The 125,197-nt window shown below is 27.0% G+C and overlaps 8 protein-coding genes across 11 annotated transcripts; 2 read left to right on the top strand and 6 right to left on the bottom strand.

Moving 5' to 3' along the window:
- Positions 1–4,481: 4,481 nt before the first annotated feature.
- Positions 4,482–7,100, bottom strand: LOC119683023. 2 transcript variants are annotated; one of them, XM_038096619.1, is made up of 2 exons: positions 6,994–7,100; positions 4,482–5,228 (listed from the first exon to the last, which is right to left on the bottom strand). In XM_038096619.1, exon 2 carries the CDS (start codon positions 5,219–5,221, stop codon positions 4,721–4,723), a length of 501 nt encoding a protein of 166 aa, XP_037952547.1. In that variant the 5' UTR covers positions 5,222–5,228; positions 6,994–7,100; the 3' UTR covers positions 4,482–4,720. The 2 variants fall into 2 exon arrangements, with proteins under 2 accessions (XP_037952547.1, XP_037952546.1); XM_038096618.1 differs by lacking the exon at positions 6,994–7,100 and adding an exon at positions 6,835–6,865.
- Positions 7,101–8,804: 1,704 nt separating this feature from the next.
- Positions 8,805–56,774, top strand: LOC119684978 (ribonuclease P protein subunit p25-like protein). The gene is made up of 5 exons (XM_038099138.1): positions 8,805–8,880; positions 55,879–55,999; positions 56,059–56,240; positions 56,295–56,408; positions 56,466–56,774. The coding sequence occupies exons 2-5, from the start codon at positions 55,892–55,894 to the stop codon at positions 56,737–56,739; spliced, it is 678 nt and encodes a 225-aa protein (XP_037955066.1). The 5' UTR covers positions 8,805–8,880; positions 55,879–55,891; the 3' UTR covers positions 56,740–56,774.
- On the bottom strand, positions 10,939–18,008 carry LOC119684977 (aromatic-L-amino-acid decarboxylase). The gene is made up of 5 exons (XM_038099137.1): positions 17,838–18,008; positions 14,274–14,458; positions 11,859–12,781; positions 11,657–11,796; positions 10,939–11,591 (listed from the first exon to the last, which is right to left on the bottom strand). Exons 1-5 carry the CDS (start codon positions 17,965–17,967, stop codon positions 11,227–11,229), a joined length of 1,743 nt encoding a protein of 580 aa, XP_037955065.1. The 5' UTR covers positions 17,968–18,008; the 3' UTR covers positions 10,939–11,226.
- Positions 38,092–46,948, bottom strand: LOC119684975 (aromatic-L-amino-acid decarboxylase). The gene is made up of 9 exons (XM_038099136.1): positions 46,782–46,948; positions 45,280–45,516; positions 45,143–45,213; positions 44,842–45,078; positions 44,586–44,783; positions 44,212–44,426; positions 43,836–43,962; positions 38,404–38,918; positions 38,092–38,344 (listed from the first exon to the last, which is right to left on the bottom strand). Exons 1-9 carry the CDS (start codon positions 46,909–46,911, stop codon positions 38,173–38,175), a joined length of 1,902 nt encoding a protein of 633 aa, XP_037955064.1. The 5' UTR covers positions 46,912–46,948; the 3' UTR covers positions 38,092–38,172.
- Positions 56,775–56,962: 188 nt separating the features above from the next.
- Positions 56,963–62,206, bottom strand: LOC119678635 (MOB kinase activator-like 4). Of its 2 annotated transcripts, XM_038090579.1 has the most exons (5): positions 61,911–62,206; positions 58,591–58,674; positions 58,371–58,534; positions 57,922–58,131; positions 56,963–57,857 (listed from the first exon to the last, which is right to left on the bottom strand). In XM_038090579.1, the coding sequence occupies exons 2-5, from the start codon at positions 58,645–58,647 to the stop codon at positions 57,620–57,622; spliced, it is 669 nt and encodes a 222-aa protein (XP_037946507.1). In that variant the 5' UTR covers positions 58,648–58,674; positions 61,911–62,206; the 3' UTR covers positions 56,963–57,619. The 2 variants fall into 2 exon arrangements, with proteins under 2 accessions (XP_037946507.1, XP_037946506.1); XM_038090578.1 differs by lacking the exon at positions 61,911–62,206 and having other exon boundaries at positions 58,591–58,957.
- LOC119678636 (ras-related protein Rab-2A) lies at positions 61,659–65,247 on the top strand. The gene is made up of 6 exons (XM_038090580.1): positions 61,659–61,882; positions 62,573–62,732; positions 62,791–62,946; positions 64,364–64,544; positions 64,616–64,917; positions 65,140–65,247. The coding sequence occupies exons 1-5, from the start codon at positions 61,837–61,839 to the stop codon at positions 64,712–64,714; spliced, it is 642 nt and encodes a 213-aa protein (XP_037946508.1). The 5' UTR covers positions 61,659–61,836; the 3' UTR covers positions 64,715–64,917; positions 65,140–65,247.
- A 4,776-nt stretch (positions 65,248–70,023) lies between these two features.
- On the bottom strand, positions 70,024–74,405 carry LOC119677850. The gene is made up of 5 exons (XM_038089406.1): positions 72,363–74,405; positions 72,179–72,288; positions 70,765–70,946; positions 70,448–70,688; positions 70,024–70,379 (listed from the first exon to the last, which is right to left on the bottom strand). Exons 1-5 carry the CDS (start codon positions 74,382–74,384, stop codon positions 70,235–70,237), a joined length of 2,700 nt encoding a protein of 899 aa, XP_037945334.1. The 5' UTR covers positions 74,385–74,405; the 3' UTR covers positions 70,024–70,234.
- A 365-nt stretch (positions 74,406–74,770) lies between these two features.
- Positions 74,771–99,370, bottom strand: LOC119677851. Of its 2 annotated transcripts, none has more exons than XM_038089407.1 (3): positions 99,330–99,370; positions 82,669–84,076; positions 74,771–74,856 (listed from the first exon to the last, which is right to left on the bottom strand). In XM_038089407.1, the coding sequence occupies exons 2-3, from the start codon at positions 83,646–83,648 to the stop codon at positions 74,805–74,807; spliced, it is 1,032 nt and encodes a 343-aa protein (XP_037945335.1). In that variant the 5' UTR covers positions 83,649–84,076; positions 99,330–99,370; the 3' UTR covers positions 74,771–74,804. The 2 variants fall into 2 exon arrangements, with proteins under 2 accessions (XP_037945335.1, XP_037945336.1); XM_038089408.1 differs by lacking the exon at positions 99,330–99,370 and adding an exon at positions 91,170–91,411.
- Positions 99,371–125,197: the final 25,827 nt, after the last annotated feature.

The raw sequence follows: 125,197 nt of genomic DNA, 5'->3' as shown, positions 1-125,197 counted from the left end.
TAACACGACCAGAGTTATCAACTGCATTAACAATTGAATTACCACCTAAATCACCACCTGAGCTTGCAGATGATTTGTCATCCCCAGACAATGCAACACCACCAACCATTGTATTTTCAGGCATTATGAATCTGAAATAGTTTTATATATTTAAGACTTTTATTGTGTATCTGCGAGAATATTTAATATATTTACCTTGATGACGGTGTTTAAGTAGGATTTTTGTAAAATAAAGTTAACCTTCAGTACTTGAGATAATTTTTGCCACACTGTCAAATTTTGAAACATTTATTTTCAGTTATATTTTTAGTTTTTATTATAAAATTTTATTTTAAAATGTAAACTTTCATTCTCAAAACAAAAAATTAGTTTAAAAATGAGTACTTGATCAGATAATTTTTTTTTCATATTCCAGGGCACTTTTCATTTAAGGATTAACAATAACTACCACTTTAATGATATCTTTTAAACTTTTACTCAAAACCTTGTCTCTTTATTTTTGGTTTCACTACTTTTGAAGCTACTTTAAAGTTTAACAATTCAGTTATTAAGGGGGTCTTTATTCAAACATGTTACTAAAAATCTGTTATTAAACATATATATAGAATCAAGGGTTATAATTAAAAACATTTCGAGTTAGTGCATCTGGGCACTTTTGCTCTATGATGGCTGGGAGGTTTCTGCGGAGTCCCACCCATCTCACTGACTAATTTGAGTATTCTTCATAATCTTCGTGATTTTTCAATGATTGATCTAAGATCTGCGTACCTCCCCGTGCGGTTACTGATTACTCTGAGATTAGATAGTGCTAAGTAGAGCAGCCTGTAGATTTTCGCATATAGCTTCCGAGCTCTGTCCCTTATGTATTTTTTGACCGGATCTATTCTAAGGTCTCTTAGCATATCATTCGTGCGGATGTACCATGGCACTTTGAAGAGCCTTCGGAGAGCCTGACTTTGAGCAACTTATAGCTATATAACATGGCCCTAAACAATACGATATGATGAGAGATTTTTATTAAGTTCGCTATAATAATCAACTGTCTTCATTATGCCATCGACATCGATATCGACAAAGATGGGTTCATGAGATATAGAGATTTCAAGTTTTCTAAGCTTGAAATAACAACTAGAACCACCAGAAATCTGGTTTCAGAAGCGACCAAGAAAACAACCTGCACGTACTCGTTAACTAAAATGACCAAGCATCGCTTATAACTTCCTACAATGACAACCACAGACCCGCCATCTAGCGAAAGCTAGTGCATGAAATTGGTAAACTAGTAGATTTATGTCATATGTAAATTTTTTTATTAATTAAAGAACCAGATGTTTCTTTAAATAATATATGTTATTGTGTCGTAAAAAGAGCTAATGACAATATTGATTTCTTGAAATTATCGGGTTAAAGCGGTTTTCGATACAATATTTTTGATATTTCAACAGCTGATGCCTTTTTTTCTTAATATTTAATATCAGGCAAATAACACGTAAACACTTCTCACTTTCAGATGGTTTCAATACTGTTCTCTCATTGCAAAGTTGATAAGAATCTGGTAGTACATACCCAAAGCCTATTTTACTTATGAAGAGATCAAAATATATTCTATATACATAGAACTGGCAAGTGTATGGACGATGAATTTCGAGTCAAAAAGAATTATGCTCAAAAGAGTACCATTAGGAAAATTTCGGCATAGTGCGGAATCTTCTTTAAGGCAGACAAATTAAGTACCGGGTCCCTTGTCGCAATTCGAATCCTCTTATTATCTTTAACGTAATGACTTTGACCTTGATCTGTAATTTTGTAATTCCTGCTCTATATATAATTATTTCAACAATTTTTAATAAAATGATGACAAAATTTTGACTATACCATCTATTAATTTATTATGGGTGTATATAAGACGGAAGAGGTAAACTTATGTGTATATATGTAAATATATATATGTATATGTGTATAGTCCTCTGTATATAAGAGGAATATATTAATACAATATAAGGAAGTTTAAGTAAAAAATATTTACCGACTAGTTATTCTCCTTGCTTTAGTAGTTCTTACTTTGACTGAAACTGATTGCTTCTCCTTGAAGGATTGCTTCTCCTTGTTTATTTGTAGTGCTCCAATAAAATTGTCTGTGAGAAAAGTTCTAAAACAGAAGAAATGAAACTTTAAGAACCGTTTAAAGTATAAAGTATATTAGATCAACAAAATTGAACCGTTTAAACAAGTTTAGTTATGTTCCGGTAAATAGTAATTACACCAATTGATATAAATTTTCACTTTAAGAAATTTATAACACCTTCGGAAAAAATTAAAAATCACATGGCCATCTTTTCCATATGATTATATAAAAAAAGAGGGCTGCCATATGTATATAAAATCAATAATGCCATCTTTAACTTCACAAATAAATTTAATTTTTCTATTATTATATTTTATTATATTATACTATTAAAGAAGTATTAATATAAAAGTATAATTATTATTTTAAACAAAGGTATTAGCGTAACATATGACATCAATGATGAAAATACGGTTGGCAACTCTATTGCTACAGCAAACATTTCGATTAGGGACAACTTATTTTTGCATTTTATATATGTATTTAGGATTTCAATATGATTAACTGATGGTCTGATAAAAACACTGTTATATATGAAACGGTATGTTGAATGAAACACGCTATATGTTAGGTGCATGAACCGCGCTGTAGACTGCCAGGTAACTCACACTGTTTATAGTTTTATAAAAGATGGCTTAACATAGCATAAAGTGCAAAAAACAATCAATATATTTTAGAAAACATATCAAATTTTATAAATAATACTTTAGGGATATATGCGATATAGCTGGTTTATTCAAAGAAACCCGTGACGCTGGTCACGGAAGTCAAGACTCGTAGAATTAATACCAATGTGTGTCCTTAAAAGTACGAATTTATTTATTTATTTACCTGTAATTATAAATTAACTTGATTAACTTAAAACTTTTACTACTGTATATTAAATAAATTTTATGTGATTAAATATTTTAATTACTTAAAAAACACTTAAGATACCCGTACTTGCCGAAACTTGAGCACGAACTTCAGAATACGAAGCAAAAAAAAAAATGACAAACTAATATACCTACATAGAACTTTCAGTGTTGCCAATTCTTTTTGTTTTGTAATTGAAAGCAGTGTTGCTATTCGGTGACGTGATCACCGGTTTCTACACGTTTAGTTTACATATGACAGAAGAATTTACATATAAACAAAATATATATAATACAAGTATGTATGTATGTTGATCCTTTTTTTGAGACAGCGCAACTGGTCACTTTTACTCTTTGATCGCTGGGGGTATTACAGGGTCCCACCCATCTCATTGACTAATTTGTCTATTCCTTATAAGCTTCATGATTATTCAGTCATTGATCTAAAATCTGCGTACCTCCCCGTTCGGACAGTGATTACTCTAAGATTAGATAGTGCTAAGTAGGATAGCCTGTCAGTTTTCGCATATAACTTCAGAGCTCTGTCCCTTATGTATTTTTTGATCGGGTCTATTCTAAGGTCTCTTAGCATGTCGTTTGTGCGGATGTACCAAGGCATTTTGAAGAGTCTTCGGAGAGCCTGACTTTGAGCAACTTGTAGCTTTTGTATAGTAGAGTCGGCAGCTTTGCTAAACGCGACACACCCATAAAGTAATGCTGGTCTAATTATCTGGCTATAGAGTAGTTTTCTGTTTTTTACGGTAAGGTTGTTGTGTTTGAAAAGTGGTGTTTTAGCGCAACTGCTTCTATTGACTTGTATATGCTTATGCCAAGTGAACCGCTTATCAAACGTGATCCTAAGTATTTAATGCTATCCACCCAATTAATCACGATGATAAGAAATTTTTAGATGGCTCTAAAGCAATACTTTGAGTAGCATTTTAGTGAACATTTTGCCATTGTTGCGTTGATTGATGTACATCGTCGTCCATCTCAAATGCATTATATTGTTTATTTTATTTTAAGGGACAGACTTAGGTAATGTAGATTGAGGTTCTAAGGATTTAAGGTTTTAGTTTTAAACAAAATGAATAGACTAAGTTGGTATAGAGTTGCAGAATAGCTTGCGTTTACTTAGTTTCTCGGTAGCCGTATTCCATTATAAAGCGGGTAGTCTTTTGATTCTCTAAGATGGTTTTTTATAGTCGAACCTTTAGCTCTGCGTCGATTTGATTCATGTGAGCAACACAGGCGCACCAGGGTTTACCAGAAGTACAAAATAAAATTATAAAATTGGGTTTTCAGATAACGGTTCACTTAAGGCAGTCGCAGAGCTTATATATTCAAAATAATATTCAAACTTTTATGATAAAAAATTCATTTGTATGGATATCAGCATATTTTATTTTACTTAAGAAATCAAATCTCTGATGATAACAATCTTATAATAATATAATCTTATAAGCGTAAGGAACAAATGTTAACTAAAAAATAAAGTAAAAATTTTTTAGTAAAAATTTTGATATTGGTCATAAATTTATTAGATGTCGCTCTTTTTCCTTAGTGATGCGGTGGGTTTTTATGGATATGCAAAATTATGTCAATATCAAAATATGAAAAAAAATATCTTTAATAAATACTATATATAAATATATTTACATACGACAAATATATTATATACCTCCTAGTACATTAATATTTTTCTTTTAAATTTGATGGAAACTTTTGAACTCACAAAAGTTCAAAAAATTGATTCAGTATCACTCCACTCAGATTCCGAATCGCATTTGCAATCTTTTGAAATCTTCGATTCAATGACTTTTGCCTTCTCTGGTTCTTTAAGCTTTACAATCTTAATTATGACTTTACGTCCGACTGATTGGGATGGATCATAAAAGTCTGCATTATTTGGAACCTTCATTTCACATGATTTTCGTGAAGTACTTTTGAGTTTCATACGACATTTTTGAGTTGGTCGACGAAAGTACTCCAAAAGATTATTTTGGAGATTTTCAATTTGTTGTCTATTTATTCTATCGATCTCCAATTGTCTTTCAAGTTCATTAAGATCAGGTTCAATGATTTGATTATAAGTTGAAAAATCAATATCGACAATGTTCTGTCGGCGTACGCCAGTGCCATTATGGTGTTCATCACGCAATACTTCACTTCTGGCAATTGAGTTTGACGAGAAGTTATCCTCTATTAATTCAAGACCGTCATCGAGGGAATGCTCAGGCATTTTGTGTCTGAAATGATTTTAAAATGATAAAAGATTATGTGAATGATGTAAGAGGATTATGTGAATAGTTAATTTATTTATCTTAAAGGTAGCAGAAATGTTATTTTAAACAGGAATTTCTTAACAGAAGATTATTTTACGGTAACTATCACTTCCTAAAAATTTTTGATTATTTATATTTATTTAATAAAATTATAATATCAAACAGAAAAGGCATTGCTGACAGAATAATTTTTTTTTATTCTGAACTACTTTGTAGCATTTTAGAAATATTAGAATACCAAAAAGTCTTTTGTAATTATTATTACAATCAAATCACCAAATTACACTTTAAATAATACTACAATCTATAATCGAATACTATAATCGAAGTATTACTTTTTAAAGGGGCTGTATTACGAGACCCTTTATTACGAGACTTGTATATAGACCAGACCTGTTGAAAGTATGGGAAGTAAAGTAAAATTTACTGCTTTTGAATTGTCCAAACCTGGATTGGATTTTTTTAAAATATTTTATTTTTTACTAAATGAAAAGCAATAACAAATTCACGATCGACCTTTAATCTTTATATTCTAATACGATAAACACAAGAAGATAAGAAGTGATATGTGCTTTCGCTTTGGATTTGCCCAAAGTTTTTTTGGACTTCAATAAAAACTGTTCTACTTTTTATGGAAGTAGAAAGTAATGTTAAATTTACGATCCTTTGGTTACTAAATTGGTCTTTAACTTTTAAGTACACAAATGTTGAATCTAAATGGTTCTTGAAACATCATAAAAAGGTAATGATGGCTGCTTTTGTGTTACTCCTGTCCAAGATTTTTTTGGACTTAAAAAAGAACTAATTTATTATTGTCTAATGCATGGAATAACGTAAAATGCATAATCCTATAGTTCCAACTTTGACCTTTAATCCATATAAACTTGTATGTTGGTATAAAAAGATACTAATGATAATCCGCTAATAAAGAAGATATATTTAATCATAAGATTTTTATTATTAAATGTTGTCTTATATCAATTATTGATATGAAAATTGTATTATTAAGAACAGGTAGCTGATATATAACCAAAGAATTAGACAGACACTTCTATATGGAAGTGTAGCAATCAACAAGATCTCAAACAATACTATTCGCCAGCTGGAAATTGCACAAAGCTAGGTTCTGAGAAAACTTTTCCCATGGTACATTAGGACAAATGACATCCTCAGGGACCTCAAGATCCATCCGATTAAAAAATACATAAAGAATAAAGCTCTAAAACTATTTACGCAAACGAACAGGCTTACCAACAATGCGTTATCAAAACTTAGAATGGTTACAGGCTCCTCGGGGAGGTATGCAGATTGAGGTCAGTTATTGCTTAATCAGATGAAGTGATAAGCAATAATCCATGTAAGTCGTATAGAGTGGTTATGAAGAAACCTCGCAGGTAGTAGAGAGTAAAAATGTTTAAGTGCACTGATTCAACTAGTCTCAACGTACAGATATGAGGACCTCAAAAATATATATTTTAATTAATTTAAAAATTATTTAAAAATAAAATAAAAGGGTTAACGCTAATAACTTTTATAAGCTAATCAAAATACTACATGTATGTATAAGTACCTCATTAGATACTGATAAAGCGTTGACAATAGTTCCCTTTATTATCTACTATAATATACATATATTTATACTAATTAATACTCTTAGAAAATGTAAAAAGTATCGATGAAAAAAAAAATATGAAAATATTTACAAAGTTATATATATAAGTATACTTACTTTTACTGGACTTTTAATGAAAATTGTATCAACACTTTTTCAACTTAAATTCGAAATAGGTTAAATACTTGTAAATCCACGGAATAAAATTGTGATTTATTTTTTGATAGTTTAATTTTTTTTTTTCTTGAAGTAAAATAAGTGGAATGACAATTTAATTTAGTTTTCAAAACGTATTCGATCAATAAAAATAAGACTGTATAAAGTAGTCTTATATGGCGTTTACATTGGCCGAAAATGGCTCATTTTGAATGAGCCATTTGAAAGTGTTTACATTCGTTCTATTTCATTTGTTCTCATTTCAACAGCTATTTTTCAACTTGCATGTTGATTTGATTTTTGGCCTGTGCCAAAAAAATGTTGCATGAAGGTTAAATATGCCTTCAAACCTTACATTAGAAACTTAAAATATATTTTTAACTTCGATTAATTACTTTTTGGGAAGTAAAAGTTCTAAACAGCAGTGCATCGTTTTCAAGAAAATGCAACCACCAAACATTTGTTTACCTTTTTTTGTGAATATGTTAAAAACAGCTTTTTCAAACTGTCAAAATGCCATGAAGAGCTTTCATTTGGGGTATGTTCAATGGATTCCTTTGCATTTGGAACGTATGTGGAATGCATTCGAACGTCATTCATACAGAATGTGAGAAAATTGCTCATTTTTGTGCTTGAAATTTTATATGCAAGAATGAGCCATTCGATACTCATTTTCGATTTTTGACTAAAATGAGCCATTTTCGGCCAATGTAAACGCCGTATAAAACTCTTAATATATTGCATATATTAACATCTGTGTTTAATATATTGATTTGGCATAATTATTTAAGGTCTTTGGTGTAAAATAAAATAAAAGCGTTCTTGATAATATATATTATTCTTTTTTTAATATGATAATAGTTTTGATTACGACATAAATGTGTTCAAGTGAAACTAATAAAATGAACTAATTTTTATAACATTATGCAAACATATGTTTATTAAGTAAATTAAATCTTGATGTTTAAAAAATATGTTTGGTTATATGGCGTTTACACTGGCCTCAAATGATTGATTTGGGTAAAAATCACAAACGAAAAGCAAACGACTGATTTCTGTATACAAAATCTCATATGCGCAAATAAAATCCATACATATGACATTTGTGAAGTTTCAATGCTCACTGTTTCAATGTTTATAATGCTTTAATATTTTGTCAATTTCATTATGATCATACATTTATTATTATTATCGTATATGATTCAACTTCTTGTATGCTGAAACTAAAACTGTTGTCATATGAACGCTATTTATATATGTTAAGGCCGCATGTGTTATTTTTTTTAATGATTGATATTAATTATTATTTAAATTAAAATAAAAAACGCAATTTAACTGTTGTTCTAGTAGAATCATTTGGATGTATGTTGATTTTACATTGAATGTATTCAATAATAATTATAATAAAAATAATTGTATAATAAAAATAATTTGTATAATAAAAATAATTAAACAATATATTAACATACTATTAAATATATTTAATAAATTTACATATACAGTTTGAATATGATAAAACAATTTACTTTAATTATCAAATCAGGCATAATTGATTATGTTATTCTTCATGTTTTAAATAAATTTATTCAGGTATAGTAATAAGTTGTTTACATTACATGCAAGGCTGGTAAACTTTTAAGCCAGTTGCTAATTTGTTAATGTAGATAACATTCTAAATTTCCAAAGAAAAAAAATAGAATAAATAGAAAAGTCTTTTTTATTACGCATTTGAGCAACCCTGCAAAGTGATAAATTTAATATCAGATGGTTTTATTTACATCCGCGTGAGTGCCAAAATTAATATCGTATTGTTTATAGTGGTGAATTCTTATAATTTATATTAAAAAAGTAAGTTTTTATTTTTAATTTATCATTAGTTTAAGTAAACTTAAGTGATTGTATGAATTGAATTTTAAACAGGTTTAATAATCTTGTATAAAAAAAGCTTTTTTTTAACTGTTTGGAAGTAAGTGAACTGTTTCGATATTCAATGAATTAATATGAATTTATTAAATAAATAATATCGTAATGTGTGATAATTGAATTTTAAAAGAGTTAGAATAAATGAAAATTATTGTCATCAAAGTATCTATATTTAAAACTAATAAAATAAATAATACTATCACTATAAAAGTGCAGCGGCTTCTTTCAATAAAAATATACGCAAAATGTAAACAAATGGTATTTAGTTTGTTATGCAAAGTCCTACGTATATGAGTGTATATATTAGGACTATAATTAGTTATACATTATTTTATATAGTAAAGGTAACTACATTTGCTTCTGATCTTTTTTACGTGGTGGATATTAACTGAATTATTGTTGTTTTACTGAGTCCAATTCGTGATGCATTTATGCAAGAAAAACTATTTTAATTACGGTCGTTAGTTCTATATCTCAGATGATTTAATACAAATTCGTTGAAAACTTAAACCATTAGATATACTAATTAATATGTATATTTTAAATGTATATTCATTATATTACTAGAGATAGACCAGAGATTGTCAGCAATCCACTTAACTTACATACTTGTTGATAAATTCCAATTAGAAATGTATCGATTCGTCATCGAAGGCATCTGCAAGATATGGTATATATAAGACTAATGACCAATCGATCCAAATGTATATCTCTCATTGAAGTTATAACTTAAATAGTTTATTTTATGACGCTAAATAATATCTAAAATAAACTAGATAAACTAATACTAATGCAGAAACCACGGTTGTAACACAAGTTTCTTAACAGACTTTCGTTTTTAGTTTCTTCAGAATGAAAAACATCTTCCACATGCAGCACTCATTGCCTTATTCCAATTGTGGTCCTCTTATAGACACGTATTAAACAGTTACTTGTCACTTACACATTCTAAATGTCTATTCTAAATTTGTACCTTAACTGTAGTTCTACTTCTCATGGCGTTATCTCCAAATGTTCTTCAAATCTTGATCTACAAATGGGCACACATATTTAAGCCCCATTAATTTATAGTTTCATTTTATCATGGTGACTAGATTATTTTACTTAGTTGAGTCTAATAATTGCGACTATCGCCTTTTCCTATTCGCTTCCCAATTCCCAACTTTACGTGTACATTTGGTAAGTACTTTCATGTACTTGGTTTTACAAGTGGGTAACAACGCCATAGTTCGGTCAGAAAGACAGTTTTGTAATATTGTACATATTGAAAAAAATATTTCAATATGATTTCTATTATATTTCTAATTATTACAAACAATTCTATTTATGTTTGTAAGGTTATGACAAAATTAAATGCCAACTTTTTTTCTGATACTATATATATCCGTTGATTAATTTTGATATGTACTTTTATCAGATGAATTACCAAAGGAAAGGAGTAGTGAAGGGCGAGAAGATGAAGCTCTTCTAAATGAATCGTAGTACCATATTTATACATGTATGTATTTAGTATAAATGCATTGACTATTTGAAAACATTATTTTAAAATTACTCAAATTTTTTGAAAGCTGCTCTTAAATACATTTTAGGCGACAGGACTGACTATTACATTTTTAATTTTTATTGTATAGTAGAGTTCTTTGTTTAATAAAAAGCAAATGTGCTAGATTTTATCTAGTTTTTCTATAATAACTTTTCTTTATCTGAAATGAATTAATTTATTGTACTTACATATTGTTCTGTCCATTAACTCATATCTGCATTTTCAATTAAAGTATAGACAATAAATTATAATTAAAAATATATATTTATTATATTTCAAGTCATATATTAATAATAAATAAATAAATAAATTCATTAAAATCATTGAATAACATAAATTCTTATAGACATAAATTTATGATAGAATGAGTTCATTTTAATACCTTTTTAATTACAATTAATTGAACTTATTTTACATGTGTGAAATAATATAATAAATTAATAAAATAAATTAATGAAAATTCAGTGAAGTAGGAACACGTAAAAAATACGAAAACAAATAACTGAATGTGTGCAATATGAAATCTATTCGCCTATTTATCAGTTTAACTTTTTGTATATTTTTACACTTAAGGCTATAAATTAAATATAGTAAATATTTTGAAAAATTCTTCTCAAAAAATATTAATAAATACAATAATGGAGGTAATACGATTTTGCTTAGTATGAGCATGAGTTTTGAGCAGAGAAGCGCACTGCGCCTATAACTGCATTCAGCCTTTGAGCTTCTTAATTACTTGCTTCGTCCGTATCAACGTCTGCAATACCTTTTAATTTATTTTGGTTATTATCGGCAGTTGCCTTGAGGAAACTCTGCAGCATGGCATTGGAATCAACTACAAGTATGGGCGTACAACCATCCTTAAGGTGCTCACTTTGGCTTTCATACATTTCGCGTGAAATACTGCGGGTAAATGAGAAACGTAAAGATTTGGTACGTGTAAGCTTCTTTTTGATTGGTGGTTTGCCAGTGATGGGTTGAGGTTCTGAAACACCCTTCTCTTTCTCTGGTGTAGGAGGCAGTGAAGTAATTTCCAAATTAACATCACGCAAAATATCTTCAGCAAACGCTTTAATTTCAGTCCACGCGTCAACTATTAAGTGAAAATTTAGCAATTAGTTTTGTTGAAGTAAATTTTTATGTGTTAAATATACACACCGATATCTTTTTCATTTGCATGTTCATAAGTTACACAAAAACGTATAACGTATTTGCCATTAACCATTGAGGGTATCATATGCATCTTGCCAGAATGATTTATTAATGCCAACAATTCTTGATTATAATTATCAGCAGCTCTAAAAATTAATTCAAATTGTTAATAACGAATTAAAAATTCTTATTTTTCTAATGATCTTACCTCATACGGAAGCAAACTAAGCCTAAGTATACATCATTACGCACTTCGAAACGATCATCTTTGCGGACAAGCATTTCAAACTTTTTAGCTAACGCCATATGATTACGTATGTAGGATTGTAAACCGATAATGCCATATGAACGAAAAACGAACCATAATTTCAATGCTCTAAAGCGCCGACTCAATGGTATACCGTAATGCCTGTAGTCAATAGCCTTATCATGTTCATGTTGTAAATACAAAGGATTCACATTAAGTGCTGTCTTTAGACTCATAACATCTCTAACCCACATAGCAGATGCATCGAAATTTGTTAGCAACAATTTATTTGGATTTGTATTAAACGAGTCTGCATATTCCAAACCTTCAGAAAATTTACGCATTTCGGGTAAAATAAAAGAATTTCCTGCGTATGCGCCATCAACATGGAACCAAACATTTGGCACTTCTTTGCAAACCTTACCAATTTCAGTGAGGTTGTCAAAAGCACAAGCACCAGTAGTACCTACTGTTGCTACCACAAAGAATGGTGTAAGTCCAGCGTTGGCATCGTTCTGTATAGCTTGTCGTAATAAGTCAACACGTAATCGACCATGTGCATCAGCCTCTATAATACGTAATTTTACCAGAGCCATTTTTGCTGCCTTCTCAACGGAAGAGTGAGCCTCTTTACTTGCGTAAGCAATCAACTGTGGCAGAAACACACTGTCATGTATTTCAGAGGTAATTCCTTTTAATTTTTGTATTGCTCTTGAGCGTGCTGTTATCATGCATACTAGTGTGCATTCCGATGCAGAACCTTGTAGAGCACCACCACCGCGACTACCGGGCATATCGGTTATAAACGCTTTTGGCAAACCAAGCGCTTTTGCATACCAATCGAGCACAATAGTTTCTAGTTCTGTAGCTGCTGGACAAGAGGCCTAAAAATGAAAAGTGAAAAAATGGGTTAGGCTTAAATTGTTTACTCTTTTGATGGCTTAATTTATAGTGTAGCTCATGTTATTTACAAAATGGTTTCCTTAGAAAATAACTTAATGATTCTTATGATCAAAATGCAAAGATTATTTAGATTTATTTGAGGAGTAGAAACATCGTATAATGATGTTCTATACGTAGAAGCAATAAGTAGAATTTGTGTTGATCTGTTTTTATTTTTTACATTTGGGTTTAAAGAAATATTACAAGATATGGACCATTAAAGTAGTTCTGATAGCTGTCTGATTTTTTATAAGAATATAGACTTTCTAAGAATATGCTCTTACGATGGAGAAAACTTCTATTCGAAATATTTAAGTGAAGTTAGAAAGATATCGCTATGTCCTTGAAATAGAGTTCAATTTTTTTGCCAGTTTTGACTTGCCAATCTAAATGGCTATCTTTTGCATTGTAACCAATTCTGCTTCATAACCTACTCTTGTGGAAGTTCTGATGGCAAATCTATAACAAAATTTAAGCGAAGACTTTAAATTTTTTAAGTCTCTAAGCCTTTGTGCACTAAGGATAGTCATTGGTTCAATGTAAAGATCGATGGATAGTAAGTGAAGCAAGCAGGGCATTATCTTAGTTCATGAGTAGCTTCATGACTGCTAAACTTTATAGACTGGCTACCCTTTGATTAATATACTGTTTAATATGCTTTGGCTACATCATATTGGTAAAAAAATATTTTAAAGCTTAGAGAAACCATTTAGAATTTTTGAATTATTTAGATTAGAGAAACTAAATTTCCTGTTATTATATTTTTATGTAAAAGATCAAACATTTATATACTATCTAAGTCCAAAAAATCAATTTCTTGATTGTTTGAGTATCACAATTATTAACTACAATTTTAATAGAATATCAACAATTTTATTTAAACAGATAGTTAGATAAAACAATAAATTCATAACTTCAGCTATTAATATAAAAATTATTTATACTATGTATATGATTTTCGTACTATACGCATTAAAATGAAATGATTGTTGAATCATTTCATTATAAAATTCTTTTTTAAATTTGTTATTATATTTTTAAATTACTATAAAACAATGAATTTGTAAAAATTCCTGAATTTAAGAAGAAGAACACCAACAATTAGTACTGTATTTTGTATTAAATTTGTAATAATATTTTTAATTGAAATTTTAATTAAAATAAACGTTTTTTATAATTGAAATAGAAAAATCAATCAAATAAAAAATCCCTTGAAATAATCATTTTAATAATATAACCGTGGGTTTACACTGCGTATGAGTAATTATTTTCTATATTAATAGCGCAATTTTTAAATTTATTGTTTTATTTAAATGATCTGCGTGTAATGTAATTTATTTTTAGTTGAAATATTCTATTAAAATTGTATTCATTGTTGATTGTTTTACAAAAATGGGTTTTTATATTAAAACTAATCATTTATATGCAACTTACCCAAGAAAATCCAATAGATCCTATAGCGCTACTTAACATATCGCCCAAAATGGATGGGAATGAATTACCCGATGGAAAATATGCAAAAAACTTTGGGTGATTCCAATGTACAACTCCTGGCATAACTTTCTTTTCAAAATCTTCCAAAACATCTTCAAATTTTTCAGCTTTTAATGGGGCTTGATCTGCAAAAGAAAAATTCAAAAATCAAAAATCAAAAATTTAATAAATAAATAAAAACAATATGAAAACACTCAAAATAAACATAAACAAATATATTCGACATTGAAACAATTAACAATTAATTAGCTAAATATTTTTACTTTTAAATATTAAGTTTTTAGGCAGATCTTTAACATTTCAATTAACACTTTCGCACGTAAACTGGAAGATGTGTATAATTTAAAAATAAATAAATTTTTTTTTGTTGTTTTTGGCTAAACAAAATCTTCATACAAAATATAAAACTAAATTATTTTGTTCAATTTAGAAAAGAGAGAACGAGTTCATATATTTCGATTGCTTGAGAAAAAACAAAACTTATTTAAATTAAGTTAATTAATTAGCTGTTTAATTAATTCATACAGCATTAATCAATTAGTCAAATTTGTGTTATGTTTTTTTTTTTTTTTGAACTAAAACTTATTAGTTTTATTGCCCTTGGAATATTGAATACGAACGCGTAAATGATTTTGTATATTTTTTTAATTTTGAAATTATTTGTTTTAGCAAATTTTATGGAAATATCTTCATATAGTTTTGCAAGTGATCGTAGGCTATCGAAGGTAGGTGTTGGTGATGGACGTTTGTTGTTTGATGTTTTGTTATTTTTTTTGTTTTTTTTTTTAACTTAATTTTTATGTTAATTGGGATTTTTTAAAATGCTCATATATTAACGAAAATTAGCCAGTATTTGATTTTCTTTTTAAAATTTATATTTACACAATTTACTTCTTTAAAGATATGTGTATGAATAAATTTAACATACACTAAAAATATGTTCAATATATTGTTCTAAAATTAATCTTGTAAACATTTTCATATATATTATATGTAATTATTTATAGAATTAAAGACACATAGAAAGTAAAAATATATAAATTACTAAACAATTACGCAGTGTAAACAATTAAATGTTGAAGTAATTTAGTTTCATAATAACTTGGAAGAATACTTGGAAAAAAGTAAATTTTATATAATAAAAAAGTAACGCAAATGTACTTTACAATAATTTTATAAAATGTTTTTATAATTATTTATATTAATTAATTATTATTAATTATTATGTAAACAATTTTCATACTGCTGAAAATATTTTTAATTAAATAAATAAATACATAAAATAAAATCGTAAGAATAGTATATATCTACTTTGGTTATTAATATATATACAGCAAAGTAAATAAGTTTCTTAAAAAATTGTTTCTTTATTTGCGTTTAATTAAAATTATTTTTTAATGTTAAATAATTAAATACTAATAATCAAATGGCATTGAAAACTTTTACTTTCATTTATTATTTTTGTATAATTTTTCATATTTTATTGACTTAAGTAAATGTATTAAATTAAGAATAAATTTCTTTATTATTCAATAAAATATTATAATAAAATATAATAAATAAATTAAAAAGTATGTTTCCAAAAAAAAATGATTTAATTATTATTTTAAATATAAATCATTAAGGTTGAAAATAAATTGAAAAGTTTGTTGTTGCTAATATTTTTTATTAGTGTAGAATACATTTATTTATATAATTATAATATTTTATTATAAAATATTAAAAAAATATTTTATTATTTCTAGCAGTGTTGTTTCTTGTTACACAGTTAATATATAGCACTAGTAAATACTTTTCTCTAATTTCATAAAATTTTAACGCAAATATTTGTTGAATTTTTTTAAAGTTCACTATTTATAATTATTTATTTATACTGATTTTTAAAATAATTTATATTAAGAAACAAGTCAAAAAACTTCGAAATTTAATAAAAGATATGGATGAATTATAACATTGTTTTAATATTTATAAACTCTTAAATTGTTCAGATATGCATTAATCAGTATAAATAAATATTTTTAATAATAATATTAAATTATAGTTAGGTTAAATTAGTTGTACTGGTACTCTTGTGGTCGCTTACGTCACAAATAATAACCCGTTGTGATACAAGAGTACAATATTATTAAAATTTTATATATTATTTATATATAAATAAGTTTAATAGATCTCTTTATGTTAATGGACTCTGACTACTACAAAAAAATGAGCTTAAAATTTATTGTTAAAAAAGTTTGCTATAAATAAATAAGAATGTATTAAGTTCTTTACTAACAAAGTTAATTTGGTAAAATCATATGTAATGAATTAAGAATGTAATAAAAATATCATTTTAGTTAGCGATGGTCTAAAATTTTTATAAAAATATTTGAATGTTTTTTTGCATTTCAAATAATAAATATAAGTTTTGCTTGTATGGATGTCTGCAATTATAAAACTTTATTAGATTTATATAGTTTACTTAGCTGTTTTGTAATGCTATTTTATAATTCGAGCTTAATAATAGTCATTGTTTTTTGAAACGACCAATTAAATCAATAAAAAACATTATTATGAATTAAAATATAAATACATTGTACATGCAGTTATTTGTATTTATATTGTAATTATATACATAAAAAAATTTGTTTCTTTAATAATTATGACTTATATTATTTTAATATTGTTTTTATTATTTTTTATAATAGTCATTAATAAAATTAATGAAATTTAAAAAAATATAAAAATCAGTAATTGTTTAAGTATTGGTCTATTGCTTTAGTTTTATTTCATATGTATTTATAAAAGTCTGTACAAAAATTAATAAAAAAGTGTATAAAAATAAATAAAAAATATTGTAGATATTTATAATAAAAATAAATTAAAAAATAATAAATGTGACTAAAATAATAAAAATGATGAAAATAAAAAAAATATAAAAATAAATAAAATATAAAAATAAAAAAAATATAAAAATAAAAAATAAAATAAAAATAAATATATAATAAAGAAATAAATAAATACTTAAACTGTTCTTTATCGTTGTGATAAATATTGTAAAATCAAAATCAAGTAAAAACACTACACCTTCAATATAATACCTTCTTATTAATAATATCTTATAAGTATTCAATATTATAAATATAATATTAAACATTAGATTAATTTTTATTTAAAAAATACAATCTTCAATATTAGTTATACTAAATAATAATTGAAATGAAAAATTTTTTTATAGAAAAGTACATTAAAATTAAGAAATTGTTGTTTAGTATTCTAACGCAAACAAAATATAAATTGAAATAAAAAACTAAAAAACATTTTAAATTTATTTTATTTTAAATACGAAAAAAAAATTTTATTACAATATTAAAAAAAATTTATTACAATATTAAACCTTATTATTAAAAAACATTTTTTATTTATTGCACAAAAAGTTATCAAACAACAAACATACACACATATTTTACATTTTTTTTTTGAAATATATATTTAATTACATTTAAAATAAGCACATATACAAACCTGGTAATAAATGCCTTAAGTATCCTGGATCTAGTGTAGGTGCAACATCACGTTGTTCTATATTTTTGGTATAATCACATATATAATCGATCATATCTTTGCCATATTTTCTAAACTCCTCTGTATTCATTTTTTTTATTTATTTTTATAAACAATAATAATATTGACAATTTTTAAAAATTTATTTTTTTTTGATATAAAATTTTGTTTATATTTTATAATTTTATTTTTCACAAAAAATTTTAGTTTATTTCAATTGTAAAATCCTTAAAAAATCACACACACACACAAAAGCTTCTTTAATTTTTATATCCGTTCATGTATTTATCTTAATTTTCTATTTCGTGTAATCCGTTTAAGTTCCGTCAGAAATATTAACTTATTTAAGGTATATATATATCATATATTCACATTGGTAAAATCTTAAAGCGACTGACTTAAACAGCCTCGAACTATTTGTCTTTATATCAAAGTTGCGCACGTTCGTTCACTGTGTAAAACAATGTCTTTAGTTTTTTTTTACACAGATTTACTCTCACGAGAATTATAGACTACTTTTTGAATTCTCCGTCATTAAATATGTGCAAAAACTTGGGCTACGTAACACCTGTCTTCGGCTTTTAATAACTTTAAATAGCGCGCGCGTGATTTTTTTCACTGTTTTTCTCTCTCTCTGTCTCTCTTTCTCTGTTTGACTGTAACTACTGACTGATGTTTTTTGTTGTTTTTTTTTTTTTTGCAATTGAATATTGGAATCCCCACGATCGGCTCTCGGGCATGGTTAATTTCACACAATAGAAAGACACAGATATACAGCAGTAACATATAAGCCATATAAACGGAGTAGTATGAATGGAAAAACCATCAATGAAATGTTCGATTTCATATAGGAGTAATGGAATATTTTTATGATTAGTGTACGTGAAAAGTAGAATGCAAATCTTTGCAAATCTTTGCGGGGGTGTGAACAACGAAATATCTGAATAATTGAAAACAGGTCAGTTTTTTTAATACAGCCATTTCTCGTTTGTACTTATCTAACAAACCGTAAGTGATGTGTTCTTTTCAAAAGTTAACAAATGGAACCTCATAAAGTTTTGATTAATAAATTATTTTGATTTTAGATTAAATCTGTTTTAGAATATCAGTAATAAATAAAAAAGTAAATAATAGCAATATAAATAAACATTTTTATTAGAGAGCCGATGCTTATTAGTTTCAATTTACAAATCATTTGTGCTCTGAAGTGTAAAAATAATAAAAAATTGAATATTAAATATTTATATCAATATTTTGTTACTGCAGTAGTTAACTGAAATATTCACAAATTGTTACTATGCTAACTAAATATGAAAAAATTTTTTTAATAAAAAATAACTTTAATGAATTTAATTAACTTATTAAACAATCAATTAATATGATATAATAATTTTTTTGGTTTTATTGTGATCGCGTGCTGTAAGTTACTTTTGCTTAATAACTACCTTACGCTCTATGCGATGAGGTATGTTAAATTTTTCCACGATTAGTTTTATTTAAGTGTACAACTGATAACACATTTTAAAAAGAATATCTCAAAAAAAGGTGTATATATATAAAATGTAATAATATCATTCGTATATTCCGACCCAAGCCTCAAGAGAGACTCAAGTCGCATCCAAATCCTCATGTTCGACACTTATTATCTGCAACTGCACTAAATCGCTTTAAAAGCAAATCATTGATAAATATGAATACCCTAGCTCAATAGCATATTTGTTAGTTTTTTAAGATTTGCAAAATTATTGTCATTTTCTACTTAGAAAGATTTAATAAATAAACCAATTAAAGAAATCAGAAATAAAAAAAAAAATTTGTAAATTGCAATTTATCTGCTCCTGAACTCATATATTTTTAGCATATACATATGTTAATAGCTCTGTCTCGGAATGTTTCCTGATGAAATCAATTTCTGCATTGATAGGCTAGTGACTGCAATAACTAGTCTGTCATGTAACTTCATATTTATCAAATTGTTGTGCTATTTAATGCCCATTCTCAGATATTCTACAATTTGGTATTTTTTTGATTGATATATATAATATTATATTATGGATATAACATTTTATAAATTTTATATAATTATAATATATTTCGGGCATCGCTTATGTTTAGAGTACAAAGTCTTATTATACAACTAAGTCATGAAGCCAATCCGAATGTATGGCTCACAGCTATATGGCAATACCTGTTCGTCAAACGTAGTAATCCTGCAAAGCGCTCAAGCACAGATTCTAAGAATGATAACGGATGCACCCTGGTATATCAGGAATGAAAACATACATTGCGATTTAAGAGTTCCAATGGTTAAAGTCGAGTTTGAGAGAATAAGGCAGAAACATATTTCAAATCTTGAAAATCATGTGAATCCGCTGACTTGAATTCTGGCTAATATGACAACGTTCTCTAGACTGCAGCGGAATGATAGACACGCCATCCTGCTTTCCTAAAAATAAACCTGATTAATGGGTCGGCTTAATCTTGTCATATCGAAATACAACACCTTTTCTCTTGTTGATTGATTATTAGTAATTTTTTGTGGTTTGTAAAAGAAACTGTTTTTGAGACTTTGATATTTTTAAATTTGATAATTATTTCTGGATAACATGAAAATGCATGATTCCTTCCATACGATTTTTTTTATTTATGCTTTTTTGTGCTTTTTAGAATATTTACATTAAGGATTTTATTTGGCTTAAATGGTCACATCTGTTATTTGTACTTTTATAAAGTAAAATATTAAGAAAATTAATTAATTTCTCTTTAAATAAAAAATAAAGCACTTAATTAAATACAACATATTGTATAAATGTAATTACTATGAATTTCTTAGTTAAGATTTTCCATATAATTTCTATTGCTATCTTGATTCATCTTAATAATAGATATTGAATTTTTTTCCAATTTATTCTTAAGAAAATTAATCAATTTCTTTCTAAATAATAAATAAAGTACTTCGTTATTTACTATTACTTTTTTTTACTATTAGTTATTTGAATACGATTTTCCATTTAATTTATAATAAAATTGTTATATTGATTCATCTTGAAAATAGATATTCGAGATATCATAAATTAAAATACAAAATATTGAATTCATTTTTACTCCTATTTATTTTCAGGAAAATTAATCAATTTCTCTTTAAATAATAAATTAAAGACTTCGTTAAATGCAACATATTGTGTAGATATTATGTATCACAATTAATTTTTTAGAAAAAATTTTCCATATAATTTATATGATTTTATTGAAAAATTTACTTATAATTTCATCACTTGTTTTAAAAAACTGAATAATTAAATAGAAATATAAAAAATACCCTCCGAATATTGCATGCTGTAATATTTTCCTGATCTTACATGTGGGAGTTTTTTATTATTTTTTTTATTTTTTGCTTTTATTTATACAAGCTTTATCAAGTTTATCTCGTGTGACTTTGGTTTATTTAAAGTCACGCTTAATAGCAAATAATTTATTTAAATTACAGTTTTAATTCAATTTCAAAATGATAGATTAGCTCTCAGCATTTTTTCGATTACTTTATAATTAATTAAAATTTATTACTATTTTGACTGAAATGTGTTTTATGTTTTTGAAACGTTGAGTAAGTCAATAATGAATATTTATGAATCTACCAATAAAAACTAATATTATAAATTATCTTTCTATGTTATGTTTTTATATAGTATAATTTTTTTATAAAAATATCTGTGGTAATTTTGTGGTAATTCTGTCTTGTTTGTAACATAAACCCATTTATAAATTAATTTTTTTATAATATAAATTTATTTTAATTATTCATATTTTAAACTTTGTAAGCTGAAAACAATATTTTATTTTGTATATATCTTTATAAACTATTTTTTTTAATTATCACAAACAAAGGTTGCATTTTTTTTCATCACACTAATATAAAGCAATTACTAAGGCAGTAAGAGTAGCTAGCACTATTGGAATTAGTTCTAACATATTTCTGCTAACGAAAATATTTTTTCGTAACTTCTTGAGATTTTTGAAGTTTATTTGAGTATTTTTTTTTTCTAAATTAACTCTAATTAATTATTTTAGTAATGCTTTCATTTCATGCTGCAGAGTAATAATCCAATAATTATTTTTTTATATGAATTACATGGATTATTACATGGGTTATGCAAACCTATAATCCAGGTTTACATAAAGGTGATTTTTATTTTGTCTTTATGATATTATTTTTTAACTTACCTTTTTTTTATATTTTCCTGCGTTTTAGTGCTTTTAACTAGCACTTTTGCTCGCTTCTATAGATCTCGGCATATACAACATATGTATACATACTGTATGTAAGCTAATTTAAGCATTAATAGCTAAAATGAATAAAAGTTTAACACAATTTTTCACGACATAGCGTTTGATAATAATTCATTTTTATATAGTAATTAATTTACGCTTTCTGTATATAATTAATTTTTGTTACATTAATTTGATGTTATTGCAGTAATTCAAAAAAATGTTGTAATTTTTATTTTTAGTAATTTCTCAAAAATTTTTGTCATATTAAAAATATTTATTTATGTATTTAAAGAAATATAATTTTACATTTAATTTTCTATTTGGATTTTCTAAGAAATGTAAATAATTTCATTAAGCCATTGTTATCGAACGTGTATAAACTCAAAATGAGTTAATAATATTGGGTGTAAATATTTTAATGTCGTGATTTAAATAACTTACTTATCATATATTAGAAATAAAAATTAACTTATCACAATGTAAATGAATCAGCATTGGTTATTCTAGACATCAGTTCTATGAATAAATTGCCAAAAATTGATTATTTAAACAATTACTCCGATTGATACTGTCATATATATGTCATCACTCAAATTTATTTTTCAATTAAATAGAATATACGACAATATGGTTAACTAACTTAACAAATAATTAAATCATTAAAATTTAAAATAAATATTTATTTGCAAAGTACACTATATGATTGATATTAAAAATTTTTTTGTTTAAAATAGTCGTTTCGCAATATAATTTGTAAAGTAAAAATAATAATTTATTTAATGAACCAACATTTACTATTATATTAATGTATTTTTTATAAAAAAGTAATACGTTAAGTATGAGATAGAATTATCTATAACTGCGATATTATCGCTCATAGAACCTATAGGCGTAGTTATTAACTATTAGATCCGTTTTAAATATTAAAACATATATACTAACTTTCTCTTTGGAAGATGGGTTTAGTTTTTGCTATAGAAATCAGTTTATTTTAGATATCATACTATCATTACTATTACTACTATTACCAATACTATTATATTAATGTATTTTTTATATAAAGTAATACGTTAAGTATGAGATAGAATTATCTACAACTGCGATATTATCGCTCATAGAACCTATAGGCGTAGTTATTAACTATTAGATCCGTTTTAAGTATTAAAACATATATACTAGCTTACTCTTTGGAGGATAAATTTAACTTTTGCTATAGAAATCAGTTTATTTTAGATACTGTACCTCTAAAGATTTTATCTAGAGGTTGACATTTGCTATAAAAAACTTAAAACTATTCAATTTAACCTTATGCATATATAGCTTTATTCATTTATTCAAATTTAACATTCAAAGTAGAAGAGTTTCTTCTTAATTAAGTTTAGAATCTCCAAAACTGCACATTGAAGAGAACTCCATACAGAGAGTGTGACAAAAGGGTACTTACATTTATATTTGAATAATACTTTTTTTTTTATAATTTGACTTTCAAATTTCTGCATCTTAGACTTAATTGAAGATCAATTAAAGATCGTATGGTATATTAATTATAGGTTTTGCATTACTTAAAAAATTATTTTTTTATAAATGGGGAAGAACTAAAAATTTTTGTATTATACTTTCATTAAACTTATATCACCAAAAAAGCTAATTTATTTGCCATGGTTTTTCTAGTTTGTTATTGTTTTAAAATCAAAATGAAAAAAAAAAAAACTCAAATGAACTGCTTTTTTAATTATTTAATATGGTCACGAGATTGTATACTATTAATACCTACCTAACTAAAATACCGTCGCTCGGGGAATCACTCCGACCACCACAAATATACACGCCAAGAGCCAAGAGCAGGATGGACTACTCTGAAAATAGATACAATAAAAAGTTGAAAGTTAATTTAATAATAGTTTCTTGAGTATTGAGTATCGTATCTTTACTTAAATGATGTAGTCAAACAAATCTGTGTTTAACCAAGCAATTATTATCATGCGAAGAACGCTTTTAAAGTGCCGCAAGTAAACAGAGCGGTAAATAATCACCGCAAAGTATTGATATTTATTGTATGTATTTCGCACATTTCCAAAATTTTGTGAATTATTTTAATCTGTTTCTCACATGGAATGCATTATGCATCATGCATTAAATATATACATTTGACGTAATAATATAATATAAATAAGATTTAGTTAAATGAGATTTAGTCATTTTGTCAATATTTAAATTTTAATACATACCATTTTTTTTGTCATAATACACGGTATTCACGTAACTTAATTATATATATTTAATATTGTAAGTCTAAAGTTTAATAAGTATTTTACAAAGTTGTTTTGTAATTATAAAATGTATATAAGTGTCTAGACCTGAGTACTTTTTTTACGTTCTTTGAACTTTTTGTAATTCCTAAATCTTATAGACAAGTAATTCTTGTTTCTATAATTGCTTTTATATCATTTAATAGAATTATATATATTATTTTTAATTGACGACTAGTTTGAGAATATATTCTTCTTGATAATCCGGAAATTTATCTTCCAAGGGCTAATGTAATTATTACAAGATTTTTATTTTTGCTAATAATATAATAAATTACCATTTTTATATCAAGGAGTCATAAAATAATATGTTTATTGTGTCTGTTTATATGAGATATATACTTATCCAGCATTCTTAAAAATGAACTTCAAAGAAATGTATTTGCAAAACTCTATATTTCTGGATAAGTAATTTCTAATAATGTAATAAATTACATTTTTTATATTAAAAAGCACACAAATAGTATATTTATATGTCTGTTTATACGAGATATCTACGTCTCCATCATTCTTGTAAATCAACTTCGAAAAAAATTGTTAACTCTATATTAGTGGATTAATTATAGAATTATTATAATTATATAATTATAGATTATTATAGAAAATGCAATGAAAATTTTAATCGGACATATTGCTGTCCGAATTATCGCAGGATACTCAATAATGATGTTTAATAAGTTCCTAAAGCGCCATGTATTCATCAATAGTAAAACCAAAAATTTTCAATAATATTTTAATATTAATATAGCTTTAATATTTCATCTTTTGTAATTATTACAAGGAAAAATTTCACTTCGATTTCAAATTTAATTTTTCGTTCATTTGTCAGTGAATTTTTCTGAATTGGAATAAGTAGAATTTCGGACAGTGACTTAATCCATACTTTCTAAAAAAAAGATAAAAATGGAATTTTAAATAATACCAAAATGATATATCTGTTAGCTACAAGCGCTCCTTCAAAACAGTATACTGCGTTGTAACTGAAGTGGTTTGTTTAAAATTGGTCGAACAAATCTTGAAGACGGCCCACGTGAATGGCATCCAAAAACTGCATTCTCACCAGAAAGTAGCTTGTGTTAGCTATAAGCGCGCTTTCAAAACAATAGACTGCGTTGTAACTGAAGTGGTTTGCTTACAATTGGTCAAACAAATCTTGAAGACGACCTACATGAAAGGCATCCAAAAACTGCATCTTCACCAGAAACCGTTACAATCACATATAATGTTTTCTAACACTAGAACAATATTAGAAAATGGTGCTCTCAGTTAGATTCGTATATATCTTATATTAATAATATTCAGGGTATAAAAATGTAACAATTTTCTTTCACGCATCATCAAAATAGAGGACTGAAAAACAGTTAATTAAGCTGTTTAAACAAGATTATTGATTCTTTAATAATCTTAAATTTTAAAAATTGAACTGGATTTTAAGACCTTTAAAGACTTTTTCAGTGTTTTCGCACAAACCTGAGTGATGTTTAGATATGCTTTAAAGTTCATTTATATCGAAAATAAGAAATTGTATCTTAAGAAGTTAACAGGGTTTCACTATCTGAAAACCCTGTTAGATCAAATCTGGCAATTCTTTTAGTTAATTAAAAAACATTAGTTACTCTTCATTCGAAGTTATGATTGTGAATATACGCTATGATTGTTGTTTCTAAAAAAAATCTATAAAATCGAGACTTTAAGTAAATTTAGTAAATTTATCTTTCACACACCTTGTGAAAGATAGAAAATAATACGAATTTATCATAAGTTGATTAACGCGATTTAATAATGTATATTTTTTGACTATGTCTTATTGGTAAATAAAATAGTGCGGTTTCATTAAAAAAGGATTTTATAAAATTTTGAAGTTGATGATGTCTTCTAAAATTCTGCGGAATACGGATTTTGTATGTTAATTTTAAAAATTAATAAGCTTGAAAAGAGAAATTCCACTCAAATTAGTGGCTCATAAGATTAATTACGCATCAGTTTGACACATTCAAAACTGCAGTCTTCGTCTATTATGGGAAAATTTTTGACTGTTTACAACACTTAGTGTTGCGTTTACTTTGAGGGAAGTTTGACAAGTTAGCACTTATAATAAATATTTAATATTTTTGTTTATTATAAATTATTAAAAATAATATATACTTTTCACTTATTGAAGGCTTTGCACCTGTTCCAACGTTATTTTTAATTCTTGAATGGCTTTATATAGTACATTCCTTCAAAATCTTTAAAATAACTGTTTTCAGCGGATGTCATCTCACCTATTCTTTCAATATTGATAAAAAACAATTTTTTTATTTTTCTAATTGGTGCTTTTTAAATAAATAGTAAGTTGTATTTATTTACTAATGCTGCATAGTATGGTTATAGTTGCCGTATGATCCTTTTCGTGGTAGTGAACCAGTAACCCATTCTACCCTACAGTAACCCTACCTTGTTGTCTTAAAAACGGAGTAGTTATGATCTTGTCAACTGATTGCATAGATTTTGACTATTTTGGAGCTCTTTTACTTGTTTCAACATATATAGTGTTTTCATTTTATTGTCCAAAATCAGCAAGTGCGACATTTACCGCGAATAGAGCTCATAACCCATAGTAAATCTTCATGCAATGTTATTCAAAGTTTAGACCTTAAAATGAATCTGATTTTTATTTCAGATGTTTAATGGTATATGGTTTATATTTAATGGTAACATCCATTACCATTTGATGCACTTTTTAGATATTTCCAATTGTTTTCCCCAATCTCAAGTTATAGTCAGCCACCCACACTGAGAAGTTGTATGAATTACTAATGCTTTTATGCTCTAATGCTGTGTCTTTGTTGTAATTAATGTATGCGTTCATGCTCGAGTATAATGATAAGTAAATATCGATTTCGCAGAGAAATGAATTGATTATTTTTAATTTTATTTTATTTATCAAGAATTTTAGAAAAATTTATGTTATAATTTTTATTGTTACATGTCGTTATTGTGAAGTATGCATGCATGACGTTTAATTGTAAGTAAATACTAAGATCGCCGACGTGTAAAGTCAAAGATATTATTTCAAATTTTAATATATGTATATTTTTTAATTAAATATATACAAACAATATAACAATAAAAATTGTGGTCTTAATAAATTAATTCAGAGATATTTTTTCTAATTTCAAAATATTTTTCAATTAAATTTATATAAAATTACTTTTAATAAATTAACTACTTCCCGGTCATAGGGATATTTTTGACAATTGCAAACAAGCTAGCCAGACATGGTGCTTCAGGAAAGCATTTGGAATACCTACACAATCTGGGTATATCGTTGACATCATGCAAAGTGATATTGAGTTCTTCCCGCGTCGAACTCTTTAACAAAAGATGGGTAGACTCAACGATATGCATACATCTGTATACAATTTAGCTACGCTCCAATAAAATAATATCAAATTCTCTCATTGAGATACCTCGTAGAGATATCAGTCTTGTAGTAGGTTTACTTACAAGTCATTGTATTTTATGTAACCAGGCTAGGAGACTAAATCTTTCTTTCAACCATACCTGTCGCAGTTGATGATGATGACAGTATCTTTCATCTGTTTTGTTTCTATACAGCACATGTGCAGCGCCCCCTTATCACTTTAGGGGCTTCCTTTTTTTAAGGATCTTAGCGAACTGTAAGACCTCCCTCTGAATAGCATTATAAGTTTTACTAAAGGTTTTAAATGGTTTTAACCCTTGAGTTTTTAATTGTACGAATCGTCGGTATAACCTAACCTAAATTAACTATGTTGAATTTCTTAAAAAAATAATTTTGTTTCTGAGCTTCACATTTGGCAGGACTCGAGTTCGATTCCTGGTACTTGCAGTCTCAAAAATAATTTACGAATAATTAAACACAAGAACTATTTCCAAGACCACTGATGATGGGTATTTGGCAATACTCGAAACAGCTGTATGGTCAATTAATTAGAATAATATAAAAAATAAAATTTTTGTTGTTGTAGTTCACTACTGTTCGAAAAACCTCTTTAAAAACTAATTTATTTTTGAACTTAAAATGGTTTGATAGTTCAATTTTTATATTAATATTAGAATTCAATTTGTTTTATACTATATAAAAATTAAATAGATTTTTTTAATATGGGCCATTATGTTCACCTTCTCTAAGTAGTATATATAGTAGTAGTATTAGTTTTATTTTACTTCATTTTAAATATGTTGTATTACATAGAAATTTGTAACAAATATAGGTATTATATATATAAAGCTTACAGTTAATGCATTTTCGCTGTCTTGTCTAAGTATTACAGTCTCATAGTGTTGAGTATCTAATTATTTTAACTATTTAATTTATTTCTTATTTAATTATAATTCAGTAGAGTATTAACCCAATAACTTTATAAATTAGCATTTTATGTTCTGTTCACACTTCTGTGTGTATTTTTTTTTAATATATGTTTTATATTTATAGTAAATTTATTTCTTTTACTGCCATATAAGGTTTCATCAGTTTGTTTAATGATTTTAACAAAAATTTTTATATTCCCTGATTAGCATACAGACTTTGCGCTACTGGTGCTAGTTCGTGCCAACTTTTTCTGGTAATGACCGCTAAGCTAATGACTCATGCCAAAGGTATCAAATACTGTTCGGTATCTCTGTTTTGTTTTATTTTGTTTTGTTTTTATGGTTTTATAGCTCAATGCTTTTGCCGGTTTCGTAGTCTTATTCAATCAATCAAAATATTTCGCGATCTCTTCTCTTTGATCGATCAAAGGTTGTATTTTTATTTATTGCTTAAATAAACTATTTAAATAATTGCTATGTTATCGTATGCCTCAATTTCTTCTTTTGACTAGGTTGGCAATGATTTGCAGATTTTTGTTTTAACTTTTATCCGAATTATGTATTGCTCAACTTTCGTTCACATGTATGAATGTATGGTCTGCATCTATGAATGTACCATTAAACGTGTCTTTAGTCATATGCGCATGTGAAGCGCCCACAAAAATATAAAATGACGTAGTTCTTCTAAATTTAAAATTTAAAAATTTTTTTTTTTTATAAAAAAATTCGTTTTTGGTTTACCCGGTCACACTTTAAAGCGCTTAAGACGTGCTCGAACCTTGTTACTGTTTGCCATTCAATATCAACAAAAGCAAGTTGCGTTGATTTGTTTAAGTGTGATTTTCGCAATCGTGTTTAATATTTTCCTATATATTTATTGTACTTCTAAAAATACCTGTTTCCGAGAAGGCTTGGTTTGTTATAAAAAAGGGATTAGGGGTCAAAGCAAACCGCAATGCTCTGTGGTGAGCTTAGCATGTACCGCTTCTCCTCATAAATATAAAAGTTACCCGTTACTTTCTTACAAGATGTGGTTACTATTGTAATAATCTGAAATAAAAAAAATATAATAATCATTAATGAAAAAAAATTATTACAATAATAAATTAACTTCTTTGTAATTAACTAAGCTTGATTAAAAAAAAATTATTAACCTAAACATTTTGATTAAGCAATAATTTTTAAAATAAATAAAGATACTATTAACTAAATAATTTATAAATTAACCTAATTAAAAATAAATTATCCTCTTTGTAATTAACTAAGCTTGATTAAAAAAAAATTATTAACCTAAACATTTTGATTAAGCAATAATTTTTAAAATAAATAAAGATACTATTAACTAAATAATTTATAAATTAGCATAATTAAAAATAAATTAACCTCTTTGTAATTAGCTAAGCTTGATTTAAAAAAAATTTATTAATCTAAATATTTTGATTAAGCAATAATTTTTAAAATAAATAAGGATATTATTATCTAAATAGTGTATAAATTAACCTAATTAAAAATAAATTAACCTCTTTGTAATTAACTAATCTTAATTGAAAAAAACTGTAACCTAAAATTTTAATTAAGCAATAATTTTTAAAATAAATAAAAAACTATTATTTAAAAAATTTATAAATAAGCCTAAATATAAATATATTAACCTCTTTGTGATTAAGTAAGCTTAATTGAAAAAAGAGTTTAACCTTAAATAAATAGAGTTATACATACAACTCCACACAAATCGTTGCCAATGAAAAATATTGTCGATTATCTATAATTAAGTTGAACATTGAAAATGTACTCATTAAAAGAGAAGTTAAAGATATTGTTATGTTGCAATGAAATACAATTTAAAACTGTGAAGGCAACAATAAGTTACCGATTTAATCAATTAATGGCAAACACTGTATATGAATTGTTTCTTTAGGATCGGTTAGTTTATTCTGGATGGTCGTAAGCCACATAGAGATCTCTCATTTTCTAGCAATATAAGAAAGAGACGAATCACTATGTAGTGATTTATATGTAACATGTAGAACGTCGTATAGGTATAGGTACAACGTCGTTGCTTCTTCCAAGAGCCTAGAGCTTTATTTTTAATAGATTATTCGACAAAAAAATTGCGTTTCTGCTTTTGTCATTATTGATAATACCCATCAAGTGTGCATGTGTCGATATTCGGCTATGAGCTGTTAGTTCTAGAATCTCTCCTTTTCAGTACTAGTCTAAATCGAGTGTAAATTTCTTCGCTTGATGTCCAAATGTCTTTTTCATTTGTTACGTAGTTTATTCTGTTTCCTGAGTATCACCTGCCTTTTTATATCTTCGTCAATGTAGTTATGTCGATTTTCATGAGAGATTAAGTTGGTTTATTCAAGAGGTTTTAGAGGCGTATTTAATGGAATACATATTACGAAATTAATTTCTTCACTTCACTCACGCATACATTCAGTTGTCAAATAAACTCTAATATATATATATATATATATATATAAGACTGGAGAAAGAAAAATAGAACAAAGTGCCAGCTATCAGCACTAAAAAATAAAAGAATAATTAAAAAAAAGGTTTTTGGAGCAAACGTTTTGTGTATTCTAGTTTCACTTCAGCGAATTACTTGAACTACTTGAAGACCCCCATCTTCATAGCTGCACTCTACGCTGTTGTAGGAAACAGAATTTTTTTTTTTTACCGGCTACCTAAAAAATGTTTCTCTCTTATTTATTTATGTTAATAAATATGTCTTTCCAAAAAAAAAAATGTGGATTCAACAGTTTGGCATGTTTAATAACATTTCACGCAACTGGTAACATCGGTTTTTAGCATTGATTGAAATTATGTTTGAACTTGTACTATACATGTTCCACTCGTCATTCGCATCCACTTGACAACAAATATCTTGACAGTCTTCATAAATTCCTTTCCCATTTAGCATAGTTTGTGTTTAGTTTATTATTATAGAGCTTATTATTTATTAACTTTTAATGCTAATTTGTTCAAATATTCATTCCATTATTTACGTATGTATTATATTGTATTTGAAGACAAATTTTTACTAAATTATTGTATTTCTGACAGTTTTTTTTAATGCGGATGCTGTGACAGTTTTTTGCTGATTTTATTTTAGTTTTTAAGTTTCTTTTGAAATCTTGTGAAATCATTTCATATGTTCTTGCAATCTAAAAATATATAGCACACATGTTTTTATGGAAATAAAATACTTGATAATGAAAAAACTTAGTTGCCCTATTAGTTTCTGTAACTGAAAGTTGGAAAATTAAGTAAGTTTTTTCATAATTATCATTATGAGGTCAATAGAGTATCACCGCGTTTAGATTAATTGTGAGTCCTTAACGGATTTATAAAAACATTCTCTATTATCATTATGAGTTGAATATAGCATCACCACATTAAGATTAATTGTGCCTCCTTAATGGATTCATAGAAACATTCTCCGTTTCCCAGTCACCATCGTATGTTATATGTATTCATCCAAGTGTTTCTTCCGTTTATGTAGGACTGTAAGTCACCTTTCCAGCAAACCTAAAATCTACTCTATTAAAAACTAAAAATAAAATTCGTTTCCTATAACGAACATTAACAAAAAACGAAGTGATTGTTTGTATTCTTAGTTAAGCTTCTTTCTTAATTGAGTCTAATTAAAATATTGCATATGAACACTTGCTTATACTTATTTAATAATATTTCCCTATATATTATGTTGAAGCTGTTTTGAGCCAGTACACTTAAACATTTTTACTCTTTTATAACTCGAGGTATTTTGAAAACCCCTCTTTACACCTTGACTCGATTATTGTTTATCACTTTATCAGACTAAGCAATAATTGACCTCAGATCGATACCGCGGTGTTGGTAAGTCTGTCAGTTTTCGCAAATAATTTCAGGGCTCTATCCTTTATATATTTTTTGATCCAATCAATTATGTTATTTTTCAGGGAAATCATTTAATGTGATTTGTTTAATACTCACCTTAATAATTTGCTACATTATCGCATCTTATTGCTCTATTTGCTAAAAATATTAAGCGCTCTGTTCTTACCAAGCGTGGACCGCTTTAAATGCGTTTCATATAATCACTTTTGGTGCTCAAACCCTGTTAAGTCTGGTAATGTAGTTAGAACAAATCTAATAAATCTAATACTAATAGTCACAAATATGCGCGTTATGAATGGGTTCTTTAGTTGAAGACTCAGAAATTCTATTTTTTCACTAGGTTCTTGATATTTCAATATTATTATTTTGTGTTTGAAGTAAAAAAGAAAGTCATAGAGACATTCTCATAAAATTTATATAACTTATGACTTATAATTAATCATAGTAAACTGTTTTAAAACAATAAATATTTACACGTTGATTAAAAAAAAAAATATATATATATAAAAATTTTATTCCTTTCGTGTTGTTACACATTTATTGGAGAAAAAAAATACGTACCGCATTTTGCAAAAACAATGTTGCACTACAAATTTTTGTGGTAAGATCATAAATTTTTTATTATTGCAAAAGAATATATATAATATATTATTTAGGTTCCTACTTCTTATAACAACATTTTGTCCTTTGTCTTTGATTGGTCTTCCGGTTGGTGGGAATCCAAAAAGTGGTGATGGCGAATGCTTTAAACCTTATAGTGCTATTATGAAAGACTTGCGTACTAATTGGCAATCACCCATATCGTACTTAAAGAAGCGGGGTTACCTTCCAATAAACACTGACGATGACTTTGGTAAAGCTAAATTTAGACAAAATGAAGAAATCTGTTATGCTAGAGCTGTCATACCGCTTAAAGCATTAAATTTTGATCGAGGCAATCTTCATCCAAGGCATGAGATATATGCAAGCCTTGCTAGCAAACCACTCCTAACGCCACCCATTAGGAGCTCTCCGTTGGTAGGTAAAACTTCTTATAATAGCCATAAAAAAATTAATCGCTATAATAACAGAAAAAATTACCCTAATAATAATAAACAGACTGATAATAACAATGATAATAAAAATGGTAATTCAAATAATAACAATAAAATTATAAACAACAGTAATACCATTAATAATAATGGTAACAATGATAATAATAAAAATAATAATAAAAATAATGATGCTAAAGCTGATAACAGTTTTAATAAGAATAAGAGTAATAATGATAATTTGAAAAATAATGGTAAATATAATAATAAGAACAACTATAATAACAACAATAATAATAACAATAATAATAACAATAATAATAATAATAAGAATAATAACAACAATAATAATAACAACAGTAATAACAACAATAATAATAACAACAATAATAATAATAATAAGAATAATAATTATAAAAATAATAATAACAATAATAATAATAAGAATAATAATTATAAAAATAATAATAATGCGAATAATAAAAATAATAATAATAATGAAAATAATAATAATAATAATAATAATAATAATAATAATAATAATAATAATAATAATAATAATGAAAATAATAATAATAATAATGAAAATAATAATCTTAATCAAAACAATAATGAAAAGGAAAAAAGTAGTGATGATAGAGACTCCGATAGTTTCTTCAAAAACATGAAGGAGAAGTTTTTTGCACTATTCTCTCGTAAGCAGTTCCAAAAAGAACCCAATTATCCTTTTGTAGTGGGTGCTGCATATGATGATGAATTTCAAAAGGAGCTGTTCAAGGAGTATGAAAAATTTGCTTTAAAAGATCTCGATTTGGACTTCGAGAAGGCGTTACAGAAGGAACTGGCAAAAAATGCAGCCAAGGAGAGTGGCAAAAGAGGGGATATGGCAACTATGAAATTTATACCAGGAAAGAGAGAAGAATAACGCAGTTTACAGAGGTTTGGATATCTAAACTTCATTAAAAAAAAGGACAAAATGCTTAACTTATATTTAATATCGCATTTTTCTTCACTATTTGGTATTATATTTTGCTTAGCTTTTTTTGTCGTTAAATTTGAATAAAATTTCGTGAGCATATGTTTCTGTTATATTTATAATAATATATGTATGTTGGACTTATTTGCATGAAAATTGTTCATTTTAATAGTCCGGAGAACACAGTTTCATAGAAAAAAGTATTAAGGTATTTATCGCTATACCACGTGTTGGAACGTAAATCTAAACAATGTGAGTTTAAACATTTTTGCGAACTCATTCATCTGTTCGAATTTAGATATTTGGCGGCGAATGACGCGTGCAACATTTGTATTTGTTTATTTCATCTGAATTTTGTATTGACGTTGTATTCAATTGAAGATTATAAGACATTCAGAATATTCCTACTACATGACCTAAAAGATTCTACAGTCTTCTAGGTGGAAACTGCGGAAATGCTATGCGTAAAATTAAAATGGGTGTGATATTATTTTTAGTTTCTTTCAATATCAACATTGCGTATTCCTAAAATATTTCGGTTCAGCACATATGGTGGATCATTGTGGGGTTCAATAGATTAATTCGACCATTTCTTTCTAATTTAGTGCATGCTATTGAACTTTATAGAAGTTATTGAGTGCCCTGATCAGAGTAAATGTCTAAAGTCAAATTTTAGTATTATTAAAATATTAGGCGATATAAAACTTAACGATTCCTTTAGCAAAAGATAATACTTCCTATGCATGGAATAATAATCTTATTTTATCTAAAAATCATTGCCATTGGTTGGTTAGAGTCTTCGAGTCCGTGAACATATTAGTGAGAAAGAAATTGTCATAGTTTAGTTAAACAATTTTGATAGTTGATAGTTTTTAAACAATTTTTGTAGAAGGTCTCATGGGGTGATTACAAAAAAAACATGTGATTATTTGACGCTCTTCAAACAAAACGTAATTTTAGAAAATTGATACTTTGAAATATTGGTACAGTTGGGTACAACTGATTTTGAATTTCTAAAATTTATATTTAAAATTAAATGTTGAAAAGTGTCTCTAATAATTCTTTTTAAATTGAGAGCAGTTGTATTAATACAACTCAACAATTAATACAACAAAATATATCAATACAGTTGTTATGAATCGTTGTTTTAATCTTGTTGTTGTAACTCACTGGGACCTGCTTGTGAAGTCCTTTTGAGAGGTGTCGAACGGTACTTGGTCGTCACAGGCGACGAGTGGTTTCGGGACATAGACTCGGTCGTTCCTGTTTTAATCTTAACTATGTTCACTATTCTCGCTAAACCAGTTAATGTTCCAGAGAAGATAAGGTTCAAGGACTTTGATCAGTAAATCTTCTTTATCTGCACCAGCTCAGTAAATAAACAATTCAAAACAAAAGGATATATAAAGTTATTAATGATTCCTTCTCTTTCTCATGGTAAGTCTTATATAAGTTTTCGGAAAGACGCAACTGTTGTTGTATCGGCGCAATGGCACATTGGCCGTTAGTTTTTCCACTCATACATAAAAACGGTTTTTAGGCTTGTGTGAGTACCAATCATATTCAGATTGATAATAATAATAATTAAAATAAAGGGTTGCTAAACAATATGGGAACCCTAAATAAAATAAATTAAGGTGGTTGTAGTATATTTAAAAATTTTCTTGAAACTTTAAATATATATTGTGTACTCACTATTTGAAGAAAACCTAAATCATTAAAAATAAAATATAAATTAATGAATACGTTTATTACTTGTACGGCTATAAATAAAAACCGTTTAACATAGGATTGTGTTATAAGTAGTTCTGTGATAGTTTTTGACATGTGATTAGTAATATTAAAAAAAAGAACTAAATTACGTTATCCATTAAAAATAATTATCTAATTAGCAAAAAAATCTTATGTATTCAAATTATAATTTAATCATATTTTTAAAAATAAATCTAATTAATTAAACTATAGCAACTTCGAGTAGTTAAGTTAATTAAATGAGTGTTTATAATATGTTAGATTACCTATTCTACAGAAGTTATTTTTTTGGGTTAAAGTTATTAATAATGAATATTAAATTTTCCACCATTTTTTTAATTTTGATAAAAAATTTATTGTGGACTTTTCATGAGGTCTAATTTATTGGAAGATTCCTAATTTATGAAACCATTTAAACTAACGATGTTAAGATGTGCAATGGGTGTTCTCTAAAAAATGTATACAAGTATAAGTATATCTAAAAATTATTTATTTCCTGATTATGGCGGCCTCTTTCAGTCAGATGTTGTCGTCATTATGAAAACTTGCCTTGATGTGGAGGATTTATACATTAAACAGGAATATATTTAAACTATCATACTTACCTTGTAGCTCTTGAGTGTATCCCAAATTCTAGTTAGTATGATTTTTGACTCCTAGGCAGTTGTGAAACGGAAGTTAAAACAGTTCATCATTTCTCTTCTATGTATTAACGGCCTCAGTTCAGTTGCAGGTAACTGGAAAGTAGAATGTGCTATACAGGCGCTATTTTTTATTTGGAATTTCGAAAGCATTAAGCATATTAGTAGTATCATGTAAGCAGTTGTTTAAAACCTTTGAAATTGCTGTATTGAAGAATTTAATATAAAGTAGGAAAAAGAACATATGAGAATATCTGAACTAAAGTGCCTCATGAAAAGGACATTATTTAAAAAACAATGGTAGGAGATTAGGTATTTACTTTAATAATCCTAACAATATCTGTGAAGTGGATAAAAAAAGACGTTTTTGCATGGATTAAATATGACAGGACCTTGCTGCCTAAATGAGTGGTTTTCAATCACTTGTGCATACAATACAATTTTTTTGGAAAATATCGGTCCTTGTAAAACTGGTCCTTGTCGAACGCAGAATATTTTATAAGTCCTTGTAAATTACATTAAATATTTTACCGGTTCATGTTTTGAGCCGAAAATTACTGGTCTAAAGGATGTTAAACAGCTTCAGAACTTCTTCATAAAATCATCTTAGCACCGAAATACGTTTTCAGAAACATTTATCTAGATGATGCCAGTCAGCTATAGAATCTCTTCATAAACAGCAATTAGGCTTTATTAAAAGTTTCACATTGTTTCGAGTTTTATACTATAACACAAAAGGCGTAATCGGATCCAAGTATGATTATTCAAATATACTTAACAATAAAAACTGTAATAATATTTTCTATTATCAAAAGTGATCTGTCAGCGGTGTAATCATATGATATTTACATGTTATTTACATGAAATTGGTATTGTGGTAAGAGTTCAATATAATATAATAAAAAAACATTACTTACATATTTTTAAAGAATATTTATTTAAATACCGGATAAAGGATTTTCAAAAACTGCTAAGCTTTCTTAAATTTTAATTTTTAAATTCTATATTGCATGTAACTTTAAATGATGCTTAAAATTGCTAATTCTTGATAAATTTGCTAATAAATATTAAAATAATATTAAACATTATTAAATTTATTTAATTGTTATTAGAATTTGTTGAAATGCCTTTGCGTTGCATAAGAGGGGACTTTTTTGGTGATTTTGGTATATTAACAATACCAGTTTCGTTTTCTGGTGAAGACGAAGAACCAGCTCCAGAATTACGCCTCGATGATGAAGGCCCTACATTAGTGTCCAAATGTCTAAAACTAAAATATGAAAATGTATTAATTTGAAAACGATAACGGATATTATTATATATGCATACCGTAATGAGACGTTAGTTTTTGGAGCGCCTTCATCATTATTGCTGTTGAAAAGAAACGCCAATGGCCATGATATCCAAGAATTTTGCTCAATTGATGTTTGGGTTCTTATAATGGGATTTCTACCATGTGCTAATACAGCCGGTACTACATCTAATGACTTCTTTGGTGTACCAGCTTTGTTTATAGCAGGATTGTATATTTTTGGATCACTGACCATACGTACGAAAAAAGAGCGTTTCTGTGCAAGAGTATCCATTTTCTTCTTGTTCAAAATTTCAGTCAATTCGTCATGCTGTTCTTTCTCTAATAATTCATTAGCAAAGTCCACAATAACATCCCAAGCGTAATCAATGTCTTCATTGATAGCATTCTGAGCGACGGCACAAAATCTAATAATGTATTTATCATTCACGTTAGCTGGTACCATGTGTATCTTGCCTGACTCATTTATGGCACTTAGTAATTTCTCATTCAATTTATCGCTACCTTTCAAACGAAAACAGACCAGGCCAAGCTAAACAAAAACAAAAAAAAAAACCGAATTATTTAAATTCTAAATTCTTATTTTAGCGGAAAAGTATTTTATTTAATTTATTTAACATCCCAACGGCTTTTAAAAAGATTTTGTTGAGTCACGTTTGTACGTAGTTTCTTAGAAAATAGGATTCACGTATTCGCTTATGGCAAGTGAAGAGAAGAACCGCTTAGTTATACCTGTTTCGTAATATAATTTAACAATACATTTAATAATATAATAATGTCATTGAAGTTAACAATATTTAAGTTTTTGAGTAATTACGCATTTGAGTCAATAAATCTCGTAAGATCATTTAAAATTGAGTCTCAGTCGGTCTACATTAAATCTTTTCTTAAAAGAATGTTTTGACAGCTAAATCAATGGGTTTAAAAATAAATAAAGCCAATTGAAACGTCAATAAGCATGTTTAAATAATGCCCAAGGTAATTCTTTATCAATTAATTTATTTACGTATATATAGGTACCTATGTATATATATGTGTATATAATTTTATACATATAAAATTAGTTATAAATAAGCATTGTTTAGCTAAAATACTCGTAATTATTCTACTTGCGTTATTTTTTATTTACTAATTTGCCAATTAATAAATTGACATCTGTTATTATTACGTTAAGGCTAGTTGAGTCAGTGCACTTAAGTACTTTTACTCTTTGTTAACTGCGAGGTTTCTTCATAACCCCTCTCTACGCCTTGATTGAATTGTTGTTTATCACTTCACTAGACTAAGCATTAATTGACCTCAGATCTACATACCTTCTCGATGAGCGTGTAACCATTCTGAGATTCGTTAACGCGGTGTTGGTAAGTCTGTCAGTTTTTGTAAATAATTTCAAGGCTCTATCCTTTATGTATTTGTCGATCGGATCAATCAAGAATGAGGTCCCTGAGGTTGTCATTCGTTCTAATGTACCATGGTATCTTGAAAAGTCTTCTTAGAGCCTGGCTTTCTGATAGAATATACCATATTGTGTAAAATTAAAGTAAGAAATACTTTAAAGATATAATACTTTAAGATGTAGTCTTAATGCGTTAACATGTTCTATTAAAGCACGAAGATATTACCAACATACATAATTATTACAAAAATTCTATTAATATTTTAACTATCGCATTAAAGAATATCACTAGTCAGCAGGAACTGGCTCAATTAACTAGTACGTTAATTTACTAGTCGTCGTTAGCTCCTTACCATCTTGAAAATATATGTTCATATGAGCAAATGAATGTTACAGCTATTCTTTGTGACTGATTTTAATCTGAGTCAAAAGAAGAATACAAGTACTTGGTTGGGATCTTTGGCACCACTGTATATAATAGATGGAACAAATCTATTGAAATCTTAAATGCAATGCATATCGAAATTTAAGAAAATACTGCATCAAGTTAAATACAGTAACATGAATAAGCAGATGTCAATTTATTTTTATTTTGCAGAAAAAATATAAAAAATATAAGAGTCAACAATTGATTTTTCTATTTATGCATTAGAAGTATATTTAGAATGATGTATATTCCTATCTTAGAATTCATATTGTAAATGCTTTCCAAAACGAATTGCCCATAAACAAATATTCAACTATATATGAAGCCGAATTATTTGCCATCGAACCTGAAAAGAGAGAAAACTAGAGCAACAATCTAGTTAATATCTACTAGTGACTTTATATTCTATCAAAGTTTATTCAGAAATATTGGACAACGCTTCTCAATAAATTTGGACAAACCAACTGTATTATTTTGTGATAGAGCCTGGTTCGTAAAAGACTGGAAATAATTACAGACCTAGTTATCTTCTCAAATAAGAAGAAGAACTTAAATTAATTGGATCTGAACCATACTATACTCTAGTTAGTGGACACATAATGTATCAAATCAGACACTGGAAATACTCTCAATTTTATAACTACTGGATATAAAATTTTGGAATGACTGGGAATAAGGTAGAGAGTGATGACATATAATGCAGCTTTAAATATACTTGAACGCTAAGTAGAGAGAATATCAGATTATCTCATCGGTTTTCTGACAAAGTACTTTAGGTTGGGGTACTATATCAACAAAATGGGCGTACCAGAAACCAGTACTTTTGTAAAATAAATACTGAAAGTCTGAGCACATTCTCTGTGAATGCTCTTACTCGTATGTGGGGCAGACTAATTGCTATTTTGAATATTTGAAACAATAAAAACTGGTTAATGCTCAAGTGCATTAATGGTCTAATAATTGGTTAAAACTGTTAAGGTTAGTACAATAGACCGTAATAGAACAATATACTCTATTTTTTTAGTAAAAATGTATGCAAACGTAATAATTTAAAACAAAAATTTTTTTTTCAAAGGAATAAGTTCGTTTTTAATTATCTAAACTTTTTTTCTGAGAATAAAATTTAACATTTTTCGGAATAACTTAACTTTTACGTTTCTCTGAATTGAGAAAAGAATACCCGAAATTGATTTACATTATTGCTTTTGAATGGTTTCAAAGTAGTTTAGAGTTGGTAGCATTCGACCTTGAGAGAGGTACTAAAACTCGTGCTTTAGTTCTATATAATATAGCTAAAACTAATTTGTTTTTTTTTTTTAATAATTTCTCAGTGTGAAATAATTCCTAAAGATATAACTGAAGATTCATATATTTTGCAATATTTTGCATAGTAATCAGTGAGTCTGTGTCAACAATGACTTTTAAGTGTCCCAGTAGTACAATAAATCTAAAAAATGTTTAATAAAAAATTATTATTATTTATTTGTGTATGTATAAACATATAAAATATCTGTGTATATGCAGTATTTACAAAATTTAAGTTCACTAGTGTATGAATACCAGTACTTTAAGTAGCTGTGAACATATCACTCAAGTCAAGTGGACATATGTTAACAAAAAATAAAAATACTTATTTTTTGCATAAATAAAAATATATTTTTTAATACTGCAAAATGAAAAAGTCAAATCATAATTTGACAAAATAAAAAAAATTAACAAATAAATAAAAATAAGAAAACAAATCAATCAACCATTTCAAGTAAACACTTAAATCTCACCATACGAAAGACTCGGAAGGCTCAACTTCATATGAGTTTAATTTGCTGTGTATTTTTTAATATTGACTTGTTAAACTAAGGAAAGGTTCATGGATCTGATCGTACAACTAATTTAAATAATAGTAAATGCGTATGCATTGCCTACAATTTCTAACTTTATAGATAATTAAAGTTTATGACAATCACTTTAAAATGAAAGGAATATTACTGAGAGAACACCAAAATGTTCGTACAGAGAATTTTGGTTCGTCTTGGATTTTAAAAATTTTACCATTGAAATGTTGATATGTGTAATGTGAATTTCATATAAAAGAATTTATTGAATGTAGATTAGGACGAGAATAAATAACCTCTTTCAATAATATAGCAATTTTTTGCCTAAAAGATGAATTATTATAAACTAAAATTCCATCATGTGTTTCTGGTGATCAAATATATTTAGAATCTTAAGCAGTAATATAAAATAAAATTATTTTAACAACCCAGATGTAAGACATTCATATCAGCAACAAAACAACTTCAAATTTTTCAAAATGTCACACTTCGCAGAATAATGAGACCCTGAAGAGTTTTAACAAATTGCAATAAAACAAGAGATAGAATAGTTAAACTCTTTCATGAGAAAACATATCAATCAGTAAACACTTAAATTTCAACATTTGAAAGATTCGTACTACAGAACTTTGTTCATGTTAAGTCATTTTCGAGTTAGTCCATCTGGGTACTTTTACTCTTTAATAGCTCGGGGGTTTCTGCAGAGTTCCACCCTTCTGACTGACTGATTTTTATATACCTCAAAAAATTCGTGATTATTCGTTGGTTGATCTAAGATCTGTTAGAGATTATTCTGAGATTAGATGGTGCTAAGTAGGGCAGCCTGTCGGTTTTCACGATTAGCTTCAGGGCTTTGTATGAGATACGACTAAATTGTTTAAGAAAACAATCTCAAGGTGACACTGAAGCAACAGAACACTTATAAGAGAAATATTAATATAATACGTCAATATATAAAAAGAAGTAAGATTTCTATATGTAGATGTAGACACACTAACGTTAACATACCGTCATATGCAGTTCAAGTATAGCAATTTTTTTTTTAACTTTTGAAGTTAATCCTACTGCTTCAGATATACTTTTTTAAATGTATATCACTGCTTAGTAGGTTATAGGTAGGTCGAGATGATTAGCAAAATGTGAAATATGTCCATCAATCTGACCTTACAGTAAGATTCAATACTCGGAACTCATTTACAGAGACTATGTTAATGCTTCTGGCTTAACTACAATTTTTTGAGTCTACTGGTATATCGGAACTTTTACAGAAAAACTACACATTCCTTTTAACAATGATTATAGCAGTTGTGGAAATTTATATAAAAAAGAAACGAATATGTGATTGCCCACTTATGGTTTCCAGCAGGAGCAGTCTTTAAGGATTGATTATCTGTAAGCAGAAAAACCTGTTCAACTACATAAGCTTTATACGAGGGTTGTAGTGTTGTTCGTCAAGGTTTCTTGCGATAAATTTAGTTTCAGAACGACGACTTCTCGCGAATTATAGAAAGCGGCGAAGGGTATCTGCTAACCAAATAATTTCAAATCAACTCTATTGATTTTAGATGTTTGCAGTCTATTAAGCTATCTTTCAATATTTTCTCTTATTAGGATATTTGCATTCCTTTTTTTTCAATTCAAGTGTATTAACCTCTTAAAAAATTTTGGAAAAACATGCATCCCACGATTAATCAATTAATTTTTATAATTTGTTGCTCGCATTTTGCCGAATTCGTTTTTATTTTGAATTGTAAGAATAATTTGAATGTAAACAATATTTTGAAAAGTTTTTACCTTGACTTCATTACAAATCTCAAATCGTTTATCTTTAAGCACATGCTGCTCAAAACGTTTGGCCAGTTCGATATGATGTCTTATGTAGCTTTGTAATCCGGAAATACCATATGAACGTAAGACAAACCTTAAAAGATATTAAGTTTTTTATAATGAGTTTTTTTATAATTTATAAAATAAAACTTAAGTGTTATTTTTAAATTTAAGATGCTTTTTGTTCACACTTCATAAATAACTATTAGTATTTTTTTGCTAATTATAATTATCGTTACTTGTATCTCAATCATTACTGTGGCTTATATTGTCTCTATTGTGCTCCAAGTGTCAAAACACAAACATACGCTTACATACGTTACTATATAACTATATAACGTACCATAACTTTAATGAACGAAAACGCCGACTGAGTGGAACTCCCCAGTGACGGTAGTCAATAGCTGTTTCCGAATAGCCATGTTTCAGATACAATGGATCCACAACCAAAGCTGATGTCAAGCGGATTCTGTCGCGCACCCACAAAGTCGAGCAATCGAAATTTGTTAACAGCCATTTGTTGGAGTTTGTATTGAATGAATCAGCATATTCGATGCCCTGTTACGAGTTCACAGCAAAGTTGAACAGAAAGAAAGTTAAAACTTTTTATTATTTTTTTTGCATTTGTTTTTACGTAATTATTTTTAATTTTTTTTTGTTTTTTATACGGTAATTTAATTGTGCTTCACAATTTAAAGGTATATGACCTAGACTTACCTTAAGTAACGGCTTCAGCTCCGGGCAAATAAAAGCATTACCTGCATAAGCTCCATCTACATGCAACCAAACACAGGGAAATTTTTGTATTTCCTTTCCAATCTCTGGCAAGTTATCAAAAGCGCATGAACCTGTTGTACCCAATGTTGTAGAAACATAAAAAGGTACTAAACCCTGGAGTTCATCTTCTTCCATAGCCTTTCAATAATCAAAGCAATAATTCTAAAAACTTTTTCTATAAATTCAATTGTTTTACTTCTGCTAAAACGTGTCCTCTGAGGCTAGCATTTTCATCGGGTTCCAAAATTCGCAGTTTAACAAAACATATCATAGCAGCCTTTTCAACACAACTATGTGCTTCCTTAGAACAGTATGCCATTAATTTAGATAGCAGATGACCCTCTTCTACAAATGGATGCTGCGATTTCAAACGTTTTAGTGCTTGAGCACGTGCCGCTAACATTGTTACTAATATACATTCAGAAGCTGAGGTCTTTGAAAATAAATATGAGAGTTAAACAATCAATACAGATTGTAGTTAGGTTGTGGAATAGTACCTGTATCACTCCACCACCTGTGCTACCTTCTTTCAAAGCTAAAAAATGATCAGGCAAACCGATTGCTTTGCCTTAGATATAACAGACATATTTTTAACATATTCAATATTTATGTATTAAGTAAATATTTTGCTTACCTAACCAATCAAGTACAATTGTTTCGAGCTCTGTACAAGCAGGACTTGCAGCCCATGAAAATCCAATACAACCAATACCATCACTAAGCATATCACCTAAAATAGATGGAAATGAATTTCCCGAGGGAAAATATGCATGAAATCGTGGATGTTGCCAATGTGTAACACCAGGCATTATTTTATCCTCAACATCAGCCATGATTTTTTCCCAACATTCTGGATTTTTTGGAGCCTCCGCTTTAAGTAATAATTTTAAAACAAATTTTTTTTTAATATTACGATGGTTACATTAATATTATGAGTTTAAAACATAAATTGTATATATTTTTGAAAGACATCATATACAATGTGAGATTAAAAACAAACTATAATTTTTAACTTTTAAAAACAGTATTTATTTATTGATCAATTACTATATTTTCTCCAGTATAGACTCCTTTTCGATTTTATGTACTTAAGCCACCGCAGTTTCTAGTTTAGGTTTCGTCTTGAGTTTGTTCTAAAAGTGTGTTCGCTCATATATAGTTGAAATATGTTGTCTTTTGGGAATAGATTGGTTGGGGTATTACAGTGATTATGATAAATCAGCATAAGCGGTTGACTAAGAAAACATTTTTCGAAACAAATTCATATCCAAAACAATTTAAAAAATCGCTTCCTACATAAGATTTTTGCAGCAAACTCTCTAATGGCAATTCTTATAGTTCAAATATACCTATATTGGTTAAAATGTTTTCTATATTTTTCTATTAGGTGGACCCAAACTTGCTTTATGTTAAGTTTTTTGTTAACCCTTCTGATGCATTTGTATTACTTCCTAAATCGTGGTTGGAATATTCTTACTTTTTAATCACACCAGATACATTTATTAGGGTTAATAATAATATATATTACATATAACTTTTGAGAAACTGTTTACTAATATGCTTTAGATTTAAATGGTATCGGGAAATAACTAAAAATCAATATATGATTATGATTAATTTTGATTCACATAAAGAAATTACATATATTAAAAATTAGTTATGTTGAAAATTTCCAAGTCGTGTTTTAAAAAAATTTATTTATCTTAGCGAAATACATTAGTATATATCGTATGTGATAAAGAAAATAAAGACTTGGCTTTAAGAAGCTATCGTACTCGAAACTGTAGTTTCTTAAGGATGACGTGGTTTATTTTCATAGTACCATATTTTTAATACTTCTTTTAGATAAAAAGATCTAATCTAATCGATGTATATTATTACACCGATGTAAATGTAAAACAATATTTAATTTTTTGAACTTTTTAAAAAGAATTCTTAATTGATTATTTTATGTATAATTTTACTTTTACTATATTACTTCGCATATTATAATTAAAAATGATCACATTTAATTTATGTATTTCCTTTGTTTGTTAAGTGAAAGTATTTCCTTCTTAATGATTCAATAATTTCAAACTAAAGTTTATAGTTATCAATTTAAAATAAAAATCCAAATTTAAATTTCCTATTACTTACTTGGTAATAAATGTCTTAAATATCCTGGTTCAACACTTGGAGTAACCCGTCTATCCTCTAAGGTATCTAAGTATTTGCAGATGTATTCAACCATTTCGGTTCCGCGTTTTCGAAATTCCTCGCTATTCATTTCGATGATATATAATTAAGATGTTCCGTTTAAGATACTATTGCGTCTATTTTTAATTAATTATATAAATAAAAGTGATTAATTATTGTTTGGTTTAAAATTTTTATTTATTTATTTTTGCATTTAGTTTTTATGTTTGTTTATTTTTTTTTTTTTTGTTGGTTAGTTTTTTCCACAAAAATGTAAAACTTTTTAAATAAATTTTACGAACTTTAGAACTCGCAGCTGTTTAAAACCCTTAAAATTAGTTGATCTATGAATAACCCCAGAACAAAACTCTAATGGTTTTTTTATTTTTTATATGAAATAATTATTATATTTGTCATAAAACCATTTAACCAGTTTTAGTATTATATTATATATAGTTTTTATTTAATAAAATTTTAAAATAATAGAGTTTTCTATCAAATTTTTAAAAATGTTTATTTTTTAATAACTAAATTAAATACATTTAATTTAATTGTGTCAAAAAAATTCTATATTCATATTATTTATTATATAAAATATTTATATGATTTATTTTTTATTAATATTAATATAATATAAATATTAATAAAAACTGAATAATAAATTAAACACAATTTTGTTGTATTTATAAACAGACAATTATATTATTATAAACTATATTTTTATAGAGAGTTATTGTTACAGATTACACTTATAAATAAAATAGATATGTTAAATTATTATCATAATATTGACTATTTTTTAATACACTAATATTAAAAATTACCATAAAATTGTATTAAATTATATATTATTAAGATTTATAACACATTATTAATTTCAAATGAAGCAAAAATAAATATGTAATCATCTGTTAATAACTAAAATTCTTAAAACAATAAAAGTTAAAAATTATGTATCAAAAAAATAATTTAAAAAAAATGATTGAAGTAATAATTAAAAAAAAAATCACAAAAAAAAGTTAACTAAAATAAATAATACAATAAAGTAAAATATTTAAAAAATACTCAAAAAAATTAACATAGCCAATATTTATTTTTATATCTTCCATAAATTTTAAAATTAACTTTAAGTTATGTTTATTTTTTATAATTAAAACATGTAGTTGTATATGGAAAATTTTTATTCATTACACAGTTCTTTTTTATTTTAATTTAATTTTGACTTTAAATTGTATTAAACTTTATTTTCAGTATTAACAAAGTATATTTATTTAATTATTATATTTAAATTATATTTTATATATAAAAAATTAATACATTTAAATGTATTTAAAATTTTAAATTGAGAAGAACTTTTAATTAATTTTTTGATTTTTATTTTAGTAAAATAAATTTTTTATTATTGTTTGTATTAAGTGTTTTTTTTTATCTAACGTTCACTTTCAATTTTAAACATATATCATTTGGTTATAATATGAATATAATACAATTATATATTGTATTCACTTTCAATTTTAAACATATATCATTTGGTTATAATATGAATTCTTTTATATAATATAATTTTTATTATGTATAAATTTAGTTATTAAATATTAATAAATAAATAAAATTTGTTTTATTTAATATCAATTTATTTGCGGTATTAAAATTTTTTTTAAATTTTAATTATGATGTTCAAAGTTCAAATTTAAATTAAATATAGAGGGAGTCTTGTAAATTTTATTAAAATGTTTTAATGTATGATTAGTTTGTTCATGAAATTCATGAAATTATTCACTTAATTTTTTAAATCAAAATAAAAATTAATTTTTTCTATCTTATTTCATTTTATATATATTTTTCAATATTTTTTTGCAAGTCTAATTTTATAATGTTATAAGTAATAATTTAAAAATTAATTTTTTCTTTTTAAGATTCACTTTTATTTTAATTTACTAGAAATAATAACTTTTATTATTTATTACTTTTATTAGTAATTTTTTTCATACATTTTTTTACAAAATTAAAAAATCAAATTTTTCAAATTTATTTTTAATTATTAATTTTAATTCTAACTAAAATTACTATATAGTTATGTTTAAGGTACCCTACTAAATTTTTTTCTGTTTAAGTTATTTGTAAAATTTTATAATATTTTTATTATTGTTCTACATTTATGTGGCTTTAAATTTAACATTAAAATTATATATAGTTTATGAGTTTACATTTGAAATAACTAAAATATTTTATGATTATTTTTTATTTCTTTTTTGTTTAGATTATCTTTACTGTAATTTGGTTTATAAAATTACTTTAAATATGTTTAATACACTTGTTCAAGCACATTTTCTTCGATTTTTTCCTTGTTTTCTGTATATCCATTTTGTTTATATTATATAAACATATTAAAATTATATTTAAATTTTATAAATATAAGTATTTTTAATTTTTTCCATGCTCACGAGTTATTTTTAAATTAAAATTATTAATTTAATTTATTTTTAGTGTTTAAATTTTCATGTTATTCATTAATCACGCATTTTATTTTTTAAATTTCATTTATTTCCATATATAAACTTACTGTTTTTAATTATATTTGGAGCAATAGGTCTAATTGAGACAATGTTTTAGCTCGGATAACCGTTTACAATGTAATTCCAACCGCAACTGATCTTTCACTGTCATTTCACCCATAAAATAACCTCGGTATTTGTATGTGTTGGAATTCGTAAAGGCATTTCTTAGTCCCACCATTCTTAACAAGTTTTCTAACACCATAATCCCACTCCCAATTCCAACCACCCAATTATATTTTCACATTTGAACTTCTTCATCACTTGAAAAAGTCATTGCAAGAGAAAATAAGTGAAATATTTGCGTCGCTGCCACCTTCTGTTTTAATTTAGTTATATATATATATATATCTGAAGATGTGTATTTATCTATATTTGTAGAAATATATAAATAAGGAAATATAAATGTATGTCATATTTAACATTCATTCAACAATGCTTTATAGCACTGTTTGAAGTACGAGTTTTGTTAGGTCTTGAATAAAAGGAATCCACATTTTTCTCTACTTTTAAAGCTCGCCAGTATAATTTCGTATCCGTGAGGATATTTTTCACCAATAAAAAACAATCATCATAGTTGGCAAGCGCGTGAAGCACAAGCATCCTTGTTCCATTGTTAACAGTTATTAGGGGTAACTTATACTGGCTGGGAAGTATATAAGAAGAATATTTTGATGAAATTGTTTTTAAATAAATATCGTACAGTGCAAAAACAGAAAAATACAGTTGCTTCGAAATCTTAAATATATTTTTTCATTTCATTTTTTTTGCCTTATATAGTAAATAATAAAATAAATATAAACATCACGTTTACTAAATAAAACTAATATAATCTATAGTACGTAAACTTGTTCGCTCCGTTTTTGAAGGTTGGAGTAAACGTATATCTATTGCAGGAAGAAAAAATAGTATTTTACGATATGCAGATGACCTATTAATTATGGACTCAGCAAAACAAACTTCTGTTATTAAAATTCGGTTCAACAGTTGATGGCCTAAAAATCGACAAGACCAAAGTGAAAGTCACGTTATTTGACTGATTAAGTAATAGCTTACAAAATGTGGCAAAGAATATTGGCTACGTTGTAGTTTAACTGTGAAGTAGGCTCCCCCACTACCTTTACCAGTGTTATAAGTCATTTTAACGTTGCCTCTCTTTTTGTATCGACCTTTACGCAAATGATGGCAATTGTGAGATTGTTTGTCAGCCAATTTTCTTCTATCTTATTCTTAAACTTATATATATTTTGAGTGACAGACCGATGAAATAAGTATATTACATTTGTTAACAATTGCATGATATCTTAAACTTAATATCAACATGAAAACCAATAACCTGAATTATAAAATTCAAAAGAAACTTAATTATTTATATATTACTGTCTTGAGATTTAAATCAAAAAATTTTTTAAAGATTTGAGGAATTCACTTCCTGCTATTTAACTGTTCCATTAAATGGAATATATAGTTCGAAACATTAATAATCAATAATAAAAATTCAATGATAATCCCAATTTCTTAATAGATCATTATTTATAACAGCCTACAGCCGGAAGTTTCGAAAAAATTAAACGTCATATACCCATGGCAATATTTGACATAACAAAATATACAAAAAATTTGAAAAGCTAAAGTTTTGATTAGTAAATGGAGTGGTGCTCTCTATGGCTACCTATGCAGCTAAAATGTGGACTAACAATAATTTCGGTAAACAGAAGAGCGAAATCCTTGATATGTGGGTATATTGAACAGTGTTAAGAAATCCATTGAGTATACACAAACTCCAATATATATCTGGTTTCTTTGATTAGATGACGAGTCTAGTGTTTGAAGCTTAGTAAATTTTATGCTGGGTACAGTACATGAAAGTATAAAACTGGAAATATCGTTTATTCGATAAGTGCATATTTTATATATACATTGCTTAGAAAATCAATAAAGTAATATGCGTAAAGCAAGATCGTTCAAAATGGTCCACCGCATTCAATGATATGCATTTATAAAACGTTATTGCGAAATAACAAGAGAAAAAGTCTAGAACGCGAAGAGAATATAAGCTTTAGACGAGGTTATAGCTATTGAAATGGGTATTATGTGGTAATAATCTTACTAAAAGTGTGGTCAAAATTATTTTTTATAATATAAAGAAAGTCTATGTGGCATTATCCCAATTCTACACACATTAGAAAGAGTAATCACAATCACATTAAAATCTGTATTTTCATGAAAAATATTATTTATATATATCTGATTATTTAGAAAATAAATTCATGTTTTTCCTAAAAGAAAAATAAAATCTTAAATGTACACAAATTTGCATCAAAGCTGCATTTGTTGTTTTATATTTTGCCAAATGATATATTCTAACAAGATTTATTACTTATATAGTTTGGTCAGTTTCATGAAATAGTTTTTATTTGGCGCTTTATCAAATATTGCAAGATATTAGCACTACTATTCGATATATTTTGCCTTTTTATTATTGATGTATTAATATCAATACATGGTGGTGTTTGTGATGATCATTTGTAACATCTAAAGCATCTGGGTATACCGTTGACATTCTACAAACAGTTGTTAAAATATTTTCTTTATAGGAAGAGCAATTTAATATAAAGCGGTTCGATTCATTGATATGCAGGCACCTGTATGCAAACTAGAAAATTCTAATGATGTTATTTAGATGGTCCGTAAAGATATCAGTCTTGTGGTAGTTTAATTGACGGATCACAGCCGTCATGTTAGGGAATCATGTTAAAATATTGAAACTACCGTTTGATCATTCCGTTTTGTTACTGTCCAGCGCAAGCTCGGCTTCAATTGAAAATGCTCTGGACTTATGTTTTTGAGGATATTTTTAAGTAATATTTTAAACTTTACCAAAGCTCTAGATAGTTTTTAGGCTTCAAAGTTATTACACGGCAACACAATGGGCCTAAGTGGATCCTTATACCAATTAGCCGATATAACTTAACCTAACCTATTTGTTTAGAAAGTCGTCAAGCTCAACAAACACGTGTCACATTATTAACTGTCATTACAAACATACATACACACTGTCATTACAAACAAGCCATACAGAATTTTTGTATCTAAAGACAGACACAAGATAAAGAAATGGAAATGTATCTGAATAAGATACAAGGTACAGCTATTTGTACTTAGATAAATTATCTATATACTTCTAACTAGCTATACTATAGCACTTCAGGTATTATATACGGCCTATTAAGACCAACAAATATAATAAAAAGACATCTTAGAATGAAAATTTAATTAAAATAATTATTTTTTGTATAAAATCATTTAATTCAATTTTTTATTCATTCAATTTCATTTCAATTTTAATTTAATTGCTCGCAAGTCAATATTTCTGCATGCCATACGCATACGCACTTATGTCTTTAGGAATGTTTAGTAAATTTTTTTTTTAACGATATAACATCCTATATTTTTCCCAGGGTTCGCCCACAGAAAAATAGCACACACATTGTGTTAAGGACTAAAAATAAAATTAAAGAAAAACGTGCTCTCAAACGTTCGATATTTCCTGCTTGTGGCTGCTGTATTGAGCCCATCTAGTATTCCAACAACCATAACAACAACAACAATAATAATAACAACAATAATGAAAATAAAATCGAAAACATAAATGCGAACCGACTTGAAGGGTTTTTATTAATCATTTAACCACAAATTGAGTTATTGTTTGGAGTATTGACTGCGATGATGGCGTTAATAGTGTTGTTGGTGTCAACAATGCGAATGATGTGAGGGATTCCGAAGCATTCCTTCATAGGAAGAACATAGAATTCTTGTCTATTTTTTTCTGCAATCTTCATATCTTAATGTTCCTGCAAAAAATTGATGTGGATGACACGTCCTTGTACGCATATTTACTTTTGCTTATAAGTATATAACGTATATATATGTATCTATAAAAATATTTGAAGCAACCTCGATTCATTCTATTTATATTTCGTTCTAGCTACGTACTAGCATACTTGTGTATCAGTAATAATTATTCTAATAAAAATTAAATTATATTTTTTAATAAGTGTTTCTATATAGGAAGGTCATGTTAAAATATATATAAATATTTAAATATATTTATTTATATGTTTTTATTTGATATGTAGGACTAATTTTTCAAAATCATGTCCTTACTAAAGGTCATGGCCACTTTGGCACTCAGAGTAAAAGGTTTTTAAGTCGATATTGTAACTTAACTTAAAATTACTTAAAATAATAAAACCGGGTTTAACTGTTCCCCTACGTTGAACAACATAAGTCCATATGAGTTTTCAGATATTTTTGTAAATAATAAAAATATTTAACGTTGATTTTTTTGTCGATTGTGACGCGTTACTTATGACGAAAATAAACTATAACGCTTCGAACAGTAAGGAAGAAACAACAACAAAAATTTATTTAATTTATTGAAATTTGCAAAGTAGTCCGTATATTTATTTTTTTAGTCAGTTTAGATTACCACCTTTTAGATTAAAACCACCTTTTATGATTGATTTGTAAAAGATATATAGCACTCAATTTGTGAAGGGATTCTGGGATTCCATTGTGCTGTTAATGCCATTCAGATATTTTAGTTTTTAGCCTTAATATTTCCAAAAAAAAATTATTTCTCATTACATCAAAACCATTGAAAGCCACATTGTGCAACTCTAATAAATTAAAACCATCTTTTAGGATTGATCTTTTAAAGATACATAGCAATGTATATACATAGGTCCACCGTGTTGTTAATCCCATACAGATATTATACAAATCTGTTTTTTATTTTGGATATTTTGTGAAAAAGATGAGATCTTTTGGAAGAGGTGAAAAATTGAATAAATTTTTGTTAATATAGTTTATTACTGTTCAATCTTTTTAACATAATTATAAATATAGTTCGTTTCATCAAATATGACTACAAAATTAAATTTATTTTTCTAAAGATTAAAAAAATATTGTGCTGGTTTACGATTTTCTTTGTGTTCATAGTATAACATTTACATAACTTCTCTGAATTAATAAGAACCAAAAAATATATTCATAAGTTAAGCTGCGATCTTTAAGAACTAATAAGAGATTGCCATCTTTTCAAAACTTGAAGGATACTTACTCAGGTTGAATTGATCAGAATCTTACATATTTAAGCCAATCATTCACATATAAGCTTAGCATATCTTGAACTTTAATGAAGGCTTTATTATCGAGATTCTTAAGTTGTTGCCTATATGCTCATCTCCACACAGTTTTAATGTGAATACTGCTAAAGTGGAGTTATTCTCATCACTTGGTTCTTATACTTTAGAAATGATTAAAAATCAAGTATGGCTGCAATATAAATATAAATCAAAATATTTAGTTAAATCGATTCTTGGGATAAGAAAATAGTCTAAATTGCTAAGGAACCTTTAAGCACTGAACCTTTAAATCATCTTTTGGAAAACATAAAGAAAACTCAAGAGACTCTAAAGTTTTTGTGAGAATCTATAATAGTTTTTATTTTTATATTCTAACATATTTCATGTGTTTTTTTACTTTTTTTCTAACATTTAAAAAATAACTTTTTAATACATTATTTATATATATAGTTTTTATATTTCACTGAAAGAAAATATTCCCTGCAAGAAAATATTTTGGTTTAAATAAAACGAATTTCATAGTCGTTTAGTTTTTGTAGTTTGCATTTGTAACTAAACCGTTGACCTAAATTACTTCATCTTCCAACTAACACAATTATCTTTTAATTATTGAAAAGGCTTTAAAACTACTTAGCTGGTCGACACAGACAACTGTGATACGGTAGATACCTTTTTAGTTTTAATAAGTTTTTACTTCAGGTTAAATGTTTGAATTTGAATATTTGAATTGAATACTTTAAGTTCCGATTTTAAAGTCGTAACTTAATTCAAAATACTAATTTAAATCAAAATACTACTTACTAACGCATAAATCTATGAACCCATTGCTTAATATAAAAAAAAAGTTGTGCTATTGCGCACCCAGTACACACCGTGCATAGTGCCCTCAGACCAGTATTCAGAACTTAATTTGGAGGGACTATAAGATAATTAAAGCAATTTAATAAAAAAAAGTACCCTTTTAAATAGTTATGATGCATTAATACTACACTCACATACATCGAAGAAGGAAGCTTCAGTCCGTATAACCCAAGGTACTAACAGTAACTTAAACTATTTAAATTCAAGCAGTTTTATTTATTGGAATACTTAAATGATTTGTGTCCTGGTTATATTAAGTAACGAACAAAGGTGGTTCGTTCACGCCTAGTTCTTCTTCAAATTTAATTAACTAATTTTTTAAGTCCATAGCTCACTCGACATCGCTTTCTTGATTTTGATTTCCTTCCAAAATCATATTACAAATGAAAAATAAAATAAAACGTTATTTCTTTCTCCTTAATTAAATTGAAATAATAGAATCTTATAAATGGAAATTTATTTAAAGTTTTTTCTCTTATATTGTTTATTTAGATAATCACCCAAGATGATGCACTATCGTAAAGGTGATAATATTGCTAAAGAAACCAAAAAGGAAGAGTTACCTTTTAAAGATTGTTTACCTAAAGGCCAGGAAAACTTTCTATGGATGCATGTATATATAAAATTGCACAATAAATTTTTAGTACTTTCTACAAAATATTATTGGTTTAGGTTAATGGTGGCACTAAAGTGAATAATGTCATAACCTATGCTAAAAATGCACTTGATAAAGGAGAATATCGTACTATTGTTTGGAGCGGCCATGGTGGTGGTGTCGTTAAAACAGTATCCTGCGCAGAAATTATAAAACGTACTCATCCACTTTATCAGGTGACACGTATGGATTATAAAATGTGTGTAGTATATTTTTAAAAATATATTTATATTAATAATTGAATGATATTTAGCACTGAAGAGCATTGGTTGCCAATAATGGATAATCTAGAAGAGATTGTGGTAACCAGAAAAGTACCCGCCATACATATACTAATGAGTTTGGAAGCTATTAACGATGTTGAAGGGTAAATAATACTGTATTTTTAAAAATGTTTATATCTTTAAAAAACAATTTTAATTAGTGTTCAAAAACCAAATACAAAAACCGATTATTGGGACCCTCCAGGTCCTTCGAATAGTAGAGGTTTTAATCAAAGAAATGGTACACGTCGTCAGAACCAACAATATCATGGACAACGGCAGCGAAAATTTAAAAGAAAAGAGAATCAACAGAAAGAAGATGCCGATGAAAATGTGGTTCAACATGATAGAAACCAAAAGAGAAAGCATAAAAAGTCAGAAGGTAACTCTGATAATAGAGAAAATAAGAAAACCACCGAACCGAAGAATACTTAGAATATTTCAGCAAGTAATATAAAATCTATATGCATTTTTTTAAATATTCAATATATAAATAATATAAATATTTTTTGTGTTTAAATGCAAGTAGAAAAATAACAAAAATAAATAATTTTTTTAATCAACAATTACTAAATTCATTTGTTTAATTATGAGGCTCATAACATTTAACAATATCTAGATCAATCTCATAAACTTCCGTGTGATTAACTCCCGTCTTATTTTTTAAATAATTATAAATTATTCTATATAGTTTTTTCGAGTATTTATTGTTCATTACATGTTTCAGTAGTTTTTGTTGATCATTTTATTAGCTTATAAAATTTAAATATATATATATTAATAAATACGTTTCTTATAATGAATAATCGCCGGTAAATAAAAGAACAAAAAATTTACTAAGAAAAAGGAAGTTGGTGAATCACAATTATAAAAATCGTGACATTTAAATTGAAACAAATTTTTAATAAGAAGCTAACATAATGTGATATATATGAAGTTAATAATTTGTAACATAATTTATTCACAATCAAAGTATTTGATTTTTGTATTAAATGCTAAAATGAATGATACTTATATTCGAATCATAATTTTAGAAATTGTTATATGTATATACCAAAAACTGTTTACAGAATTAATTTTTGTCATTTAATGCTATGCAGATTGTAGTGTTTTTTTTATTTTTTTGTTTGAAAAAACACGCTGCATCTGTTTAATGTGTAGTTAACTTTTCGGGTCTAGATTTGTAGTGAAACTTTCATTTTTGTAAATTGAATATTATAATAAATGGTACATGTTACTACTCTAAACTATTTTTTATTACTTAGCTGTGAACATGTCTACATGTTTAACTTTTACATGATTGGAATATAAACATTTAGGCTTCACTTTCACCTGGTGTTGTATTTTCCTCTTCATTAATTGGTACAATTAAATTTTCTTTCGACATGAGATTGTATTTAGTTACAAAATGCGTAAAACGATGGCAAAGGTATGTTTCAGCCTCGAACTCATCGAATATCCTCCTATGATGAAAATACGCATGCGAAAAAATTCTATAAACCCGTCGACATACAGAGCCCAGTTTAGTAACGGATGACTCTTTTATTGAAACCCTATTAATAAAAATTTGATTAATTTTCTATTAAAAAAAACGAGAGGTTAAAAATTAAACTTTACCTGCTTGGAAAGTATTTATTGCTATTCAAGAGACATGCAGCACCATCTAAAGTATGCCGCGTATAATCAATGGCGGGGCATTCTTTCGGGGTCTTGTGCGCGGCACACAGAAATATCCATTGATCGGTTGCAGTCATTTGCGTACATGTCGTGGGTGAGCACTGTTTTTGCAAACGAACTGCAAGTCCATTTAGTTCCATGCAAAATTGTCTATGACAAATAAATAAAAAGTAATTATATTAGTTAATAAGCATTCATTGTTTCATCAAAAAAATTGTTTTTCAGTCTATTTAATTGAAACGAATTAAAATGTTCCCCCCATATTCAAATGTGACATTTGCTTTAATTAAGCATTTGTAACAGAATAAATGTGCCTTTATAATTATAACATTCTAATTGTATTCAACTAATCAAGTTTCAATTTTTTAATTTATATATTCTATATTTACCGTAGATGTTCGTATTTCCAAACACCTTCATCTTGAGCCTCTGGCATTGTCAATATTAATTCCACATTAGATGGATCTCTCTTTATCAATTGTTGTATATATTGTTGCACTGCTAGTGTGCTATCCATTTCTTCTAAGGGTTCATCGGGCCACCTACAAAAGTCCTAAAAGCGAGAAAGTCGTATTCATTTTATTGCATTTACTGACGCAACTAATTTACCTTCGCCTTTGTTCCTGGTCTATTTCTCCTTAATATTGTACCGTCAGCCATCTTCATTTTCTTGTTTTTCAATGCAGTTTAACTCTAATATCGTATCGAGATATCACAACACGAAATTATTATTATGATTTTACTCTATTTATAAAATAATTTATGAACAAAATAATAAAAATGTATTAAACGAAGACTATCATTTCCCCTTATTTTCTCGCTTTTTGTGCTCTGTTTCTTTTGAAAAATTTTTGACAATTTGTGAATGTATGCTGTAATAGCGCTGCCAATCATTTCATATTTTCTAAATGCTGACTTACCAACTTCAGGTATGAAAGTGTTAGTTTTAAATTAGCGTGAAATTAAAAATACCAAATAACTAAATTTTTTAAACAAATTTTGAGGGCGTAATTTTTTTATGGTTGGTGTCAGTTGATAGTTAACCTGTAAATTTAAATTCTATTTTTAAGGTATTATAGCAACGTTTAAAAGCAATGTTTGTTACTAAAATTGAAAAACTGTTTATATAATAGATGCTTTCAGCAGCTTTTGAGTGTGGCAAAAAAAGTAAGTGGCTTATTATAGACGCTAAGCGAGATGTTGCCATCGCTTTCACAGTTTGTCAAATATTGTTTTCGAAAAGAGCTAGCATCTATGCGCACAATGCAAGCAAATTACATTGTATACATAACTAAAGCATGATATAGACGATGAAATTTGTTTGCAAACAAGGTTTGCTGGCTATCAAATTGCATCGTCTATACTCAAGTTTGCAAACCAAAATTTGGTTTGCAAACTAGTTTGCAGTGAAATTAAAATTTTTCAATTATTTGTTAAGTTTGCAAACATGTTTACTTGTGTATATCGAAGTTTGCAAACTTCTCATAATTTAAGAATTTTGATGAGCGTCGGACAAGCAAAGATTACAGAAAAAAATTATTAATTCTTGGTAAAAAGAAAAATAAATGAAAAATAATTAAAAAATTGCTAGACATTAGACAATTATTGAAAAAGTTTATATATTTTAAAAATTATTTTGTGCTAAAAACATTTTTATAGTAAGCTTTAATATTTAAACAATTATTATATGAATAAAAATTTTAAAATGTAACATATTAAAAAATTGAAACAAAAATAATTTTAGTTTAAAAAATGAAATAAATAACAGGTTGCTATGATCATCACCTCAATTTCTTCAGTTTCAATTATTGTTTTGCACTCTGTACTTACTCCGCTGTTGATATGAACGCTGTAGAAAATAAATAAAAATGAAGTTTGCCAACCTTGTTTCAAAGTGTATAGCAAAGCGCATATTCGGTTTGCAAATTTGGTTTGCAAACAAATTTCACCGTCTATATCATGCTTAAATAATAAAACTAAAATTTAAAATTAAAATAAATATTTAGAATGCAAGAAATTTTAAAATTTTACAGCAAAATTAAAAATATTTTAGAATATTTATGCTTGAATACGTATTAACTAGTTAGCAACTAATAAGTTAAAAATTTTAAACCGCTTTTCAATTATACTTTCTTCATGAACTTCTAAAAATTTTTGAATATATTTATATGTACATATATAAAATATATTTATATTCCATAATTTAGCATATTTTTAAAAAATTTCATTTCCAAAATTTTCAAATTTGTGACACTTTTATTTTGTTTGAATTTTTGTTTACTTTTGACATATAATTGGAATATTCATTAAAATTTCCAATGAATGTTCACAATAGTTTGCTCATTGCATTGGTAACACTTTTTTCTATAACCGCCAAAATGTGTGACCACTTCACAACTAGGTGCATAGACAGATAAAGTAGTGTGTGAGTAGTTATATAATTATATAATATATAAATTATAACATGTATTTATGAATCTATGTAAGTACATATTAAATTTGAACAAAATTCATTTGCAATGTGTGATATAATTATTTTATTTAATTAGTGAAGTTAGAGAAAATTTCTATTGATATTGAAATTAGATGTTATGATGTATTAAGACTTCCTTAATTGATACGTTCTGGTACCCAGATAGGATTATTATTTGAGAATTTCCAATGTTTCACTTTAGTGGATTAGTTTAGTAATCAAGAAATAGAAAGATATGGAAAAAAGGTTTGGCAACTTATTTTAGTTAAAGTTGTAGCATAAGTGAGGGAGCCATATAAGGTTATTATAGCAGGGTCAGATTAAATTCTTTGCATTATAAGAAAATTTTAAGCAGAACGAAGGAGAAGTGAATTATTGTGTGAATTATATCAAGTACAGATACATAAATATTTTTTTCTTAGATAATGTTAATAAAGCATGTAAAGATAATGCAAGTAAAGTATAAACTGAGAGCGTAACACAAATAAAGTGCCAAATTACGCTCTTTACACAGATTTTCATGGAACAGCTTTATTTAAAGTCTAATGAGTGCACCAGTGCTGCGCAAATAAACAACACAAAAATTTAAATTTAAACCAAAACAGCTGATTCACACATCAACACAAATTTTAATTGAAATAAAATGTACGAGTAAAGTCTGTGTAGCATTGTCATATTTCGACAGGGCTGCTACGTTCTCTCAGATGTTCTCATTTAGTCGAAAATTTGCTAGTGGAACGCACTTTTGTATACATAGTGTTACTCTAAGTTACTACGATTAGCTCATGGAACAGACCTAGTGATAGCCATGAAACACAGCTTCAAAAAAATATACTATTCAATTTTTGTGATTATTATAAATTTGTAATAGAAATTTATACAGTTAAAAATGTTTATATAGAAATACTTGGTTACATATCTTAACATTTTTTTCTAAATTAAAATATATGCTACAATTAAATTTAAATAAATGTTTATTTTATTTATAATAAATTTGAATATTTATTAAATCTGAATGTGTGTGCCAGCCTAAATTTAATAAACATGTCTCGTGTTTATTATTTACTACTTTTTGTGTTCTTTGCTTTCATGCTATGTTGTTTTCTTCTTTTATCTCACACAGCTATAATGTCGCAGCCTATTGTATTGTTTCATTCCCTATTCCACAGCTGTCATTTGAGAAAACATGGAAAGATACTTTTTATTTATACATATACATTAGTCGAACAAAGCAAAAGCAGTCAAGCAATTGTGAAAAATTAAGTCATAAGTAAAGGCTGCAGAAAGTGAATTGTGGAAATTGCGTATCAATTAGAAATAATTTCAATCTGAAAAACTTGTTTATTTTGTGATATTTATTATAGAAAAGAAACATCCAAAACATGTCGTATGCTTATTTATTCAAATACATAATTATTGGTGATACGGGTATGTAAAATGAACATTTATATCTTACCAATATGTTGTAGGAAAATCTGCAAATATTCCTTATTTCGTTATACCAAATAGTCGTTTTCTTTTATTGCCCAACATTAACATTATGCAGAAAACAATATTGAACTCGATGACGAATACATGATGTGAAACATATTTTTGATTGCCATGAAAACTCTTTTGTTGGAAAATCAATATTTTTTATGAAGTTTGTCAGTTTGAGGGGATAAGATAACAGGTGGGGTTGGTTTTGAATAAACTACCCTTCATATTTTTGCACTCAATTTGGTTAGTCAAAACAATACACAAATATTAGAATTGTACATGAAATATCTAAAAATTTTTTATCTAAAAACACCACGAATACATGATGAGATTAAATATGTTGACGAATATATTCCATAATTTTGATCTAAAACAGCTGTTAAAGTTATTTGCTTAAATTAATGTATGTACATTATTATATACACATATGGAACTAAGATATAGTTATGCATAATAAAATTTTCACCAACTTTTATGTAATGCCACAATATGTGTATGCTTATATAGCCTTCATATATAGCAACTCATATCAAACAATATCAGAAAAATATCAATTTTTTTTAAAGGAATTTTTTTTTATTTTTTCTCCCCTCTTTTTATATAAGTTATTAACTATTATAATAATATTTTTAATCGTAGGTGTCGGAAAATCATGCCTGCTTTTGCAGTTTACTGATAAACGTTTCCAACCCGTGCATGATTTAACTATTGGCGTAGAATTCGGTGCTCGTATGATAACCATTGAGGGTAAACAAATAAAATTACAGATATGGGACACCGCTGGACAGGAAGCATTTAGGTTAGTTTTCAGTTATGTATAATAAATTTCTTTTATAAATTTCTGTATTTTTATTAAGGTCAATTACGAGATCCTATTACCGTGGAGCAGCAGGAGCTTTACTAGTTTACGATATCACTCGTCGAGAAACGTTTAATCATTTAACTACATGGCTGGAAGATGCTCGTCAACATTCAAATTCAAATATGGTGATTATGCTTATTGGCAATAAGAGGTAAGTAAGAGTTATAAATCGTTGCTTTCGTTGTTTACTAGATTAATACATGGGTTGGGACGTTATAATTTTAAACATAGTGTTAATTTGTTTGTATTATACCCTCCCCAAATATTTCAGGCACTAGATCATGTTTTCTTTTGAGTTCAAACAATATACTGTTGCTATGTAGAGCAGATGAAAAAAAAAATATATAAAACAAATAAAGTTTACATAATATTGTATAACATATATATAAAAGTATATCGTAAACCAATCAAATCAGCGATTAAGTTCCTAAATTATAATCATATACAAACACAAATAGCTCCACTGTTAGTAGAGCACACCTTTCATATTCATATGATCACATCTCTTTTAGTATCATGAACACATGGATACCGATCGCAAATGAAGATATTTTGTAAATCATTTCATTAATAATAGTAGAATCACTGTATTCATTTTATTTGATATGGAGTTGTATTTTTCGTCGGGAGTTGTGACCCAAACAACTAAAATATACTGATATATGTATTAAGAGTTCCTACTATGCTATTCAGTTACACTTTTGGTTGGTTCTACGCCCCGTGAACACATGTCAACACCAGCATCTAAGTACCGATTTGCTGTACACTTCCGTTGGATATTTATTCATTGTAGGAAAATTGAGTTGTACAAGCTTTGATTTTACTTATGAAGGTACACCAAGTTTATGTTTAAATAAATGAAATAAAACTTTACTCAAATTCATTGTATTAAATTATAATTGGTCTTCTACACTATTGTTAAGTGTGAACTTTGAACTTCTTTACGATCTGCTTCTATTTTATTTAATCTACTGATAACATGTTCTAATTAAAGAGGTTTTGATTTCTAGTGTCGACCTAAACATTGTATTTCCATCTGGTTTTTGGTCTACCTCAGTCTCTGGTTGTTATAAGTTTCGCATTAAAAATACTTTTTGGAGATACACTTCATAAATATTTTGATTTAATCATTTTATAATATATTAACTTATAAACTTATAAATAACTTATAAACTTCCTTTGTGAAAAAATGTTTGGCTATACTTAATCGTATAAATAAAAGCGCAATTGATCTTTTAAGTCCTTAAACATAATAACAGAAGTTCTTAAATACGCTTATTTCGGCTTTGGAACTATTTGTGCAATTCACGCAGTTTCACGCAAATACTATATTATATATTATAATGTTATTATAAACAAATTATACATTATTATTATATTTTATATAGAGTTTTAAAAAAAGGAATACTATTTAACGTTCTAAAGTTTTATTCTGAGTTTTGTTCAATTAAAAATATGATTGAATTATACGAATGCTTTTATTGATAATATATATATATAATCTTTGTAATTTTTTTAGCTTTAAGCAAAATTTTAAACCATTTTTAATTATTTTATTTTCATTAAAGTGATTTAGATTCTCGACGTGAAGTGAAAAAAGAGGAAGGAGATGCTTTTGCACGTGAGCATGGTCTTATATTTATGGAGACTTCAGCACGTACAGCAGCCAATGTAGAAGAGGCGTTCATAAACACTGCAAAGGAAATTTACGATAAAATACAAGAAGGCGTATTTGATATAAATAATGAGGTAAGTACTACGCAAGTATACATACATATAAACATATATTACTATATAACCTATTGTTTATTATTGTATAGGCGAATGGTATCAAAATCGGACAACAGCATTCCCCAACAAATCCATCACTGCCTGGTTCTGGTAACCAAGCTGGAGCAGCTGGTAGTGGTTGTTGTTAAAAAATAGTTGTCTGTGGTTGCATTAGTTACTATTTCTTATCCATTTAACTAACAACCTTTGATTTTATACCTTAAGTAAAGCAAGCTGAAAAACTAGAATTTCACACTTGTTTTTTCTAGTAACTTATTAAAGTATACATATTATATATATGTGTATACCATAAAGAAATTAAAGACGTAAATAATTCGGAAATCTAAATACGGTAAACATTTTTAAAGTTAAATAAAATAAATTAAATATAAATTATACAAAAAATAAGTGAGATGTCGTGAATGAAATTATACTTATCTTAATTATTTTTTTTCTATTTATGTTTGCTTATTTAAATAAAATAAAATATTTTATATATATTTTTTTTAAAATTTGGCAAAGTTTCATTTTTTAATGTGTTTTATTTTTTTTTTTTATTTTGCTTTAAAATTAGAATTAAAAATCAAAATAAATTTACTGCGTAATGGAAACTTAACCAAATAACGAAAATAACTTCAAAGATAATTGTACAAGAGTTTTAATAAATTGTATTATTTAAAAATAATAATCTCCTACATTTTTTTGTTTTGTTTAGTTTTGATTTATTTGTAATATAAATAAATTTATGTAATTTTAGTTTTTGTATAAACTTAGGTTGCGGTTAACATTCAAGAAACAATTTTTATTTCTTTGCCTTATCGTAATTTTAAACTAAATATTTTTATTAGTTTATATATAAATAAATATATATGCGTAACATTAATTATATATGCTATATTAAATATTTTACACATATGAAATATTGTAATTTTATGTAAAAGTCTCCAAATAAAAATTTTATAATTACACAAAAACTAAATAATATTTCTTCAAATATACATATATAATCAAAATTATACCAAATTAATATTAAAGAAAATACGAAAAAATGGATTATTATTATTATTAATCTGAGTTTTGCGTTTTGGTTGTCTAAGCAGTGTATTATTGAATCAATATAAGGGCAAATCAAAAATGTATTTCCAAAGTTAAAACCATATAATGAAATGATTAAGGTAGTAAATATTTGCAATAAATGTTAAGTATTTATTAGAAAACTTAACTCTTAAAAGTGCTGAACTGCTGTGGATTTGTTTTTCACAGAATTAATTTACATTAATATATATCCTAAATTTATAGATATCATATTAAACTACTATATATATACTCCCACAGCTCTACGAGATGCAAATCAACAATATCCAAACATGTCAGAGTGCAGCCCATAATGCAGATTACTATCTTAATGCAGAATATAAAATGCTTTTTATAAAAAAGCACAAACAATTACTGTGTAAGCGATATTTATTTTTGTGCCACTCAGATGGACATCATAATCGGCAGAGGCCTTCCTCTACGAAGCATCTGTCGATCTTTTTTGTGGTATCGTGAATACATCGACACTTATTCTAATTTAGCTAATATAAGAGAGGTCGAGCACAATCATGAAACAAAACTCTTCACACAGATGCAGTATCTTCTTCTACACCATGGTTACTAAGCAACAAAGTTCTCAACAGTCCATCGCCTGGTATTTCCAGAAAAAAATGACACTTTCTTCTTCACCCTATTTCATGCAGTAAAAACTCTCTTCTTTTCACTTAACTCTCTTCTTTTCACTTATCTTCTACTTAATACATGTTCTAACTCATGTCTTCGCATTTCATGTCTCCTCTAACATAGAATACGCTGGGCTGCAACAACAACTATTGTATAAGATCACCTTTACCGAACACTTGTATCAATTACGGCCTACTCACAACTCTATCTCTCCCCTATACTAAACAATGCTTTTTTTTCTCACTCTGCCTTCACACAATTACATCTTATCCCATATATTCGTATTATATCTCTTTTCAAATTCAAAAAGAAAAATAATAATGTTATCTACCTAGCTGCAAAGAAATTCTGCTTGCTTGGTATATAAATTTGAGTAACCATCGGAAGAGAGTGCAGAATACTGGAGTGTAGCTTAAGATGATTTGATTTGTTGATAAATTAAACCCTGTATGATTACGAAGCATACTGAACAATCAAAATCATTAATAAGTAAGTTGATGTCTCCTTTGGGCTTATTTTCAGATATAATTAAAAAATAGAATTTTTGAATTCTTTTTTAAGGATTTATTAATATAAACTTTGAATTCGTTAAGTAGGCACATGGTACTCATAAATGCTATGCAGTTTTATTTCTGGGTTGTAGCCTTAGCAGAAGTGCAACGCAAATAAAGTGAATGGATTACTAAATGAATATATGGGTTGTGATCAGATGTGATATCAGAAATGGTTATGTGATGTGGGTTAAATGCTATTTGATGCGAGTATGGGTCAAGATAAAGAAAAAGATAAAGAAATGATGTGTAATGTGTAAGACGTCTAAGAAGTAGATCTACAGTCAGTTGATAAGTAACTATTTGACACGTGGCTATGTCCTGACATTTGAGCAGGGGAATTCTAGCTGTATCGTCTAGCTGTATCAGAGCCATTTCATGCGGAAGCTTGAAGATACTGCTTTATCCCTTGTCAATATTTAACTGATGTCGTCTCCGTTGGAATGTGTGTCGATGCTTTGTGATATGAAGCAAAAGATCCATGAATGCAACACGATGAAAGGAATCTACTGATCGTGGCACCATAGGTAAATAAAATATTATTTTAGCTCTGTTTTGTTAATAGATATTTAAAATTTTTTTTTATGCTGGTTTCAATAAATTGCACAATTAAAACATATTCATTATTGTGACGATAATTAATACTTACTTTTGTGAAGAGGAAATAAGTCAATGTAATAAAATGATTATTAATTTTAGTTATAATAATTTTCTAACTTTATTAAATTGAAAATATTTTAGTTGTTTTTATATAAATTTAGAATTTAACAGTTTATCTACTGAAATTGATAATTGATTTATTTTCATGAAATATTAAAGCACATTTTTTTATATAATTAATTTTTATTTACGTATTTAAAATAACAAATTTTAATTTTCTACTAAATAATGACGAATTCAATACGTTCTCTAATGCTATCATTATTATTTTGTAATGAACTTATATGAATATAATTGTTTTAAAAATATTTTTATATATTATTAACAAGTCTATATTTTAGTGCTATTTTCTAAAACATTTCTAGTAGCAAGGATTCGATTTATTTAAGACGTGATATACAAACTAAATACTCTTTCATCTATGGTAAATAGATACGAAACAAAGTTTAAATTTTTTATTTTATATTAATTAAATAATTAATTTTATTATGTGTATTGCAATGGCGGAATTTATCGAATCACCACTAGTTTTCCATTTGTTATAGATTTATTTAAAAAGGTTTAAAAAAAAAAATTAATTTTATTCGGATAAATTAAAATTAAATATAATTATTGATTTTACATTGTGACCGAAAGGTTTTCGGAAGTTCTCATTTAAAATTCGCGCGCTGTATATTTTTCGATATTTTAAGTTTATGTAGTTTGGCAGCACTTTCCTTAATTACTATGCCAAAAATGAGCGCGATCTGTCAGACAGTTCGTTTACGGCAGCTGTTGAAACCAGTTCACCTCAGTAGTGCGTTGCGAAAAAAACAATGGAAAAAAATATTGAACAAAGAGTTTGCATCCAATTTTGTGTTTCGAACGAAATTTCGTGTGCAGAATCGTTGCGAATGCTACAAAAGGCTTATGGGGAATCAGTTTTATCGAAAACTCAAGTTTATGAGTTGTACAAAGCCTTTCAGGACGGTCGTACGACCGTCGAAGACATGCCGCGTTCTGGACGACCTTCGGCCTCTACCACCGACGAAAACATTGAAAAGGCAAAGGAAATCGTGTTCCAAAATCCTCATGTGAGTGTTAGAGAGATAGCACGAGAGCTAGGCATCGGTCGTGAGAGCTATCCGCCGTAAACGGCCTCAATTGTGGAAGGATAATTCATGGATTTTTCATGACGATAATGCTCCCTCGCACCGAGCCAACATTATCAACGATTTTAAGGCCAAACATTCAATAAATACCATCAAACAGCCACCGTATTCACCTGATCTTGCACCGTGTGACTTTTTCCTGTTTCCCAAACTCAAATTACCACTCAGAGGAACGCGTTTTGAATCCATAGAAGACGAAAAACAGAATTCGCAGAGGGAACTCAAAGCCATACCGGAAAGCGCCAATAAAAAATGTTTGATGATTGGAAGAAACGTTGGCAATTTGTTGTATCGCTTCTAATGGAGCATATTTTTGAAGGAGATAAAAATAAATATTGATGAAGATTAAGAATTTTGCGTTTTATTTAAAATTTCCGGAAACTTTTCGGTCACAATGTATATATATAATACTATTGTTGTATTTAAAATGTTATGCCGTAAATAATTAAAAATTTATATTGTAAATTGCTTACAATATTTTTATAAATTATTCAAGTAATTGTTTTATTTAAAATGACTGACTATTTAAAGGATCAATGCAGCAATAATGCGTTATTACTATTGTTTTATAAAAATTTATTTTAATTTCAATATATTTTATTCTTAGCAATAAAATGTTTCCAAATATTTTGAAATTGAATATAATTTTTTTTAGATGTGTGTGACAATATTTAAAAAAAATACAATATAAAATACTGGCAATAAATAATGCTTTCTGTAAGGTAATTGATATATATTTTCAGTTTTATTTTAATAATTGAAAGTAGCAGAGTTCTTTTTTAATTTTATGGAATTTTATTAAAATTTATTCATTATATTGTTTTATAAAAATTGTATATTTAAAATTGAAAAATTTTTAAATATATTATTTGTGCAGTTTAATTGATTGTGTCCTTGTTTTGAATTATTAAAAATATTTTTATTGAATATAAATTTAGTATAATAATTGTCATAGATTATTGTTTCAGTTATAAAGATTCATTATATATTGAAAAGGTGAAAAAAATAATTATAATTATATATAATTGTATAATGAAAACAAACAATTGTCCATGGTAATTTTTAATATAGAAGTAAAAATAAATATGTAATATAAAGTATTAATATAGAAATAAGAATTAAATATATAAATGAATTTAATATAGAGATATAAATGAAATTTATTAATTTTTAATATGAAAATAAGAAAAAGAAATATATAGTTTTAAATTAACTCAACTATTAAGAATTCAACTATTATTTTGAGTTCTTTTTATAGTTTGATTTGCTGCATGATTTGCTGCATATATGCATATTATATGAAATATAAAACTTTATAACAGTTTATATAAAAATTAATAATATTAATATTTTTATACCAAAATTATTAAATTATTATTGCGGAATTAACACAATTCATTGATTATAATTTGCTTAAACATAAAATATGTATATATTATATTTCTTTATATTTTTTTAAATGTAATTAACTTCGAACTTTAGCATGAACTACTACTACAAGTTAAGAAATTGGTGCCAGTCGATCTCACCTATTATTTATTAGAAAAAATTCATATTAACTGTATTAGCAGTTAACGAATTGCGCAGTTTAATGCATGAAGTTAACTTTTGTCTTTGTGTCTGATACATCACTGTCACTTTCTTTGGAACGCTTTTCGCAGAATTCTATCATGTATGACGCAACACCAGACAGCGCTATAAATATGCCAGCAACATAGAAAGCATTATCCCAGCTATTAAAGAAAAAAATGTTTTTTGAAACATTTCTTAATAGAATTTAATAAAATTTTGTGAAACTTACGCTTTTGTAAACTCGAAAATAGCACCAGCAATTGGTGGACCAGCAATCATACCAACACCTTGTACTAAGAGCACCAAACCATATGCACATGTAAAATCATCCAAATCCACAATACTGACTAAAATGCTAGGTGTAAACGAGAAAGAGCTGGCGAAAGTGAAACCGAAGAGTATACACAATGCCAACAATATCGCATAACTTTTTATAAACAAAGGCATAAGAAGCACCGATAAACCGCAAACTAAAAAGAAATTATTATATTATATATTATAAGTTTATAGAACAACTCGTATAGTCAATAAAATAGAAATACTTACACAACATACATATAGAATAGCAGATATTAACATTCATCCATGAACTGTCACCTATATAACCTAAGCCTATCATGCCAATGGTCTGTGCTATGCCAATCACTGAGATCAATTGGGCACTATCAGCTGGTTCGTAACCATAATTTCTCATGTATTCCGGTAAATAGAGATAGGGTATAATAAACCTTAAAATTAAAAAGAAATTTTTTAATTATTGAGTAAAAATGAAATAATATATGTAATCCTAATTTCTGTTGCATTTTAATAACTGTGAATTAGAAAACGAATGGCTTAAAATTTGAGATAATGTAAAAATATAATAATAATCCGTACAAGTTTTCCACTCTTTACAATTTTAATGAGTTACTATAGGTCATTAAAAAGAAAGATAGAGAGACAGGGAGATCAAAACAGAGAGAGGAAGAGCGAAACAGAGATAGGGACAGAGAAACGGAAAGAGGGAGAGCAAAATAGAGAGAGGGAGAGAGAACAAACCTATATTTACTTGTCAACAAGCACGTGTTCGTGAAGCTTTCAGCCGATCAAAGGCCTCAGGCATTCCAGACAGCTCAGTCGAGGTATATCTGAATCCAGATTAATAAATGGATCCTAACTGAGCATATGATTGTTAACGATTAATTTTTAAAGATCAGGATAGAGGACACAAACACTTGTGGATTCTATGAAACGCTGAGTGAAACTTTGTACTATGTGAATGAGAGGTCAAATGATTTCATTCAACCGATTGAGGTTTTAGATTTTTAGCCAAGAGATATTATAGAGAAAGTATAGAAAGTACAATATATTTCATAGGTAATAGCGTACCATGTATATTACTTTTAGTAAAAAGTATAGTTGAAAATAGAAGTAGAATAAAAAATGTTGGGATATTGTAGAAAGTGTTTGTAGATAACTTCAATGATTATAAGAATAGGTTGACTCTATTTCTTTTCCTTGGTTTTAATGTGAAGTTTTACTTGTAAGATACAATATTCTTACAAGATACAATGTAAGAAGATGTGATGTAACAATATATTTTGTAAGATACAATAATTTCAATTACTAGTTACATTGATAGCTTATATCCACTTACTTCTCAATGAGTTTGTAAGATGTATAAAAGTGAAAGAGTAAGAGTGATTACTTTTAATAAGTATTAATTTGTTAAGATGATAGCATCTTAGGATGTTGGATGATGTGGTTAAGAATATAATAAACATACTAAATAATAGAAACTTCATCAATCACATATATTTATAGAATATAAATAGATGATTTACGATATATCTGCATAAATTTGAAGATTTCTTATTTAACTCATTGAATAATTATAACTGCTAATAGTTTTATGAGAAGATTTTGGAACACAATAAATGCATATCATTTGTATATATAAATGAATAAACGTTACACTTACCATATAAATAGGAATAGAGTCGATAAGTTGAAGAATGTAAATTTTAAGTCCGCAAATAATGAGAAATCAAATACAGACTTCACTGTATCAAGAAGGTTATCGTACCAGGTCTGTAAGCATAAAATAAAAGTTTTATAAATTGTATATATTGTAACTCATGTCAATGTGCTTTTCACAAACTTACATCTTTTTCTTCCTTAGCGATTGTTGTCATAGAGTTTCTGTAAATATTTGGGCAAGACGAGGCTCTCAAATGGTAACGATGTGTATTTAACATAGCACCGCGGTAGTGTATAGAGTTGCGGTGTATACGCATATCCTTGAGAAAATTTGAGTTTCGTATAGAAATATTGTGTCGTAAATTCGAACGATAGCTTGGTTTCTTCGATTTCGATAATCTTCGCATACCACTAATGCTATCAGTACGTGCTCGTTTTACAGGTGCAGTTCTTTTGAGTTCATCATTTTCAGGAATAGTAATAATAGCTGGTCCCTTGTCGTTGTATTTTCTAACATTTACCTCAATAAGTGCAAATGCCTCATCCTTATTGGAGTTGTAATAGGAATGCATGTCTTCACTTATTATATCAATTGATTTGTGACGAAGTCCATTAAGTTTTAAATTTGCGATTGATGATTTGAAATTTTTACCGATAAAAACATTTTCGTTTAAAGAATACCGCGAATTTGCTAGGTTATCATGATTTTGTTCGTAGATATATTTTTGTGTTAGAAAATCATCATCGCCAAATGAACGTAGTGATACAAGCGATGCACGCATAGGAGTATCTGCATAGCTGGAACGTTTTTCCGATGGAGATAATGTTTCAATTGAAGCTAAATAACTCTTCCTTGCAGCATTAGCAGCTGCTTCAGCGATACCACCTATATTTGTATCGTCTGGTGAACCAATTATGGCAGCTGTTGGATTGTTTGTTGCACCAGCGGACGACATTGACAAAAGATTTTCACGTGATGGTGCTTCAACACCATCCTTTTGCCGTAGAGAACGTCTGCTTAAACTTTTTAATTCATAGATATTGTCAAGTTCATGAGAGCCAAGAAATGTAGGCAAAAAAATCTCACTACGATAACGTTTGAGCATGCTATCGTGCGGATCGTCAATTTGTTGATTAGCCTCAGTATTATTTTTCGTTACCAAGGTGTCTAATACAGCCTCTTTGGTAACACCAGTGTCAAGTAACTTTTTAATTTCTTCTAAACAAACGCTTGAGTTTGAGAATGTAGTTTCACTTTGAGAACGACTTTCAAGTCTATTTTCCTCAATTAACCAGTCTGGGTCACGCATAAGTGCACCGCAAACGCAGGTATTTAACATCGTGCCTGCCAAAATTAGTGTAGCACCACGCCAGCCATATGTGTCAATTAAAAATTGTGTGAGGGGTGCATATAGGAAAGTTCCAATACCTGTGCCAGAAGCTCCAATACCAGTAGCAAATGTTCGCTTTTTGTCAAACCAGAATGCTACCGACACAACTGCAGTGACATAGCCAATACCAAGGCCTAAACCAGATATAATGCCAAATGTCAACATAAGAGTCTCAATCGAATTGCAAATAGATGCTAAACCAAAGCCAAATGCCGAGAGCAATCCTCCAAACATAGTCATTTTACGGCAGCCATATTTATCTACTAAATTCGACCAAATCGGACCCATTAAAAGTGGTACTGAGAAAAATAATGAACTGATCCAAGCAGTTTTTGAGGGTGATTCTCTAAAGTATGCAAGCAATTCTGTGTGTATTAAACCGAAGGAAAACGATAGACCATCGGCTATTAGTGAAACCACTAATGAGGCGAGCACAACTACCCAACCGTAACCACCATCGGGAATTTCCGGTTTCTTTTTATCTGTTGAGCTCGAATCAATAGAATCACCAGATTCATTTGATATCAAACGTGTACGTTTCTTCAAGTTATTGCCATTAGCGAAGCTGGTAGTGGTTATAACTGTGGTATTGTGCGTGTCATCAATTGTTATGATGCTATTCTTCAGCACTTGACAATTGGATTCGTTGTCGTCCAAATCACTTGCTGATAAATTACAAAATTTCACTTCTGGGAATAGATCGTGTTTAATTGCTCTGTTCAGTGGAGTCGTTGGTGGCGCTGTGGCCACATGTGGGGTTAGTGATTGATAGACACTGCCATTTTCTTTCACTTGCGAATTTTGTTTGACCACCATTTTTAAGTATTATTTTTATTTAAACTCAATTTAATTTGTATAAAAAGGTGGGGATAGAAAAATTTAATTTATAATTTTTATTAGGACAGTTTATTTGTTTGATGATCTGTATAAGTTCCGATTGAACACAATAGAAAATTCAGCAAAGTTTAATTATCAAAACTTTATTGTACTATAAACTTGAATTCCTTTTTTTTTTATATTTTATTTTTATTTTGTCTTTTCTTAATAAGAATATTGTATTGAAAGGTAAATATTCCATTCACTTTCGAAAAAGCCTTTACTTATGTAAAATTAACGATGCAAACAACGCTTTAGACATCATTGACGAGTCTATAATTTCCAATAATTTCAATATCTATGATTTTTGGAAAGTAAACTCCATTCTAACGAAGTGCATATTTTAAATATATCTGCAGTTTAAATAATCAATCCAGTGCTTAAAATATGAAATCCTTTACTGTGTACATAGCTAAAAGTAGAGAAGAAAGAGGATATAAATTTTAAAGTTATTACTTTTTATTTATAAATATAAAAAATATATTAAAGGAAATTAAATTCAGTGTTTAATGATATATTTATGGTAACTTATGAAAATGGTAATAATTAAAAAATAATAATAAATTTGACATTTAAAAGTTTAAAAAAGTTTTTGCAAAGGTTAAACTCTTTACTACAAGAAACCAAATATTAAAGGACTTCTCTATTTCTGTCCGGCTCTGTCAAAAATAAAACTTAAAATTTTGAAAACTATGAATTTTGAGGAACTGATTATAGACCCTGATTTTAATACAAGAAACCAAGTTTTAAAAAGCTTTTCCGTTTTTATATGGCTCTCTCAAACATAAAACTATAAATTTTTGGAACTATGTATATTGACGGAGTGAATATAGCTTATGATATGTACTATGATTAACTACCGATCTATCAAGTATATACATGATCTTACCCACTCAGTTTTATCAACCCATCGTATCTCATGTTAAAATGTCATATATTCGATCTACTACAAAACACATTTTCTTTCTGATTCCACTCTAAATAAGCCGAAGTAAGCACAGTTTTCTAACTGCCCGAGACCTTAATCAACAACAACCTTATTTCTTGCTTTACTTGTTCATTTTCTCGATTTTGGCGACACTAGTTTGCTTTACATTAAGTCTATTGATCTCTCATATTTTAGCGATTGTTACGTATACTTTTAAATTTATTAATTTTAATAATTAATTAATTTTTTCTAATTATATGTGTAACTTTACACTGCATAACAAAGAGTAGGTATTGAAATTATTTAAAAAAGTATTTTTATTCTTTAATAGTGGATCTTGATAAAACTAAATTTTTGTCCAACCATTTTTTTAATTTTATTTATTAATATAAAAGCATATATAAAAATAAAAATATAATATCAAAAGCATATCCAAAATCAAACATTTATGAAATATTTTTATATATTAAGCAATTTCCCAAATTATTAGTTTTTAGTTGTAATTATAAGTTTTGAGCCAATAAAATTTTTTTTGTTCCGAAAATAGAATTATTGCAGAATTGCTCGAGATTACTAAATGAATTTGTAATAATTTTTAAATTTTTTTATAATTAGTTCATATAGAAGTATATATATACAAGAATACTATATATATATATACATATTAAAATAATTGAGTCCGAATTGCATATAGAAACGAAACTATTACATTTCTATGGAGAAGTATCTATGCGTTGAAAATATCCAGACATATTTTAAAGCTAATAAAAAATATTTTAAATTCAGTAATTTCGTATTTTAAATAACGTCTATATTAAAAATATTGTATCTTCTTTAATGGAAGCCTCACATTCTATATTTCTTTACCGTTAGTAATTAGATTAGACCCAGTGAGCGGTTAATATGTAGAACACTATTTCAAGAAACATATTTGTAGAAATATATAATATATATGATATATATATTGCATAGAAATTCAATAAGCGCGTCTCACATTGTATTTTCATTCGTTCTTTATTTCTGACACAAGTATTTCCTTTATTCGATATTTATTGTCATAAACACTTATAATCTTATAATAATTAGATGAAAGTAGATGAAACAATAGTTAGGATAATAATACTCATATCATACTCATATCATACTCATATCTTATCATAAGCAATAATTATTTCTGTTGATCGGAATTCCCACCCTTAGCTAGAACAATATGACACAAACTATTACTTCTATATATCATTGTGGCTATTGAACTTGTTTTTAGATTCAAGCATTCACTCAAATGATAGCAATTGATTTGTTTGTTACTTGAATCGCTGAAGTTAGGAAATTACTTCTCTGTGTACATTTTTTAAGTGTTTTTTCAGGAATTTGGATTTTTGAAAAATTTTATAATAATCACTCAGTTTATCATTGTTGTAAAAGATATATACTAATGATAGTTTGAGTTGTATGTTAGGTCGGTGTATCTTCTTAGAATCTTCTTTCGTAAGTGATAAGTACTACATTCGCTTGCAGTTAAATACAGGTAATATGTTACGCTAAAGCTAAAGAACTATATATGTACATACTTAAAAAAATTAAAAAGCTGTGATTGGGAAAAATCGTTTATGGTTTTAGTTGCCATTTTTTGGGTTTTCAAAATTGGTTATGTTTCGTTTAGGTATTTACAGTGTATCATCATTATAAGATGGTTTACGATACTAGGTACTCAAAACTATTGCGATAAATGAGAGTAGTCAAGTTGATTCTGTACGATATTGTCTAAAATTATAAAGGATCCACACAAGTTACAAGTTCTCATTGGGAACAAGAAGAGAGTTAAAGAAGAATATGTAAAAAGAACCAAATTACACTTTTTTATGGGAAGCAAGTAAGTTTTTTATGCATAACATGAAAATATCAGAGACACGTTAGTGGGTTAATATTAAAGAAAGAAAGACTACTTCTTCATAATATTGTCTATTATAACGAAAATCGAACCTTCTGATTCTTCCTCAAGTTGGAAATTTAGACATCGAGTCTATTATCACGAAAATCGAGAGAAAATTTAGACTTCAGGAACAAGCTTAAACAACTTAAGAGATAAAGCAAGTGACGATCCTGTAAGAGGCGCTAAAAGTACTAAAATAGTAAATTATTACATTAACTAAACTGCTTAGGGAAATATTATTAAGCCAATGGACTCAAACCACTGCAAAAGTTGGAGATTTTCTGAGCTTTTACGTTTTCTTTGATTATGTCAAAAGCAGCAAATTAATATGAAAAGAAAATACAACTAAAATCTATAAAATATTTACATAGATGACTTGAGTATTTAATAAAATCTTAATAAGGTCGGTTTTAAAACTTTTATAAGTGGATCGTATACGAAAGGTAACAGAAACTTGATAATACTCTATAAAGAACTTTATGATTTCGCAGTATTAAATTTTATGTTTTTTATTATTTAATATCCTATCTTCTTATGAATTTTTAAACACTTTATAATATTAGTTTTGATTAATAAATTAATAAAATCAATTACAGTTTAGTTTGATTGAATTGTTTTCTTTTTTTGACGTTGGGTCCCTTTGAAAATAGTTTCGAGGTAAATAGTATTTATAGTCTTTTGGTGAAAAGTTTTTCTCATAAACACTTCAAAATTATAAAACGAGGATTTTAATAATAATTTAGTCTTGTTTTCGTATTTGTACAACAATAATATTTTATTTAAACACATTTTTTAATTTCACAATTTTAGACACAGAACATCAAATAACTGTTAATACGGAACAATGCAAAATATTATAAGAAAATAATTTTGCAATTTTAAGAAAATGATTAAAAAATAATAAAAAATTTAATCAAAATGGTTAATGGCAATTTTGCAAATATATTTAATTGCATTTTATTATTTTTGTTGAAATTAATAAAAATATTTCAGAAGCCAAATCAGAAGCGACAACCGCACAGAACGACGATCTAAATGGAAACTCGTCAAGAAACTGTATTAATCCAACAACAAATCAGAAGATTTTGTTGTTAATTTTTAGTTTGTTATTGTTTATTTCCTTCAACTTGACCTCACCAAAAAAGACTCTTCTAAGTACTCTGAGAAAATAGCAAAATTAAAACAAAATAGGGAAAATATATTGTCAAATAGTTAATATCTTTTACTCTTAAAATTAATGCTCTTATCAACGTTGAGGTTCTCTACAATTCTAAATATATTAAAAATTATAAATTAAAAATAATAAATTTAACATAGTGATTTTCGTATATATTCAAATAAAATCTATAAATATACTGTTAACAATATTGTGCATATAGGATAATTAAGTTAGTCAGCATGTTTGTAACCCGTTAAATGAGAGATTAAAGACTCTATAGCAAAATTTATATACATACACAGTTGATATGGGTGACACTCTGCAGAAACCCTCCAGCTATCAAAGAGTAAAAGTGCTCTGATCCACTAACTCTGAAAAGGCTGAATAATATATATAACAATATAGATGTATATATGTATAAATTATATACATAGCATGATAAGACGAATCGTTTTACTAATCATCAAATACTAATCTATCTGTAAGTCTTATGGTTAGTATGTTGACGTGCACGTTTTGCGAAGTAAGTCAAATCATGAATAACATTGGTTAAATAAAACATTTAAAAGTTATAGAAAATTAATGCCGATTATAGCGTTACACATATTTTATATATGAAAGTGGATTAAAATTTTATTAAAATGAAAAATTTACGCTAAATAGAAAAAAGTAAATAAAAATTTGCTCTCCTATGAGACTGATTGTATTTATGAATAATTTACTATCTCTTCATGCATTTCTAAATAAGCAATGTTTAAAGTCCCGCATATTTATCAGAGAATACAATGTAGTTTTTTGATTTTAGTCTACTACGTGCTATATTAGAATAAGTATCTATTGTTGACAATAATTTGAGAACTGTATTTTTTCTATAACAAGTAATGCTTGTCTCTATGAAATTCATTGGTTCAAATATACTAAGGACATTTCAGACAAAAATCTATGAAGGTTTTTATTTATGAAACTCTCCAATAAGGTTGTGGAGTGCCATATATTCGTCATTTGTTGAACTAAATGTTTAGCGCTCTTTTGATTCCTCAGTTTTTATAAGAAAAATGGATTATAAGAACAGCCCCAAAATTATATTACGAACTGTCAATTTTATTTATGTTTACAAAAAAAGTCTTAGAAATTATTTTTTAATAATGGAAAATATTGAACATCGTACAATTGTTAAATAATATAAAAAAAGGAATAAAGGCAATAAAAAATCATATCAAAACGTTATATATGTAAGGTGCATCTATTTCTTCAAAAACAATCGTCATCATAAATGGTGCAACGATCTTAGGCGAATCTTGGCCTCCCTCTTCATAAACAATGGATTACTTAAAAGTGGATGTACAGGCCTTGAAGACGATCTGCGTACAGAAGTTCTAATAACAGTCTAAAAAGCTGTATGCAAATCGGAAACAAGATAAAAAACTAATGAGTGATCTTTGGTTCCGAAGCGAATTTGTTGACGGAAATTTCCAAAAAAGGGGTTAGCGCCAGTTTTTTGGGATGTAAAGGGAACTTTGTTAATACAATGTAGTACCTCCAAACAATAAACTCACAATTTTATTCTAACCTTTTCGAACTATTGGGTTAAAAAATTTGTAAAAAAGGCTGGTCTTTACAAGCAGAGAAACGATTTCTTTAAAAAAGATGAGACATGCATCTGTAGTCTAGATGCATGTTTTTGTTCTTCATACTCTGTCAAAACAAATTTAAATTTATACAAAATATCAGAGATATAAGTTATGCACACTGATAAAATTAATGATAAAAATAATACTATTAAAAAAGACAATAACACATTTTCAATTCAAACATATGCTCATAAGGATTCGGCTTCACCTTAATTCCTATGATTAAATTATAATTCCAATGATATCCTTGCACGAAGATAAATTATATGTCAAAGCAAATGCGCTCAATCCTTAGCATAAACTCCCATTAGGCTTACACTATTTATTTACTTAAATATTAAAGTTTTTGTTAGCAAGCGTTTACATTGTCATCACTGTGCTATCTCTTAGCTTACAGGCCCAAAGGATTTACTCAATTTTCTATTATTTTTTTATTTATTAAATTTTTTTACTAGCGACCCTTTGATTTATTGCTACTGCGCCATCTCTTAAGAGAGAATCTTTATAATAAATTTCTATATTTGTGACTATGTACCCGTTCTGCAGTAGGGGAATTGGTACAATGAAGGACTTCATAATATTGATGAAAAAATCAGCTGTTTGACGTATGTAAAAGTATTTTTAAATCTACCGAAAATTGTTTCTATTGCTTGCGCAATTCGAATTGTTGACAAAATTTTATGTTTTTTTATAAATATTTTAAAATTTTTGCATGAAACGTTTGCCAATTTTTAAAATTAAGACTGCCAATGTTTTATATTTAGAATTAATATAAAACAAATAATTTTGAAAAATAAATTAAATAAATAATTATTGTACTTTTCTTATTCTGTTTCCTTTTTTTTTGTACATTTTGTCAATATACGGTTTTAAGAGAAATTAAAAAAAAACAATGTAATATATAAAAAAAGTAAAAAAATTTATCTATGGTCTATGATCTATGATCTATGGGAACTAAAAATTATTTAAAATATTGTTACAATTTAACCATGAAAAAAATATAGATTTTCTATATAATATAAAATATAAAATTAATATATTTGGAAATATGACAGAATAAATCAAAAGCGGCTAAGATTATTCTAGTTCATTTAAAACCATTTTTGGTCTATTCTAGGTCTAGTTTGTGGTGCCCCTTGAACTCTCTAGATTAAAAAATCCCTAAACATTTTCGAGCTATTAGAACATTTTTGAGTAGCTAGAACATCTTCAAGAAGCTAGAACATCTTCAAACAGCTTCAAACATCTTCGAACAGCCCGATGATCTTCGAGTACATCGATCATTTTTGAGTAACTTGATCATCTTCGACTAGCATGATCATTTTCAAGAATCTTTGTTTAAACACCAGTTGACTTTAATTACTCCAATTTCAAATTCACCGAACAATTTGAAGTCCTAAAAAATAGACATCCAAATCCTGTTAATAGTTTACATAATATTATTCCCAAAAATTCCCAAAACTTCACTTGAAACTTTTACGCAGGCAGTGTTAATAGACTATATATTAACATATTGCAAGTAACACCGTATCTCAGCAAAATAATTTAACAAAAGTTTTATCTATCATAAGCGTCGTTTTAGTAAACACAAACATATTATATAATTAGATTTAGAGATACACTCCAGTGATATATAGTTAATCAAAACGGAATTAAAGGTATATATTACAAAAATATTGAAAAAGTATTGTACAATGGAGCATTTAATATTGGCTTGATAGTCTAAAAAAAAGGCCGGGCCTTATGTCCGCAAATAAAATACTTCTTGCTACAATTTTTTTATTGTCGCCCTCAAACGAAGTAAATGGTTTCAATGATTTAAAAATTATTTGGAAATGCATAATAGTTGAGCACTGAGGTATCCATCACAATTCTAGGGATTATCACATTAAATGATATTAAACTCTTCAGTATGCTTAGTGCATTTCGGAATTAATAGTCTAACCTAGCGAGATTTCATTTAATATTAGTTTTTGGACTCATCATGTGCTAGTTTTGGTGCATATAATTGCTACATTTAAGCACTTTTTCACTACAAAAAAAATTATATTGCATAACAGAATAAATAAAAGAATAATATTAAATGTTTATGTAAATTATTGTATAATAGTTTGGTTTCTTGGTTTTTGTCTTTGTCTACTTACAGGTCTCTGAAAACCAGGGAACCATGCTAGAAGATTGTGTTTCCCTTTCAATTGAATCGGTCGCAATTGTGGGAAAGATGATGAGGATGCCTCTCATCTATTATGTTTTTACCCAGCTCATGCACGGCGGCGACTTAATACTTTAAGCCCACTTTCTTGAGCACCTGGACCAATTACAGGACTTGACACTAAATAGCATCTTATGCTTCGCTAAAGGTTCTAGGTGATTTTAAACCCTGAGTTTTCCCACATATACGGTAACACAATGGACTAATAGGCCTAAGTGGATCCATAAGGGATCGCCGATATAACTTAACCTAACCTAAATGGGTGCGTAAGTACCAATGTATTTTGAAAATAAGATTTTAATGAGAACTATGGGTAAAATATTGAAAATGATAAATGATTTATTTAAAAGCAATAACTTACCTTGAAATATATTTTTCAACACAGCTTAACTGGTTTTGCCAAATATCGTATATACTTTTTAAAGATTTTAAATTGCTATTATCACCGTCTATTGACTTAACATCAGTAGTTACACAATCACAATTATATTCACTTTTACTCTTATCAACAATATTATCACTTTTATTACTAATGTAATTATTAAAATTGCAATTGTTTAAAGTATTAATGGTGGGGCTACTAAAATTGAAGCCGCCGATTAATTCGCCATAATTGCTTAAATCTTCAGTTATTTTCAATTGACTATTATCACTTCTAACACTATCACACTTAAATGTTATAACAGTTGCCAAAAAGTGTTTATTAATTAAAGTCTGTCTATTAAAGAATCTTAGACGGGGATCACGTGGGGTGTAGTAGAGAAACACTTTATTTGATTTGCTGCTATTGTTGTAAGTACGATGATTGTTTTTGTAATTTTGACTAAAGAGTTTGGAACCGATTATTACCGCAGACGACAGCGTTGACAGCGTTGACAGGGTTGAAAATATTGATGATGTTATCAATTTAATTTTGTTATTATTATTATTTAAGATTGCGGTTTTTGAGGTTTGATAAAGAGATTTGAACCGAAAGTCATTCATTAAGAAAGTTAACTTTTGTATCACAGTCCTGTAGAAGAATTGAGCGATTAAACGTGTATACGATAGCGATAACGACAACGACAACGTTAACGAGAACGAGAACGACAACGAGAAAAACAACGAAACGACTAACGATAGAAACGATATCAAGCACGAGCGTGACTTCTCGAAAGATATTGCATGAGATACTCGTCTTGTTAAAGGCAGCGATTTCGTGATATTTTTAGGGTAGCGTTGGTTGGCTAGATTGCTCTTATTGAAATTTTTCGTTTTGAACTTTGTTGCACGTTTATAATGCGGTGTCGCCCACTTCAACAACGTCTTTGGTAAAATATTAAGATCCAGTGAAATACACATGCGGCAGACAATTAAGAACCTTTTATGTATCGAAATAAAATTTTTTTCTTCTCTATTTGAATTTTTTGTTTGCACTATTTGTGTTCTTGTTTTCACAACTATTGGCAAAGGACGATAAAATTTATAACAAAAATTAAATAAAAATAATTTTTTTTTCACTTCTTATGAAAGCACCGTTTAAAATGCTTCAATAATATTAATTTAATAAGATTAATAGCAGAAGGCGTGGTTAAACGGGTGTCAAATAAACCCGCGCTGTTTCGCAAACATATCGACTGTTGAAAATTATACTCCTTGACTTGAGATAAAATTAGAGACGTTTTTCTGATTGATTGAAAACTTATTCTATTTTAATTTTTCGTTGTTTTTCTCTGTGTTGATGTGATGACTGACGAAGTTTCACTTAATAAATTATAGTTGAGATGAAACTGAAAATAAAAGAAAATCCAATCGTTATTTGCTATTGTGATGACGATAAATATTTATAAAATATATGATAATATATGTTAATACATTTTAAATTTAAACTATAAATTAACACGGTTGAAAGACAAAGTGGCTTTAATTACTATAATTATTGAATATACTATATATATGTGCTTTTTTTTTTTGATTTTCAACAGCACAACTTAAACGAGTTATTTAGTATAATACCGAAAACTAGTCTTTAACCCTTTAGGGATTTATTCATACATAATACATATTTGTTAGACTAAAATATTATTAAAAATAAAATTTATAATAAAATTGTTTATGGAAAATAATAATTTTAAATAATACTGAAAACTAGTGCTTAACCCTTTAGGAATTTATTTATACATAATACATATTTGTTAGACCTAAATATTATTAAAAATAAAATTTATAATAAAATTGTTTATGGTATATAATTTTAAATACTTTTAAATTTTAAATAATACTGAAAACTAGTCCTTAACCCTTTAGGAATTTATTTATACATAATACAAATTTGTTACCGACTAAATTTATTAAAAATAAAATTTATAATAAAATTGTTTCTGTTATATAATTTTAAATACTTTTTAAATGCAATATTAAATATTAAAATAAGTTCGCTGAAATAAGGGTGTAAAAATTAACGAGGGAAGATTAAAATTAACGAGAAGATATACAGTATTCTTCGTATGATAAAAACATTGCCTTCTAAACACGAAATCTAATTAAACCCATATGAGCAACTTATGACAATTTAGGCTTCTGTTATTTCACTTTTGTTTAATTATATATGAATAATCTAAATACCATTCAACATCTGTAAAATAAAATGTTAAGATGTAGTCAATATATTCTAAATACTATATAGAATCAAATAATAAAAATAAAATATATAATAAATACATATTGTTACGTACGTTCCTACGTCGATGTAGTCGTTCGCGATCGCTGGAACCCGATAAGTAATTAAATAGTCGACGACTCAAGTTTTAGATAACCGTTTTTATTGCTCTTAGTTTTGGGAAACGCAAACACACACTTTTTTCTAATAATAATTATATATCAAAACTTATTTTCAAGCTAACTGACATTCTAAGAAACTATTTTAAAGATTACTTAAACTCAATATTCACAACAATGTATATTAGTATATCAGATGAGTGAAATAAGAGTGAAGTCTCTATATTGGTGTGATCTCGAGAAAAAACCATGTGCCCAAATAAATATTTAGACTTAAAAAACACTTGATCTTGATATGTATAAAAGCAGAACAATTTTTTGCAGAACATTAAATATTACACCTTCAAGTTACAGCCGTATAATTCGAATTTATATTAACTATTCAGAATGTTTAATACACTCTGAGATTGACAACCTAATTCAGTTAGATTTCGTTTAATATATAGTTTTTAGACTCATCATATGCTAGTTTTAATGCATTTAAATGCTATATTTTAGCACTTTTTTATTACAAAAAATTATATCACATAACAGAGTAGGTAAAAACAAAACTAAGCTTTTAAGTGAATAGTTGAATAATTGTTCTTGGTTTCTGAAAATAATTTTAACCGTAGCGTATGCAGAGGTTTAACTTACTATAAGAGGGTATAATAATATATTTGTAAATGACTCCATACGAAAGCATTTACTTTAAAAAACCATATAATTTTTACTGTAAAATATCTTAAGAAGGTTGAAACCACAAGTCCTCACTTAAATACTAAGCGTAAATAAGGTTTTAAGCTTTGTCCGTATATTAGCAAGATCTCAAGAAAATAACATGTGACCAAAAAAACATCTAAACTTGTATAGAAAAATAAAGTGCGTTAGCAGAAAATAATTTAAATCTAAAGTCGTTAATATTAATTTAAAATTTTCAATTGATATTAAAATACTGAAGAGACGTAATCAGATAAAAACCGTATAAATTAACAAACAATAAGATTTTGAACAATTTTCATTTTCTTGATTTGTCTTGGAATTTCGTACAAATATTTTTTGAAAATATTTTCCATTAATATTGCAATTGAATCTGTATATTTAACCAGTATACCATATATAATATACACGTGTAGTTTAGTATAAAAAAATAAATATGCCTATACATATATTTATTTATTATAAACATCTATATATGGTATAGATGGTTAGTTTATATATGTATGTATGTAATAGATTAATCAATTTTTAGCAAGTGACTTAGGGAATCACAGTTGCCCTTATATATCAAGGGTTTACTTGATGCGGATTAGGATTGCGGTATAGCAATAGTATATTTCCTGTAGAAGTAATGACAAAGTTGTAGTTAACAGATGTAGTACTTAAGTTAAAAATCTAAAAAAATTGCAGTTTATACATATTAGGTAGTAATTCATTAAAAACCTACACCAATGTGCGTAGTCGTACGCCGCACGATATAAAAATTGGCGGGTAAACTTTTGTAAGTGTAGACAGATTCTCTTATCTTGATGTTTGATAATAACTATTATTTATTATTTAGTGTGTAAAAATTATACATAAAGCAGAATAGCTGCGAGAAATAATATGTACTTTGCACATCTCATTATCTTCAAACCGAAACTAGAAAAGTTAAATTTCACGTATATAGCACAGTTGTTAGACTAACTGATACAATGTCTCATAGTTAATGAAAAAAAAATTATACGAATAATATTTAGTTCCTGAAGAGATAATGTTGGAATCTACTATTAATGCAACAAAGGTGAGCTAACAGTTTACACCGCTCCGGTGTTTCCCTGGATCTGTCCCTATCGGTATCGGTGTATATTACCCTAGAGGTCATTAACAGAAGTACTTATCTGTACTTTCTTCAACTTGTCAATAATAAATGAAAAAGACTTAAGTCATGTGCAACTTCCAGGTTAACATGGCCTACCTATAATAAAATTAAAATCTCCGGCAGAGAAACTGTGTATTTCTTATAATCCTCACTGCAGAAGTTGTGGAAACCCGCAGTAAAAAAAAATAATAATACATTTTCTCTGTAAATGCCCTGCTCTAGCGTTCAGAAGAAATAGGTTTTTAAGAAGATACCTCTTTGACAGTGTATCAGACTGTTCATCGGCGAAGATGAGAGATCTATTAAATTATCTGAATTCAACGGGATGGATTTAGTCTCCACTCCTTTATACAAGGGGTGTTCTTACAAGGAATGTAGTAGCAAAACGGCAAAGAATCGCTATCGTGAGATTTGCTTAATCACAACAGTTATGTTATAGAAATGGGAGGACACCACCCCCAACAGTCACTGCTAGATACAATATGCAATGGTCATTTAAGTGTACGGTGGATTGAAGTTGATTTGGGAAAGGTGAGAGCCTAAAGATAGCATATAGTAGCGCTGTACTGAGAGGGCTGCAAAAACATAGTTAATAAAACTATTATTTAGTTTTATAGCGCTACAAGATGTTAAATTAATAAAGTAATTAATTTAACATCTTTAAATGCACAAATATAATTTATATTGTAGAGAAATAATATTAATTGTAAGTATAATATAAAAATATATTTATATATTTTAATAAAATCGTAATATAATAAAAGCGTCAAAATAAAAAATACGTATTAAATGAGTTTAAATGAGATAACAAAATAATATCAAATAGTCTCAGGGAAGTGAAATCAAATGATTTTTGTTTTATATCAACTTGTAAATATATAAAAATAGAAAAAAATTTAAAATATCCGAAAAATGTGTCAGCCGAGACTTTTTGTGGTGCGAGTTTAATGAACACTATTCGATGTTATCAGTCCACGGTGATAATATTAAATAACCAGACACTTGAAATTAATTTTAAGCTTTAAATTAATTCAATCTATTTATTTAATTTCATATTTACACACTTATAGTTTTAAGTACTATAGTTAGATATGTGTTAAATACAAAATAAAAATAAGTAAAATTAAATGAAATAAATAAAATAAATAGAGTGAAAGAAGTCTGTGTTATCAAAGCTACAATGGAATATTTATATAAGCAAATTATTTAGTTTTTATTTTTGAGCTTATCAGTGTATTGATTAAAATACTTAACCAGCCATAGTTTTTTTTATCATTTTTCCATTGTATAGTATAAATAGCTAAAAATATATAACAAATCGTTTTGAAAATTATAAACCAAACAGATGCAATATATGAAAGAAAAAAATTAATTAAATAAAGCGGATTAAAATCTATTTTAATTACTTTAATAAGATGTATAGAGAATCAGAGAAGTAAGAAAATAAAATTTTAAATTATAATTATTTAATTTAGCTTGATAAATACTTTCTCGATATTTTTGCTACGTTATCAATTTTTTTGTTACTATTAAGTAGAACCATTCAGATATCTTGTTAAATTTTGTTAACTAATAATTATTTAGTGAATCAAGAGCATCTTCGTTTCTGTAAGCAGCATATAGCTGCTGTGTGTGTTTTACCATATACCCGGATATAAAGTTTTAAATTTTAAGACAAGATGTACAGTCGATTTTGCGGAATATGATCCCATTTTCCCGGGTACGCTCACTTAATAACAGCTTTTAGTTAAGTCAGCTATTATCAACAATTTTTTTCACTATACCATATATTAGTATAGCTTGGTTTTTCAAATACCGAAAGTACTTGAAATTTTTACAAGAAAACAACCAACAGAAAGTAAATGCACCTCTGACATGTCTGGAGTTCATAGTGTAATCTTTGTAAAAAGTTTACAACTCAATATCTTGAGAAGTAAGTTATATCATCGTGTCGATTTCTTTTTGGAAGATTATTTTTGGAAATCTATATTTCAGATGTTCGTAATAGTCATTAGTCTGTTTATAGGGGAATGTTTCTCTTTGGGTGCATCTTAGCATTTGTGAAGAAAATGTTCAGTTATATATTTTTCCTCTTCTAACTTTTAGCTTTTGCATTGTTGTTTGAAAGGAATCCCCAATTTTTAGCAAAGGTACTGACCAATGACCTGTAAGCAATTTCACGAGTTTTGTCTCTTTGATATTGTCACTTCGATATTGGCACTTTGATATTGCCACTACGATATTGTCACATCGATATTGTAACTACGATATTGTTACTTCGATATTGGCACTTCGTTATTGTCACTTTTATATTGTCACTTCGATATTGTCATTTCGAAATTGTCACTTTGATATTGATACTTCGATATCGTCACTTGGATATTGTCATTTTGATATTATCACATCGATATTATCACTTCGTTATTGTCAATTCGTTATTGTCACTTCGATATTGCCACGATATAGTCATTTCAATATTGTTATTTCGATTTTGTCATTTTGATATAGTTACTTTATACCTCTATATTGTCAGTTCGATATTGTTATTTCAATATTGTTATTTGGAAATTATTATCACTTCGATATTGTTACTTCGATATTGTCATTCCGATATTGACGATATTCTTTGTTCGAAATTATAAATTGATTTGAAAGTGTTTTTTCGATATCGTCACTTCAAAATTGTCCCTTCACGTCAGCTTCGATTCATTGATGTTATAAGGATATTGTCAAAAACAACTATGATTTTCACATATATATATAAAGCCGTATTCCATCAGGAACATAGAATATTTACATAGAATCGCCAGGTACTTCTGTTTAATGCTAAATGTCTCAATTCGTTAAATGATTTATTAATTTCCTGCCGGATTGTACTTCTTCATGTGGTGCAAGGCCTGCCGGGTCTTCTATTACCTTGTGAATTCCATTGTAGGGCAGCATGACAGACCTCTTCATAGGGTTTTCTTAATTTTTACATAGCATATTTGTAAATATTTTAATTCTGTAGTAGATGGAAGTTGGACAAATTAATAAATAGTAATTTTAGGAGATATATTAAGGGCTTAATATATCAGAAAATTGTAAAAGCCCAAAAAAAACCTTTGAGTAGTTATTATAAGTCAATGAAATACATGTAGGATTAGAAATCTTTGTTTTTTATTACTTATTAAATTTTTATTGTTGAAATTCAATTCATAAAATTAAATTTATTATATTATAGATATTTTACAATCGACTTTGAGTAGGGATTTTCTAATTATTATTTATAATTGTATAACGTAAATTATAGTGATACATATATAAAGATTATATTGGTGTATTTATAATTTTGTATACTCTATTCTAAGATTTGATATCTTTATGAACTCTTGAGTATTATAAAATAAAGACATGACTGTGTATATCTCCGAATTATTTATGACACTTTATGGTGTAGAAAAATTTTGAAAATGAATTATTAGATAAAGAAATAATACGGAATTACCTAAAAGTAACTTAGCACAATTTCGTTTATGAATTTCAATAATTCAGTGTAATGTAAAATGTTTTAAAAATAGCTGATGGTAGTCAGACCATCTATTGGCACTAATATGCGTAGATAAGACAGATTCTCTCTACTGTCTATACACTGTCGAAATTTGATGGCATTTGTACAAATAGATGTGGAGTTAATGCAGTGAAAGTAAAAGTAAATAACTTTAATTTTTTTTGTTTTGTATTGACATATATAAAACTGTTATCTGTTACAAAAAGGAAATTAAATAAATAAAAAATAAAAACATTGTGTAAAATTTTTTTGCTAAAATAAGATTCTGAAGAATTTTTTGTATTGTAATTGCAATTATAAAATCATATCACTTCAGGAAACACTATATAATTATTGTATTTATTAAGTATTTTAAAGAGTTATTTAGAATATCTACAATATCTAAAGTATCTACATACATATGTATATTTATATAGTTATTTTATTGAAGTCAAGATTGAAGCAAGATACTATAATATGAGTATGAAATTTTTATTTCTTTATTATTTAATACTATTTAGATAAATCACTGTTTAAGTACATGTATATATATATATATATATAAATAAGTATATGTACTATTTATACAATTTATATTTTCATTATTAAAAACGTTTGTTTCAAATGCTTGAGATATCTTATAAAATCACATAAACCAATATGATTAAATCAATGAATTTATTTTTTCTGCATAAATTTTTTTTTGGTAAATTTATATTTTTCACATGTTTCGTACCTCAACACGCCACGCATTTTTATCTCACACTTAACCAGTAAACATATTTCTAAGCTTAAATGCCTGAATGTATGCAATGTTTTTATTGTTTTTATGCTCAATGAATGGCACATGTGTATGTAAAGCTACCAATCATTATAATTCGTTACATTCATAGAGCGTTTAACACTTTACGGCGATACCGCCAAGGTCGACGGTAACAACGACCGAAGCGTTACTACAGAGCGCTCATCCGAAATTTTAACTCCATTCTCTAGTATTTTAAGATTAAGACTGAAATGATTTCGTTTCTTTTAATGTCGATTGACCGTACAATGCCGCAAACCTTTAAGAATGTTTCGTTTCATTTGTAATCGTTAGTGCGTCGTGTCGTGTCGATACGACGAAGTGATATGATGTGATGCGATGATTTGCGATGTGCGAGTAAATCGTTGTAATCATTTGCTCTAATCTAATAAATTTCTTATCACAAAGCGTCATTTTATTTCATTATTTTATGATTGCCTATTGTTACAATTATTATAGTTTCATTTTTTTTATTGTTGTTGTTGTTGTTGTTGTTTTTGGTTTCTCATTGTTATTTGTATAATAGCGCTTATATTTATAAACTCAACATTAATACATATATATATATATATGTTAACATTAAAGAATACGCATACATGATTTGAACTACTTTTGTACTTGATCTCAATTAATATTAAAAGATACAATATATTTATATGTATAAATTTTTTTCTTATTTGCAAATTGTAAAAGTTAAATAATACACCGGATATATAACAATAGTAAAAAAAATTCTAATGATTATAAAAATTTAGCATTTTTATTAATCATGCCATTGAGTTTTATATAGGTTTAATTACTTCATATAAAAATCGAACACTAAGAAAAGAAACACAAGTCAGTATTGGACCAGTAAATCCTGGGAATATAGCTGAGATGATGAGAGAGAACCCAGAGAACTGGAGCATGATAGAGACATATGTGAAGTGTATTAATCATTAATTTTGTTAAACATAATTTTATTAATCATGTCATGTCATGTCGAACACTAAGAAAAGAAATAGAAGTCCGTATTGGACCAATAAATCTTGGGAATATAGCAGAGACGATGGGAGAGAATCCAAAGAACTGACAAATGATAGAGTCACATGTGATTAAAGTCCTCCAATAAATGGCAATAAATTGGACCTAGAAGGGAGAAAGAAACTAGCTAAAAAATACTGTAGATACCAAAAAATGCGTTGAAAAAGTGGAGACCTGATCGCAGATCGTAAATCAAAAGAATATAGCTTAAAATGTCAAAATAAAAGAGACCCTCTCAAAAGTAAAGCGAAAGCAGTTTCGGTGGTAGTACAAAGCGGTAGTGTTTTAGTCCGTATGTTACGTATTAATATGTTAGGTAGTCGGGTATACCATTCCGACGACGGTCGGTTTGACAGTGCTTAAAGCCCACTAACTCCTCACACAAAAAAAAAAAAATCAAATACTGTCAAATTTAAATTAATTTGTCTAAAAGTTGTTCTTCTACTAATCATTCTACAAATTGATTAAGTGATAGGTTAATTTTACTACATACTATATAATGACATATATATATTTCGACAATAAGTCTGTTATGTATGATATGAACTTCGTTTAAATTTTAACATACATCTTTTATTAGAAGATTTTAGTGGTAATATTAAAAAAAAATTATGATTGTTTAAAATGCTTCTCATAATCTCTAAAAATTTAGTTTTATGGATTTGCGCACTGATCTCAAATTAAATGTTAGGAATAAAGCTTATGAAACTGTTTGAATCGTAATTTTATACAGTGGTTTCAAATTAAAGATTAGATATAAAATATATGGAATTGAAGTTCCATAAATTGCAGCTCTATATAGTATTAAATTCAAATTATAATTTAGAAATATAATTGGTATAAAATTTATTTTAATTTCTTTAATTTTTATTTTTTGTTTAATATAAAATACTTTGTTTAATACTTTCTTCATAAAAAAATATAAAACAAAATTTAATATTACGGAATTTATTCTAATTTATAGTTTTTGTTGCAATAAACTTAACTATCAACAAATTAAGCATAACATTATAAGTAATAATTAAAAATATTTTTTTAAATTTATATGTAATAATGAAAAATATTTTCATGAAAAATATTTTCATTATTTAATAAACATTTTTGTTTCTTATATGTTTAATAAATAATTATATATAAGTAACATATATTCATACAAATGCTCAATAAGTAATATTGTTTGAATACTATATATGTGCATAAAAATTATTTACCTTCATGTTTTTCTTAATTATACACGTGTTTAATAAAATAACTTTAACAATAACATAAATAATTTATTAACTATCATTAATAATTAATTATGAATTAAAATTCTGTATTTAATTACTATGCTGTACATATTTTGTATTTCAATCAACAATTTTCATACACTCGTACAAATTCTCTAATGAAATGTGCATTTAACTCAATTTATTATAAGGGATTGTACGAGTATATCATAAACCTAATGTTATTCACATTCATCTTAGATTGTATAAAATTAATATTTTATATTTCTATTTATCATTAATAAATATTTTTTTTGCTCATGTTTATTAGAAATTAATAGTGATATATTACAAGCACGTACAACATTAAATCCAAAAGCATGTAACGAACGATACCAATACTTGTTCCAAGTGTCTTTGGAACAATGTATAATTTATTTACCTTGATTTACGATAATTGAGTCTGTGCTTACAGGAGCTCATTTTATTTTCTTGGTGGATTAGTGTTAAAAATTAATGTCAAAAATATTTGTTGGTAAAACACACGCACCTGAATGGAAACTTTGCAAACAAAAGACACTTTTATTCGGCTTAATTCAGTTTTATTGGATCAAAATAATCGTTCATGATGTATTTTGTAGATAATGTCAGGCTTTATCGTCTTTCAACACGATAAGATAATTTGACAACGCAAAGTTGGTAATTTTACGCTAATCATTAATCAAAGGATTAACGTTTGTTTACAACTCCCAATCGCCTTACACGTGACAACACACATTTTTACATTTTAAATGTCACAAACGATAAGAAAATTCGAAGTAAAATAAATATTCTTTAAATTCTTCTTTTCATTTTATTTCAAAATAAGTTTTTATTTAATTTTAAACAGAATTTTTATTCAAACTAGTGTGTCAATATAGTTAAATTATATTAATAAATAAAGTATTATAGAATACAAAAATTAATAATTAAAAAAATGCTTTGCATTACGAAAGAGCATAGGGAACATTAAAAATAAGTTCTATAAAAAGGTTTTTCGAACACTAGTGAAGAACAACAAAATTATTTTAATAAATTAAATTTTTGGCTGGTCATACAGCTGTTTCGAGTATTGCCAAATACACATCATCAGTGGTCTTCGAAATAATTCTTGTATTTAATTATTCGTAAATAATTTTTTGATACTGCAAGTACCAGGAATCGAACTCGTGTCCTGCCAAATTTGAAGCTCAGAGTCAGTGCACCTTAACCAACTGACCTTAAGCCGTACTTGACTTTTATGTACGCATATTTTACTGGAGTTTTCTTAATTTGAATTTTATGTTTTACATTTTTATTGCTGTTGGATAGCACTTTTAATATTAAAAATGCTTATACAGTCGTTTCCTACAGATATTTTTCGGGGATTTTTGTAAAATTTGCATTTTCTCCGTTTTTAATGCTATTAACCATCAATTTTTTACTTTGGCGGTGCTGTTCTGCAAATATTCTCATCTTCTTATGACCTTAAAACTATTTATTTTAGTTTAGTTCGGTTGAAATGTTGGTTTGTTTAATCGACCTTTTATTTCATTTTTTAATTTTTTTAAAAGCATAATAATTTTTTTAAAAGCATAACAATTTTTTAATTTAAAATATGAAAACAAGAAAATGTTTTAGTCTTTATTAACCTTTAACCAAATCAACCACACTGTTTAGCTTTAATAATTTTTAGCAGTTTTGCTTTGAACATGACATTGGCTTTATAAAAAATTTAGTTAGAATGTCCTTAAAACGACATAAAGGAAAATAAAATTTTTTATTATTTTGCCAGGAACTTATATTAAATTCATATTTACGAGACAAAGTTTAGTTTTTTCTTTATTATTTTTGCTTTGAAAATCTAAGTGTGGTTAATGAGAGCTGTTGAAGCATTCAAAATGCTTCCAAGGACATAAGCAGACAAGGACATGTGCCTCATACTTTGCTAATGCTTTTGATAATTTTTATTTATTTTCTTTAAGTTGACAGCACTTCACATATAATAAATTAAAACCGAAGGTCAACTGAAACTTAATAAAGCAGACGTTCAGTGAAAAATTCTATAGTAAGAATGAAAAAATTTTATAAAGGATGAATTGAGCAAAAACTAACATTTTAAACGAGAATGTATTAATTATGACATCACAAAAATAGTAGCAAAATAGATATCAAGGAATATATTTATGGAATGGTAGAAAATATGGAAATTATTTCAGAAATGACAAATTATGTAAATAGATACTTTTTGTTAATGAATTCAATTTTATTTAATTAAAATATAAAATAAGCATAAATAATGACTAGTTTAATATTATACAAATTTAAATAATTTTCAGTAAAAAATTATAAAAATAATATAAAAAAAATCAGAAATTTAATCCTAAATGAATTAAAAATTATATAAATAAAATAAATATATTTAAAAATATAAATACAAATTTCTTACTATTTATTTTTAGTTGGAGAGACAAATGAAAATTAACAAATCGAAGTTAACATCGCAATTTTGAATGAATTATCTAGGTTCGCCCAATTTAGTTATAGGGAGAAAATGATGGACCAATAAATTTTCATATTAAGCCTGATTTAAGTTTATAAGTGATTATTGTCACTGCTTATTTTTAGTTGACGGCTATTGCGTTTCCATCAAGGTTAGCTACAAATATTCGTGCTTAGTGAACCAGTGGTCGGTCACAGAAAATATTTTTGACGGTGTGGAACTCTGCGGAAATGCCAGATATTTTGCATTACAAACTGATTACAACTGAAGAGAGGACACTTAGATCTTTGAAAGAGGATTCAAATGTTACCTGCTGAGACAATCTGGTAACAGAAATTACTTCTTTTAGTGCAGATTAATGTCGGACAGACCCAAAGCGTCTTCTCGGTTTTCAAGTGAAATTAAGACTCTATCCACTCAGATAGAGATGGTGTGTTGCCAGAAAACTTGCCCATAAAGATAAAATAACGAAACCAAGCATATTTTACAAGGTAAGCTTGAAAAAATTTATGAACGTTTCCTTCGTATTGAACTCAAAATCATTGTAGAAGGCTTTAATATAAAGTTGGGCTAAGGTAAGGAAAGGCAAATTTTTCGGTTGATATACAGCACAGTGAGCATTCACAGTGAGCTTTGAATCAAAAGAAATGATGAGCAGTAAAACCTAAACTGTATATTAAAGCAATTCAATGATTCAACTTGATAATGTCATGTGAATGAATAAAAATGCTGTAGATAGAAAAGTTCTTATTCAGTACCCCATATAGGAATATGTCCACATGTTTAATGAAAGTATTAGGTGGCAAACGATCTTACACCGTCAGCTACTAACAACTGGCAGCGGCTTTACAGGTCAAGACAATAAACGTACTAAAATTCCAAGTAACTAAGTAAACTAAGTAACAATTTTACCGTTAAGATGAATATGTTATATATTAAAAAATCATAATAAAGTTAGCAAGATGTAGAGAAAATTTATAAAAACAATATATACATATCTTTTGGGAAGTTTTTCAAAATACAAAAATATGTAAAATTAAACATTTGATAATAAAATAGTTCGTGATTTTTTTTTTTTTATTTTTATTTTCATATATAACAATTGACTGCAATTAATAACATTTTACCTTTTTTGTATGTTGTTTAATAGTTTTTTGTTAATTATTTTTAATTTACTTTGTACTAAAATATTTACAAAGCTAATAAATTATCATACACAGGTATCTTTTTGAAAATATCATTTGTCGTTGTAGATTAATGGGAATATTTATTATTGATTGCTTTATAAAAAAATTATGAACAATTAATTTTACACATGCATGTAAATACATATATAACATATCTACTCATTTGGAAAAACGATTCAACCGCAAAATTGACAATGATTGTCACTTGAAAATTGTTACCCTTCGAAAAAAATGTATCTCTTGTCACACTTGTATGCGGTTTCAACACATTGTAAATGGGTTTTATACATGAATTACTTGAGTCGATATTAAGTTACAGTTACAGTATTAATTATCAGGTTATTTCTGCTTTAAAAATATATTTAAATTGGCATCTATAAAAATATGCTATTAAAAAATGCACATTCGATTACAAGATACTTTATACTCATATGGGTGTAAAATATCTGTCATACATATGTCAGCATTAAACATTTCAATTAACTTCTTGAAGATAGTTTATAGTACTGCAAATCTCTATTTATTTTTCTTTATATTCTAGATAAAAATTAAAAAAAAAGCAATACAGTCTTTATTATTATTGACATCATTACCCGACACAAATTAGAACTAAAATTTTACATTAAAATTAAATTATTAGAATTCATTGCCATTAAAAAGTTCTACAATCAGTTTTCCGATTTCGCTATTAAGATATTTTCCGCATTTTTCTAGTTTTTAGCAAAATTTTCTAAAATGATCTAGAAAATTTAAGAAATGGCATAATCGAAAATTATTGAACGATATTGTTGATCACATGTATTAGATATTATATTTTTAAAACAACATTATTTCTTTCACATCACTAATTATTAAAATATGTGTTAAAATTCTTTAACTTTTATCAATTTATCTAAAATTTAAATAAAATGAAAATAGTTAAGATATCTTAAGAATGCAAGACAAATATGTATAATATTTAATTAGGTTATAAATAAAGAACTATTTTTAAGTTTTGTGGTTTTGATTTTTACATAATTATTATTATTGTTAAGGGATTAAAGACTGTTTATTGTGCCCTTTCTGGGTTTAGAGTAGCTCTTTAAGCCCTGTTACGTCAATAAAAAATAGTATAGAACCTACTTTACAGAGTCTTATTACCTCTTCCGTAAGGGTATACATTCCCAGGAGTCGGAATAGGCTTTGTGCATTAGTGCAGAGCATACTAACAGCAAATGTGTGGTTGTCTACTTATTCTCTTCACGAAATCTGTAGTTTGCAATCCATATATATATCCAGTTTCGTAAGGTGGTATTTTAATTTTACATAACTGGTTACATAATTTTATATGATAAGTTCTAGTAGAGAGATTTCGAAAAGTAGTAGACTACAACAACAAAAATTCTTTTCATGCCATTTTAATTAATTGAATTTTTGACTGACCTGTCATAAGATAAGCTTTATATAATTTAATAGAGCTAATTTTTATATAAATGCCATACAAATTTATGCTAAAGCTATACATATATGTTTCGTGAGTTATCTGAGTTCATTTTAAGGGCGAGATATCATATTATATATGTTTGCTTTTTATTTTTAATCTACCGTTCTGAGGAAAAAGCCAAAGAAACATTGGTGAGATTTATATAGATAACGACTATGTAAAATAAGTTAAAAATAAAAACCGAAAATAAAATTATTATTATAATGAAAGTGTAACTATTATCATTCCGAACTATTCTAAGAATTAATTCTTTAAATAAAATTTCATACAAATATAATACAATACAATATAATTTCGATATATAATTTATTTTAGTTAGGCTATAATTATTAATTAGTGTTTACTTTTAGTGTAAGGCAATAAAAATGTAATTATTACTTAATTATTACTTAATATAACATATAATAAAGCTTTGACAACCGTTTTAGTATATACTTTTTTGTTCCAATATTATATTATATAAATGATTATTTATAACTACCAACTAGTTTAAATTATCAATTATAATTAATTCTAATCAATTAATAAAATTAAGTTTTATATCCATTTATTGACTAAAAAAGTTCTCATTTATAATATAATATAAGAAAATAAATGCATAAAATAGATAAGTATTGCAGCAAATCCGTGCTATATTTTATATAAAATGGTCTACATTAATTTTGTACGTACCTTATGGAGATTATATTTTTATATTCGAGTTTTATTCCAAAAATTTTATCTGTAAAGAAAGTCATAAATATTTTATTAAATGAATTTTAATTTTCATTAAATTTATAAAGCACATATAATAAGTTAGTAATTTTTGTAGATTTATCAAATTTAATTGTCGATTAATTTTAAATTTATTTATAGCGGAATTTATTGAATACAAAAAATAATCATAGATTATAATTCAAAACATTTTAAAATAACTTTTCTCTATTTAAAATTAAATTTTGACACGTAAACAAAATAAATTACTTAAGTATTGATCAGAAGTACACACTTTAGTTGTAGAATAAAATTAGAAAAAAATTGTTGTAGAAAAATTAAAAAATAATATAATAATAATGAATTGTAAATTTTTCGTATATTTCTTTATTAAATACTTTTTGTTTTTTTTAAATATATATTTATATATTTTATTCAGTTTTGTTCGTTTCGAAATCTAGCGATTAAATATAATCCTTTTATCTTTAGTTTATAACACACAATAAAAATTTGATAGAGTTTTGGGAAATAACATAATTGGCTTAATCATGTAAACAGAGCTAGTTTGAAAATGATTATTTAGGTAGAATTATTAAATAAATAATTTATTGACATACATTTTTAAGAAATCCAACTTTAAGCTCTTAATAAATCAAAGTTCAAAGTTTTACGGACTTTTAAGTGAGATTTGATGTAGGATTTAATTTCAACAACTTTGACAAGGTGTAATCTATATTCAATCTAGGATTTGTGTATGAATTATGGCTTAAATTTATCTTATCTATAGTAACTGTTTTTATAAGCGATTTAGAAAAGTTTAGCTTTCCTGGATTACTTTTGGCCCATGTATTAATAGTTTGTTTAATGGGCGCAGTATGCTTACTTGTGTTGGAATTTATTGAGTAGATTTTGAAATCTTGGCTTTGGATTAAAAAACCGAGAAGTAGCAAAAAAATTAAAGTCAAATTAAACGTAAAATGCTCTTTTAATAACATTTAAACTCTTTCTGTATAACTTTAAATTACTTTTTAAAAATGTTTCGACTAGGAAATATTGGGCAATTAATTATCCAATTATGTACTCTTATATAGTGATAACATAGCTGTACTGAAAAGTTTTATAACGCAGAATACAACCGCCCATAATACTATAGGGAAAAATCTATTTGAAACCACGCTACTTATTTATTTTGAGTAACAACATCAAATATTTACAAAATAACTATTTGATTTCTTTACAGTGTATATCAAGATACATTTATATTTTTATTATTATATTATTAACCAGCAAAATAAATAGGAGAAAAATGCAACAAACTCTACTGCAAGTTCATTCCAAGCAAAGTTTGATGACTAGAATATTAAAATATCAAATAAATTACATATTGGATACTAAAATAGCTTGAAGGTTTTGGAATAAAAATATAATTAAGGTAACAATAAAACTAGTCACTGTTTCTTAAAATTTAAATTATTTTTTTATGGTATATTAAAATCTATAAATTATTTGCCTGCGCAAATACGTCATTAACGTCATAAACAAATAAAAAAAATGTTGTGTTCCAAATAAAAAATTTCTATACTATTATTAGTAAAGTACTAGACGAGCTATAAAAGAATTAGCGGCACATATGTACACTATATATCAATATTATTGGTCATAAAAATATTTTGTGACAAAATATTAACTAAATGATAAACATTAGCCAAAAAATACTACGCAGTTTATTATATAGAATAAATGTTATATATTAAAGTATATTTTTGTAGCACTCGATTAGTAATGATTATAAACATTATCGCATAAAATTGGAAAAATTGTGAAAAATTATGGAAAACTTGAATATATTTAAATTTTTATTTAAACGTTTTTAACAAACTCAATTTTGGATTTTATGCTGATATTATTGGCAAATTCAAAAACGTATTGAATGAGTTCTGTCATTATAGGACTAATATTATGAGCTCTACTAGAATCTCTACTACGATATCTTCTATGATCTCTTCTATGGTCTGTATAATCTCAACTACGATCTCTAATTATGATCTCTATTATTATCTCTAATATGATCTTTTCTTTTATTTCTACTATGATCTCTACTATGGTATTTACAATGATCTCTACTATGACTTCTATTATGATTTCTACTACGATTTCTACTATGAGATCTACTATGATGTCTTCTATGATCTTTCCTATGGTCTGTACAATTATCTCTACTATGAGATCTACTATTATCTCTGCTATGATATTTTCTATGATCTCTACTATGGTCTGTACAATGATCTTTACTATGATCTCTGTTATGATCTTTATTATGATGTCTTCTATGGTCTCTCCTATGGTCTGTACAATGATCTCTACTATGATTTCTACTATGAAATCTTCTATGATCTCTACTATGATTTCTACTATAATCTCCACTATGATCTCTTCTATGATCTCTCCTATGATCTGTACAATGATCTCTATTATGATCTCTACTATGCTCTGCACAATGATCTCTGCTATGATCTACTATTATGGCAGAAAGGTAGTCCTTAAAAAGGTGTTTAGGTTTTCATAAAAGTAAATGTCATGTTTGTCAACATTAGATGTATTCGATATCCTATATGAATCTAATTATCCCAATCTTTATGACTAAAAGCTATTTTTGAGATTAAAATTTACTGTTAATGTATACTCTTGTATTTGATATCTTTTTACTTGTATCTTACAGATAAATAAGTTGATGTTCAAGATTTTTTTTAAATTTAAAAATGGCAAGTTCTTTAAGTAATAAAAATACAAATAAGTAACAGTAACTCTCTGAATAATGTCTAAAATAAATAAGAAATTGACAACCCACATTATTGTGGGTTTTATAATTTCAAATTGATTAAAGACAATCAACTTTTAGAACTATGCCTTATTGCTTTGCATTATAGGCAATACAGAAAAGATATATATTACCGGGATATGTATTCTATGGTGTTTGTATGTAGTGTCTACATTGACCGATATTTTACATTAATTTTAATTATAGTAACGAATTAAAAAACCTTCTTCCCTTACTGCACACTTAAGTAATATATACGGTAAAAAAATTTAAAAAATAAATTTATAGAAGTACTATTTTATGGTAATTAATGTCTGCACTTAGCGTATTTATAAAATTTTTATTTCAATATTTTTTAATTTTTTTGTTATTTTTAAGCCTAAGGATTTAATAGTTAATTACTTGAATATAAAAACTTTTCTAATGAATTTTATGTGTTTATAAAACTCTTTCGGGTGTTGACTATGCAATTAAATGATTAATTCAATTTCCCTAAGGATTTAATTTGCATATTAAAAACGGAAAATATACATATATTAAAATTCTTTAGCAAGAGACATACAAAATTTTGAAAAAAATGTGTTAATGGTGAAATATTCGTCATATATAAAGAAAAACCTAGAAAATACAAATTATTCAATATTTAATTGAAAAATTATTATGCGAACTATTATAATTTTTTCAAAATGAACTTTTTATATATAAAACAAACTAATTATAAAGATTTAAAATAGGTTAATAGCTCAAACTCAAATAATTAATAGAAAAATATTAATAGGTTAACTGGGAATATCCGTAAAATAACCATAAAATTAAATACTTGTACTAAGATAAATCTCATAAATAGATAACTTTATTCTAATTATCTTTCCGAAAATTGAAGTTATTATATGAAGGAATATTTTAACTTTGATATGTTTTATTAATTTTTAAAACTTTTGGTAGTAGTTACTTTTATAAACAAAATTACCTTATAAATTTAGATAATCATAGATAATTATCTCATCTTAGAACTATTTTAATAACTCACATAAGTAAGTTTCGCAGAAAAATATTGAGCAAACTGCCTTTCTAATTAAAGTTCCAATGTTAATTAATTGGACGTTGAATTATTTTGTAAACTTATAAGGCGCTTAATTTTAAAAATCTTTAGATTTTTAAAGATCTCTTAAATGAGTTATGAACTGTAATTTCTAAAGACAGACTAAAAGATTAATAATCGATTCAAGGCAGTTTAAATAGACCATTTGTGATAGGTGTAGATAATATTAAATCTATATCCATATTTTGAAAAGACACTCTGTAAATACTCAAAGGTAAGCAGCAGTAGACTGGTGCTAGACTCGAAATATGGTACAAAACCAAATCATTCTAGTTACTCACGTAACAAATAGCTTCACAAATAACTTATTATGTGGACGGGAGTAACAAAATCTACTTGAACACTAGAGAATCCAAACAGGCATGCGGCAGTCAAGTAGATTAGTTGATCCTAAACACATCAAAGTTTATGCTATTCTTGGTCTTAGCAGTAACTATATTAAAATCTACACTTACACAAATCTAGATTAATTACGACATGAAGATTATAGATGCAGTAATAAGTGATTTCTGTTGACTCTGTCATGAGGAGAAGGAAACATCAGAACATATTCTATGCAACTCCCCAGCGGCGACAAGACCTAGACTCGACTACTTTGGAAGCGGAATCTTTGTCCCAAATCAAAAAGGTAATTACAGCAATTACGAGATTTATTAATAGTCTAGAATTGTTTTAGTTGGGCCTTTAGACGCACAATACATCTTTTAGTACTTACGTGTTTTAAAATCCTAAGTATCGGTTAAGATTAGTAGAGTTAGCAAATTTAACCCTCTGTGTGGTTGTAAATAGTATTTCTCACATAGTAATAATAATAATTAATTAAATATATTTTTGATCTACCATAAAAAGTATAATTTATGTGCAAATTTACAGAATTTTAAGAATTATATTTTATAATATAAAATAAATATTATAGTATAAAATTATGAGTGCTTGATTTAAATACAATTTCTAATGTTAATGAAAAACGGTTTTTTAAATTTTATAAGTAATAAAAGTATTTGTAATACTTAAAAAGTTTAAAAGAAAACTTCACAATTAATATATTTAAAAATTTACTTATAGTTTACTGAAGAGAGTTTCAATACTAAATGAATGTAAATAATTAAATTGGTTATATGCAAATTGTTTTCAATTTTTCCCAAAAACCTTTTATTTTAACAGTTGGAAAGACTTAAGGTTTAATAAAAAATTTTTCTCATCGAAAATATTTTATAAATGATTGATTAAATATTAATGAAAGGTTCAGAAAGTTTTCTAAATATATGTTTCTCTCAAGCAAGAGGGATGGATTGAAATTTATTTCTATATAACGTACACAGTAAAAAATTTTCACATCACTCATACGCAACGTTGGCCAAAGTTATGCAATTTTTACGCAAATTTTCAATTAATCTAACGTGGATTTCCCTTAATATAAGATGAATGCAATAAGAACATAGCACAGGAAAAATGTAATATTGTGGTTTAGTGTATTTTGAAATATATATTCTCTCATTATTTACATTGTAACGAAATATTGCTTAACTTTTAAGCTTTTATGTTATATTATGTATTACACAAACAATGTCAAAGCCAAAAATTTTTAACTGCTTATCAGCAGAAGTGACTCTTATTTACCAAATATTCACATTCATCAAAAGTACAAACATAAAAAAAAACCCTGTATGTAGGGTATGAAAAAATCAATATGCAGGATTAAAGTGTATTTTCGTGTCGAAAACAAATTCTTTGGAGAGAACAACAATACCAAAGTTCACGCATTTCACAAGCCATAAATTTAACTTGTAAGGACAAAAACACAGAACTACACGCATTCAGAATTGTACGTCGAGGACGAAAAGGAGGACAATATTTGTTTGTTAATATTCTTAATGGAATCAGGTTACAAAGTTTAGTACCAGTTTTGTACTCATAGCAGTTTTAAATAAATTGTAGTTAAGAAATGAATCTAAAAATAAATTTTAAAGTTTATTATAAAATTACATTAAAGATATATGAAAAAAAAATTTAATCAACCAAAATTCGAACTATTAAAAGGCGTTACAGATGCAGATTGAAGTCATCAATTTATCATTGTGAATAATGTTGAAAAGGCGTTAACACTCGTAATTTTAATATGACATACGCAGAAATTAGACCTAGAAAGGAAAACCAGAAACTCGAATAATAAATAGTGTAGCATCAAGAAAATACGGTGAAAAAGTGGAGGTCTGAACGCAGATCAAAAATTACAAGAGTTTGGCTTCAAATGCCAACATAAAAGAGACCCTTTTAGAAGAAATGCGAAAGCGGTTCTGAGGGGAATAAGACTCGTCGAAGAGGGGGTGTTTTAGTCCGTATAATACATATGAATGTTAGGGAGTCGGACACACCATTCCGACGACGGCCAGTTTGACGGTGTATAAAGGATTTCACCTCCTCAACACAAAAAACAAAACCAAAAAGAAAAAAACTAAGAAATGGTTTAGTAATGTTTATTAATGGCTAGTATCGAATTAGAGATAATATTTCAAGAACATGTTCTAAACAAAAACCGGTGCATGAAATAAGTAATTTTCTTGAATTAATAATAATAATTTATAACATATTATTTATTTATTATTGAGAGGGAATGCGACACTGTGACCATCGGATCTATTATATCACTGAACGTAGAGTAAGTCCTGTTGTGTCGATAAAAAGTAGTATAGAATCCCTTTTATATAGTTTTATTGTCTCTTCCGTAAAGATATACATCCCCAGGAATCTATTTGGTGTGCGCAATAGCGCAGAGTATTCTAACAGTCTCCGTATATATGCCTAGTCTGGTAAGCTAGTATTTTAGTTTACAGTGTGCTGTTCATATTTCTGTGATGATTCTCAGATTTTTCTTTTGATAAGTCCATACAATATTGGAATATTGGTATCCCCTACTGTCAAAGGTACCAACCCTAGTGGATTGTGCTAACCCTAGTAATTTTCCCAGCATTCTTTTTTGTTTTGGTTCTCTTTCATTTTTATTAAGAGAGAGAAGGGTTTTGTGTCTTATTTTACAGAAGGGTTATGACAAGATCAGCGATGTGGCGGTTCCTTTCCTGGCTAGTTTGTCTACGTATACGTTTCTGCTTACGCCAGTATGTTCGAGTACTCAGAGAATCGACACCCAATTTGATACGCCGTTATAATTTAATAATAAGTCATTAAAAAGAATAGCCAACAGTGATCTAAAGAGCATTGTGCTACATGGAAAGTCAAAAAATATATTTAGATTATCTAAGAATATTTGTAGGTAAGTATTAATAAAATCAGTTTTATAAATATTTTTTGTCATAGTAACTAGTAATATTAATAATTTATTTTACAAATAAATTATCTTGATTTGTGAAGGTTGATCTCAACGTTATCTCTTATTTCAATATCTTATGGATTACAGTTTCTTCGTGCTCAATATTGTGTTAGTCGTTATTAACAATTTTAATCATTTATTTCGAATCAGAAAAGTCTGAGTACAGTCAAGAACATACCAAAAAATACAAAAATCATAATCATGGATCAGGTAGTCCGATCAGAATAGATCTGAATTACTGATCATGCTTTGCCACCAAATGTGTAGGAGTATTTGTCGGGCAGGTATATATATAACTACTATTGTTGTGAATTATATCATTGTGGATCATTGTGGAAATTGTTTATATTTTATTTAAAATTAATACTTAATTTTATATAATTTATGAATATTATTGTTCATCTGTTAAGAACTTTATTACGTGAAAGTTTTTATCAATTTTGTATTGCATTCAAAGATAATTTACGCAAGATCAGTTGTTTCAAGTGTATCTGTTTGCATACGTAATGAATTTTACTACTTTATCAATATTGTGATTATCATTATAAGTGCAGTACAAATCGATTGAGTAAGTTATATTTAATCGAATATTTAAATGTGAGATCTATTTTTAGACGATTAAGACTTTTAAAGTGATTTCTAGTATTAAGGTAGTATGTTAACAATGATAGTAAAACAAAATTAATAACAAACAATCATTATAAAATAAAATAATTTTTTAATATTTATATAAAAACTTCATCGTATTTTCTATGGAGATATCAATAGAATTATGTTAATGAACTGTGGTTCAGCTTTAGCAATCAATGTTTTGTTCTTTATATTATTCTGTGGGAATAAGTACCTCTTCCGCTTGGAAAGATTAAAGTGAAAATAAGTGTTATACTTTGCTATTGTTCTATTATAGTAAATTTAAGAATTTGTAGATATAAGTTTTCCTACATAAACTATATTAATATTTTTCAGCTTTAATGAATTAAAGACTACCGCTATTACAAACGTTTAAAGTTAATTTGTTTCTTATTAATTAATTAAGAATGCCTTCTGTACAGACGCATTGAGAGGCATGTATATATGTATAGAATGATTTATTGAGCTTTTAATGTAATGTATTTGTGCAATAATTTTTTTTTATAAATAATGAGAAGATTCATGTTTACACAGTCTAATTTTATTTTTAGTTTTATTAATTTCAATATGGCTCAGTTAATTTAAATGTGAGATTTTAGCAGAAAAAGTATATAAACTACGTTTATATACAGTATATTTTCTAGCAAAATAAAATATTTTTCAATTTAATCTTTTACAAAAATTAATCAAGGAACGTTCACTTGATTTTCTATTTAGGGATTAAACTGCGGCACATTTTATCTTTCAGACTTTTATGTATAAAATCACTGTTTCTATTCATTCTCGTAATTCTAATTACGAGATATCAGTTTCTATTTATTAATAATTCTTATCTGTTAAGCATTAAATATTCTATTTTTGTATACGAATGACCTGAATAATTTCCCGATATTTTAAAAAGTAAATTTCAAAAGTTGCAACAGAGAGTAGTCAGATTTTTTTAAGCAATTTATGATTTATTTCAATATTTATTTTGGATGTTTTTGATTTCGTACTCGTATATTAAAAATGTAAATATTTATATTTTAAATTTTATATAGAAAATATATCTGTTTATTTGATATAATTTTACCGGATTGTTATCTACTTTCTTTTCTTCTTCACTTTAACTGCTCATGCTGCTTCTATTGCTATTATTATTTTAATTTTTGATAAACTGTATGAGCACAGCTATGCGTATGTATGAATAAAAAAATAAGTTTAAAATAGTAAATTTAAATAAATTTCATTAACTATACAAAGAGCTTTTGTACTTTTTAATTTACTTAAAAATAAAGTAAGGAAAATGAGACCAAAAATGTAGAATGCAACCCTTAAAAATAAATTTCCCGCAAGGGAAATGATCAAAATTTAAAATATTTATCATACGACTTATATGTAAAATGTAAACAAAAAACAGCTGAGCTGCAAACAAACGTATTACGAAAAAAAATATTAAATAAAATATGTTTGTTTTATTAATTATATGCTTTTTTAAAATTGTCAAGAAACTTTCTGATACATATATTAAAAGCTTTTCAACGTACGATAAGTAACTTATGTTAATGAAGACGACGAATTTCTAAAGTTACTTAAGTAACTTACTAAGTAAGCAGTGGAAACATCGTATAAATATTAAGTTAACTGAAACTAACTTAAGTATATATATATATAATAAAACAGCTGATCTTAACACACTGGCTTATAGTACGCCTACTAATATCGCATAGTAACTGACACAAAAAAAATTGTGACAATATATTTAAAGCTGGATTTTCAAATTATAAACTTTGAGTATAAAATGAACTTTTTATATTATTATTAGTATGCGTGCATGCAAAAGTATAAATAGGAGTAAATATTACTTAAACTAAGTATGTCACTAATTTTTTTTAATGATGTCAATATCACTATCACGATATCGATATTACGTTACTTTTATTAATTTACATTTTTTTTATTATAATAGTAAATTCATTTAATAAGCCCATAAATAAGTTTTACTTTGGTAAAGCGATAATTAAATTAGTTTTAGTCACGTTTATTAATCAAAACTATGTATTGAATTTGAAATTATTTTGTTAAATATTAAATTTAATTTTTTTTAAAATTAATTATAACGAAAGAAACTATGTTTCTTAAGAGAAACTATTTTTTTGAATAGAGAAGTATTTTATACATAAGTACAACTATAGAATTTTATTATTTATTAATTAATTGAATTTTTGGTTAACTATACATACAACTGTTACCCATCATCAGTGGTCTTAGAATTATTTCTAATAATTAGAAATAATATATAATTATTTCTATATTTCATTACAATCCGCCAATCTACCAAAGCGAAATATTTAGGGATACACTTTGACACGAAACTAACTTGAAAGCACCATATTTTTACAATAAGAAAAGCACTTGACATCAGACTGCAGTGGCTTTACTGGATACTAAACAAAACTTCAAAGCTCTCAATTGAAAATAAACTTCTTATCTACAAAGCTATACTTAAATCAATCTGGACTTATGGCATTGAACTCTGGAAAACTGCTGCATCTTCAAATATAAAGATTATCCAACGTTTCTAATCAAAAACCCTTAGAATAATATCAAATTCTCCAAAATACATGAAAAATGAATATAAACACCGCGATCTCAACATCTCCGTTGTTAGGGATGTTATAAAAAGACAAGTCAGTAATCACAAAAAACATATGAAATATCATCCTAACTATTTTATTAGTAGAATTATAGCAGAAGGAAGAATGTTCCACGACTCCGCAAACAAACGCCACTGAAACTTTAACCTGTGACCGACTTCAACAGACGGATGTGCTACTGAGCACAGTGCCTTCAAGCTCACAAAAATTTTAAGTGTTTAATTACTTACTCCTAAATACTTTTTATTTTTTATTCTTAAGTGATAGATCTTTATTGCGATCTTTAGTATTTATTATTATTGAGAAAATAAATTAACTTGTTCGAACTTCGAGTTTTGTTAATTTGCTGTGAAAGTTCATTAACAAATTTATTTGCTGTGTTATATTAGAACGAAATCACAAACCATCTGTAGAATAAATAAATTGATCAAATATAGTTATTTTTAATTGTTAAATTTTAATACCATTCTTCTTATTTTGTTATTGTTACTATTTTTGATATCTATCTTATTATATCTTGTAGATAGTATATAAAGAGATTTTTTTGGAACAGTAGTGAACTACAACAACAAAAATTTTATTTTTTATATTATTTTAATTAATTGAATTTTTGGCTGACCATACAGCTGTTTCAAGTATTGCCAAATACCCATCATCAGTGGTCTTGGAAATAATTCTTATATTTAATTATTCGTAAAGAATTATTTTTTGAGACTGTAAGTACCAGGATCTTATGGTATACAAATTATATTATCTCCAATATATTATATGGCTTTGATATATAATCTAATATAATATTAGATTGTTATATTAAATTATGTTAAATTATTTGGTTGAAAAATGAAATTAAAACTATATCATTTTTGAAGAGCATGAACTTTATCTGATAAAATCTGATTCAAGGCTCTCTTACATTTATGTATATAATTTTTATAGAATTTACGTATACTAGTATATTTTTTTGTATGGGAAATTGCGATTTACGTTAACGAATTTAAGTCAATAAAATGTGTAAAGTTGAAATGCTAAAATGCTAGAAATCACAAAATCAAGTCGAAATTGGATTACAAAGAATGAACAATGTCAGAAACAAATATTGACGCTTAATTTGATTTGTAACATTTTTTTCTTTTTGTTGTTGTTTGAAATGAATAAAAAAATGTACAAGAAAAGAAAAAGATAAACAAAATAAAAATCACGCTACAGTGTTAATTTAATACTAAAAGCTTGTGATATATCAATAAGAAATGGATAAATAAATTTACTAAATACTTAACACAATCTGAACATACGGTTGGTTATATATGCATACGAAGTGGAAGAACGTGATCCAGATTACAGTATGATAAAGTTATATATATATATAAAATATACTATGTATACATATAACCTGCATTTATATTGAATATAACTAATATATTGAAATAACATAAATTCTATTATTTCAATATAGAAATATATGAACTTCATATTGTTAAATAAATATTGGTCAAAAATATTATAAGCTAACGTATATCAACACTTATAGAGGATATAATGTATGTAGCTATATCTTAACTTATTACAATTCTTGAGTTGTTAATTTTACTAGTAATTAGTACAATCTAAATATTGGTACAATGGAACGACATATATAAGTCAACTATTTCACTTTAAAAAAATTTTTTAACATCAATTTAGTAATTACAAAGTTATTAATTATTAATTATAAAACTTATTTGAATAATTAAGTTTCCACTGAAAGATCAGATAGTTTATTAGGGATAGCACACGATAACTGTAATTAGGTTAAAAACAACGGTTAGCGTAACTTGGCTTTTCTAGCAACTTTGAGAGCAACATAATGGGGCAATTGAAGTGTTGACATTTGTATATGCATATGCACTCTCAACTTATCCCAATACACTAAAGTAATTTAGATTTTATAAGGAGGTTAGAAAATATCAGGGCACCAATATACCTAATTTAATTAATTTGCGTAGATTTTATATAAATTTATTTAGTAATTTTGTTTTTATGTTTGGCTTTGCTGAAGCTCACATACCCTTTATATAGAATTTTAATCTGAATTTTTAATTTTAAATCTATAATGTTTATATATAATCTATATTACATCATAGTATATATAACACATTAAAAGAAATCAAAAGAAGAAAATGGAAGTGGATTGGTCACAAGCTAAGAAAAAACATCATCCTGCATAACAAAGCATGTACTACGCTGGAATACAGAAGGTAGCTGCCGGCCTGGAGTCCCAGCTAAAACATGGCGAAGAACAGTGAATCAGGAGCTTAAAGACGCACAGTACTCCTGAAACCAAATCACGAGAGAAACAGGCAACATAATAAGATTTAGAGAAATCGTTGAGGCCCTATGCTTCACTTAGAAGAGAAGGACAGCAATAAGTAAATATATAAAATATAACAATATAATTTAAAATAGTAGTAATTAATTAAATGTATGTAAAAACATTAACATAAAAAAGTTTCATAGAATAAGATAAATTAGAAGCAACAATTTTGTCATTCTTATCATAAATATTATCTTCCATATTATTCTATAGCCTAAATTCTAAAATTAAAAGGAATATGTTATAAAATAAAGAAATTTTCTTAAAACTAGTATGTTTCCAAATATCGACTTAGATTAGATATATATGGTACATATGTTTAACCATATTAGAGAAATATATATAAATCAGAGATATATTTAAATCTTAACTGATCAACCCTTTACACGGTTTTTATTCTATAAATTATGCTTAAGTTCTAAATTTCAAATATATACTTTAGAAAATTGACAAAAATATGTGTTCGCTTCGGCAGTTGATATGGCAGATGTGGTTCATATCTGAACTGATACGAAAAACATTTTATTTGTTTACTTTATGCGGCAGCTATAGGAAGTAGTAATCTGATTTCGACCAATCTGACAAATGATAAAGAATGTGGGCAAAGTTGTATTTGAATAGCTTAAAAACTAAAGAACTAGTGTAAACTGAAACAGACTGAAGGATAAATGGGCAGTGCTAACTGAACTCTACGTCAATGAGTTACAAAAATATTGATAACACTTTTCACATTTTGTGTGTGTAAAGGAAATAAAGATTAAACATTAACTATTAACATAAAACACAAAAAAATTTAGAAAAAGTGCTAGCTAACTGCACTAAAAATATTAAAAATATGAAAAAATATACTAAATGATATCACTTCATTAAGGTTTTGTACCAGTACTTGAAAATAAATTCTTAAACATTATATACATATATCAAGTAAGAAAAAGGCATTTATCTGATGTAACTGTAAAATCGGAATACGAAACTTAATATGCCAACTAAAATGATAAAAATAAACAAAAATATTTTGAGGCAAAGTAATAAATTTCTTAATTTTTTTACTTTTTTTAAAAAGTCATTAATGATATTTCATACTTTTTGAAAGTTTATTACCATAAAAAAACATATACTCATACATTCATTAATAAAGTTACCAAGTCTGAGTACGAAGTTATCATGGCGAAACGCAATATCTGTTTAAGACCACCATTATTTTTATTTCTCTATCTCAAATGTTTTGTAAGTTGAATCCCTTTATGAAAATTTTTACTTGTATTTGTTAGGATTTTATGTATTCAGCATTTTTATTTTCTTAATTTTTGTAAGAAACATAAAAGATTTATGAGCCATAAAGCCAAGAAATTTTGTTTCAAGGTCATTCGCAGGCAAACTTTTTAAGGAGTAGTGAGAGATGGTTTATTTGCATTTAGGGATTTGGGTGCCGCACTACAACTGGATGACTTTAATTTCGACTTAGATTAAATAAAGTAACTGATTCTAAATATTTAACTTTCGAAAACTATTTCTTTCTTATAAAAAAAAATTGGAATTAGAATTTGTATGATAAAAGAGCATTTTCAAATTGTCAAAAAAAAAAGTTAAGTAATAAATAATAATAATAAATAACTTAAATAATTATAATAAATTTAATTATAAGTAATTAGTAATAAAAAGTAATTATAAATATAAAAATAAAAGCAAAAAGATAATTTGTGAGATACTTATAGTTAAAAAATTATAAAATTAAATTTATTCGTAAGTACTTTCTAAATCTAGGATACAAGAGAATTCACGACACAGTAATTACGAACTTTAGTTTATCCAGCAACGCTCCAGTTATTGTTACTGTAATAGAGGTTACATTCTTATGTCATCCAACAGAATTTAAAGTCATAACCTTATCCGCTGAATGCACAGTCTTCGTCTTTGATTGCTTTGGGGTTTTTTTAATTTTTTTGAGTCACTGTTTTAATTGCTTTTAGTGTACAGAATAAATACAGAACACAGGATCAGTAATGTATAAAGAACAATTAGGACTGACGATTAGGAATATACACAATCTACTTTCTATGATTTAATATTTAAAAAAATTTTACAAATTTTGTGCTTATATCTGAACATCGTAAACGCAGCCAAGTAAAACGCCCACAGTTTCAGCAATCGCCCTGGTTTATATTTTCTGATCATACAATACCATTTGATGTACTTCTGTAATATTTTAATCAGTGGTAAGTGCGATCTTCATTGACTATGTGGGTACGATAACGCTTAAAATCAGCCAGTTATCTTTGTACGAAACGTTTGTTGCATGTTCCTTGTAAAATTTTTCTAACTCGAATTTAATTTAATGGCAAATTAGTTAACATTAGCACAATTAAGTTTTGTTACCTGTAATTTATCGGTTCTCCTAATATTAAACTAAAACCTTGATGAAACAAGAACACCATCGAAAATCAAAATTATTTGTCCTCTAATTCAAGATTTTTTAACCAATCAAAGAATGAAATAAGTTATTGACACCTTTTTAAGCTTCTTACTTCTTGAATATATGGAATTCATACATTAGAGACTTTAAATAAAATAGTTCGACTATTGATGGTCTTTTGACATTTTGAAATACATTCAAAACTCTGGCAGACTTGGAATCAAGTTTGAACGATGGAGTTTAATGTTAGTACCTGCTAGCATACATTGAAGAATTAAATTAGATTCAGTTATTTTTCCATATGTGACGTATAGTTCTAATAGTTCCTAGTGATGCCAGATAAAACTAAGCCTCTATATAGATATTATGGTAGGTATTTCTAAAGAGTGATTTTTTTATCACGCTTCCCAGATCCTGAGTATTATAGTATAAGTGTTTTCAAAGCCATGATTTAAAGAACTAGCACATCAGTAGAATGTAAAGAATCGAATTTTCTTTAATTAAATCAAAAAGTCATTTTGATTATGCAAGTATCTGTCCAATACCAATATTCAAAATATTGTGAAGTGTATTAACAAATGATGTGCCTAAAAGCGAAGTTCTGGACAGATCTAGATATAGACACATTTACTATTTAAAAATTTTACAGCTGATGATTTGGTATTGCTTTTAGTAAATTATGTTCTACCATTTTTGAGCGAAGACTTCAATGAATAATAAAAAGATTATATGTTAAAATCAGAAAATACGACGCAAAATATACTAAGAGTTATAAAAATAGGGAATATATACTATGAACAATTTAACAGTTTAACTTTTTGAATCCATTAAATAATTAACGAAAGAAAATTTAAATGTAAACAATTAGGGTTGTAAACTTTCTTTCCAAAAATGCAAGGGATCCGAAACTTTGAAATTTCATTTAGAATTTTTTAACAAAAATATTTCACTATTTTTTTTCATAAATTACATTTTAATAAAATAAATTTGTAATATATTTTGATATACATTTTATGATATAAATAAACAAAATGATTTACTTTAATCAGACTTATGTAGTATCTTATCATATAAGGAGCTGTGAATATGGGTTCATTTTATGCTGACTCAATTTGCCACAGTTTTCGAAAAAACGGAAGTACCGGTAAAGCCGTGGGCAATTTGGAAACATAAACATATATACATGGTTTTACATATATAATATAATTATATATTTTAATAATAATTTATTAAAATCGAAGTATCTGCTTCCATAATAGATTAAATATTTGTTTGAAGTTTTTTTTTCAATTTTTGAAAATGTAATTATTAGTTTTAAATAAAACTAAATATATACATATTTGAGTAGATATATTATTAAATGTCTAATATATTATATTATCTTTTTTTCAGTTAGAAACTTACTAATTATTGACATTACATTTTATTGTTTTACTAATTTTTTTTTACATAAAATCACAACTTCAGTGAAATAGATTTACAAAAACTAGATAATTAGTTAAGTGTATAATTTAAAGGCAGAATATACATATATATATATTTATTAATAATATTTTCTACATACCTCGTGCTATATATGATGTACTTCTTTGCATTTATATAAGTTTATTTATACCACATATACATATATGTATATATTAGATTGTTATAATAAAAACACTTTATAAGTTTTGCGATAAATTATTAATTGATAAACACTTTAAGTCACACTGATGAGTGATTTCCGATTACTTGGTTGGCTGTCCTCTACTCTTCGAAATTGCTTTCAAGACTAAATGAATAAAAATGAATGAAGTAACTCAAGAGGGCAACATATATTTTTTATGCAACATCGTAAAAACAATTTGTTTGTGTACAAACTCAGCTGTTTTTTAAAGTAGATATCTTGATATTACTCCCCTTGCTTTCTACTTCACTTACTTAATACAACTGCAGTCAATAAGAACTTAGTATCTTAAAATATCAATGATTGTTTATGGATGTCTTGGTTTTTGTTCTTGTTTTCGGATTTGAAATTGCTGATTGCTGGTTTCTTTACTGACACCACTTTTTTTCATGTGGATTTTGTTCTATTGGATTTCATTTAGAGAATCAACCACTTTGCTTATTGCAACAGATTTTTTTGTTTGTGTAGGTCTTTCGGTCTTTAAAAATTCAAACAGAGTTTGAGTGGAAAATTACCAGAGAAGCAATAAACAACGACACATACGAATGTGCAAGGTAAATTTTTTTTTTTGAACTACAATGGACTGTCTGTTTACATACATAAAATATTTATTCAGATAACTGTCCACATACGAAAGATATGAAACATACATATCTATGTGTATATATATTACGAATATGTATACTTAAATCTCAATATTCTTACTTCTCTTTTACATTGCATAGCATTCACAAAATCGTAAATTTTTTGCATACGTAATAACCTCGTTTCCTTAAAATTTTATTAGTGAATTAAATTTTCATTTTAAAAATTTGTTTACACATTCCGTTAAAATGCTGAAGTTATGGTATTTTGTTGTAAGAAATGCAATACATCAATGAATAAAAATATCAGCTTTGCTTTTCCTGAAACTTCTATGCACTGCAATATAACATAGTGAGGTATGGTATACGCATTAAAAATTAATTAATTGCCATTTATTGCAGTTCATCATAATTTATTTTACTATCCAGAAGCTGTAAGTTGCTCAAAGTCAGGCTCTCCAAAGACTGTTCAAAGTGTCATGGTACATTCGCACAAATGACATGCCAAGAGACCTTAAAATAGACCCGGTGAAAAAATATATAAGGGACAAAGCTCTGAAGCTATTCGCGAAAACCGCACGGGGCGGTAAGCAGAACTTAGATTAGTCATCGAATAATCACGAAGCTTTTGAAGAATACATAAATTAGTTATTGAGTAGAGCGGGACTCTGTAGAAACCCCCCAGCTACCAAAGAGTAAAAGTGCCTAAATGTACTAACTTGAAAAGGACTTAACATAATATACTAGGGTGCATCAAAAAATCAGTTGATTTTTTTAAAAAATGTTAGATTTTTTGGCAAAAAATTGTATTATTTCTCAACTCGATATGTGCCTTTCCGTTTAGTATATTTTATCTAATGACTCTACATGTATAATATGATTTTTAATCCTATACAATTAGACTCCGATAAGATGATATCCTATAAAATCATATGAATCCTATGATAATACAATCCACTATAAGCCTCTGTGTTTAATGAGTCTCTGATGTCTCTGATGAGTCTCTCGTTGATTAACTGATGTCTATTGATAAATTTCTTTTCTCCCATCATTTTTTTAGGTTTATTAATAGAAAACAATTATGAACGATTAAAGCTTATCGATATAAATTTTAAGCATTGTCATTCAACAAACTTTAGTTAACACTTTTCAGATTTTTTTGGGAATAATCTTTCCTATCTTTAGAGCTGTCACAACCGGCAAAACAATTGGTTTTAACAGTTCTTTTCCCGGAAATACTAGGTAAGGTTACATTAATCACTCTGGCTATAAGCCATACGTAGATCTATGGTTTTAATATTAATTTTAAATAAAACTGAAACTGATGCAGTTGTGTTATATACAACTTGTAAAACGTCAACGGTTTTTGCGAAGGTAAGGGAGGCTTAAAGCTTTATTGTAATATAATATGCTTGATTCCTCAAAAATCGAGTTCTATAAGAAGTCCATCTTATATGTCAATTAAGTGATATCTATCATCTGTTTAGAATATTAGTATTTATAAGTACAGCGAACTACTAGTACTAAGAGTGTCACTAAGTACAGTGAGACATTATCGTATTCGAAATCAAAATTATTTAGTTAATTTCATCAACATAGATTTATAAGTAGTTTCGACAAAATTGCAATCGATTAACAGTAAGAATTGTTCCAGAACTTATTAACTGGTAGCCAGCTGGTAGACTGACATACAGAGATACACAGAGACATACAGAGATATATTCGCTTCCACTGTATTTTCTAATTCTATCGATCAACTTAATCTATACTTTCTCTGTATTTATAAAGGATATAATAAATATATAACTTAAGATATAAACCATATACGAGTAACATTAAGAAAAATATTAAATTATTAACATATTTAGATAAAAATAATAAATAATTATAATTTGTTATTGCTACACAATAACAATAGCAATATTCAAAACGTTTTTATTTATGTAAATGAATCTGAAATGCTACTGAACCAATCGAAATGTAAATTTTGTTTTCTGCCATTTTTCAAAATTTAATTTAATTTATTTGATTAAGTCACGAGATGAAAATATTGCGATAAAATAAAACAAAAGTGACATGATTAATATTGTTTTAGTGCTGCATTCAATGTATCTCATATCTCGTTGTGCATGATTATTTTGATTTAACTTATATTTATAACTATTTATACTTGTCATAATATATGACACCAAAATCTTATTAGCATTGTGATAACAAACAAGTTGTTTTTTGTTGTTGCCAATGATATTTATACATTAATAACCGACAAAATAAAATAAATTTTACAACTGTCTGTGAACTTTAACACAATAACCAGATTCGCGAACTAACAGTCGCACGATATATGCATATATATTCGTCATAATTTTATTTCTTATAAATTGTTTATTTTTTATAAAGGAATTCAAGATAACCATAAATACTGAATTTATTAAGGTTCTTGAAATATATAATTAGTCACGAAACAGCGTACGCGTCTCTAATATACTTGACACACGCTAAATGCACTACGTTTTTATTATTCTGTAATAGACCTTGCACTTCGCCCTACGTATCGCTATTTCAACTATTGTTTAGATTTATTATACTATATTATTAACATATTTTATAAAAAGTACAAAGTAATTTTTTTAAGTGTTAGTAATAACTTAAATGCAGTGCTAACTGTTCATAGCCAACAGCATTTTGAAAAAATTAAAAACTTTCTAAGATAATGTGAACATTATCTACAAACACATTCAGTATACAAAGAATCCGAAAAAAAACAGTCATCTATCTATAAGATTTGTAAATAAGTTCCATCGTTAGTAGTTATGACAGGTTACTATTAGAAGGTACCCATATAGTGAAGATAGATACACTTAACCATTAGAGACATTGAAATTCTAGTAAAGAATATAAAAATTAAAAATTTGAACGCTTCCTATGCACATGTATAGAATTTTGGAAACTAAAAAATTTGGCAAATACAGATCTTCCGAAAATAATCTTCTTTATGAAAAGCTAAGTTTGGTTTTAAGATTTATAATCTGCTCTCCGGGTACATGGTAACACGGCTCCTATGCGTTATTTAGATAGATAAAAGTCATGGAGAGTAATACTACAATGCAAACGCTTGAACCTCACCTTTTGATATAAATTGTGGATTCATAAGGCTGTGGTTTCCATTTTTTTCTGCGATTTTTCTTTTATGGGCGCAATAGAGAGAGAGAGAGAGAGAGAGAGAGAGAGAGAGAGAGAGAGAGAGAGAGGAGAGAGACAGAAGAGATAACGGAGAGAGAGAGAAGAAAGAGAGAGGAGAGAGAGAGAAGAGAGAGCGAAGAGAGAGAGAGACAGAGCGAAAGCGATTTTCTTTTATGGGCGCCAATAGAGAGAGAGAGAGAGAGAGAGAGAGAGAGAGCGAAGAGAGAGAGAGAGAGCGAAGAGAGAGAGAGAGCGAAGAGAGAGAGAGAGAGAGAGAGAGAGAAAGAGAGGCTCTAGGTTGTTTTTACAAAATAGAAATTACGAACAGAAAGTCAGTCACAAAATAAGCCATATCAGGTGAGTACGATACTTTGCCAAAAACTTTTGTAAAAGCTAGAATTTCAAATAATATATTCAGATTACTTTTTACATACATATATATACGCATATTGTGTTTATATATATCTATTTGAAAGTTTTCAGAAATAGCATATATATCTATTTAAAAGTTTTTAGGAATAGCATATATATACAGTAAAATATAAAAATAATATAAAAGACAAAAACATTAGTTTTATATATTTTATATATATAATTTCATATATTTTTTTTTAAGTACATAGTTACAGCAAATTCAAATGTTGCATCCAACACTTTTAAAAATAATACAAATTTAAAATTTTGTTTTAAGTTACTTGAAAATATCCAAATTGATTATATAAAATTTACTCATCTATAATCAATTGTCTTTGATATTATTTTATATGTATAAATAGTTCGATAAAGCATTACGAAAAACAAATTTTAAGAATAACAATAATTATGCATCTGCACTGCTTGGTTGGGTTAGGTTATACCAACGATTCTAAGAACCCACTTAGATCTATTGACCTTATTGTCTTACCGTATAATAATTCAAATGTTTACTTGTAATGGTATGTACTGCTATATATATTTTGTAAATAAATATAACCCAAAATAATATATATACCTACACCAAAGTAACATTCATTGTAAGTTATAGTACGAAAAGTGATGTGATGATATATGTAAAAGAAAATATAAAAGAAATGAAAGTGATGAACAACGTAATAAACATTTAAAAACTGCGAGAATTCAGCATTTAACGGAGTTTACTAAATGACAAAGTAAATTTTACGAGTTTAGATTGGAAGAGCAGAATAAATTGAAAAAGAAATATTATAGTGTGCAGCAAATCACCCTAGGCAATATTAGTGCCAAATATATACATTTTTTTTTACTTTTATTTATTATGCACATAATTATAATATTAAAACCCATTAAATCAAATTAAAACGATATACCATATATAAATTATCATATCTAATATGCATAGGCATGATTTTTCTTATTTTATTGTTTTAATAATAACTTGATTTTTTCACATTATCATTGTTTTCAAATTAATTATAATTTATATTATATATTTTGAATTGCTTCAAATTAAAAAAAATACTGAAAAAAAACAGATAACACGATTCCGCTACAGGTTTTCTGTACATATAATGTATAAATGATTTATGTACGAGTATTGGCAACAAGTGTTTGGGTAAATGACATCTGATCGCTTCGGTATGAGTGCAATCGACCAGCAGTCGATAGATCAGCTGGTACGAGCGAAGTGGCTGGTTTGATTTGTTTTGGTTTCGAGTTCACACTGCGAATGGAACACCAGAACAGGTTTGTTTATCGTGTTCATGTTGAACCTGTTACGCGAAAGAACTTCTTACTCAACCAGATAACAGACTCGTAACAGTAGATAACTTTTATTTTTAATAAATTTAGCAGTGCAAATATGTGTGTTAAGTATCTGCATACAGCAGACAATTTTGAAACTGACGTAAAATGCTTTTAGCGGTAAATAAAATATAAATTTTTTTGTTTACTTTTGTTTTACATTATTTTTTATTTTTTTTGTTTTGTGTTAATTTATTTTTCACTGCGATTATTTTTGTGTAAGGCAGCTGCGTAGCAAATAAATGGAATGAGTATACATCATACAGAATATATAATGAGAAATTGTGATAATTGCAGTAGAGATAATGCAAAATGCAGATATTTTATGTTTTATAATATTTTTATATATTTTTTTTGGTTATGTTATTTTAGTTAAGAAAACAAAATAATATACAGTCCAACTTTCATAATTCGAACTTCTATAACTCGAATTTTCTATAATTCGAAATAAATAAAGTGCAACTGGGTTTAGAAAACAAATTACATACAACTGTTTAACTCGAAGTTCCATAAGTCGAAACTTATTTTGCAAAATGGTACTTTACATGAATTATAGAAGTTTGACTTCTATACTTCACGACTACATTAAAAAAATAAAAATTTTTTTATAAACAGAAATTGTTAAATAAACAAAAATTAAAATATAATGTAATAATCAATACGCAGTAAAAACAATAAAAAACGTTATCGTAGAAATCCCAGTTTTACTACCATTTAAATAGCTAACTACGATTCATATTAATTATTTACTACTGAATTAAACATCTCTTCGGAGAAGCATAATATTGTCTAGACAGATATAGTAATTTGTAATATGATAGCCTATTCAACACCTAATGAGGTACTGATCTTAGAATATTTAATATGGACACCCGTTTTAAAAGATCATTATAGCATAAGCGATAACCTTAATTTAAATTTAAATGAATTCTAGTACCAAACATGGATCGAGTAAAGTAATACTTATACAAAATGACCATATGATCGTTATAATGTCTTTATATCATAGCCGATTCAATACTTTATTCGATCCTGAACTGTGATTAATTAATAAGGACATTTGTTCTAAAATTATTACCCAGGGTTTCAAACCGGAACCAAACCGAAAACCGAAACAAAACAATATTTTTTTGTCGGTGCGAAAACCTTAAAAGAACCGATATATTTTTTTTGTTTTGAACAGGTTAGAAAATCGAGACGAAAAAAATTCAGGGCTTCGAACAGGAACCGAAAACCAAAAAAAACTTATTTTTGTCAGAGGGAAAACCGGAACCCAACCGATATATTTTTTTTTTGTTTTGAGCCAGAATAAAAAGTGGAATGGAAAAAATTCTGATTCGAAGCCCTAGTATCACCATACACTAAGAGATAACCTTAACCTTAAATCTAAAACGAATTTAAGTATTTTACCTTACAAAAACTAAGGTATAGTACAGATATCAGAAGCACAGGGCGAAATTTCAACTATTACCTAATTATGACCAAATGATCGATATGGTAATTTCCTATCCAATATATTTAGATTTATTAGGGAAACCAATAAAATTGAATGAACTGGTTAACTGTCTAAAGGATTTAGTTTTATCTTGTTCTTAACTCAATAAAAATGTGTTGATATGCGTTGAATCAACACGACATTTAATTTCGGTTCAAAAACGACATCCTGAAGTCCAAAGCATAATTATTTTACTTCTACTTCTGATACGGACCCCACATATACTATGCTTACTTGGAAATTATTACAACATTTTGAATGAGTTTAATAGTAACAACTTAAAAGTAGTAGAAAAATAAGCGCTACAGATTATAATCGACCGCATATGATAGCTTTATCAACTTATTAGACCTTTTACGAAATTTTGAACTGTTGGCATTATTTTTTACTCTATGTAAATTTTTAGGTAAAATTTTTGGACAAAAAATGTAAACATTGACCATTTCTATAATTTGAAATTGAATTATCGTTACTTGAAGTTAATTTATAGCTAGCGGTGACACTTTATACATTATATATGAAATATATTTTTTTTAACATGCCGGAAGGGTGTATTATATCTTTACCTAATCAAAACGTATAATCCGAAAAAGAAGGTAAGTAAGAAAAATGATTCGATTCCAATATCAATATTGGCAAGAACCAGTTATAGTTTCATTTTCAGGAATTAAGAAATAACGCCTTGATTTGTTTGAGGTGCACCCGATCACAACATCTGTTTACAGCCAACATTAAATTACGATTTTAGGAAAAACGTTTCTGATTATGTTCTGAACAAATTTTTAGTAGGTTTATTATAAAAATTTTTAAGCTTTATTTTTTAGAAAAAATTTTCCATAAGTTCTAAATCTTACAATTCAAGAAAATATATATGGGTAATTAAACTAATAGATTTTTTTCAAAATTCAACGATGATAGATATTTGGCAATATCCAAAACCAGTGAACAAGATTAAGATAAAATTTTTAAGTTCAAAATTTTCGTACTAATACCCCCATTTTTATTTGAAATAGTATTTTTGTAAAGGTTATATTTATTTCTACCGACATAGAGAAAACCAGTAAGAAAGTAAACAGGCAAAAAGTTGGATAGCGCTACATCTATCCTTACTGCTCTACTGATCAATGAGATGTATAAATTCAGTGGTGTCCAACGTTTCCTTTATTACGTTACATACATTAACAATGATGTAATGGTGTATAAAAAAACAAAATAATATTGCTTGAACAAAAAACCAGAAGCAATAAAGATTTTCAAAGTCAGAAAAAAGTTTGAAAACAATAAATTTTTAAAATCAGACTACAAGTCAAGGGGGACATTTTAGGTCAGTTAAAAAAGCTTTGCTCAAAATTCTTGTGGTAAACACATTTACCAGCCTCTGTTAGCCTCTGTCCACAATAAAAATAAAATTTCGCATAATAAAACGGGATACCAAACACATTGCAGTATCTGTCTACGTGCCTTTCAAAAGCCTCTGACTCCTTCTGTCCGCCTAAGTATGTCTAATAAAAAATCAACCGACAAACCTATTTTCCAAAATGTGACAAAAGTAAATTTCATTCGAGGGTTGGAATTTTTGACATTGGTTTTAGAGTTGTTGATATTGAATTTGATTTCGAATTTAAATTTAAATTTTAAGTATAAGCCCAAAAGATTTTTGGGGTTGTGGTTGAAGTGGGAAATGCTCGTTTACACAAAAACAAAAATACTATAAAAAATAATAACAGTATAAACATTGTCTTTTGAAAAGAATTATACAAAACTTTTTAAATAAAGGTGTTTAAATATTTGATGTGTTCAGAGGCTTTTGTTATTTTTAGAATTAGTATTTTAGCAAAATTCTTTAAATGAGATTAATTTTTTTAAAATTTAGTAAAACCAGTG

The sequence above is a fragment of the Teleopsis dalmanni genome, chromosome 2, assembly GCF_002237135.1.
Source record: "Teleopsis dalmanni isolate 2A chromosome 2, ASM223713v2, whole genome shotgun sequence".
NCBI classification, from domain to species: Eukaryota; Metazoa; Arthropoda; class Insecta; order Diptera; family Diopsidae; genus Teleopsis; species Teleopsis dalmanni.
This window is presented reverse-complemented; position numbering and strand designations above follow the sequence as displayed.

What these genes read in the sequence shown, in the direction of transcription:
- LOC119684977 (XM_038099137.1), bottom strand. Translation starts at nt 17,967, where the DNA reads ATGAATACAGAGGAGTTTAGAAAATATGGCAAAGATATGATCGATTAT. An exon ending in GATCTATTGGATTTTCTTGG is followed by an intron (nt 12,782 to 14,273) that starts GTAAGTTGCATA and finishes TTTCATTTTTAG; the next exon opens with GCCTCTTGTCCAGCAGCTAC. An exon ending in TTAGTTTGCTTCCGTATGAG is followed by an intron (nt 11,797 to 11,858) that starts GTAAGATCATTA and finishes ATTAATTTTTAG; the next exon opens with AGCTGCTGATAATTATAATC.
- LOC119678635 (XM_038090579.1), bottom strand. Translation starts at nt 58,647, where the DNA reads ATGAAGATGGCTGACGGTACAATATTAAGGAGAAATAGACCAGGAACA. An exon ending in GACCAGGAACAAAGGCGAAG is followed by an intron (nt 58,535 to 58,590) that starts GTAAATTAGTTG and finishes TCTCGCTTTTAG; the next exon opens with GACTTTTGTAGGTGGCCCGA. An exon ending in AATAAATACTTTCCAAGCAG is followed by an intron (nt 57,858 to 57,921) that starts GTAAAGTTTAAT and finishes TTTTATTAATAG; the next exon opens with GGTTTCAATAAAAGAGTCAT.
- LOC119678636 (XM_038090580.1), top strand. Translation starts at nt 61,837, where the DNA reads ATGTCGTATGCTTATTTATTCAAATACATAATTATTGGTGATACGG. An exon ending in CATAATTATTGGTGATACGG is followed by an intron (nt 61,883 to 62,572) that starts GTATGTAAAATG and finishes TTTTAATCGTAG; the next exon opens with GTGTCGGAAAATCATGCCTG. An exon ending in GCTGGACAGGAAGCATTTAG is followed by an intron (nt 62,733 to 62,790) that starts GTTAGTTTTCAG and finishes ATTTTTATTAAG; the next exon opens with GTCAATTACGAGATCCTATT.
- LOC119677850 (XM_038089406.1), bottom strand. Translation starts at nt 74,384, where the DNA reads ATGGTGGTCAAACAAAATTCGCAAGTGAAAGAAAATGGCAGTGTCTAT. An exon ending in ACTCTATTCCTATTTATATG is followed by an intron (nt 70,947 to 72,178) that starts GTAAGTGTAACG and finishes TTTAATTTTAAG; the next exon opens with GTTTATTATACCCTATCTCT. An exon ending in ATTTTCGAGTTTACAAAAGC is followed by an intron (nt 70,380 to 70,447) that starts GTAAGTTTCACA and finishes TTTCTTTAATAG; the next exon opens with CTGGGATAATGCTTTCTATG.
- LOC119684978 (XM_038099138.1), top strand. Translation starts at nt 55,892, where the DNA reads ATGATGCACTATCGTAAAGGTGATAATATTGCTAAAGAAACCAAAAAG. An exon ending in AAAACTTTCTATGGATGCAT is followed by an intron (nt 56,000 to 56,058) that starts GTATATATAAAA and finishes TTATTGGTTTAG; the next exon opens with GTTAATGGTGGCACTAAAGT. An exon ending in GCTATTAACGATGTTGAAGG is followed by an intron (nt 56,409 to 56,465) that starts GTAAATAATACT and finishes AATTTTAATTAG; the next exon opens with TGTTCAAAAACCAAATACAA.
- LOC119677851 (XM_038089407.1), bottom strand. Translation starts at nt 83,648, where the DNA reads ATGTGTATTTCACTGGATCTTAATATTTTACCAAAGACGTTGTTGAAG. An exon ending in GTTGAAAAATATATTTCAAG is followed by an intron (nt 74,857 to 82,668) that starts GTAAGTTATTGC and finishes CTCTACTTTTAG; the next exon opens with CTATGTACACAGTAAAGGAT.
- LOC119684975 (XM_038099136.1), bottom strand. Translation starts at nt 46,911, where the DNA reads ATGAATAGCGAGGAATTTCGAAAACGCGGAACCGAAATGGTTGAATAC. An exon ending in TTTAAGACATTTATTACCAA is followed by an intron (nt 45,517 to 46,781) that starts GTAAGTAATAGG and finishes TATTACTTAAAG; the next exon opens with CGGAGGCTCCAAAAAATCCA. An exon ending in AGCTGAAGCCGTTACTTAAG is followed by an intron (nt 44,427 to 44,585) that starts GTAAGTCTAGGT and finishes AACTCGTAACAG; the next exon opens with GGCATCGAATATGCTGATTC.